The 121,763-nt window shown below is 38.9% G+C and overlaps 6 protein-coding genes and 1 long non-coding RNA gene across 8 annotated transcripts; 3 read left to right on the top strand and 4 right to left on the bottom strand.

The window, feature by feature from the left end:
- Nucleotides 1–12,124: 12,124 nt before the first annotated feature.
- LOC105437617 (adhesion G-protein coupled receptor G2-like) lies at nt 12,125–15,001 on the bottom strand. The gene is made up of 3 exons (XM_011664412.2): nt 14,842–15,001; nt 13,213–13,294; nt 12,125–12,257 (listed from the first exon to the last, which is right to left on the bottom strand). Exons 1-3 carry the CDS (start codon nt 14,996–14,998, stop codon nt 12,125–12,127), a joined length of 372 nt encoding a protein of 123 aa, XP_011662714.2. The 5' UTR covers nt 14,999–15,001.
- Nucleotides 15,002–15,076: 75 nt separating this feature from the next.
- On the bottom strand, nt 15,077–21,059 carry LOC115926193. The gene is made up of 7 exons (XM_030990796.1): nt 20,957–21,059; nt 20,415–20,560; nt 19,336–19,423; nt 18,886–19,010; nt 18,367–18,405; nt 16,317–16,365; nt 15,077–15,105 (listed from the first exon to the last, which is right to left on the bottom strand). Exons 1-7 carry the CDS (start codon nt 20,988–20,990, stop codon nt 15,077–15,079), a joined length of 510 nt encoding a protein of 169 aa, XP_030846656.1. The 5' UTR covers nt 20,991–21,059.
- A 4,901-nt stretch (nt 21,060–25,960) lies between these two features.
- Nucleotides 25,961–28,040, bottom strand: LOC115926192. Its single transcript, XM_030990795.1, has 3 exons — nt 27,894–28,040; nt 26,811–27,104; nt 25,961–26,203 (listed from the first exon to the last, which is right to left on the bottom strand). Exons 1-3 carry the CDS (start codon nt 28,038–28,040, stop codon nt 25,961–25,963), a joined length of 684 nt encoding a protein of 227 aa, XP_030846655.1.
- Nucleotides 28,041–30,990: 2,950 nt separating this feature from the next.
- Nucleotides 30,991–34,046, top strand: LOC115925983 (toll-like receptor 4). The gene has a single exon (XM_030990122.1). The coding sequence runs from the start codon at nt 31,002–31,004 to the stop codon at nt 33,639–33,641; it is 2,640 nt and encodes an 879-aa protein (XP_030845982.1). The 5' UTR covers nt 30,991–31,001; the 3' UTR covers nt 33,642–34,046.
- Nucleotides 34,047–41,555: 7,509 nt separating this feature from the next.
- On the top strand, nt 41,556–44,890 carry LOC115925982 (toll-like receptor 4). Its single transcript, XM_030990121.1, has one exon. It carries the CDS (start codon nt 41,556–41,558, stop codon nt 44,205–44,207), a length of 2,652 nt encoding a protein of 883 aa, XP_030845981.1. The 3' UTR covers nt 44,208–44,890.
- Nucleotides 44,891–48,174: 3,284 nt separating this feature from the next.
- Nucleotides 48,175–56,107, top strand: LOC100893075. 2 transcript variants are annotated; one of them, XM_030990119.1, is made up of 3 exons: nt 48,175–48,336; nt 49,453–55,243; nt 56,052–56,107. In XM_030990119.1, exon 2 carries the CDS (start codon nt 49,611–49,613, stop codon nt 54,852–54,854), a length of 5,244 nt encoding a protein of 1,747 aa, XP_030845979.1. In that variant the 5' UTR covers nt 48,175–48,336; nt 49,453–49,610; the 3' UTR covers nt 54,855–55,243; nt 56,052–56,107. The 2 variants fall into 2 exon arrangements, with proteins under 2 accessions (XP_030845979.1, XP_030845980.1); XM_030990120.1 differs by lacking the exon at nt 48,175–48,336 and having other exon boundaries at nt 49,444–55,243.
- An 8,931-nt stretch (nt 56,108–65,038) lies between these two features.
- LOC115925981 lies at nt 65,039–70,598 on the bottom strand. The gene is made up of 3 exons (XR_004064908.1): nt 70,387–70,598; nt 66,597–66,676; nt 65,039–65,554 (listed from the first exon to the last, which is right to left on the bottom strand). It is a non-coding gene; the product is annotated as an uncharacterized LOC115925981 (long non-coding RNA).
- Between the last annotated feature and the right edge of the window lie 51,165 nt (nt 70,599–121,763).

The following is a 121,763-nucleotide window of genomic DNA, read 5'->3' as shown; positions in this document are numbered from 1 at the left end:
GATCTGACTCGTACTTTCAAATCAGACAATGGAGCTGTTTTTTTTTTGTTTTTTTTTTCTTCTGTATATATATATAATATATATATATATATATATATATATATATATATATATTGATAGCATAACTTTGTTTATAAAGGTCGAGTAGAAGCTGTGACAATAAGTCGTTTTATGCCACTAATTCGGATACTGACAGGTTAAAGAAAAGAGGAATGGGTATGTTGGACATTGGCGGGTTTTTGCCTTGATTATTTTATTTCAAGGAAGGGGGAGGGGGTGAATTGTGGGCAGTCTTTGCTTGGGAAGGTCTTGCAAAGCTACTACTCAGGAAAAAAATACTTTCTTGAGTGGTTTTTCTTTTAATTGTAAGGTTTTAATTTTTTTTTTTTTTTTTTTTTTTTTTTTTAAGGGGATTTTTTGTTTATTGATTGTAATGTTGAATGTGTATGTATATTATGTTTGGGTATGCTGTTGTGTGTGTGTTGGTGGGGTTACTCTCATTTTTTGCGGGAATCGCAGTCTCTTAGGTAAATGTGTAAATTGTTCTCGTATCCAGGGGCGTCGCTAGACCTTTTTCAGTGGGGGGGTGTAGAGGCCAAAGATTACCGACAAAACTAGCCACCAATTACCGACAAAATTAAATGTCCAAAATCTACACATTTAACCCTATAAACCCGGGGCCGAAGGCTAAATTGTTTTTCCTATGGACTATCTGTAGTACTTGCGTATGCGCAAATGGTCATTTTCCACGACGACAAAAATATACGAATTATTTCGTCAACTTAGTCAGCATTCATAGCTATATATTTTAACGCAGGCGCGGAGCTAGGATCTTATTTTAGGGAGGGGCGGTAGTGAGCAAGCGAAGCGCGCTCATTAGGGGGGTGTGGGTGGTATGCCTTCCGTGCGAAGCGCGGAAGCTTAGACGTTTCCTTAAATTATTAGGAAAAGAAGACGATTTATTGTACCGTTCTCGATTGTTAATCCTTGTCTGAATGAAGTTCCACCCCCCCCCTCCTGCGCGAAGCGCGAAAGCTTTGACGATTCATTACAAGACTGTTAATCCTTGTTTGAATTTAGTTCCTCCCCCTCCCGCAAGTTTTGGCGTTTAATTAAAATATTAGAGAAAGTAGACGATTCGTTGAACCGTGCGCGACTCTTAATCCTTGTCTGAATGCAGTTTCTCCCCCTCCCCCCCCCCCCCGCGCAAAGCGCGGAAGCTTTGACGTTTCATTCAATTATGAGAAAAAGCAGACGATTCGGTGTACTGTTCTCGACTCTTAATTCTTATCTGAATTCAGTCCTCCCCCTCCGCGCGAAGCGCGGAAGTTTTGACGTTTAATTTAATTATTAGAGAAAGTAGACGATTTGTTGAACCGTGCTCGACTCTTAATCCTTGTCTGGATGAAGCTTCCCCCTCCCATGCGAAGCGCGGAAGTTTTGTTTGAATTATTAGAGAAAGAAGACGATTCGTTGTACCGTTTTCGACTCTTAATAAGCCCTTAATGTCTGAATTCAGTTTCCCCCTTTAGCGCGAAGCGCGCAAGCTTTGACGTTTTCTTAAATTATTAGACAAAGAAAACGATTCGTTGAACCATTCTCGACTCGTTTGAATGAAGTTTACCCCTTCCGCGCGAAGCGCGTAATTTTTTGGCGTTTCATCACAATATAGAGACAGGAAGACGATTCGTCGTACCGTTTTCGACTCTTATTAAGCCCTATTTATCTGAATTCAGTTTCCCCCTCTCGCGAGAAGCGCGGAAGCCCTGACGTTTCCTTAAATTATTAGAGAAAGAAGAGGATTCGTTGTACCGTTTTCGACTCTTATTAGGCCCTATTCATCTGAATTCAGTTTCCCCCTCTGCTTTGACGTTTCATTAAATTATTAGAGAAAGAAGAGGATTCGTTGTACCGTTTTTCGACTCTTAATAAGCCCTATTTGTCAGAATTCAGTTCCCCCCTTTAGTGCGGAAGTTTTGACGTTTCCTTAAATTATTAGACAAAGAAAATTACGATTCGTTGTACCGTTCTCGACTCGTCTAAGTTTTCCCCTTTGCGCGAAGCGCGGAATTTTTGGCGTTTCATCACAATATAGAGAAAGGAAGACGATTTGTCGTACCGTTTTCGACTCTTATTACGCCCTATTCATCTGAATCCAGTTTCCCTCTCTCGCGCGAAGCACGGAAGCTCTGACGTTTCCTTAAATTATTAGAGAAAGAAGAGGATTCGTTGTACCGTTTTTCGACTATTAATAAGCCCTATTTGTCTGAATTCAGTTTTCCCCCCTGTCGCGCGAAGCGCGGGAGCTTTGACGTTTCCTCAAATTATTAGAGAAAGAAAAGTACGATTCGTTGTACCGTTCTCGACTCGTCTAAGTTTTCCCTTTCGCGCGAAGCGTGGAATTTTTGGCGTTTCATCACAATATAGAGAAAGGAAGACGATTCGTCGTACCGTTTTCGACTCTTATTAAGCCCTATTCATCTGAATCCAGTTTCCCTCTCTCGCGTGAAGCGCGGAAGCTCTGACGTTTCCTTAACTTATTAGAGAAAGAAGAAAATTCGTTGTACCGTTTTCGACTCTTAATAAGCCCTATTTGTCAGAATTCAGTTCCCCCCTTTAGTGCGGAAGCTTTGATGTTTCCTTAAATTATTAGACAAAGAAAATTACGATTCGTTGTACCGTTCTCGACTCGTCTAAGTTTTCCCCTTCGCGCGAAGCGTGGAATTTTTGGCGTTTCATCACAATATAGAGAAAGGAAGACGATTCGTCGTACCGTTTTTGACTCTTATTAAGCCCTATTCATCTGAACTCAGTTTCCCTCTCTCGCGCGAAGCGCGGAAGCTCTGACGTTCCCTTAACTTATTAGAGAAAGAAGAGGATTCGTTGTACCGTTGTCGACTCTTAATAAGCCCTATTTGTCTGAATTTCGTTTCCCCCTCTCGCGCGAGGCGCGGAAGCTTTGACGTTTCCTTAAATTATTAGAGAAAGAAGACGATTCGTTGTACCGTTCTCGACTCGTCTAAATGAAGTTTTCCCCTTCTGCCCGAAGCGTGGAATTTTTGGCGTTTCATCACAATATAGAGAAGGGAAGACGATTCGTCGTACCGTTGTTGACTCTTAAACCTTGTTTGAATTTAGTTTCCCCAAAGATTTTAAAATTCTGATTTCTTTAGCTGATATTATAGGAAAGTGAAACTTCGAGAAAATACAAGTATTGTAGTTGTAGTCACTCTCGAAGTCGTCACAGCGGATTAAAAGTCACAGTTCGTAGCGGAAAAAAACTTGTCGGCCGACCGACAATATACATCTCACCGACGTCAAACTTCTGCATTGATATAGTACACGAGGATCGAGCAAGAATACCGACACAGCTGACCCGACACAGCAACATATTTACCCGTGTCTTTCTTGCTCCCTCGACGAGACGACTCCACCCAACAACCCCCTTCTCTCTTTTACTCGCACTCCTCTCTCAGGCTCTTACTTCCCTCATCTCTCCTCTCTTTCACCCCCGTTTCTTTTCTTTCCCTTTTACTCCTTTTCTTCTTTTTTTTCTCCTTCTTTTCTTTCTTTTCCTTTCTTTCCTCTCCTCCCTCTTTTTCTTTTTCTTTCTTCTCTTTTCTTTTCCTTTTCTTTTTTTCTTTTCTTTCCCTTTCCCTCTTTTTTCCCCTCTCCCTTTTCTCTTTTTTTCCCGACGGCAGCGCAATTTTACCGACAATATCCTGACAAGTGGGGGGGTGTCGCACCCCCCACACCCCCCTTTGGCGACGCCCCTGCTCGTATCATGAGGTATCACTTGAAACAGATATATTACTTTGCTTCGTCGTCCTCCGCTAAATATTCAATGTTCAAATTTGATTACGAAAAGGGCAGAAATATTTTTAAAAATCAATGGATAATATAAGTACATCTTTTGTATGTAACTTTCTTTCTCTAAACGTTAAGGGAATTCGAGAAAAATTAAAGAGACAGAAAATATTGATGTGGTGTAAAGATAAACGGTCGGATATAGTGTTTTTACAGGAAACGTATAGCACCAAGGAAGTAGAAGACGAATGGAAGGTACTATGGAATGGTAGTTCGTATTTTAGTCATGGGACAAGTCATAGTAAAGGGGTTCTTATTTTATTTGATTCTAAACTAGATATTCAAGTCATTAATGCAATTGCAGATGATAACGGTAGGTTTATTATAATGGAGTGCATTATACAAGGGTTAAGGCTTACAATAGCCAATGTATATTTCCCAGTTCGTTCGAAGGAAATAGAACAAATTAATATTTTACTCGAGTTTGAAAAAGCCCTTACAACGGTTAATGGAAAAAATAATCAGCTAATAATAGGAGGTGATTTCAACACGATCAGCAATTTTAACCTGGATTACATGGGAACTGGTAAACGAAAGGTTCTCTCAAAATTTGGTAGACTCTTTGAAAATTTTGTGGATAGATTAAATTTGATTGATATTTGGAGAGTACGAAATGGAATGAAAAAGCAATTTACGTATAGACAAATCAATCCTTTTATGCAAAGTCGACTTGATTATTGGTTTGTATCCGCAAAACTAGATGAAATAATATCAAAATGCAATATAATATCATCTATAGCTCCTGATCATTCAGCTGTACAACTAAACTTTTTTAATTTACCTTCGAATGATATCAAATTCAAGGGATCTTATTGGAAATTTAATAATAGTTTATGTAAAGATGAAAAGTTCATCGTGTTAATGAAAACCGCAATCATTGAACTGAAAGAGGACTATAAAACAGAAATAGAAAGTAAAAGAGTTCTATGGGATTTTTTGAAAATGAAAATAAACAGTTTTATCAGAAAATATTCGAAAGAAAAAGCAAAGCTCAGAAAAGAAAAAATTGGGAATCTAGAAATAGAAATACTCTTCCTTGAAGACGATCTTTTGAAAGCAGTAGATAATGAGAAGATTGCATCTTTAGAACTGAAACGAAGAGAATTAAAAGCATGCTATGATTATATTAATGAAGGACTTAAAATTCGTTCTAGAGCATCGTACTTTGAAAGAGGAGAAACAAATACTAATTACTTTACCCAATTAATGGAATCAAATAAGAGAAAAACAGTAATCAGAAAACTTATGATAAATGAAGAAAAAATAAGTTTTGATCAGAGAGATATAATTAAAGAAATACACAAGTTTTATAGCAAACTATATGCGCATTCCACGGTAGATTTCAATTCTAGTGATGCTTTTTTCACAGATCTACCCAAACTAAATCCAGACTCTAAGGATATTTGTGAAGGGAAAGTTACAGAGAGGGAATGTATGGCAGTTTTGAAAGAAATGAAATTTAACAAAACACCAGGTAACGATGGTTTAAGTGTTGAATTTTAATCATTATTTTGGCCGGTAATAGGAGACGTAGTGGTCGATGCTTTGAATGAATCCTTTTGTGAGGGAGAACTCTCCCACTCACAAAAACAGGCAGTAATTACTTTAATTCATAAAGAAGGCAAAGATCCGTTACAAATTAAAAACTACAGACCCATTTCCTTACTTAATGTGGACTACAAGATTTTAACCAAAGCTCTTTCAACAAGAATTAAAAAAGTATTACCAGAAGTTATTTGGATTGATCAGGTGGGATATCTTAAGGGAAGAAATATAGGTGAAGCTATTCGGTTAATTGACGACATGATCTTTCATACAACTCAAAATAAAATACCTGCTTATTTGTTAGCGATAGATTTTGAAAAAGCGTTTGACTCGGTTTCACACATGTTTTTACAAAAGGTCTTAGTAGCCTTTGGTTTTGGACCGATATTTTGTAAATGGGTGAAAATAATTTATAATAAGGCTCAAAGTTGTGTTTTCAATGGACACGTATCATCTGGATATTTTTCTATTCAGAAAGGTGTAAGACAAGGTGATCCTTTGTCTGCATATTTATTTTTACTTTGCATTGAGATTCTTGCTCGCGCAATCCGCAGCGACTCGGCTATTCATGGGATTCCCTTTGATAATATTCACGTTAAACAAATTCTTTATGCAGATGACATGTCGTTGTTTGTTCAAGATATTGAATCTTTTAATAGACTAAACTCATTGTTTACTAGTTTTGCAGATATGTCTGGATTGAAGATGAATAGAGACAAAACCTTTGTATTATTGTTGGGTCCTAACGCGGATAAAGATGTAATAGTTCCATTTGGTAAGATAGTAAACATTGTAAAGATATTAGGGATACAGTTTACGTTAGACGTGGAAAGCCAGGAAAAAATCAATTACAAAGAAATCTTAAGTAAAATTAAAAAGCTGCTTATGTGGTGGAAACAAAGAGATTTGACTTTGATGGGGAAAATTCAACTAATTAAGACTTTTGTTCTATCAAAATTAGTATATGTATCATCACTCACACCTGTACCGCCGTGGGCATTCCGTGAAATTGAAGTGTCAATATTTGATTTTTTATGGAATGGAAAAGATAAAATCAAACGGAGTACTATGTTTTTAGATTACGATAAGGGAGGTCTTAAATTGACAGATTTTCAATTATTTATTCGAACACAAAGAGTCATGTGGATGAAAAGACTTATAACAGGAGATTCAAATATGATTTGGAAACGTTATTTTAAATACCTGACTAGAAAATATGGCGGCCTATTGATTTTTTTCAGTAATGTATCGCCAGATTTACTTGCACTGTCATTACCAGATTTTTACCGTAGCATGCTGGAGGCTTGGCTGGGGACAAAAGCCTTTTTGCTTAAGAACGAAATTTCAAAAAGAAATCAAATTATTTACAATAATAGATGTATCCGCATTCAGGTGCAAATATATTTCCATGAAGACTTATTTCTGAAAAATGTTTTTAAAATACATCATATTGTTGATAAGAAAGGTGAATTGAAATCTATCACAGAATTTAAGAAAATGGGTTTAAACAACATAGAAATAAATATAATAAAACAGTTATATGAAGGCATTCCATTCTCATGGAAAACTCTTTTGAATATATATGAACATCCATGTGAGGATACTGAATTAAGTTTAGAATTCATTATTAACGGAAACCCTCACTCTTTGCAAGGCATAACATCAAAATATATCTATAGTATATTGTTAAAAATGAGAACGGAAAAATCTTATGCTACATGCAACTTAGAACGTACATACAATATGGTCGAAAATGACACGAGAACAATTTTCTTAAGACCCCGAAAATCCACTCTAGACAGAAAGCTGAGGGAATTTCAATATAAAATGTTATATAATTTAATTTATACAAATAAGCATCTATACACTTTCAAACATGCAGTGAGCAATCTTTGCTCCTTTTGCAATAAACACGAAGAAACCTATGAGCATCTGTTTTTTACCTGTGAAAAGGTAGCAAATATTTGGAAGGACTGCGGTGACCTTTTTGATTTATCAGCGTTAAAAAATCTACATTGGCAAGAAATTCATATCGGGATAAAAAGATCTAATGCGGGAGAAGAACAACTGTTAAATCACATTATTCTTTTAACAAAACATATGATTTTTAAATATAGTTCAACTAAAAATAGACCCCCAATTCCTCAAGAAATTAAAAAAAGAATTATAGAAAATAGGCAAGAAGAAAAGAAATTAGCGGGGGAGAGAGGCACTTTAACACTTCACTTCAAAAAATGGGACAACTTCCATAGTTAAGGACGGCGAGGCAAATACTTCTTTCTCAGACTCAGACATTTTTTTTTTTTTTTTTTTTTTTTTTTTTTTTAAATATATAATTTGGTCTTAAGGAAAAGGAAGAGACAGGATTTCCAACAAATATGTAGATGTGAATGCTCGGGAAGGGAGGGGGGATTTGTTGAGATTTGGAATGAAGGGGGGAGGGGGATATGTCAGTTTGTATGTGTGTCTGAGTATGTGAGCGTGTGTGGTGTGTCTGTCTGTCTGTAGGTATACTCTTTGAATTATAATATTCGTTCAGTATAATTCAATGTAAATATTATGTACTGTGTATTAAACTATCTTAAGTATTTTTGAGAGATGTACAATTTTCTTTATATTTTGATATATGTTAATCAATGAAGCTGTATGTTTGTTTGTTATATATTTTGTACTGAATGAATACAATAAAACAATATTACAAAACAAAAAAACATAAAGGCTTCATGAGAGATTTGCTGGGCGGTTCAATAACCTTGATGCCATTTTAATTGCTTTTGTTTTTCCGCATTTCTGTCACTGAAGGGACAAATTTTGAATTGAAACCAAAAGGAAAAGTGGAAAATTGGACAAGGAAGTACAACACCATGATGATTGATTTAGACACACAAGAGGGCGCTGTTGATAAATCAATTGCAGAGTTCATGTATAAAAGTGATCCTTCTCATTTCGTTAAGGAGAATAATTGACCTATTGCCACTTATTTTCAACGTTTGACGGGTAACCCTTACAAAATAACATAATTTCATTGACAGTATCTTTCGTCAGCATCTACTTCATGGCGATTGTTAATTCACAATCAAAACACAACGTTAACATAATTGATGGAGGTATAGGCCCATACGATCCGAATATCCAGGGAATTTCGTTTCTTACATGCATGTATAGGCCCTGATGGTTTACGGTTATGGGCGCCGTTTTAATTTACGGGTAAACAAACCATTGACCTCTAGAGGTCAGTAGTTTATGCGTAAATTAAGATAGCACCCATGCAAATATCATGTGAGCGCACAGCGCAGGTAGTGTCATCAATGTTTTCAGATGCGCATGTATTGTTGCGTCACTGCCTGCGCTGTGCGCTCACATAATATTTGCATGGGCGCCGTCTTAATTTACGCGTAAACCCGTAAGTTAAAATGGCGCCCATGTCTGCGCATGCGCACTGTTGTTACCGTAAACTGGTGTATTGTAAAACCTACTAAGGAAAACAACAACAACAACAGCATATGTGTTCTGCATGGCATTATATACCAAGAGTATACTATTTATATACTATACAAAGTTACAATGCACTGCATGTAGTATAAAACGTACAATTTTACTCAACTACAATTTTAAGTCACTGGCTAAATCGATCGATTATCAAATAACTTTCACCACTTTTCCGCGGATCCGCCGTCGACGTTAACTAAATCACGGTTGTTGATGTTACACACTACAATCTGCGGATGTTCGTTTCTTAGTCGAAATTCATAGATATCAACTAATTTTCAAGGCAGACACTTCGCAGGCCCAATAAACATGGAAGGGGTCAACGATTGCTTTCTATTGAAAGTTTTGAGCTTCATGTGGAATCGTAGTTTCAGAAGAAAACTGTTTTGAGTTTGCTCTAATTGCCCTCACGGCTATCAGTTACTGGGTATGTAAATACTCTACCGCCCACCGTACCTTTTATACCACGTCGCATCTGGACTATAGACGGCGTGCAACAACCCTTTAAAAATAGCACACATAATTTGTCGAAAATGTCAATAGTACTGACTAAATTCCATTGCCGGTCTTATACTAGTTGCAAACACTCAAGGACAATGTCATATTTGAAGGTTTATAACCGCTCACATTTCGTGCTTAATCGAGTCACCGGGTTCACGTCGTTTCCCGAACCGGAAGGCACGGTTGGAATGCAACACTCTTCATTGTTGTTACATCGGTAAATGATCGGAGTCACGTAGCATTATGTCGGCTCCACTTCCCTAATTTTATTGAGGTTGGCAGGTAGTTACCTTGTCGCTAATTGAGCCCTAACCACTGACAGTTCCAGCGATAGTCCCGTGTCCTTGATAATGACGTTATTCAGACCGGTCACATGCACGGTTACAATACATTTTGATTTCCTTTCTCGCGTGAAAGCGGGTATAGAATCGGAGTCTTAGTAGCAGGTCCTTTCGTTTAGCTTCACTGACAAATAGATAACCGCGTCGCTTTAGCCCTAACCGCTAACCACACATCTTGGATACCGTCATTCCCCGAACCGGTAGACACGGCTGAAAACATTGTTTCTTTTTTGTTGTGACACCGGTTAAGATAGCACTCAGTCAGATCCTGTTCCATAGTTTTACCGATGATGGCCGAAGCTTACCGCATCACATTCTCCCTTACCGCTAACTGTTCCTGCTATAACCGCGTAACTTGAATGCCGTCAACCCCCGAACCGGTCGACACGGTTGGAATGCAACTGGATTTCCTCTTCTGTCGTCTGCATCTCTTCGGAGTCAGAGTCGTTTACCATTGTTGCCTAATATCCGGGTATCTTGCACAATGGAAGATAAAAATGAAGAAGCCCTGGAAAGCAACGCTGATTGCAAAGAGAGCCTGAGAGAGAGAGAGGAAAACAAAATATAGATTAAACAAATTTGGGGGAATAGTTGTGGTTTCTAACATATCATTTTCCTAAAGACTACGATGACCTGACATTTTTAGTATCGAGATAGCCAATAGCCTTCTGTAAAATAAATAATCTTAGGACGTACAAGTCCCAAAAGGCATTTTCTAGAGTCCTCAATAACGCCTAAGAATAATAGCTATGATTTTAATTGAACCAGTCGGGTGACCAATATTTCGGAGACAAACAATGACAAAATACAGCAACCATGGCAACGTCGACTTTTAGGAGTGACGAAAAAAAATCACTGGAAAAATATAGCCTACATCTAAAATTAAGAAGGAGACAATACTTCACAATGACGGGTAAACAAAGAGAATATTAAGATAAGAGAGCAAGAGAGAACGCGATCGAGATTCTTTTGAAAGGGGAAAAAAAGAGGGGGGGAAATAAAGAAGAAAGAAAGAGAAAAAAGGATGAAAGAAAAAACTGAAACAGAGAATTAGGGGAAGTGGATTGAAGCAGAAAACAAAGATTTTGTTTTAAAGAGAGAAGGATGGAGAGAGGGGGTCGAGAGAAGAGGAGAGAGAGAGAAAGAGAGAGAAAGAGAAAGAGAGGGAGCGAGAGAGATAGATAGAGAGAGAGAGAGAGAGAGATAGAGAGAGAGAGCGAGAGAGAGAGAGGAAAGAGAGAGAGAGAGAGATAGAGAGAGAGAGGAGAGAGAGTAAGTGGGAGAGAAGGGCGGTTATAAAATGACGATCTACAACGTGAACCGACCTGAAAAGTGTTTGCCGTAGCTTGGGGTTCGTATCCTGACGGAACGATTGTGAAGTTGACGGCGGCCGCCGCGCCAAAGATCCATGAGATACCAAGAAGGACTAGGAGAGCAACGGCACCTTTCAACTGATTCAATGGCGTCTTTTACCATCTAAGAGTGTGAAGGAGAGCGACAATCGCAACTGAATAAAAACAAAGCAAAATCAGTTTTGCTATAAACACAAATCTAAAGAAATCTGATACACGGTGTTGACATCAAAATCACACTACTTTAAAGGAGCTACATAAAGAAAATTTACTAACAACTGATAATTAGAACAAATTACATATGGATGGAAAGATTTTCTCTTGAAAAACACGAATAATTTGCTGAGAAATCATATAGATATCATGGAAAGGCGTAAAATGCAATTTTTCAAGACACTTCTTAGACCCCCAAGCGCCCCCGAACGTAAGCCAAACACTCGAGCGTAGCGAGCTCTGAATAGTGACGTCACACCCTGGACAAACAGCTCGGCACCGGCCGCATACCGGAGTCGCGCGTGTATTAGTCTGCAGCTAGACAGCCGTGTCCAGGGTGTGACGTCACAGTAGTGACGTCATACGAAGGACTGCTGAAGGCAGTAAATCTGGATCTCAAAATTAACATTTTTGAAAGTTGATTTCTGCGGGCCCCAAACATATTTTGAAGAGGAAATTTGTTGTATTTGATCAGTAAGGCTTCCCCTTCGCAATGATATGAATTTTGCATCAATTCAATACACTTTTGCTTCTTGGTGTGACTCCTTTAAGCAGCGATTCCTGAAAATATGATAATTTTTCTTCTTCTTCTTCTTCTTTCTTTCTTTTATTCTTTGTCATCTTCTTGTTCTTCTCCTTCTTGTTTTCTTCCTTTCCTCCTCCTTCTTCTTCTCCGCTTCTCCTTCTGTTTATTTCTATTTGTCATGGAATTTGGGACTAATATCTGATGACTTTTACCCCCACACTCCCTTACTTCCAACCCTCCCTTCTTTCCGGCCATAGCCTGGATTCACCAACAGTAAAACAGACCTAGATTCATAGATTACCTGTTTTATATATTTTTCTGATAACCCGGAGAACGAGCCCAAATACGATGCTGTTGAAGAGGACGATGATGAGCATCGGGGTTAGGAAAAGACCGTAGAACGCGACGGTACTCAAACGACAGCTGGAGAATTAAAGAGATAGAACGAGCATGGCATCACTAGCTTTTTCTTTTGCATTTCTCACGAATAGAACATGTTTTTATGTTTGAAACGGGGCACATATCTGTGTTAGGTATCAGAATAATTTGGGGGTCCACTGTCCCCTGTGCCCCATGGGGAAACCACTTTAAATGTATATAGACAATTTTTTATAAATATTAGTTGGCAACATCCACCGAGCGTAAAAAAACGTAGATAGCTTGTCAAATGCCAGTAACGACGTTTGAAGTCTCTCGCCAATATACGTTAATTGTATGTGTGGCGCGGAATATTATTCCTCAACTTGAAATTAGATATACAATAGAATAGAATCATAATCGGTATGCTATATAACTTCAAATAGGATAACATAAGGGCCAAGTAGAATTGATTTTTAGATTCTCGGTCAGATATTTTGAAAATGAGGAAGGGGTTCAGTTTTACTTGATATTTGATAATTTTTTTGTGTACGTGCAAATGCCATTCGGTCAAGTTTGACACAGATCTTGTTAATTCAATTCCATGCATTAGAGATGCTGAAAAACAGCTGTGCAGTTTTGCTACAAACAAGGTGAAATGCCATTATTAACAATTTTTGTGAACACCATTCTCTAGATGCCCTCAGATTTTCATCATTTTATTTTAAAATAAAAGTACCACGTAACAAGAAAAATGAGGCCTGCCGAAGAAAGGGAAAGAGGAGACGAGAAACCAGGAATTACTTTTATCTGGCCTTTATGAGATGACAAGAATCACTGAAATTCGTCATGAAAATTAAACGAAATTTACCGGCGCCTAACACATATTAAAACAAAACTTTCTAAACTCTCATTAATCCTATTATTACATTTAGTAATCGATTACTCCAATCCGGGGGTTAAATGATTGCACCATCATTTTTACAACCATACTTGAGGCTTCGATCGTAATCATGGTTACCTGAATGTACAATTGATGAGGACCCCGTCGTAGATTTCAATGTTGACTGCAGCTGCTATGAGCACGACGAATAGTGGTATACCTGAAATTGAAAAGAATAGATTAGACATTAATCAATTATAAAGGTTGGTCGACGGACCAATGACGAGAGGTATAGCTGTCACGTGACGTAAGATGGAAAAGAAGAACCCGGGGTGTATGATGTAATAACACTCGAGGAGGCAAGTAAGCTCAGTAGGTAAAGCGTCTTTCTGTTGAACCAAATATCGTGGGTTTTAAACTTACCCAGAAGAAAAACAAAACCTTTTTCATAGATTAAAGGTAGCTTACAGTGAAGAACAAAACATCCCGTAACTCGGACAGGACTTTAAATGAAGGCCCCGTGTATAGAAGAGTCACCACCTTTGCACGTTAATACCCTTAAGTGTTTCAGTTTGCTGTTCCCCTCTTACGGCATCATAAGATTTCCGAAAAATATATTTCTGCAACAATCACGTTACGTCATTAGGGCAGTGAGGTGCCGAAATCTTCTCATCTTCTCATATTCGGGAAGTGGGACACACGAATATGTAATATTAGGGTGATCACACTGCCTGTGCACACAGTCTGCCCGGCGAACACACACACACAACAGCAGTCAGTAATTTGGTGGAAATAGCAATTTTTGTAAATTTATTTTAAAAAAACTAAACAATATTTTTAAATTTTTATTTCACATATATTTCAAGCATACCTTTAATTACAATTCTGTGTAGTTTCATTGTTATAGGCATGTGGGAAATATGTTAAATGATTTAATTAGAATATTGTCTTTTCAGCCATTGTGTGACATGGCCCGCTGATCGCCCATTGACTCGCGCTGCTATTCTGCGTGGTGAAAATGCACCTCAATGTATAAAACTCCCCTACAAAGATGCAATATCCTCATGTGTTTCACTCATTGAATCAATTTGTTGTTTACACTCAAGATAGCCACAACTGTACTGGGGTCATCAAACTTTTTTCACTCTGAAATTCAGTCCCTGTGGAATGTTATGGCCTGTTGAATGGCTTCTCGGAAAATCGTCATAAATCCTCAAATCTGACATTTTTCTTTTTCAATTTTCTTGTTTGTATTTTTTACCACAAAGATGATATTTTAGTTTCGATGATTTAATTTATTATTTGTGTCCGAGAAAGTGATGAATTAAGTTGTCAAATTTGTCGAATTTTACCATTTTTGCCAATTTGACCATTTCTGGCAGGTTTTTCGGTAATTCTGCGATTTCAAAAAAATGGTATAAAATCACAACGCATTGACCGATTTCAATTCTGTTTTTTGTTTTTTGAAGCTTTCATTAAGCTTGATCATTTGCAATCATCAAATAACATGTGTTTCTTGTACTTATTTTTTGTGCGCTATACCTAGTAATATTCCTATCGTCATCTAGTGAATTGTGAGGACGACCAGGCATTTTTGCCACAAAAATAGTGTCATTATTTTGCTCGCTCTTTTCGCCCCCGCGAAAATGTAGAAACGGGAAAGTCGATTTTCGGGTAAGAGGCCCCACGCCCCAGCCCAAAGCCCCCCCCCCCCCCACGAGAGATGTGCCTGCATGTGAACCACTGCTGATGCTCTGAAACCCTTACCCCAAGCCACCAGGCCGGCCTTGAGAACGAAGTACGAAGCGTGGGCGGTAAAGACCTTGACGAGGGTCATGTACATGTGGACGGCCTCGACCCCGTTCCACATCAGCGAGACTAGGATGATGTAGATACGGAAGATGTTGGCGACACGGCACCCCATGACGTTGTTTTCAGAAGGCCACGGAAGAGATGAGGAGGACGAGGAGGAGGAGGATGGCCACGCACAGGTTCACGTGGATTAGGGTCGGACGACCCCGCCGCAGCTTTCTATATAATGGGAGAAGAAAAATCGGATAATTGATAAATTAATATTAAATACATGAGTATATACGTAAATAAATAAATAGTTGGATAAAAAGGGAATTTAATGAATGAATATAGTCATAAATAAATAATAAATAGTTAGATAAATATATATATCATTTGATGAATATATGAATAAAAATAATAAATTTATAAATGAATTAAATAACACAATAGGATTATTAGAAAATGATGGAATTTCGTTTTTACATCTGACTCTTCACAGTTAAGATACACTCCTAACAAGGGCGGATCCAGGATTTTATTTTAAGGGGGTTATTGAGAGGCAAATTCCGAAATCTAAACAAATATTGATAAGATTATCACGTTTTCAGGAGTAATCTATTTTCAGGGTCCATTGAGTCAAGAAGTTGAAAGGGGGTCACAAAACACAATAAGGGGCACTTTGGAGGTTTAAAAGGGCCAGTTACCCCCCCCCCCCCCACACCTTCCTAAATACGCTATCTGATGAAGATGTGACATAGAGTTCTAAAACGGTATCAAACAGTTAAAGGAGAGGTAGGCCTAACTTTCAATTGAATGAAAAGAGCTACATTGATATTGTGTTTGCAATATACGTTTCGGGGAGTAGTCCTATAGCCAGCTGTCTCGGTAGTTTCGGGAAAGTAATACTTTTGAGAAAGCTGACCATTTCAACAATTAAATGAAAAACTGTCGTACACTTACGGAAAGATAGGGTAGGTTATGATAGTTAGGAGTAGACTGATGATCGATACACTGCAGGCGCGGATCTACGGGGGGTTTAGGGGGTTTAAACCCCCCCCCCTTCGGCGGCCCCCCCCCCCCAAAAAAAAAAGAAGAAGAAAAAAAAAAAGAAAAAAAAGAACGCACGCTGGAGAGAAACCCTTTCAAGTGCAAATATTGTGAGAAGATATTCAACTCATCTGGTAACTTAACCAAAGACATGATAACTCTGGATATAACTGTGTATTAAACTGTTACTTGATTTAAAAAGACGTTATCATGCACTGCTTTTTATGGTCTCCATTGTGTTAATAGATGCCAGGAAAACATCACTTACGGGGTTCAAATAAACACCCCCCAAAAAAATCGGATCGCCGCTTCGCGGCTCGTGGACGATGCTCCGCATCGTCATTATTTTGGTCAAACCCCCCCCCCCCCCCCTTAGCAAAAAGCTAGATCCGCCCCTGCACTGTAGCCGATGTAGCTTTTTATAGTCAGGCCAAGTGAATTCGGAATTCCCTGGTGAAAAAGGAGAGATAAAAAAACTGGTGACCATCACACGTTTTCAATCGGTCCCACTGCACTTACGGATGCAAATCTTGCCATCCGTTGGAAAACGCTATGCATCCGTTGTGTACTCATTGCATACGTGTTTCATACGCTCTATCCATCGAGCATCCGTCCACTGTGATTTCATCCGCGCAAAAAGTTTTGAGCTGCACAAAACTTTTAGAACGGATGAACTTCCGCCGTGTACGATGTAAATCCGCGACAAATACGAGCAACAAACGTTCTATGTCCGTTATCATCCGTTAAACGTCCGCTGTATCCTCTCTGCATCGTCTGGGCATCCTCGCAACTCACACGCTGCGGCTGAAAACGGAACGAGGGAGGAAAGATAAGGTACATGGAACGTCTATACATCGTTAGTACCACGGAAATAGAAAGGATGTAAGCGTATGCATCTCGTATATAAAGTATTGAAAGCTGTCATCCACTTCCATCTGCTTTCATCCGCTAGGCTTCCGATGAACATCCGTTTAACATCCCCGCTACATACTACCCACGTACGTTATTTTCCGTTCTGCTTTCGCAAATTTTCGTCAATTTTGTCCATTTCTGGAGCGGATGAAATTTTGCTCGTCCGCTGTGTCCTTTATGCATACGTTTTGTGTCCATCGGCCAGTGGGACCAGGCCATTAAGCATCGTAAACAAACTAAAAGGACGATATTGAATTTAATAAAAGCGGGGGTTAATGTCTAGCCTACGATGCGAATTGTCAACTTCATATCACTCTAGGGCAGTTTTAAGATATAAGTTCTTGTTTCCATTTTGAAAAATTGCACATCAAATGTGGTTATATAATAATCAATATTATATACCTCACTTAACTAATCCAGCCATCTGATTTGTCGAAATTGCATTCATAAACTTCAACTGTTCCTGTAAATTCCCGGTAACCATGGTTAAAACAGTTCAAAATCCCAATAACCATGGTTATTGGGAAAATAGGTCAGTCTCCATGGTTACCCCATAGGTTTACATGTTAAAAAATGGTCTGAGCGATGGAGGATACCGTACGTGTGCGAAGAATTGGTCGGTAATTTCAATACAATTGAATCTCGATCGATCTTACCGACAATTTTATCTTGCATTGTTGACATGAAGACGAAAATAAACTTCCAAAAACAAAAAACCAACATCTGCCGATAGATCTTGATCTAAGTTCGTGCCAATATGCATTGCAAAAGTAAAAGAAGGGCCCGTTTAATGGAGCAGAAGCGAAGCATCCACCACCGAAGCCGTTGTCAATCCATTTTAATGTATATATTAGAGAAAACTGCCAAATGAGGAAACAGAGCGCGATAGCCGAGAGGTTTAATGCGCTGATTTTTGTTACATCACCTTTTGTACGCAAGAGTTCGAATCGCATCTTCGACAAAAGTTTTTTTATTTTTTATTTTTTAGTCTATTTTTTTTCGGCATATAAAAGTATTAATGACTGCTTTAATATTCGAGAAAAAGTTGTTTTTACACGCTCTCGGGAAGGTTACAATTGGGCTATTGCCCTCGGCACGCCTCGGGTAATAGCACAATTCTAACCTTCCCTTGAGCGTATAAAAACAACTATTTCTCTCAAAGCAGTCATTAATACTATACAATTTCAGCATAATACATGTATTATGGCTCTAATCCGATACAGTTGAGTTCAATAAGAATAACAATAATATAGATAATATTTGATATTTTTATGGCGCTCATAGCCAGCACTCAAGGTGCTTTAGCTATAGCAAGGCAATGCCGATTTCGGCGCTCACAGCATTAGGGGATTTCCTACCTTCACCTGGGTCTAAAGAGGCAAATGTAAATGAATGCCTTATCACCTCACAATTCTTAACATGAAGCAAAATGCGGTCGTAATGTTTGTTTTCTTGGAGGATATGGTTTCTTTTTATTTATTGGAGGAAAACTCGTAACACAGATGGGTCAAGAAAAAGGATGTACTGTTATAAACTTACAATGAATTCAAGTGGTCCGGGTGCTGTTTCTGGTGTGGTCTATACAAAACAGACAAAGAAAATAAGAGTTACATGAAGATAAACTCTATCCAATTACATCTACTTATCCACTACTTGTTCTGTTCTGGGATTTACTACGAACAATTCCAGAGTTTCTGAAGTCCTTTGGAGAGCATCAAACATATACTTTTTTCAATTGGCAATGGTAGAGGGTGGTAACCATCAAAGTGCTTGGATTAACATAGTATTGGTTTATGATGATTAGAATGGCGACGACGACATGGTGGTGACGATTATTTTGCTAGTGATGGGTAGGCCTACGATCGGAGTGGGGGCAAAAATGATCATGGTGAAGAAGATGATGTTGATGTTTATAGTATTAAGGGGGTAGAGTGATAAACAGTTATCTTGCCATCGAGGGTTTTGATAGGAAGATGATGACGTAATGACATTAATAACCGACCTAACGACCCTTAAAGATTGCTAAATCATTACTTGATATTCGGAGGTAAAACCTACCGGTTCCTGTGTTGGTATTGCATCCTTTATCAGACCAATGATTTCTAAGACGGTACACATACAGACTGTGTAGTTATCATTTGTAAAATTCATCGTGCAGTACGAAGAGTCCCATTCAAGTTCAACTGCCGAAAATGAAAAAAGAAGAAGATATAATACGGGAAAGGAATGGTATACCTTTGTTAATATCATTAATATCAATTATTATTATCATTATCCAAAAAAAATATATAACAGTTTACAAACACTATGTGATTAACACAACAAAACAGGAAAATAGCATAATTCAATATAAAAAAGAATATAGAGCACCTAAAATTTAGAATAGAGAATGTAGTGGAGCCAGCAGAGGCCATTGACCTATCAAGGGCTGGTCTGCAGGAATAAATTAAAGATATATAGTTAGGTAGAAAACATAGTTGATTACACAACAAAAGATGATGATCTTACCATGCTGCACAAGATCAGGTACAGGTTCTCTAGAGCTATGGAGTCGAGCTGATCCACAGGCAAATCCAGCCCAGTCTGGTAGATCACCCTAGGAGACGGTTCAGGGGGGGGGAGATATAACAATAATACGCATTACGTTATTAATAAGAGTCTTCATGGTTTGCCCTCATTACAAAAAATGAACATTTACAATACTTATTTTACCTCGGACCTATAACATACAAGCACTACTTTTTAATAGGTTCCTCACATTCTACTTAATTTATTATATGAATTGACAATCATTGAGACGTGCTCATATATACTACATGTATTGTACAATTTTTATTTTATATGTATGTCTATATTTTTGGTAAAATGTTGGACATTAACTTGAACTTGAACTTGAACGTAATAAATCGAAGCAAAACCAACAAAAGAAAAACTTGTGAAATCTCCAAATGAATTTTTGATCGAGCAACATTCCCAATTAACAGAAAAAACCGATTTGATGGCGAAGGAAACTAATGCGGAATATACATTTTATTTAATCGATTGTTCAACAGACGAGCCTTAATATCTAAACTTTGAAATGTCCTTTAAATAAAAACAAGCAAACAAGAATTGGAAGGGATCTCTGTATTGGAGGAGTAGCAGATGAATCTTTCAGGACTTTAAAATTACCTCCTATTCTGCCGAAATAATTAAGTATTTTCTTTCCTTTAATTCCCCCCCCCCCTACTTAATATGAGAAAAAAAGCAAATCAAGAAGAAGAAAAAAAACCTGTTATTACTACATTAAGCACACTTTATTGTAAAATACCTAACATAAGCCTACAGAATTTAAAAGAGCGTTTTCGAAACGGACTTGACAATAATTGTCAATGTATATTTTACCCTTAATTTCCAAAGAAACAAAATCATATTTTTTATTTTACATTAATCAGCTGTGATGCCTAAAAGACCCTCATTATTTATTGAAGGTCCCAGCAAGCAGAGAGAAGCGCAATTTTTTATTTTGTTTTCCTTTAAAAAAAAAAGGTTTATCCGGGGAATGTGTATGGTGAGATTGAAAACGCAAAGTTTGATATTCTAGTTACCTGGCCATCAGTCGTATGATAGAAGGTAATGGAGAGCGGTTCGGGGATCTCTTCCAACGGCACACCGTCATTGTATGCCTTGATGTATACCAGCACAGTTTCATCAACGGGGGCGATCTGAGATAACTCGCTCACGAAGAATTTTCCTGTATGACGACGGTGAGCATATTAGAGGAAAAAGATAGTATAATAGAGGAATCTTTAGTTCATAAAAAACAAGGAAATGCATTAAGCTACTAAAACTGGAAAAAATAGTTTCATTACAGGTATTGATAATAATGTATATAATGTAATCTTAGTTCAAATGAATAACAGATATTTATTCTTCTCAAAGATCATTCTGAATAAAAGCATCGAAGAGGCCGGAGGGGGTTATTATGAAGTAGTAATTTAAACAGTTGGATTAAAGATCCTTGAGAATTACTATTACCGGTGTCAAATTAGTTTATCAGATATTTAATTACTATATATATTATGTATGTATCTAAATACAACGAGATATCTAAATCATCCTCCCCATAACAATGGCACATTCATCATACCTGTGTAGTAAACAATAGCGGTGGCCCTCAGCATAGACGTAGGTACGGCATACGCCTCAGGGTCTCTCCTATTCAACCGATCATCAAAGATAGTCCTGTTCCGCCTGGTTCGCGATCTCTCTCCCGAATTCTATGAGATCTTCCATCTGTTTCATTTCGTCGTTTTACAGCAGGAATACAAAAGACAAAATAGGCCAAATGTTGATGGAAACTCCTTTCTTGTTTGATATATACTTTTATATACTTCACTTAAGAAATCCAGCCATCTGATTGGTCGAAATTGCAGTCGTGATTTGAGCCATTACCGTAAAGAAACGAAAAATGTCTAAACCATTTAAATGTTCAAGAGTAAAATCCCCCAAAATTCCAGTTACCGGGAAAATAATAAAATCTTGCTGCGATACCCATTGGTTTACGTGTTAAAATGTTCTTTGAGCGAGCGTGGACACCAAAGAGTGCTTTTTGTCTGCGATTCCGAACTGATCGAAAAGTTCAGTAACTTTTCCGACGGTGATAAACATACATTTTCTCCGATTTTCCATGATGTTTTAACCAATCTTTACTCGATATAAGGATAAGGTAAGAATTTGTGGTAGATTTTTGTTTGTATTCGGCATATAAAAGGGATATCGACTGCTTTAATACTCGAGGACAGGCTGTTTCTATACTTGCTCTCGGAAATTTGCCTCCGCTGCTATCACCACGAGGCGCGCCACTCACCCAGGCGCGCCTCGTGGTGATAGCAGCGGAGGCAAATTTCCCTTGAGCATATAAAAACAACCAGTCCTCTCGTAGCAGTCGATATCTCTATAGTATTCTCCTTTTCATGAATTTGTCTGAACCTATTTTGACCAAGAGAACGGGGACTTTCGAAAATCTACTTACGGTCAAATTGCGTATAGAAATCATCTTCGGATTATGTAATATATAATTGTACTGTTCGCACAGTATTTATTTAAATAATAATAATTATTTTAAAAAAATGTTTCTGAAAGCTTAAAATTTATACACCATACATTTCCTGCATAATGTGTTGTTGTTGTTTTTTGTTTGTTTTGTTTTTGTTTTGCTGTGGTGCATAATTGAAAAGATAATACAGATACATTGATTGATGTATACGATTATACAATGTATATATAAGATTTCCGCCATTCCCCATTCTCACCTGCAATTTTTCCCCATGGGAAGTCAATGGAGACAACTGGTTCCGGTTCAGAAGTCCCCTCAGTATCTGGCGCCACCACCCATCTGTTGGGTGAATGTTCGACATAATTATTCAGGTGTCGTCTGCTCGACTTCGATGTAAAGATTGCGACCGTAATGCGTCAGTTTGTCGCCGAGCATACCTATCTTGACGCGTTCCGTGTAGATTTCGAGATTATCAGCAATACTAGATATGAAGAAGGAAAATAAAGTTGGAAAATTATTATTATTTTTATTTTTAGCGAAAGGATAATGTTCAGTATATAGGTCACGAGATTACATTGTACCAAAAAAGAAGAAAACTGTCTGGAAACGCAATTGTCTGTAATGATGACCCATGTTTACCCCCTCCAGAAGGAAATGCGTGTTTTAAAGTATGTCTATACTGGCTAATCATGTATGGCCACTTTTTGTTAGTTCTTTTCTCGAACCATGTTGGATTTATTATATGTACTCCGCATGTATTCTACTTTTTATGAATAAAGAAATAGTATCAATAACCCTTGAGTAGCCGTAATAGGCAGGTTAGACTATACATCACTCAACAAAATAAAGTATAAAAAATGTCTCAATAATGGATAAGAGTCACGTGATATGATATTGACACAAGGACTTTGCATCTCAAATATAATCAAAATGATCTCTTAATCTGATCAGTAAACCGGCCGCGAAGTGCATGAATTTCTTCCAACCTTCACCCGAATACAGATAACAACATTGGTATTGCCTATAGAAGCAGAAAACACCAACAACCCCCTTTATCGCAAGACGTCCATTAATCTTTCAGAGTTTTTGAACGCGTAAAGCAGATAAATAATCTGATGTAATTGAATTACTCGGAAAAGATAGTTTTTGTGTGACTTTTCACAAATTTTATGAGTACATGAATGCCGCCCCCCCCCCCCCCCCCCCCGCCCAAAGATCGTGCGGATTTAATCAATGGCGATGCAATTGAGGGAACAATTATCGGTACATCAATGGCGCATATTCTTATGTTAAGTAATGCTAATGGGGCTTTCACATTATAGTCCGGGGCCCGTACGGCGAGTAAAAACAGACATTTTGGGAATTTTCGGCCGGTGTCCGGCCGGTTGCCGTAAAGTTCCTACGGGAGCCGGGACAGTATTTTAAGCCGTACGGGCGCCGTGGTGTTGAGTTGGCTGCTCCCAATTCTCCCGGCGTTTTTATCTGACCGTTAGGCCGTAGAAAGCCCGTAAAAGGACCGTAGGGCACCTTACGGATCCAATGCGGGCTCCGGACGGGCCCCTCACGATTTTGGGGTCTATTCTCATGAAAAATCTTTACGGGCGCCTTGCGGTGCTCAAGGGTTCCGTACGTGTACCCTACGGCGCCATCACGGCCCCTCAAGAGCCCCGGATGAAATGCACAACAACAGGCGTCTGCCGTCCGGGGGCCATTTAAAATGAATATTGCCCGTGCGGGTCCCTCACGGCGGCATCTCGAAATGTACAACGCAGTTTTAAATACAGTAGGTGCGGATACCAGAGGACACATACAGAGTGAGTCAGAAAACAAGTTGTATTGTTTGAAGTATGAATATTTAATCATGAGTTTCATGATATGTCTTGATAGAGTTATCCTCCCAGTACATTTAGGTAACATTTTCGTTTGAATCTCTGCATGCATGACTGAACATAAGACAATCTTTACAAGACTGCCAGATCTCACTTGCGCCAAGTTGCTAGGTGATGAATAAAATAATGTTTTGAACAAAGACAGCCATTTTTTTTCAATTATCCAATTAGCCAGACAGACAACAACAAAAAACACACGCACACGCACACACACAAACACACGCACATTCACACACCCACGCACACATATGAGCATTCCATTCTCGACAAGGCCCACCCAAACTGTTACTTTTTGTCGGGAATTCTTCTTATCGTACGAAAATTTGAGTGGCCGCTGTCCTCTTGGTGCGTATTGGCGGATGTTGTGCTCATGATGATGTTGATGATGATGATAATGATGATGATGAAGATTAAGATGATGCCAATGATAATGATGATGAAATGATGGTGGTAGTGAATGTGTACAAAAGGGAAAGATTTTTAGGGTTATGCCACTTAAAATTTCAGCGATCTTGATAAAAATCAATGCTCAATCAGAAAAGGGGTAATTATGAAACAATAGTCACCGTGTGTTTGTGTGTGCGTGTGCGTGTATATGTGTGCGTGTGTGTGCGTGTGTGTGTGTGTGTGTGTGCGCGCGTGTCTGACTGTCTTTGTTCAATGCACTGTTTTATTCCTCACCCAGTAACTTGGCGCAATTGAGATCTGGCAGTTTTGTAAAGATTGTCTGATATTCAGTGATGCATGCAGAGATTCAAATGAAAATGGTACCTAAATGTACTGGGAGGATAACTCTATCAAGATATATCATGAAACCCATGATTAAATATTCATACTTCAAACAATACAAATTTTAAAGTGGGACATTTTTTCTGACTCACTCTGTAGTTCAGTGCACCGCACGGCACCCGGCCGGGCGCCTTGAGGACCCCGGGTGGGCGCCGGCAGGGCACCTTCCGGGAGCCATCGGTACACCTGCTCATCGGACGGAGCCCGTTAGGTTACCGGCCGGCACTCGGCCGGCACCCTGTCGGCACCCTGTCGGCACCCTGTCGGCACCCTGCCGGCACCCTTACGGGCGCCTTGCATTCCACTCGACCAATTTTCTCCGGGCACCTCCCGGGCGCCGCATAATATGTGACCACACATGCCGTAGAAATGAAAAAACGGACGGTTCCCGTAATATCTCTGTGACCTAGGCATAAGGAAGGTTACAACAAGAAAAAAGGTTGCTAAAACTAGTGTTTCGTAAATAATTAAAATCACAAATATTACTAGGTTTAATAAAATGACAGAAACACGAAGAAGAGGGCGGAAAGATTCTTGAAGGACGGGAAGGCCAGGTTGGCTGGTCGATAAGAGAGAGAATGTGTGCCGATAGAGACAGTGGTGAAGAGATTGAGTGGATAAAGGGGTAATGGATCGAGATATATAAAAAACAGAAAGAATGACTGATGAGATCACCATTTTTACACGAATCGTTCAGAGCCATCTATACTTGGTCACAATCAACATGGCGCTCATTCGTGGGATTGCCCAACAACACGGTAGGGCTATTCGCCATATTGTGCCCTACTCGAACCGGGTTGGCCAAACTCTCCTAATCAATGGTTCGATCTCGAATCGTTCGACAATCATGACAAGTGTTATGACAGAAAATCTTCCAGCAACTTCTTCTTGTAGGATTATTTGGACACATCAAATTAAATGGGCCTTTTAAATGTCTGGTTATCAGCAATGGGTAAGTCGATCGAACTAGTTTGCAGGCACAATTAAACCCCTGTCATTCCTTGTGCAGGCCTAACAGTGTCTGCACGTGAGACTAGGCTGCACGGCATGTTGCATTAGCTCATTACTGTATCTGCTCCGGACATAGCCTTTTGACAAGGCCTCGTGACTCTGGCTAAGCGGCTGAGATGAGTCTAGATACCCGGAGTGAACGCGCGACCGAGAGACGAATGTCACGAGGGCTTCTCGCTCTCTCGTTCAATCGGGTTTTCGCGATTAGTCTCGTTTTAGTCGCTCGGCGTCTATCAGACAAGTTACCTTGTTTAAAGGCTACTCCGGACACTGCCAGAGACTGACGAATCTAGGCTCTGCTCAATTAAAGCTTTATAAATTCTGGTAAAATGTCGAATAAGAGCCTGGGCCTGCAGAACTTTAAACCTACGTACCTGAGGCAAGAGCTGTGGGCCTTCAGCAGCGTTCAAATATCCAGGATGCGGTCGGCAAGGTTGACAACCTCTTGCCCAAGCTCCGAGGTGACGGTGTAGAGTCCCTCGACGCCGGCGCTGACGGAGGTGTCGATCACCGAGGCGACCATGAGTACGTCGACTTCGGTGAGGTAGTCGGTGGGGACAGAGTTGATCAAGAGACTGGCTTCACGGAGGTGGTAGATGATTCGGGTGACGTTGTTACTGTTGAAGTTGTTGCTGGGAGTGTTGCGGATCTAAGGAGATTGACGCAATTATATTGATCGACAAATCTAAGGGGATTGCATGACGTAGAACTGCACCAGTGGCTGTTGCGGTCATGTGAAAGTAAAATCATTCAGATAACCCCGTGTGCGACAGGTATTAATAATAATAATATCCCGCTTTTATATAGCGCCTAATACGATGTCTCTAAGCACTTTACAGATATACTATTACCCCGGTCATTGGATTCAATGCTTGCCCGCACACACTGTGTGCAAAATCTCCACTCCCTGGGGAGCATTCCAGCCAGGCGTTACTTAATGCTCAAAAACTGTTTGACCAACATTAACGGTCGCAACCTACCGGGTACCCATTTGACACCTGGGTGGAGAGTAGCAAGTGCAGGTTAATATCTTGCCAAAGGATATTAGTGCCGTGTCGGGTTTCGAACCCTCGACCTATGCATCCCCAGTCAAGCGCCTTAAACCACTCGGTCACGGCATTCCATTCATTTAAGAGAATCATTGTTATGAATGAAATAAAAATGAAATTATCATTATCATTATTATTAATCATAACATTAAAAGGAAATATTATCATTTTTATCATTATTATTATTGCCATACCCTGCTGACATACCATATCCAAGATTTCCTCCCTGATCGCCTTGCGGATGTCGTCCAGCATCCATGTCGTCTCCGAGCTCCATCGACAGATGTCGGTCACCGGCTCGCCCCAGAAAGCCCCCTCGTAGAACAGCTGCCTCAGCCCCTTTCTTACCGTGGGTGGGTAGCAGGGGCGGTAGGCTACCATCATGGGAGGGGCGGTGGGGAAGTACTCCTCCAGCCAGCCCCTATTAGGGCAGGGTAAGAAGGCGTACTCCCCTGCGGGGGTGTAGTCCCATTCGAAGGTGCCCTTTAGGTCGGTTACGTTCTGCCGCGGGCACAGATCTGGGGAAATAATAATAATAATAATGATAATAATAATAATTATAATGAAACTACGTAACTACATAATAATAATAACCATAACAACATAAACAAGTATAGATAGATTAATAGTTATATGAAATCGCCAAAAGAAGAAAGGCTCAATTAACTATAAGCCAAGTCAAACTTTTTAAGGATTTTTTAAAAAACATTTTGACTGATGCGATAATTCTAATCTCTCGAGGGAGAGCATTCCAGAACAAAGGCCCTGCATGAGCAAAGGTTCACTGCCCCCCCCCCCCCACACACACACACACACTTTTGTTGAAAGAAGACACAAAAATACGGTGTAAATGTCGGTTTGCACAATGGCGTAGGGTGGGTCCAGATTCAGAGCGGGCGTCGAAACTTTGGGGGCGGGGGAGGGGTCACAGCAGGTGCCCCCTGTTCCCAATGTAGCTACGCCACTGCACGTACTTTTTACTATATACTTTTGTACAGTAGTATGTATTTAATATTTATATAGAGTTATCTTTGAATTATTCATATTTTGTATTACTAATGTTATCATTGCGTCCCCTATGCCTGGGAAGGGCAACTGTTGTGACCCTATGTCTCCCCTCCTGGCATAGCTGATTGGGGGTGTGGAGGTGGATAACTACAACGGGTTTTTCCCTACTCTTATAGGAAAGTGCAGTGGGTTCTTAACTTGCAAAGGTGGTGATTCTCCTCTACACGGGGCTACCATTTAACGTCTTATCCGAGGGACTGAATGTTTTCCACTGTAACCTACCTTGCGTATATGAAACAGCAGAGGGACACTTAACACACAACCGCAGGCTTCAGTGAGTTCAGTCATCCGCCTGGGTGGGACTGTCAACCCACGATCTGTACTTCGACAGGCAGACGCTTTACCATCTGAGCCAACTCGTTTCCTCATTCTGATTTCTGGTTCGTATGGTAAGGACTTGAATGAATCAGTCTATCAAAGAAATTGGGTTTTCCGGACACTTAACAAAAGTACACCTGCCACGTTTTTTCGGGTCAGGCCATATGCATGTGCTTCTTTGGTCTTAAATCCATTTAAAAGTTAAATTATGCTCCGTGCTTCAGTGTATCATTAGGGACTTTTAGATTGAGTGGACGAGAACACGGCGAACGCCGACTGATCATGCGTGTCAACGTACTCAACTGCCCATGTTGACTACAATTAGAAATCTTAGATCGCACTCGACGATAAACATGCAGAACATCCCTTCACTGCTATTGTGTAAAAATGTGTAGAACAGGTGAATATGCATGTGACACCTGTTCTACACATTTTTACATAATAGCAGGGAAGGGATCGATGTTCCTTTGTCTACCTGAGGAACTGTATATTTTATGCGCACGCGGCATACTAGTACCGTACTAGATTTAGAAAAATCAAGGTTGACGCATTCTCGATCGTCGACTGAGACGTCGTAACGCATGCGCAGTGCCTTAAAATGACGTCACACGTTGCAGTCAAAGCTTTCGACGTGCAAATCTAAAAGTCCCTATTATTTAAAATGACGCAATGAATCTTTCACAGAGCCTTGTTATTTGGAACAGCCTACTAACTTCTTGTCTTATTGTATCTAAGTTCTCTCTGCTCACAATGTCCGCTGCGCCATCTCACACGCGTAATGAGCATATTGACCCGAATTCACAAAGGAGGTTTAGATTTAACCCATTGTTTTATAAACCGTGGGTTAAATTTAACCCACTTTTTAAACCACCCCTCTGAACAGGCTAAAAATATGACGTCATATGACGCTGTTAAACCTTGGGACAAATTTAAACCTCCTTTGTGAATTGTAAAATGATAACCCATGGTCTAAACCATGATCTAAAGGAGGCTTAATCCATTGGTTAGATTTAAACCTCCTTTGTGAATTCGAGCCAATGTGTTTATCTCGAAAAGCAAATGAAAACTCAAAGGTTATTAAAACCCAAATGCAAAGAACACATATGATGATAAGTATCAAAGAAATTGGCAGTAGACTTTTATACAAAGGATAACATCCCAAATAAACTTTAATCATTTTGTAGCACTAAATGAGAAGGGTTACGTTAGACAAGGGAGGCTAATAAAGTCAAGATTGTAATCATCATATTAAAAAGAGTATCATAAATGTTGGTAGAAATAAGCATTTCCTTGAGTTCGAGTTGATATTACACCTTTTATTTTCAACTTCCTAATAGTCCATGTAAATAAGTGAGCAATATCATTGTTTTTGGAATGAGATAATACACACATAATGGCTTTTGACTGAAATTCATTGGTTCAGCCCAAACTTACAAGAGGATTTTGACAATACTTTTTGAAAAGCCTGCTGCTCAGTCATCCGTGGCAGCACATGTATTAGTGTATTAGTTACGCTTTACCATGACTAATGATTCAACGTCACATAGGTTATAACTTTTTACTTAGAAGCTACCAAAGTTAGGTATCTTTTTATACGCACTGTATAGAAATCAAGATATTCAATAATGGAGAAATGATTCTATACATTGCCTCGGTTTGTTCCCGGGAATTTACTTTTTCTCCAGACTATACGAGGCAAATAATATGACTAAGCATTTAGTAAAGTACAGTATACAGTTTCACTTTCCAGCAGAAATATGATATTTTTTTTGCAGTAAATTTGCTGCCTGGATTAAAATATTCTTGTTTTGCTCTAAAGTCGAAACCGGAGCATTCATCAAGGATGGTTTAACAGCTAGGCTTCCTGCATTAGTGTTGATTGATTCTTCTCCAAACCAAGTCATCCGTTATTGCCAGGTTCTCTGAGTCCGCAGAAGACCTTCTTTGGAATACTCTATTGATCTTTCTTATAGTTAAGGTAAATATAAAAGTGAGTGAACTCTGACATTAACAAAAATTGAAATGAACGATTGATTCTTATTTCCATACGATTTTTTTCTTGCTTTGCTGTATGTGAATGAAAAAAGGACGTTGAATTACACCAGGGTGATGGACTTTTAAACGAAGCGCAACATACCTCTACTTAAAATTATTGTATTACCACACTGCTCGTGTAGATTTACACAGAAAACCAAAACCTTGATACTAAGTTACTTTTATTGTAAAGTTTAAGATATTTGAATGAAATCACTGAAAATTGGAACAAAATCGGGCAAGGAATAAGGAAGTTAAAGCTTTTTGAAATGACTAGTCACTAGAGGGCGATAATCAATTTGATGACATCATCTGTGGACAACTCTCCATGCCTTTTGTACATCAAATTTCATGTTTTTCCTTCTTTCTTGTTATTGAGATAATCTATTCCCCTGAAAGCAAGGTATAGAATGCAAAATTATATTCTATTTCACATGTTATGAAGTCGGATCAAGAACACAAATAAATACGAAGAAAACGAAATAATTGTGAAATTTGATGTACAAAAGGCATGGAGAGTTGTCCCCAAATGATGTCATCAAATTGAATATCGCCCTCTAGTGACTTGTCATTTCAAAAAGCTCTAACTTCCTTATTCCTTGCCCGATTTTGTTCACATTTTCACTGATTTTCACTGATTTTATTCAAATATCTTAAACTTTACAATAAAAGTAACTTAGTATGAAGGTTTTGGTTCCCTTTAAGTATAATTCTGGACGGTGTAGACGCCAACAGGCATTGCCATGGCTCTAAACTTTAATACTATTCAATTACATATAATTCAAGCTTTAGAGAGAAATAATTATCATGACCTAAATGAAGAATACGTTACTAAGCATCAGTAGAATGTATTCGGGTTAGGGTAAGAGTTAAGGTCAGTGATAGGCCAGTGATCAGGGTTATCATTGTTAAGGTGAAGGTTGGTTTTCTGCAGTTTATTATCTTTTGTTTTTTATTTTCAGACAGGAATCAGTTATTATGGCATTCATCCGACAAGCACCTCTTCTACGCTGTCTGCCATTGGTTGTATTATGTGTTCTAACACCGACGCTCATCCAAACCATTCACCAAGATGCGATGTTTACTGCTTCTATGATATGTCATTATGAGGCCGAGCAGAAGAAAGCTGATTGCTCTGATCGTGGGTTGGACTCCATCCCTCAAAATCTTCCAGACGATATTAAAGTACTGGATGTCACGCGCAACAATATCACTTTCATCTTGAGTACTTCTTTTCAGAGATACCCTTTGATCCAGGTCTTGGATCTTTCCTTAAACGACATCAGAATGATAGAATCTGAATCTTTTTACCCTCTAAAGGAATTGAATCACTTAATCCTATCATTCAACCCTAATCTTGTTCTCCCAGCTACAGACCTGTTCAGGGGGTCTAAGAACCTGTCCACCCTGGATCTGATACAGTGTAATCTGAAACTGCTTCCAAACGACACTCTTAAATGGAGCCCGTCTGTAGAGAATATAAATCTAATGATCAACAGACTTACCTTCGTTAACATGAGCCTTTGTGGCAGACTAAGTTTTGTTGACTTGTCTTCAAATGAAATCGAGCATCTCACGGCAGAATCTTTCATCTTCGGATGTCAAAGTGATTATATTGATCTTTCCCGGAATCCTATTAAATCAGTAGACCCAAACGTTATTGCATCGTTGAGTGCCCGGTCACTGTCTTTTGGCTCCTACCCTTTGTCACTTGAGGTACTGAAGGATATTTATAGCGGAATCTGTCGCTCTGAAAAAGTGGGGCTCGCTATAATTTATTCAAATTTCACAGTCTTGCCACTAGATTTCTTCCGTAATTGCTCTCTTACTTTTCTAACATTATCGGGCAATGGGATCCAATCCCTCTCTCCGTACGTGTTCTCAAACTTGACAAGACTCGTGGAACTTCATCTATCGCAAAACAATATCGTCACTGTTGAACCGATATTCTTTCAAGGCATGCGGGAGCTAAAAGTTTTGAACTTGGACAACAATAAAATAAAATATATAAACCCAAATAGTGACGTATGGGCACTGGACTTGAATGTGTTGTACTTATGCACCAATTCTTTGACAGAAATCTCAGAATTCGCATTTTTGGGTTTGCGAAATCTAACGCTGTTAGATCTGCGCTTCAACAAAGACCTTATTGTCCTGAATATTACGTCGTTTTCGGAACTGACAGAAATTCAAACCATCGACTTGAACCAATGCAGTATGTCCACATTTCATCCGGTAGCCCCGAACTTAACAACCCTTTCCATGAATAACATGAACATCCCTTCGACCTATACGACCCCTAGAATATTCCTCAAAGATTCACAAGGCATTAAAGATTTGGAAATCCGTAAATCGAGTCTGTCGACAGCTGATATATGGGATAAAACCGTGAATGTCTCTCTTTTTGACGGATTGTCAAAACTTATTACTTTGGATCTGAGCGACAATTCTTTTGACATTCGCTTTCCAGATATCTTTCCAGCTAGGATCTTTGAACAACTCGCTGCTCTCCAGAAACTTGGTTTAGAAACCTGTCATATTTCAGGCCTTCATCCATTAGCTTTTTCGGGATTGGAATCGCTTCGGGTGCTAAATTTACGTGGAAACATGATTCAACAACTTAATTTTGAAATATTCAAAATGTTAGATCAAGTGACAATTATCAATCTTGATGGCAACCTTTTGACATACCTCGATGAACAACTATTCTCGAACAATCCCAGACTGACTACTCTTTTGCTATCAAACAATAGATTCACCCGTCTCAACCAAACGACATTTGAACCGATAAAATCTTCGCTTCTATCTTTAGACTTTTCATTGAACCCTTTCAGCTGTAACTGTGATATACGATGGTTCCGCGATTGGATGAGTGGACATATTTTCGTCATTGACGAGGACAAAACCCTTTGTTCATTGGCCTCTTTAGAGCCTCTTCGCGGAAAACCTTTGCTTAATTTTGATACCAGTAAACTTTGTGGACTCAACGTTGTTCTTGTATGCTTGACTCCTCTCGCCGGCATTATCGTGGTTGTCATCGTCGTAGTCCTTTATCACAACCGATGGCAGTTGAAGCAAAAACTCTTTCTCTTCAAACTTATGGCAATTGGATATAAAGAGATGCGAGACGCCCGGGACTACAAGGACTACGAGTTTGACTTGAATATCATCTTCTACGATGACGACGAAGAATGGGTTCGTCAACAACTCCGACCAGCTCTGGAAGAACGGCTTCCGCAGTTCCAGAGGAATGTCTTTGGTGATCAAGACCTCATCCCTGGTATGCACTATCTGGACGCCGTCGACTACGTGGTAAGCCATAGTTACAAAACACTCATTCTACTCAGCAGAGCCGCCGTGCACGATCGCTGGTTTATGCTCAAAATCCGCACTGCAATGGACCATGTGAGCGACACCGAGACCGAATTCGTAGTCGTGGTCTTTCTCGAAGACATCCCTGACGAAGAGATACCATTCTTGGCAAGGTTATATTTAAGTGACGGCAGACCCTACCTACATTGGACCGAGGATGTGAGAGGACACGATTTTTTCTGGAATAAACTGGTGAAAAATCTCACCATTAATCTGAGGACCAACGACTTGATCCCCAACGAGTAGTAATGGTCTGACTTATTTTCGGGATAGTGTGATCCATTCTACATTACTGTCCACATATCAGAGTTTAGTATATCTGATTCATGTATTAAGCTAAGAGCACTATTGGAGCTTGGATCAGACTAAATATAAAGTCGCAAACACATCTGATGCCAATTTATATTTAGAAAACCATTATATATGTGGTAATGCATAATTATGATACACCAAATGACCAAATCACATCTTCTCCATGAACCAAAATGCAGGACCACAAGATATTACAATTCTAGTATTCCATCAATAATTGTTCGATTACTAAATAGGAATCCCGACCTCCTCATATAGATCTAGCTATTTAATCCCAAACCTCTGTTTGAATTTGTATGTAGTTTTATGAATATAGTTTTGATAAATATGATTTTAATAAATAGAACTTTGATAAAATGTCGTTTTTAAGAATCTTATTTTGAGAAAAGAAATGTTTTTAGAGATATAATTTAATTAAATGCAATTTTAATAAGTGTAATTTCTATATTGCAAGTTTTTTTTATATCGGGTATTGTATGTTTAAAACAATGATTAATAATTCGATTTTCGAATCATCTCTTTATCATCTAATGTAGACCGCATTACTTGAACAGTTAGCCTTTTATTTTACTCAATGATCGGCCTTTAAACTCATTATTAAGAAACCATGTGAGAATGGATGTTTGCGATCTTACCCTTCAATCTCCTATCATTTCATTTATACAAAAATGATCCGATAAATTATTATAAAATATATTCTTATTGCCAATCTATGCAACTCAGAACAACAATGTATGTTATCTGACTTTTTAAATTTAACTTTGATAAATGCAAGTTGATCAATGCAATAATTATTAATGTTATTTCAATAAATGTAATTTAATAAATGTAATTTTATGTTTCAAGTCGGGTTTTACATCACGTATTCATAAATATCATACATAACAATATTTAATAATTGTATTTTATCGATTTATTTTTTATATCTACTTCATGTAAATGCTACAGTTTAATCATTTAGTTTCAATTTTTTAATGAACAATATTATCAAGATGTCCTGAACCTACTCTCAATCTGTATATCTGATCTTTAATATAGCTTTTGATTTTCTATTTATTTTATATCCAACCACGCCCCCCCCCCCCCTTCCCCTGGCCTTGGGTGAGAGCTCATATTTTGATTTAGTTTAGGAAATACAATTATTTGAAGTAAATTAAAATGTGTACCAAAATAACCCGGTCTTTTTAGGGTTAAACTGTAACAATTCCCCTCAGATCAGATATAGGATAAAGACCTAAACACAAGCCTCATTTTCTTCAGTAAGCAAGTGCCATTACTGTAAATGTAAGAAGTAAATTGTCTGAATATTTGCATTAATGCTTTCGTCTTGCAATCATTCCATTTGAGCCAATGTTTAGGCGGATTTTTGCCGGAAAACAGTGCTGTTTTTCCCATTGATATACCCTATATGTTTACCAGAACTTTCTCTTCCAACTGTTTTAACTCTAATCATTAAGGTACGTGTACGTATAATATCACAAACCTATATTTATGAAAATAATTGATTTAGTAAATTAAATTTGTCCATTATTTTGGACCTTTCAGTTTTCATTGAAATCTCATCTGGGGGTGTTTCATAAAGAGTTCGTAAGTTACGCATGACTTTACGAACGACTTGTATATGAAGTGCCAGATAGGATGCCCCAAATTTTTTCTGATATTTCCAATAACCTCAATTAAATTATGGCAAACAATATACTTTGCATTAAAAATGTTTGTTATAATAAGAATGTTAATCTACATCTGCACAGTTCAACTTAATAAATAATAATCAAGAATTATTGAGCATCCCATTTGGCTTTTCATATACAAGTCGTTCGTAAAGTCATGCGTAACTTTACGAACAGCTTTATGAAACATCCCCAGGACCGTCAAGTAAAAAGTTTGAGAACCCGTGCTCTACCACTGAGCCATCGCGCCTCGTAAAAGTGGGCCTATATATACTCGTATGTAAAACACAATTCTCTACAAAAACACACACGCACAGCGGTTTTTTGCAACGTGACTATTCATCCAGGTTAGACAGTACCACGATTTAATATGTTGTATTATGTTCTTCTTTCCTTTTCATCTTTGTTCTGTACTAATCTTAATTTTACGTCTTTCATAAATAATACGTTATCACAATCAGGGATTTAAAAATAACGCAGGATACTATTTCTAGCTATAAAGTTAAGTAGTAATGTTTGATTAGTACGACTGATTCGAAAGCCAAAGTCCCAAATACTAAAAACTTGACAGTCATGCTTTTTTTGTTTATAACAATCTGTTTTGGTTTTGATCCAGCTCTCCAACATTCTCACTAAATAACTCATAGCAGTTCACAGAAACTTTTCTGCAGGTATACGGTGTGCAAAACGTTCGTTCCGCCCCCCCCCCCCCCCCCCTACAGAAAAGCATTTTATTGTGTTTAAAACTCAATTTGCACCATGCATTTCAGGTTATTTTGTTAATTTTCTCATTTCTAAGTATTATTGAGATGTCACTTCCCAATTTATTTAAAATTTATCTCTCCTTGCTGGTCGATCATCTGTGAAACACGCTTGGTCCAGTTATCGTCCACTAATGACGCAAGGAGGTCCTTATTCATGTCTAGGCTTTTATATGCTCGTCGGATCCCCTCTTTAAGTTTAGTTATTGTTATGCAGTATTGAGTTTCAAATACTTTTTCTTTCATAATAGACCATAGTTTCTCTATGGGGTTCATTTCTGTCAAATTTTCTGGCCAGTTCTCTTTCCTTCTCCAAGCTACTGTTGTACTTGTTGGGCGCCATCTTTAAATGTCTGAGGTTTACAGACCTTTAAATTCCTCCTTTTCAATGTTTGACCTCGTATCTCAGCCCAGCAATGGTGTGGTCAATGTCCGCAGCCTGGATGCATTAGTATACATCCAGTACATGTACATTTGGTTGATAACAGACTGCGCTATTACTAAAGTAGTCATATGAGCAGTTGAGTTGGCAGATAGGGGCGGAACGAACTTTTTGAACACGGTTATATAAATGAATCTACTTTTCCTCCTCAAATATGAAACAATCGTTCGTATTTCCCACTCTTTCATTATTAAAAACTAAAAGCTGTGTGAATCAAAATTGCAACAACGAAAATCAACTACAAATTGCCAATTTCAACAAGAACAAAGTGATTATGAATTTCACTCTCCATTACCATTTCAGAGATTTCAAAATAAAAATTAAAGGTCACTTCAAGATGACACTATAAAATCGGTAAATCTTTATTAGCTTTGAAAACAACTAGTCATTGAATACTCATAATATATTTGTACAAACCAGATTTTTTCTTCTTTTTCTGTCTCAATCTATAAGATCAATTAAGTTTGTGTTTTGTAAATATTCTAGTGTAGTATCTAAACTGTCTTGATATTGGTTGTATATGAGATGTTATTATTAAGATATCATCGCATATATCTTGATAACGTGTAAAAGCAACGATCATCGGCATCTGCAAAGATGTATTTGATAAAAAGATCTATCAAGTTTTGGTTGTGTAAATATCTTAGTGTAGTATGTAAATTGTCTTGATATTGATTGTATTTGACATATTCATATTGAACGACGTGTTCAAGGACAGTGATGTTCAGTGTTGGAAATACGTCGACGACCTCTCCCTACTCGAATGTAGGAAGGCAACGGATCAACCCAAAATCCAAGAAGTGGTAAATGAACTTGAGAAATGGACCAAAGACAATAGCATGAAACTGAACCCTAGCAAATGTGTCGTCATGAACATCATGATTCAGTTCATGAGAAACCAGGCAATCGTCCCAAAGGTAAAAATTGGTGACCTGGAAATAAGTGAAGTACAACTAGTTAAACTTTTGGGTGTGTTTGTACAGGAGGACTTAAAATGGTCATATCATGTCACAGAAATGGTCAAGGCGGCAAGCATGAGGCTACACATGATGCGTATCTTGAAAGGTTTTCGGCTACCTGTTGAGGATCTGAAAGTTGTGTACTGTTCGTACGTGCGCCCGAAAGTCGAATACTGCGCACCTGTGTGGCATTCAGGTCTGACTCGGGCAGACAAGAAACTGATAGAGAGAATTCAGAAACGAGCGTGTCGCCTCATGCTTGGCCAAAGATACACGAGTTATGATGATGCCCTCAATGTTCTTGACCTTCCCACGCTGGAGGAGAGGAGGGAAAGGTTAACAAAGAAATTTGCGAGTAACCTCACAAAGGAAACGTCCCCCTTCTATCACTGGCTCCCCCCTACGCGAGCTTCCCGCACCTCCCGCAACCTGCGCAACGCTAAAGACTATTCAGAAATAAAATGCAAAAATGAGCGCTACAGAAAGAGCGCACTCCCCTTCATTGTGAGGTTACTCAATTCAAAACTGGAATAATGTAAAGACAGATCTCTTGTTCTTAATGCTAAGCATTTACGTAAATCAAATTGTTATCTTATAGATGTGCTTGAATGATAAATTATATTGTTTACTGAAGGTACATGTTTTGTTTATACGGATAATATTGCATTACCAACCATATTCTCTATAAGCCAATAATAGGAAGTGAAACTATAATTTCTCCATTCGTCTATTTTTGTTCTCCATATACATATACCTTGCTCACATGACATTATAGGCCTACTTTGAAGCATGCAAAACAGATAATTTTTCTTTGCACTGATCATAATTTATTCAACTATTATATTCATCCTATGAATTTTCTCAAGTCATATCATAAAACACTTATTTTTCCACATCCATTACCCACTTCCGTTATCCCACCAATCAATATTCTTTGATCTAAGGTGTACCTATAATTGTTTGTTATGAATGTACTATTTTTAATGACTGTAAAGTGTGCACATTTCAAAGGGCGGTGGACAAGAGTCGAAATGTTGTGTACAAGACATTTAAATTAACTAAGGTTAACTAAGGTTTGTGAGACAGTGTCGCCCCTGTTCTACTATATGATTGAAACCCGACGCCAAGCTTAAAGGGACTTGGTTAAATATTGTTCAGATGAGAGAAATTCTATTCCATGATGAATAGTAACTAGTTTCCTGTCCAAGGATATCATATTTATAATATATCTGCCACGGGTGACTGAGCACCAGGGTCTCTAAAAAGGATTGTCAAAATCGCCTTGTACCAAGTTTGGGCGGATGGAACGAATTCGGGTCAGGCCATATACATGTGCTTCTTTGGTCTTAAATTCATTTAAAGTTAAATTATGCCCCGTGCTTCAGTGCTTAATTGTTTAAAATTATGCAATTCAATCCATAGGATGACCTTTATTTATTTTGAACAGCCTACTAACTTCTTGACTCATGATATCTAAGTTCTCTCTGCTCATATGTCCGCTACGCCATTTCACACGCGTAATGAGCATAAGGTGTTTATCTCGAATAGCAAATGAAAACTCAAAGGTTACTAAACCCAAATGCAAGAATAAACATATGATTCTAAGTATCGAAGAAATTGACAGTATACTTTTATACAAAGGATAACATCCCAAATAAACTTCATCCATTATGTACCACCTCAATGAGAAGGGTTACCTTAAACAAGGGATGCTAATAAAGGCAAGATTGTAATCATCATATATTAAAGAAAATATCATAAATTTTGCTGGGAATAGGCATTTCCTTCAGCTCGAGTTGATATTAAAACCTTTTCTTTATAACTACCCAATAGCCCATGCAAATAAGTGAGCGATATTGGTGTTTTTGGAATGAGATAATACACACATAATGGATTTTGACTCAAATTCATTGCTTCAGCCCAAACTTGGTGCAAGAGGATATTGACAATACTTTTTGAAAAGCCTGCAGCTCAGTCATCCGTGGCAGCACAATTTGAATATACTATCATTAGACAGCGTATTAGTTACCCTTTACCATGACAAATGATTCAACGTCACATAGGTTATAACTTTTTAATTAGAAGCTACCAAAGTTGTATACTCTTTTTTTAATACGAACTGTATAGAAATCAAGATATTCAATAATGGAGAAATGATTCTACATTGCCTCGGTTTGTTCCCGGGAGTTTACTTTTTCTTCAGAATATACGAGGCAAATAATATGACTAAGCATTTAGTAAAGTACAGTATACAGTTTCACTTTCCAGCAGAATTAGGTTGTTTTGATCGCAGGAAGTGTGCTCCCTGGATTAAAATATTCTTGTTTTGCTCTCAAATCGAAACCGGAGCATTCATTAAGTGATGATTTAACAGGGCATAAAAGTTAACGTGATTTCGTGAAACTCTTTCCGCATTGGTGTAGATTGATTCTTCTCCAAACCAAGTCAGCCGTTATTGCCAGATGCTCTGAGTCCGCAGTAGACTATTTTGGGAATATTTTATTGATCTTTCTTAAAGTTGAGGTAAATATAAAAGTGAAGTGAAGTCTGACAAAACAATAATATTAACGATAGTTTCTTGCTTTGCTGTATGTAAATGAAAACGACGTGGAATTACACAAGGGCTATGGGTTTTTAAGTGTATCGCAAAATGTCTCTACTTTGAATTATTGTATTACCTCACACTGCTCGTATAGATTTACACAGTAATTATACATGAGCTCAATATATTTTTTTATTACGAATTTCGTTCTAGCCAATGAGCTAATTTTCTTCTTCATCAATTTCGAGTGTAGTACTTGGACTGCTTTCACTGATAACATGGAATTGTTCTACTAATGCCTAGGTCACATTTGCTCTACGGCTAGGATACGGCGGCCGTACGCCCCAAGATCGAGAGATACTTGCGGCGGCCGCAGAAAATCTGCGGTGGCCTTAGGCTCACCCTAGACTCCTAGAGCGTATCCCTATTTTTACAGGCCGTACGGGTCGATATACTTTTTTCATTTCGAAGTTCGCCGTAGCGATTAGACACGCCGCAGCCATGCCGTAGAGCGGTTCCACAGCGACCATACGTCGGGCGTACGGCGGCCTTGCGTTTGTAATGCGGCTGCCCTAGGGTCTTATGAATTACAATTGACTTTTGCATAACCCAACAAAAATTGCTGTGGCAGTAGGAATTCCACAGGCGCCCTGCGGGTGCCTCGGTCAAAAACCGACGGCCGCCGCAGGGACACCGTAAGGTAACCGTGCGTCATCATTTCAAAGGCCGTACGCGGCCGCAGGTTTTCTGATTCCACGAATTCATAATACACCAGTTAACAGTTGTGTGCGCCATTTTAAACAAAGCCAATGACCTAGAGGTCATGTATTTATGCGTAAATTAGGATTGCGCCCATGCAAATTTTGATAATATCACTGCCCTACGCGCTGCGTTGAGCGCGCACATCATCATTTGCATGGGCGCAATCTTAATTTACGCATAAATACCACTGGTCAAAGGTTATTGGCCCCGGAACGGGGCCAATAAGCCCAGTTCCGGGGCCAATGACCCGAGGTCAACTGTCTGCGCATGCGCACTGATACAACTGTAAACTGGTGTATACGCCGTGCGGCTACTCTAACATTCGTGACCGCTACCGTATGTGACCGTGAGATTGCTGCGGCGGCCCTCTAATTACTATTGGCCGTAGATATATTAGACCTTACGGCCCCGCGGCAAATGTGACCTAGGCATTAATTACGTATACATCTGGATGGAGTAGACACCAACAACAAAATAAAACAGAGTTCTTTCAAATGGGCTGTTATTTCTCATAAAAACAAAACAAACTTTTCATTACTTTATTGCATCCACCCCCTGTGAAGAATACGTTACCAAGCATCAGTATAATGTATTCGGGTTAGGGTTAAGGTCAGTGATAGGCCTGTGGTCAGGGTTATTATTGTTAATGTGGAGGTTAGTCTTCTGCAGTTTATTATCTTCTATTTTTATTTTCAGACAGGAATCAGTTATTATGGCATTCATACAACGAGCACCTCTTCTACACTGTCTGCCATTGGTTGTATTATGTATTCTAACCCCGACGCTCATCCAAACCATACACCAAGATGCCATGTTTACTCCTCCTATGATATGTGATTATGATGTCGAGCAGAAGAAAGCCGATTGTTCTGATCGTGGGTTGGAATCCATCCCTCAGAATCTTCGAAACGATATTAAATTACTGGATGTCGCGCGCAACAATATAACTTTCATCTTGAATTCTACTTTCAAGAGATATCCTTTGATCCAGGTCTTGAATCTTTCCTCAAACGACATCAGAACGATAGAATCTGCATCCTTTTACCCTCTAAAGGAATTGAATCACTTAATCCTATCATCCAACGCTAATCTTGTTCTCCCAGCTACAGGCCTGTTCAGGCGGTCTAAGAACCTGTCCATCCTGGATCTGTCATTTTGTAATCTGAAACTGCTTCCAAACGACATTCTCAAATGGAGCCCGTCTGTAGAGACTATAAATCTAATGAACAACAGACTTACCTTCGTTAACATGAGCCTTTGTGGAAGAGCAAGGAATGTTTTCTTGAATTTTAATGAAATCGAGTATCTCACGGCAGAATCTTTCATCTTCGGATGTCAAAGTGATTATGTGGGTCTGTTCGCGAATCCTATTAAATTAGTAGACCCGAACTTGATTGCATCGTTGGGTGTCCGATCACTGGTCTTTGGAGGCTACCCTCTGACACTTGAGACACTGACGGGTATTTTTAGCAGGATCTGTCACTCTGGAATAGTGCGTCTCGAAGTTATTGATTCAAATTTTACAGTTTTGCCACGAGATTTCGTTAATCACTTTCGTAATTGCTCTCTTACTTTGCTAAGATTATCGGGCAATGAGATCCAATCCCTCGTTCCGTACGTGTTCTCAAACTTGACAAGACTCGTGGAACTTGATCTATCGCAAAACAAAATCGTCACTGTTGAACCGATATTCTTTCAAGGCATGCGGGAGCTAAAAGTATTGAACTTGACCCAGAATGAATTAACATGTATAAACCCGAATATTGATGAATGGGTACTGGACTTGAAAGAGTTGCACTTACGAAACAATTATTTGACAAAACTCTTAGAATTCGCATTTTTCGGTTTGCGAAATCTAAAGCTGCTAGATCTGAGTTTGAACAGAGCCCTTAATGTCCTAGAAATCACGTCGCGTTCGGAACTGACAGGAATTCAAACCATCGACTTGAACCAATGCAATTTGTACTATTTTCAACCGGTAGCCCCGAACTTAACAACCCTTTTCATGAATAATATGAACATCCCGAATCCCTCTAGGACCCCTAGCATAAACCTCGGAGATTCACAAGGCATTAAAGATTTGGAAATCCGAAGTTCGAGTCTGTCGACAGCTGATCTATGGGATAAAACCCTGAATGTCTCTCTTTTTGACGGATTGTCAAAACTTATTACTTTGAATCTGAGAGACAATCATTTAGACCTTCGCTTTCCAGATATCTTTCCAGCTATGATCTTTGATCAACTCTCTGCTCTCCAAAACCTTAGTTTAGAAGCCTGTCATATTTCATGCCTTCATCCATTAGCTTTTACGGGATTGGAATCGCTTCTGGTGCTAAATTTACGTGGAAACGTAATTCAACAACTTAATTTTGATATATTCAAAATGTTAGATCAAGTGACAATTATCAATCTGGATAACAACCTTTTGACATACCTCGATGAACAACTATTCTCGAACAATCCCAGACTGACTACTCTTTTGCTATCAAACAATAGATTCACCCGTCTCAACCAAACGACATTTGAACCGATAAAATCTTCGCTTCTATCTTTAGACTTTTCATTGAACCCTTTCAGCTGTAACTGTGATATACGATGGTTCCGCGATTGGATGAGTGGACATAATATTGTCGTCATTGACGAGGGCAGAACCGTTTGTTCATTGGCCTCTTTAGAGCCTCTTCGCGGAAAACCTTTGCTTAATTTTGATACTAGTAAACTCTGTGGACTCAACATTGTTCTTGTATGCTTGACTCCTCTCGCCGGCATTATCTTGGTTGTCATCGTCGTAGTCCTTTATCACAACCGATGGCAGTTGAAGAAAAAACTCTTTCTCTTGAAACTAATGGTAATTGGATATAAAGAGATGCGAGACGCCCGGGACTACAACGACTACGAGTTTGACTTGAATATCATCTTCTACGATGACGACGAAGAATGGGTTCGTCAACAATTCCAACCAGCTCTGGAAGAACGGCTTCCGCAGTTCCAGAGGAATGTCTTTGGTGATCAAGACCTCATCCCTGGTATGCACTATCTGGACGCCGTCGACTACGTGGTGAGCCATAGTTACAAAACACTCATTCTACTCAGCAGAGCCGCCGTGTACGATCGCTGGTTTATGCTCAAACTCCGCACCGCCATGGACCATGTGAGCGACACCGAGACCGAATTCGTAGTCGTGGTCTTTCTCGAAGACATCCCTGACGAGGACATACCATTCTTGGCAAGGCTATATTTAAGTGACGGCAGACCCTACCTACATTGGACCGAGGATGTGAGAGGACACGATTTTTTCTGGAATAAACTGGTGAAAAATCTCACCATTAATCTCAGGACTAATGACTTAATCCCCAACGAGTAATAACGGTCTGACTTATTTTTGAGATAGTGTGATCCATTCTACATTACTGTCCACATCTCAGAGTTTAGTATATCTGAATCATGTATTAAGCTAAGAACACTACTGGAGCTTGGATCAGACTAAATATAAAGTCGCAAACTCACTTGATGTCTATTTATATTTAGAAAAACATAATAATTTGTGGTCATGCATAATTATGATACACCTAATGACCAAATACCTTGGTTTTGCTCTTGTGCAGTATACCGGTTGATAGAAGAATAACAACAATTACTCTGCATTTTACTCTAGACCAGGGATTCCCAATGTCCGGACCGCGGGACATGTTGATCCGGACCTCCGGGGCACTTTTTTTGTTTAACCTTAATAGGGCCTTTTGGTTTCACATCTATATACGTTCGACCAAAGGATACCATTGGTCACTGCGTAGTGTAGAAAATCACCGCGCTGCCAAAATGAACATTTCCCTATAAATAATGTTCTGTACAAAAATGAAGAATTGTTTCTTCTCGGATATGTGAATAGTTAATTAGTTATCATTCAAACGCCATTTCAGACATAAATATGAAATTCCATGGACTTATTCTTTATGAGATACCCTATCAATATGCCAAGTTTTTTTGTCATTCCATGACTGAGATTCCAAGGGGGCAACCACCCCTGCCCCCCCCCCCCCCTCTGACCTTGACTGAGAGCTCATATTTGATTTAGTTTAGGAAATACAATTATTTAAATTGAATTGAATTGTGAACCAAAATAACCCGGACTTTTTAGGGTTAAACTGTAGCAATTCCCCTCAGATCAGATATAGGATAAAGACCTAAACACAAGTGCCATTACTGTAAATGTTAGGAGTAGATTGTCTGAACGTTTGCATTAATGCTTTCGTCTTATAATCATTCCATTTGTGTCAATGTTTAGGCGGATTTTTGCTGGAAAACAGTGCTATTTTTCCCACTGCTATACCCTGCATGTATACCAGAACTTCCACGTTCCACTGTCTTAACTCTTAAAATTAAGATACGCGTTAAGACACGAATGTATAATATCACGAACCTATATCTATACAAAATAATTGATTTGGTAAATTAAATTTGCCCATTTTTCGGACCATTTTAGTTTTCATGGAAATCAAATCTGGACCGTCAAGGAAAAAGTTTGAGAACCCCCGCTCTACCACTGAGCCATCGCGCCTCCTAAAAGTGGGCCTATACATATATACTCGTATGCAAAACACATTTCCGTACAAAACACACACCCACACGCACAGCGGTTTTTGCAACGTGACTATTCATCCAGGGTAGACTCTACAGCGTTTCAATATGTTGTATTATTTTCTTCTTTCCTTTTCATCTTTGTTGTGTACTAATCTTAATTTTACGTCTTTCATAAATAATACGTTATCACGATCCGGGAGTTGAAAATAACGCAGGATACTATTTCTAGCTATAAAGTTAAGTAGTAATGTTTGATTAGTACGACTGATTCGAAAGCCAAAGTCCCAAATGCTAAAAACTTGACAGTCATGCTTTTTTGTTTATAACAATCTGTTTTGGTTTTGATCCAGCTCTCCAACATTCTCACTTGATTGATTGATTTTTATTCAACAAGCTTCCAACATACAACAATATACAATAATAACAGATCAAAAATAAGTCTTAATAATACTTAACTCATAGAAGTTCATAGAAACTTTTCTGCAAGTCTAAATGAATCTACTTTTCCTCCTCAAATATGAAACAATTTTTCGTAAGTCCCACTCTTTCATTATTAAAAACTAAAAGCTGTGTGAATCAAAATTGCAAGATCGAAAATCAACTACAAATTGCCAATATGAACACGAAAAAAGTGATTATGAATTCCACTCTCCGTTGCCATTTCAGAGATTTCAAAATGAAAAATTAAAGGTCACTTAAAGATGACACTATAAAAATTGGTTAATATCTATTAATTTGAAAACAATACTCAAATACTCGTAATATATTTGTACAAACAACATTTTTTTCTTTTTCTGTCTCAATGTATAAGATGTATTTGATAAAAAGATCAATTAAGTTTGTGTTGTGTAAATATCTTAGTGTATTATCTGAATTGTCTTGATATTGGTTATATTTGGAATTGTATTATTTAGAAATCATCGAATAAATATTGATAACGTGTATAAACAACGATCATCGGCATCTGCAAAGATATATTTGAAAAAAGATCATTTAAGTTTGTGTTGTGTAAATATCTAAGTGTAGTATCTATATTGTCTTGATATTAGTTATATTTTATATTTTATTGTTAAGATCTCATCGAGTATAAGAACCAATCATCGGCATCTGCAAAGGTGTATTTGATTTTAAAAAAAAAGATCATTTAAGTTTGTGTTGTGTAAATATCTTAGTGTAGTATCTATATTGTCTTGATATTGGTTATATTTGATATTTTATTATTAAGATATCATCGAGTATAAGAACCAATCATCGGCATCTGCAAAGGTGTATTTGATAAAAAAGATCATTTAAGTTTGTGTTGTGTAAATATCTTAGTGTAGTATCTAAATTATCTTGATATTGGCTATATTTGAAATTGTATTAGTAAGATATCATCGAATATATCTTGATAACGTGTATATCCAACGATCATTGGCATCTGCAAAAATGTATTTGATAAAAAGATCAATTAATTTTGTGTTGTGTAAATATCTTAATGTAGTATCTAAATTGTCTTGATATTGATTTTATTTGACCTATTCATTATTCAGATATCATCAAATATATTAGTAAAGTGTAGACGCAAAGATCAACGGCACCTGAATACTATTTTGGAATAGATTTTGAATGTTTATTACGGTTGTTTTTGTTTTGTAATATACGTAATCAAGTTATGTCAATATATTTTGTGGTTCTCTTTTGGTCCAGAGTAAGTGTGACTCTCTAAACAGTATGAAAGTGAATATGATTGCATCTAGATATAGTCACACTGTGACCGCCGCCCGGTGACCACATCATCTTTAATTTCTTGTAATACTATGTTAAATCATATATATATTATCATTCTGTTATTATTTGTATGCATTTAATTTACAATAAAATAACTTTCGAAAAAAAAAACATTGTATCACAACGTGACAATTAAACGATATGTTATTACTGTGTGTGAAGGTGCGATCGCCAAGACTTTCGAGAATTCGATATAAAATCATGTTCAGATTACGGCACACGTCTGTAAAGTGTGCACAAATTTAAAAGGGCGGTGGACAAGAGTCGAAATGTTGTGTACGAGACAATTAAATTGACTAAGGTTGATTTTTCTTTCTCGACAGTCTTTGCGATTATGTTTGTGAGACAGTGTCGCCCGTGTTGTAATATGATTGAAACCCGACGCCAAGCTTAAAGGGACTTGGTTAAATATTGTTCAGATGAGAGAAAATGTATTCCATGATGAATATTAACTAGTTTTCTGTCCAATGATATCATATTTATAATATTTCTGCCGCGGGTGACTGAGCACCAGGGTCTTTAAAAGGGTTGTCAAATCGCCTTGTACCAAGTTTGGGCGGATGGAGCGAATTCGGGTCAGGCCAAATGCATGTGCTTCTTTGGTCTTAAATCCATTTAAAAAGTTAAATTATGCCCCGTGCTTCAGTGCTTAATTGTTTAAAATGATGCAATTCAATCCATAGGACGCCCTTTATTTATTTTGAACAGCCTACTAACTTCTTGACTCATGATATCTAAGTTCTCTCTGCTCATATGTCCGCTACGCCATTTCACACGCGTAATGAGCATAAGGTGTTTGTCTCGAATAGCAAATGAAAAGCCAAAGGTTACTAAACCCTAATGCAAGAAGAAACACATACTTATGATGATAAGTATCAAAGAAATAGATAGTAGACTTTCATCAAAATGATAACATCCCAAATAAACTTCAGCCATTTTGTATCACTCAATGACAAGGGTTACCTTATGTCAAGGCATGACATTATTTTTCCCGTATTTGTTACGCGGCAGAATAATTACCCTTTTTACCTGAACTGAGACTATCAGCACTTTCGCTACAGCGCAAAACAAGACCGTACGAAGGTTCATCAACCATGTTGGTTGATCCTAGTTTTTCCTTCATTTATAATCAAAAACTGAAGGTATGTTTAATTCCGTGCTATTATTCTTATGAGTGTATGTTATGCTAGGATTGTATGTGTATCTTTAATGTTTTTGAGGTTTGTAGGACAAATTTGGGCCTCTTTTGAAGTTTGGATAGTGGTAAAAGGGCGCTAGTGTAGCAAGGTATCCAAAATATAGCCTACTAAAACAGACCCCAAATTTCAGACCCCAAATTTTGTGGTCATCATTACCCTAACCCTAACCCTAACCCTAACCCTAGAACCCTAACCCTAACCCTAACCCTAACCCTAACCCTAACCCTAACCCTAGAACCCTAACCCTAACCCTAACCCTAACCCTAACCCTAACCCTAACCCTAGAGATAATGATAAACACAAAATTTGGGGTCTGAAATTTGGGGTCTGTTTTAGTAGGCTATATTTTGGATACCTTGCTACACTAGCGCCGGTAAAAGTCCGTATTGGGTTTGACTGTGCTTACGGTACTTGTGAAAGTGATTGATAATTTGTAAAATAATTCTTGGTTATATACTTCAAGGAAGTGTAAGAGATGCTGAAATATCTCATGATAGTTTATAAGTTATCTGGAGACGTTCATTATTGTTTTGGTGTCATATTTCATAAATTCGGGATGACACGTGAGACCTATTTTTCTTACGCTATTTTAGGACTTCAGTGAATTGTAGTACTTATACGTACAGATTATATAGCGGAGGGATATTTTTAGACGCCAGGTTAAGTGATTCGCCTTACAGTTAGTCTTGTTTATGTCGCCCTAGGTAATATCGCGTTATTCGTTTTAATATTTGAAAGGGGGATTTTTGTAATGTGATTTATAGTATGCTGAATGGAGTTTTATGTAATTCAGAAACGAGACAAAACAACACATTTTTATTTTGCTTAAAGAAGACACTTTTATTAGAGTAAAGAAGTGAAATGAATAGTTATTTGTTAAGAGTTCGAATGTGGATATTTACTTCTAGTTGCTTTACACTATAGTTTTAAACTTAAATACACCCTTGAAGGTCATGTATTTACTCAAGTTTGCTTACAAAGAATGTAATCTAAGGAAAAAGGAACAATTTGGGTATTTTGAATCAATAGTCATTCTTTGTTTATTTTGTTTCTTTACAGGATTCACACGATTGTTGAATGTGCTTTACAGCGCCACAACTATTAAAGGGAAGCTAATTCAAGTCACGCCTCCTGTGTGGTTATTATAACAACGTGGAAGTTTAGACACGGTCTTATAACATTCTTCAACAATCTGGCTGTATAACTATCAACTGAAGATGACTGACATGAAGACTCTAAAGCTGGCGAGGAGAAATCTGAAGGGACAATTGACGAGGACATTAACATCCATTGTCAATCTCTCCGATGAATCTGCAGACCTTAGTCTTCTGAAGCAGTACATCAGCAAGGCTGAAGAACAGTTTGTAAAGGTGGAAGAGAAGCATGCAGAGCTTGTACAGTTCGTAGAGAAAGACGAGGAATTTGAGGCTGAGGAAGTGTGGATGACCAACTGCGAGACAGACTTTGTCCAGAAGTTAACTGCTGGTAGGAGAGTTCTCAGCAAGCAGTTGTCGCCACCACCAGTACAGCAGACATCCGAGCAACAGCAGAACGTGACACTCCCAAGCTCTCCTCTCCGCACCTCCTTTCAGAATCAATCTGCAGGTGCCTGTGCCCCTAGGATGGCGAGACTGAAACTACCATCATTTAATGGTGACATCAAAGATTACCGGAGATACAAGGAAATGTTCCAACACTGCACAAGGGAATTGTCAGAAATTGAGTGTTTTTTCCAGTTAGCGGAGTCAATGGTGTCTCAAAGGGAGAGAAACTTAGTCAAAAGCTGTTCAAGCGTAGCAAGGGCATGGGAGATGCTGGATGAACGTTTTGATGACAAGGACCGAGTGGTGGACAGTTTGCTACAAGATTTGGATGGTCTCAAGCCATACGAGTATAAAGGAAAGGTGAATCTTCCAGCAATGGCGCGATTCATCCAGGTACTTCAGAACTTTGAATGCCAGGCGGAAACCATCGGCCTGGCTGGGGAGCTCAATAGCAGAATCATGCTTACCCAAATAAAACAGAAACTCCCAGAAGATCACAGAATGGACTACTACAAAAGTGTTCGGGATGAGAATGCTGACGACTCCATTTCGGGATTAAGCAAGTGGCTGTTCCGACAGCAAATTCTTATGGAGAAGTCCAAAGCCACCATCGCAGATAGTATGGAACCAAAAAGAGTTTCTAAGTCCTTGACTGCAGCCGTGTCTTGGGACTCCAGAGAGGCTCCTTCATATGCTCGTGATATCCCAAAATGTGCTCTACATCCTAAGAACCCCTCTCATTACCTCAAGATCTGCAACAAGTTCAAAGCCCTAACACTCAAGGAGAAGTATGAAGTCATGAAAGCAAATGGTGTATGTTTCCGTTGTGGTCATAACAACTGTATTGCAGGGAAACCCCCTCATGACCGCAGCAAGTGCCAGTTCAGGGCACCATGCCGAGTCCAGACATGTGGTAGTGACGAGCACTTTCCTGCCATCTGTCCCAAAGCCCATGGTGATGCCAGAGATAAGGATCAGAGAAGTGGCTATGCTAACCAGGCAGACTCTGTGAGGCCCACTCAGTCTAACAGCTCCATACAGACTTCTACAATCAACCATGTAGGGAAACTGCATGCTACCTTACCTACCGTGATGGGATATCTACGATGTGGCAGCAAACGACACCTAGTACGCATTCTGTTGGATGGAGGCAGTCAGGCCACACTCGTGAGAACAGGAATCTTTCCCAGAATGGAGGGTGATCTTTTCCAGGATCATGACCTTAGCCTTGTTGGCGGCAGTAATATCAAGCGGAAGCTGAGAGTCCTTGATTGTGAGATTGAGGATTTACAAAGGAGTTGGTCTTATCCGTTGACAGCTACTGAGATAGATAAGCCATGCGGGAATACACCTGTCATTTTCCCTGAGCATCTACAGTCCTATGACCACTTGACAGGTGTAGAGATAGATGTGGCCCCATCACCAGTCATTGACCTGCTGCTTGGAGTGGACAATACTCACCTTATGGTATGGGAACAGTACATCAGGGGAAGCAGACCAGATGAGCCAGTTGCAGTTAAATGTCCTCTAGGTTGGTTTGTTCAAGGAGGCCCAGCAGCTAATGCAGCACCACTCCTCAACTACGTCAGTGTAGCTGCTTCAGGTTCCCTGGAGGAGTTCATTGGACTCGAGACAGCTGGTTTGGAGCCCAGGAAATGTAAATGCTTCTCTGATGACGAGAAAGGAACTGAATCCATGCAGAAGAGTGTTACTCAGCTACCAGATGGCTCTTATGAGGTTCGCTTACCTTGGAAGCGATCTCCGGAAGAACTACCAGACAACTATGACTATGCAGTTAAAAGGCAGAAGAGCCTGGAGAACCAGTTCCGAGACCGGCCTAATGAGTGGGAAGTCTATTGCCGGCAAATGAGAGACCAATTGGAAAGGGGTGTCTCCCGGCAGGTTTCACAGGACGAGTTGCAACAAGACAGGAATGTAGGCAGAAGGATGTGGTTTCTTCCACACTTTGGGGTTGTTAAAGACTCAAAAACAACTCCAGTCCGGGTAGTTTATGATGGTAAGGCGAAGTTCCAAGGGCGTTCCCTGAATGACTGTCTCATCAAAGGAGAGAATGTTAACTCAAATCTTCTCGAGGTGGCCCTCCGGTTCCGTGAAAATGAAGTGGGCATGATCGCAGACATATCCAAGATGTTCCAGGCTATTAAGATTTCACCAGAGGATGCTCGGTTCCACAGGTTCGTTTTCAGAGAGAATCCAAACCATCCCATACAAGTCTTTGAGCTTACAACAGTCACTTTCGGGGATAAACCCTCTCCAACCGCAGCAATCATCACCCTCAGACATGTGGCTCGTGAGCATGCACCAGATGATGACAAGATACAGAAAGTGATCGTCGAGCAATTCTATATGGACGACCTGAACGAGTCAGTTAGTAATGCTGAGGAAGCTCTAGAGTTGAAGTCCAAGCTGACAGAGACATTGAAGAAAGGAAACTTCAACTTAAGGAAGTGGCAGTCTAATGTCAAGAAGGTCTGTGATGAGACAGAAAACACAGACACTGCTACTGTCCTAGGTACCAGCTGGGATCTATCTAAGGACACACTGAGAGTGAAGAAGGTCAAACCCCTCGAGGATACTACCCTCACCAAGCGGAAGATTCTTGCTCAAACGGCATCCTATTACGATGTTTTTGGAATGCTTTCCGGACTGTTGGTACGCCCCAAGATTCTTCTTCAAAGGTTGTGGCAGCTGGACCTTGACTGGGACTCCCCTCTTGACCAAGGCAGTGAGCTCTACTCCATGATGAGTAAGATCAACAGAGACCTTAATGAGATGGACGGCATTGAGATCCCAAGATGTCTGATACCAGAGCCTTATAGGGGAGCGAGACCCCTACCCATAGTGTCCATGCATGGTGTCAGTGATGCTTCAGAGGACGCCATGGGATTTGCAGTGTGGCTGAGATGGTCACATGCTGACAGCCAAGAAGCTCATCTATCCTTCGTCTGTGCCAGATCTAGAGTGACACCTCTGAAACAGACAAGCATGCCTCGGAAGGAGCTACAAGCTCTTCTCCTTCTATCCAGACTGATGATCACCATCAGAGATGCTCTACGCTTCAGCATAGTCGGATGGAAGATGTGGACAGACAGCATGACAGCGATTAGTTGGCTTAGAGGGCAGTCTAAGACCTTCCGATCTTACGTCGCACATAGAGTCGGTGAGATCACATCTGAATTTGACCCCTACAGTGATATCGCCTACGTTCCCACGGATCAAAATGCTGTTGATCTCATTTCCAGAGGAGGCGTTGTTACAGACATGCAGGAGGTCATCAAGGGCCCAAAGTACTTGAGACTACCTCCTCATTCTTGGCCGAGGACACCAGAAAATGTTCCTGTCAAACCGGGAGATCCTGAACAGAAGAAGTTTCACTCCCGAAACACCAAGATCCTCTCAGTAACTGTGAATGCTGTGTCCAAGAATTCCCCGATTGTTGATGCTACCAAGTTCTCCAGCTGGTCAAAGCTACAGATGGTCACGGCGAGGGTGTTATCCCTCAAGGAGCTTCCCCGGAATCAATGGCTGAAGCAATTCCTCCGGCAGATCTCCGAATGGCCATCCCAAAGAATGATCAAAGAGGCAGAACTGTATTGGGTCAGACAAGCTCAGAAGGAGATAAACTTCCAAGATTCCAATATACAGAAGCTGGACCCATTCTTCGATGAGGACAGTGAAGTGTACCGTGTTGGTGGACGTCTAGGTAGAGCACCACTGTCGTATGACATTCGCCACCCATATCTTCTTCCGAAGAAGAGTCATATCAGCTTCCTCCTGGTATGCGATAGACATCTACATGCCCTTCATGGTGGTCATTTGCGGACAGCAAATGAGGTTCGGAAGAAGTACTGGATAGTGGGGGACATGAACATTGCACGATGTGTTGTACGCTGTTGCATCACTTGCAGACGGCATAGAGGCAAACCGACGCACCAGAGGATGGCTGATTTACCAGAGTTTCGGGTCAGTCCATGTTCGCCACCCTTCAAGACTACCTTGGTGGACTACCTAGGCCCAGTAATGGTGAAGCTGAATCGTAATACCACGACCAAGGGATATGGTGCCTTATTCACATGTGCGGTTACCAGGGCTGTCCACCTGACAGTAGTCCAAGACCTATCAACTCAGGCATTCCTTCAAGCCTTAGAAAGGTTTGTCAGTATTAGAGGAGCACCAGCCATGATGGTTAGTGACAATGCTACTTGTTTCCGAGGGGCTGACAACACGATCAATGAGCTGAACCTTAAGCTGAACCAAACGCAGGTCCGGGAGCACTGTCAACGTTATAAGGTTGAGTGGAAGTTCGGACCACCGGGAGGACCCCATCACCAAGGGGCAGTAGAGCGCATGGTCCAAGAAGTAAAGAAAGCTATGAGGCACCTTGTGAAGGCTGACCGTCTGACCTTCGTAGAATGGGAGACTGTTTTCTGCAAGATTTCAGGGCTCATCAACAGCCGTCCCCTGACTGCGATGTCATCGTCGCCTCTCGATCATCCACCGCTCACTCCCAATCACTTTCTCATTGGGAGAGGAGATCTGAACTGCCCTGATATTCCTTGTGAGGACTACAAGGGAGATCTACGGAAACGCCGTGAACTGTGTAATACAATGGTGGAGGGTTTTTGGCGTAGATGGATGGAGTACACCCACAAGTTGGCACCACGTCAAAAGTGGCAACGATCTTCAGACAACGTGGAAGAGAACGATATCGTCCTCGTCATCGGTGATGACAGAAAACGCGGGTCGTGGAAGATGGCCGAGGTAGTCAGGACTCAGCCTGGACAGGATGGCCTTGTTAGAGTCGTCGAAGTGAAATACGCAGATGGGACGCGTGCCACCAGGCCGATCACAAAACTTGTATCCCTGATGAAGCGAGATGAACGTTCAGACATTTAAACAGCTTGAAGAAAAATTCAGACATTTAAAGGTTCAAGAACTGTTGATTACTGGACATTTGAACAGCTCGAAGAAAAATTGCTATTAATGGGCAATTTATAGAGGATAGTGATTTCGTTGTATTTCTCTTTGATCTTATAAGTGTTCCATTAAGTCTTTAAATCATGTTTTATTGTGTTTTTGTGACATTCCGTCACGCTTAGGGGGTCGGGATGTCAAGGCATGACATTATTTTTTCCCGTATTTGTTACGCGGCAGAATAATTACCCTTTTTACCTGAACTGAGACTATCAGCACTTTCGCTACAGCGCAAAACAAGACCGTACGAAGGTTCATCAACCATGTTGGTTGATCCTAGTTTTTCCTTCATTTATAATCAAAAACTGAAGGTATGTTTAATTCCGTGCTATTATTCTTATGAGTGTATGTTATGCTAGGATTGTATGTGTATCTTTAATGTTTTTGAGGTTTGTAGGACAAATTTGGGCCTCTTTTGAAGTTTGGATAGTGGTAAAAGTCCGTATTGGGTTTGACTGTGCTTACGGTACTTGTGAAAGTGATTGATAATTTGTAAAATAATTCTTGGTTATATACTTCAAGGAAGTGTAAGAGATGCTGAAATATCTCATGATAGTTTATAAGTTATCTGGAGACGTTCATTATTGTTTTGGTGTCATATTTCATAAATTCGGGATGACACGTGAGACCTATTTTTCTTACGCTATTTTAGGACTTCAGTGAATTGTAGTACTTATACGTACAGATTATATAGCGGAGGGATATTTTTAGACGCCAGGTTAAGTGATTCGCCTTACAGTTAGTCTTGTTTATGTCGCCCTAGGTAATATCGCGTTATTCGTTTTAATATTTGAAAGGGGGATTTTTGTAATGTGATTTATAGTATGCTGAATGGAGTTTTATGTAATTCAGAAACGAGACAAAACAACACATTTTTATTTTGCTTAAAGAAGACACTTTTATTAGAGTAAAGAAGTGAAATGAATAGTTATTTGTTAAGAGTTCGAATGTGGATATTTACTTCTAGTTGCTTTACACTATAGTTTTAAACTTAAATACACCCTTGAAGGTCATGTATTTACTCAAGTTTGCTTACAAAGAATGTAATCTAAGGAAAAAGGAACAATTTGGGTATTTTGAATCAATAGTCATTCTTTGTTTATTTTTGTTTCTTTACAGGATTCACACGATTGTTGAATGTGCTTTACAGCGCCACAACTATTAAAGGGAAGCTAATTCAAGTCACGCCTCCTGTGTGGTTATTATAACAACGTGGAAGTTTAGACACGGTCTTATAACACCTTAAATAAGGGATGTGAATAAAGTCCAGATTGTAATCATCATAACAAAGAAAGTATCATAACTTTTGCAAGAAATAAGCATTTCCTTGAGTTCGAGTTAATATTAACACCTTTTCTTTTCAACTACCTAATATTCAATGTAACTAAGTGAGAAATATTTTTGTTTTGGAATGAGATAATACACACTTTTCCTATAGTACTTAGGAAAAGTACTTAACGATCATCTACAAAATCTTCAAAATAGAGCTCTTCGTTGTGTATTAAATGTGGATTGGATGTATCCGTCTGAACTATTATTTACAAAATTAGATGTCAAAAGACTTGAGGAGAGGCGAAATATATACGCACTTTACGTATAATGCACAACATTGCCCATGATATGCTACCAGAGAGTACATGTAATCAATTTGTTTTGAGTAACAGTAATTAATGTTTTTTATTCATATTTTAAAATCAAGTACCACCGGTTAAAGCTAACTTTAAAAAGAAAGGTCTGCAATACAGAGGAGCAAAACGATGGAATGAATCATGAGGTAAAAGGTTTGAGCCTTTACAGTTTCAAATTGGACAGTATACTGTATAGAGTGAAATAGTATTGTAGTGGCTTCATTTGTCCATCTCTCTTTTTTTCCCCCTTCTCTCTCCCCCTCTCTCTCTCTCTCTCTCTCTCTCTTCTTTTCTCTCTCCCTCACATCTATCTCTCTCTCTCTCTCTTTCCCTCTCCCTCTCTCTCCATCTATCTCTCTCTTTGTGTGCTATGCCTCTTGTTCGCAATCTGTGTAATATGCTGTGCGATCACTCTAGCTGCTTATTCAATATAGTTATAAAAAAATGTTTGTCAGTTTGCTAATTCGCTTATTTTTCTCGAGCTATTGCATCACGAGGTTTACTCTTTAAAATATATATCAATTTTAATTTTTTTTTTAATTTTCAATTCCTAAATTTAACTTTTACTTAAATTTACTTCATTTTATATTTGTATTTAGTTATTGTTATATTATGTTATTTATCACGCTCGTCGCATTATTTTTCAATGTATTTTATTCAATTATTGATCTTAAATCCGCTTTCCTTTTACTGTTGTAATTGTATAATTTGTATTGCGTGTTATTTTGAATTGTATATATTTTGTATATGATTCCTTTTTATGTATGCACGAACTTGCAGAAGAACAGCCGTTGGCCTAAGCTAGTGATCCGCGTTGAAATAAGATAAAATAATTGGTAGTCATCGTCGAAGTCCTTTATCACAACCGATGGCAGTTGAAGTACAAACTCTTTCTCTTGAAACTAATGGCAATTGGATATAAAGAGATGCGAGACGCTCGGGTCCACAACGACTACGAGTTTGACTTGACTATCATCTTCTACGATGACGACGAAGAATGGGTTCGTCAACAACTCCAACCAGCTCTAGAAGAACGGCTTCCGCAGTTCAAGAGGAATGTCTTCGGTGATAAAGACCTCGTCATTGGTATGCACTACCTGGACGCCGTCGACTACGTGGTGACCCATAGTTACAAAACACTCATTTTACTCAGCAGAGCCGCTGTACACGATCGCTGGTTCATGCTCAAACTCCGCACCGCAATGGACCATGTGAGCGACACCAACACCGAATTCGTTGTCGTGGTCTTTCTTGAAGACATTCCTGACGAGGATATACCATTCTTGGCAAGGTTATATTTAAGTGACGGCAGACCCTACCTACATTGGACCGAGGATTTGAGAGGACTCGCTTTTTTTTCTGGAATAAACTGGTGAAAATTCTTACCATTAATCTCAGGACCAATGACTTGATCCCCAACGAGTAATAACGGTCTGACTCATTTTTGAGATAGTGTGATCCATTCTACATTACTGTCCACATCTTAGATTTTAGTATATCTGGATCATGTATTAAGTTAATAGCCCTACTATAGCTTGAATTAGACTAAATATGAAGTGGCAAACACATCTGATGTCAATTTATATTCGGAAATCCATAATATATGTGGTCATGCATAAATTATGATCCACCAAATGACCAAATACCTTGGTTTTGCTTTATGTGCAGTATACCGGTTTATGAAAGTAATACTGACAATAACTCTTCATCTTACTCTAGACCAGGGATTCCCAAAGTCCGGACCGCGGGACATGTTAATCCGGACCGCCGGGGAGGCTATTTCATTTTTGTTTTAATCTTAAAAGGGCAGGGGGCAGAATCAACTATGTCCCTATCTTTGTGATACCAAATTAATATAAGTTCAACCAAATGGGTAATACGTAGTGTCAAAAATCACCGCGCTGCCAAAATGAAAATTTTCCCATGAATTATGTACTGTACACATGGCAGAATCGTCACTTCGCAGATTTTGTGCATATTAATTTAGTAATCATTCAAAAGCCATTCGAGACATAGCTTTGAAATGGCATGGACTTATTCTTTATGAGATACCCTATCAAGATGCCAAGTTTAATAATTTTTCGTCATTAATGACTAAGATTCCAAGGGGACAACCACGCCCCCCTCCCCCCCCCCCCCCCACCCCCACCCTGGCCTTGGCTGAGAGCTCGTGTTTTGATTGGGTTTTGGAAACAACATCAGAAGTGAACTGAATTGTGTACCAAAATAACCCAGTCTTTGTAGGGTAAAGCTGTATAACAATAATGCAGGCGCGTACACAGGGGGGGGGGGGGGGGGGGGGGGGGGGGGGGGGGGGGGGGGGTTAAATTCCCCCTTTGGTAATTTTTTTTGTGGGGGGGGTAAACCCCCTAAATTTCTCTAAAACCCCCCCCCCCCCCTTTTGTTTTGTTTTTTGTTTTGTTTTTTTTTTTAAAAAAAAATTTAAAAAAAAAAAAAAAATTCCCATGGTTGACCTAAAAAAGCTGACCTGACCCCCCCCCCCCCCCACGGAGCAAATGTCAAATTTTCAAATTTCGAAAATGTGTCCTCTTACCCCCCCCCCCCCCCCCCCCCCCCCCGCTTATTCAGCGGCTGGCTGAGTCGTTGCGAAATTTTCGGCCCGATTTATAAATGTTAAACCCCCCCCCCCCTTGAAAAAATCCTGCGTACGCGCCTGCAATAATGTATACCCTTTCTTTGCCGCTCGCCCCCCCCCCCCCTCTCTCTCTCTCTCTCTCTCTCTCTCTCAATTTCTATCTCCACCCTTACTCATCTTACATCACTCTGCCTAGCGTTCTTGATCTATTTCTCTCTCCATTCTAGTCTAGTTCTGGATGGACCCTTTTTTATTATTTTTATTATTTGCCAACTATAAGCGTTGTGCCGAATGATAGCGCGATCCTTAGTGACGGCGCGATCCCAAGAACCGGTCCGGAATCGCGCCATCACTCGGCGTAACGCTTATAGTTGGCGAATCATTTAGCATCAATTCTCGTTTGCAGATTTGTTCGATATCAAACAATAATTTGTAAAACCGGACGCACTTATGGTAATTTTGCCTGAATCCTTATTTACCTCTTGATATCTTTTAATATTTGTTAATAGATTTTGTTAAAGGTCCCTTTTAACTCAAACACGTATTTTCTACGAATATTTACTTTAAACTACTTTTCCCCCGACTATTTTGTTGAATAGAGGAGGCACTTCTTCTGAGGTTCATATTTCCGAAAATGAAATAGGGTTCATAATTCCACAAGTGAAATTAAAGGATTCGTTATTCAGAAAGTTCGTAATTCCAAAAAACGTTATCTCTGTCACTTTTGGAAAAATGAACGTTATTTATTTTCGAAGTTACGAACCCAAATTCATTGTCGTGATTATGAACCCTGTATCATTTCGGAATTAAGAAATGTGTATCATCGGGATTACGTATCTTAAGAATAATGAACTTTTTGAATTAAGAACCTTAGGAATAACGACATGTAACCGTTAAAGGGTACCTTTAAAATTCCGTCGTCAAGCACTTGTCAATCAAAGTATGCCCGCTCAATATCGTGACATTATGTTCAAAGAAATCCATCTCCATTAATAGTGCGGAACTTTGTTTACTCTACGGATATAGAGGATGTTTATTCAACAAAGATTGCCCTCCGAAAAGAAAAATGATGGCAATTCATCATTACGACTTCGCATTTCGCTCTAATCGCTTCGAAATTGAGCAAACATGGGCGAAAAGGAAACCGGAACCTATAATTCGTTTTTTTGTGTGTGTGGTTCGATTCATATATTTGTCAAGAGAAATGACGTATGAGTTAGCCCTCTTGCACCCCCACCACATCCACCCCCATCCACTAGGAACCATACATCAAATATATTCGTGGCCTGATATTTAACAGGAGGCGAATTGCGTACTAGTTTATAAATCTGATACCCATGTCTTGTTTTAAGAGTTTAAAAATATATTGCTATAATACACATGTCCTATATAACAATTTATGTATATAAATATTTGATTACTAACTGCTCTCTGTTTTAGCGGACATCCTTTTTTCGTATCGACAACCCATACCGACGCCCCCCCCCCCCCCCCCCCCCCCCCTCTCTCTCCTTCATCATACCTCCGCCTTGCCAAGTTAACCAAGGGCGTTGCTCCAAATGATCGGGGACATTTGCTTCGTCTTGATTATTACTAATATATTTTTTTTCAATTCAATTTAAAGTATAAATTATTTTAACAATTTCTCATTTCATGTTTGTAAGATACTCATTTTAATAGTTTTATACATAATTACATGAATAGTTTGTGAGAGTATATTTACAGTTTTACACAAGCAAGAAGGCTTTATCCTCCCAAACCATATAGGTTTGTGTCTGGTTAGCCTTATTTATCTAAACTAATTGTGACGAAGTTACTTTTGAGCAACAAAAACTAAGGATAACTGTAATTATGATGATGATGATGATGATGATGATGATGATGATGATGATGATGATGATGATGATGATAATGATGATGACGGGTTATATAGCACCGGTGTTGATGGGCGCTCATGGCGCTTGCTCTACAATTAATGTCTCACAAATTCAACATTCATCATCATGGTCAGTTATTTTCCATTAGTCTTTGTTGGCATTAGTATACTCTCTAGGACTAGATGACATCGTAGCGGGGAACATGAAAGCATTGAGGCCTGACATGAATTGTGGAAAGTTATTCCACAGCTCTTTTCAGGAAAGAAAAGTTCCCTGAAAAGTAACCTAATGCAACCTCTGAATAGAACAAGTCCGGGGGGGGGGGGGTTCAAAGTTTCCTGCAAGTGCCAATCTTCGTTCAACCTAATTTATCAATTCTTGCCTCAGCTCCTTACCAATATCATTCATAACGTCAAATTATGATACCACCCTGATGTCCCAATTCACCCCCATCAGTTGTAAAAGCTACCACTTTGTGTGGTCCCTCTCGTTACCCTATCAGGCTCTGGTAGTGGTATAGGGGTGCAGAAGCGCACCCCTGCCCAGATCTGTCCTGTCTCAAAGTGACAGACAGATATGGACGCGAGATATGACATAAACGAGCAGTCGTCACATAGATAAAAACTAATCTCAAGAACATTTATGATTCCGTCTAAATAAAGATGGATGAAACGTTTTATGGATCGGTTTGACGCACAATGTATTCCCCTTTGCAGTTATCGTTACTATCATATTTTGGCGTCTCTGAAATAAATATCATCTGGTTTCGCTTCTTGATATCAGTATAATAGAGTGAGATTAAATGTCGATTTGTATTAACACACGCAATGTACGTCTTTGTTATGTGAAAACATCGATAAGACCGAAGTTGGATTCTATTTTATCTTTTGAACTGTGTTAACTTTGACTTTAAAAAAAGAGAAAAGAATATGAATGCTAGAGTTTATCTAAATATTCAAATTATAGATGGATGCACAAAGCTTGCCTTCAAGATATATCAGCTACATGGTTGTGAAGCTCTGACATGTATGTCTTCATGAAAGCACCCCATCTACGATACTCCTAGGCTTAAAGATTCGTTCGTTTAGTTCTTCTTTACGTCTTTTATCTTATTCTATGCATATTTCATATTATTGAGGCCTTTTACCTCCAGCACTTATCTTTCATACTGGTACACGCAGGTCCTGTTTTACATCAAACATGCCCCCTTGTGGTCCTAAATCTATAAATGTTTGGTTTCCCGGGTCGAAATAATATTACATGTTTGGATAATTGTTGTTGCCCTCTAGGAATGGACCCTGTTTAGTCGCCCTTCCCACTCACACAGTCAAGAAAATCAGAGTTATCTGTATGAAGAATCTGATATTGGAATACTGAAGAAACAAAATCTCATCGTATGCATTCTACAATAGATTACAAATAAAATGGGCGAAAATCACGATAAATATGATTATTTTAAGTGAAGAAACGTAAAGAAGTGGGTGTCTTTTATATATATATATATAGTGCACAACGTCACGTGATTGAGGAGTGTATTGCAGGGCGATTCTGTGATTTTATATACACCCCCTTTCTAATTCAAAGTCCAATCATTCTGATTGTTAAAAAAAAAGTTCGGGTCAAATCAGTTTCATAAATAATGATAATATATTCTTTACATCTGCAGGTTTATCTGAACTTTTTATGCAGCATCCCCTCAACTCTGGAACAATTTACCTCAATGTATAAAACAAGCAGATTCAACAGACAAATTCAAATCCATGTTAAAAACCTACTTTTTTGTTAAATAGCCTTTTTCATTTCGTCGGCGTTTACATGAACCGTCGAATCCGTCCACTGAATTCTAAATCTTACTTTCGAGAAAAAACGCGTTTGAAAGTTTGACATCTTCCAACAGCGCTATGGCGCAATGTACGATAATTGCTATTGATAATTTTTAGATAGTGTGAATGCCTGAAACCAGCTTATAATCACCATATAAAAAACTAATCATAATTTTGAACGATCGTCGAGTAATGATAAAATAAGAATGATGATGTAATTCCGCACTACGCCTTTTCCACCGAAAGTGGCAAACGGAGCGCATTCGACGGTTCATAAAAACAGAAAGTGAATACGCGCAGCACAAAAGCGCTGAATGCGCATGGATTCGTCGGTTCATGCAACCGTTCTTGCTCGTTTAATACACGCGCCCAATGCGGGTCATCGAACTTTTAATGTTGAACTGTTCGAGCTTACCTATCGAGTAATTTGGTTTTGGCCTACTACTTTCATTTTTCTTAATGAGACTTTAATTGATAAATGAATAATTCAGGAAATATCAGGACTTCATAAACATTTCCTTAATAGTGATCTCCCTTCAAATTTTGTTCCTTATAATACTAGTATTGTTTCTGTTTCAATTTGTCTAATTAGCCGCCCTACCCCCCCCCCCCCATCACATCTTGTTTCCCCAATCGTTTTCTATATAATTCATCTTTATATGGAGTTGAATTCAACCACTTATTGAATCATTGCATACTGCTTGGCCTCTTGATCATACCACTTCATTATTTTCTTTATCCTCTTTCTGATTTCTCTTTCACTTTTCTGAATCAATTTTCGCTCACACACCCTCGTAATTTGGATATTTTCATGATATAATTCCATTTCCAACACTCCTACCTGATTGTATACCATCTCTCTTCAAAGACCTTGATTTATATGAACTAAATTTAACCATAAACTAAACAGATTATTGATATCGGGCTTGACATGTAGCATCTACTTCTAGTATAGGAAATAATCCTGAACTGAAGTTTGTAACCCCTTTTCCTGAAGTATGACAGGTAGATTACTACAATTATGTTGGAACATTGTATATATGTTATCAAATAATAACTAAACACAACTAAATTATATTTTCACATCTAAACTTTATTTGACATCAATCTTAAACACACTAGATAAAGCTTAATTAATAATCAATTATAACAAATTACAACTCTTTGAGTAATAACAACTGTGGCATTGATACTACTGACGATTGTAGTGCGAGATAATCTAAAACACATCATGATCCTATATATTTAGGTAAAGCAACAGGACAATTTTTGAGTGTTACACATATTTGATGAATAAAATAAATTCAATTCAAATCATGCGCCATTCAGTGTACTTATTTTCTTGGGCTACATCATGAATTCAGCACAAGTTACATAATATTATCATGAGATTCAAAACGATTTGAGTAAAGGTCAAATAAAGCTCTGCATTAAAGTGAACTGGTAACAATGTTCATGATTTCACAAGCAGTGAGCTGAAATAACAAGTCAGAAAGTTTAACTTTTCCAGTTCAAATCAGCTGCTGACCTGGTATACTATACCTCATATTGTCCAATAGGTAATGCACAAGAACAATGGTTTTCATGAAACCATTTAACACTATTCACACATATATTTTAAGTGAAGATATGTTTTTTGAAATTATTTGTATTTACAGTGCGTTATTCCTTCATCAAAAGTTTTAGAAACAGTATCACGATTTCAAAAAACTCTCTAATACAATGCCGCCAGTTCACTAATTGTTATTAAATGCCCCTTGTCAATGCCCCTTTTGGTAACTTTGCCTTGAACTTGTACTGATCTTCAACACCTAATATAAATAACCACTTAAAGAGGTAATGTTCAACACAGTAAGGGCTCAACACGATGTATGATCATGAACCCAACACTATACATAAGCCCATTAAGCCGGCACCCATTGGCACCAAAACAAATTGAACATCCTTGCCCAACTGTCAGCTATTGTAGCTTTAACCAGATGTGACAGCTTGAAATATTCTATTTTACAATAGTGGGCAAATAGCAAAAGATAATCAAAATAACTTGGATATGAATCATAATTACAACATGCAAGCATGCTCCATCGTTGTAACCATAGAATCATGAAAGGTTTTACATTCATTTGCATCAATTTATTGACAATTAAATTAGGCTGAATCTTTTATATTTTTCATTCATCACTTTGCTTTTTATAATTATGAAATTCTTAACCTTGAAATCTTGATGTTCTTACAGGTGTAATAATAATAATATTCTGCTTTTATATAGCGCATGATACATCAATAAAACGATGTGTCTAAGCGCTTTACAGATATATATATCATTACCTAGTCATTGGATTTAGGCTTGCCCGCACACAATGTATGCACGTTCTCCACTCCCTGGTGAGCATTCCGCCCAGTCCCCATTTTACAAACGCACACTTGCTCATCCAACTACATTAACTTTTGCATCCTACCGGGTACCCATTTAACACCTGGGTGGAGAGTGACAAATGTAGATTAACATCTCGCCAACCGACATTAGTGCTGCAGCAGAACTTGAACCCTGTACCTTGTGATGTGCAGTCGGATGACTTATCCACTAGACCACAACACCTCTATGATGAAAGTAAAGTTGAGTTATCACATTCCTGGAATCTGGTGGTACATGTACAAGAGACTGCGGCACAAAGCAAGTTCAGGACATCGACTCCACCTGAAAATAAAATAAAAAGATAGAGATATAGGCATAAATAAAATAGACAAAAAATCAAACTGCATGTGATGTCTTGCCTGCACCTCGCAATTTGCCTATTAAGTATGAACACTTCCAATTGATATCTAATAAGAAATTTGGTAGCATTCGGCCAAGTTGACTAAAAACAGGTGAAATGACCAACCACTGGATGGCAACACTATTCATTCACTAAAACATAATTGATTTTTGATCTTGGTGATGAAAGTCTTCCTCATAATTTTTGGGTGCAGGTTTAATGAAATTCGGACATATACTTTTGAAATGAGAATTTAACAAAGGTTATTTTTTAAGCAAAATATAACACAAGTGACCATAATTTACCTTTGACCACGACCTTGGATATGAAAATTCTTCCACATATTCTACATGTATGATCCTTAATTATGACAAGTTTCATCAAATTTCTTCCACATAATAAAGTGATGCTTGATAATAGGCCATTTTTGTAATGTAACCAAATTTATTGCATAAGTCTTTGTGAAGTGCCTCAATACATGTTATTTCATTCACCTAAAAAGAATAATAGTATTTCAATAGACAGAATCCGAACTGAACACATTAGTTGTTGCCAGGCTGGACAAACATTATGGCTTGACCTACCTAGCAACACTAAATAAATGCAGTTTGTCTTCTGACTATTGAAATACTATCATTCTTATAAGTTGAATGAAATAACTTGTACTGAGGCACTTCACAAAGACTTATGCATTAAATTTGGTTATATTACGAAAATGGCCTATTGCTATGTGCAATTTTCATCAAATTTGGACATAACCTTTTGAAATGAGAGTAATTTTTAATTTTTGATGCCGCGGTAGGAAAAAGCGGTACCTATGTCTCACTCTAGCTATGCAGACAAGACAAAAAAATCTTCAGAGAATCATGACAATTAAATAATGACTCTGTAAATCACTCTGCTATCACAATTATTCTTTTGTTGAACAAACAAGACATAAAGAAGACATAAAGAAGAAAAAAAAGGTCAAACTGAATTACTTACCAGATCACACAGCACTCTTCACCAGAATGCAGCTAAAGGTCATGCCAGGATTTCTGCGAGAAACTTCCAACTATCTATTGCTGGAAAACAAATGAAAATTTTCAAAAAAAAATAATTATTTGCGAAGTTGACCCGGCCGGGTCTTGTCATAGATTACAGTTGAATTCATAAACATACCGTTTCACTGGTTCTGAGATAAAAATTGGATAACTCGTATAAATTAATTCCATAAATTTCGCCTTTGGAATTACGCAATTTAAATTTTAAAAACTTTACATAGAAAAGAAATATGTATTTTTTTTCTTCTGTCTGATTTTTTATTTCAATTAGATCTAAATCAAGAAAAATGGGGGAGAAATTTTTTGTACCAGAACTTCCAGAAGTAGTACAAAATTGGTAGCAATCGATCAATCTACCCCCATTGTGCGAGCTGTAAAAAGTACTGTCTACATGGGAAATGTTGGAAAAAGTCTGTTTTATTACAGAATGACCCATACCAGACGGTTATTTCTGTCTACGGTAACCCAAACCATGCTAACCCAATCCTGACCTAAACTGAAGTAGTCTTACATTCTTAATAATCACCAACCTAGACCGAAAAATCAGGTCAACGTCGCTATTGATAAGGACCGCTATTCATAAGGGCCGCTATTCATAAGGCTGCTTTTCATAATTTGAGAAAAGGGTTTCTATTCATAATACTAGAAAAGGGTCGCTATTCATAACACGACAAGAGGGTCGCTATTCATAACACAAAATGAGGGTCGCTATTCATAATACGGAATGAGGGCCGATCGCTATTCATCAGGATCATTATTCATAATCGAAGAAGAGGGTCACTATTTATAACACGAGAAGAGGGTCGCTATTCATAATACAAGAAGAGAGTCGCTATTCAGAAAACGAGGAGAGGATCGCTATTCATAAATTTTAATGAGGGTCGCTATTCATAATAGGAGAAGAGGGTCCCTATTCATACAAAAATGAAAGTCAGATAAGCAATAAACAAAATGATAATAAAGAAGCAAAATGGATAGGGGACACCCCATGACTGTGGCATGGGTGCAGGGGGGGGGGGGGACGCCACATGGCCCCGAATATTTGTAGAAAATATTCAGTGAAAACATACATTTTTTTTAAAAGAAAAAAAAGGCATGCCCCAATAAGATATGTGACCCATCATCCCGGGCCCTAGCCCCCTCCCCCCCCCCCCCCCCCCAATCAGTCTGACCAAGCTGCACGATTCGCCCCACCCACCCTGAAGTATTTCCTTGGTACAAGTGCATATTGTCGACAATTCTCGTCCAAGTAGTTCATAGATGGCGTAGCCTGTGTGTGTTTCATTGGGGGAGGGGGTGGTGGGGGTGTAGCACCGTTGGCATCAAGGGGCTGATCTAACATGTCCCTAATCCTCAGCAAAGGAAGGAAGCGACAGAGAGGGGGTTATAGGGACTTAAGTTGTATACTATATTCAAGCTTTTCGTAAATAAACAATATTACAAGTAAGGAGGATTTTCAAGATTTTAAGCCATATAAGATATGATTTTATGACCTTAAGGCATTATGGGAACGGTGGCCTCCCCTGTATCATGTCTTTTTAAAAGCATATTTTTCTTTTCAGCTTTGATAATTATATAGACATCCCCATAATCTAGCAAATATATTTCCCCAGCTCCAGTGGGGACAAGAGAAAGGAAAACAAAACACACCCATAATCCTATCGTAATTTGTCCCCTTTGTGGGAAATCTTGCTCCCCCTACCCCCCCCCCCCCCCCAAATGAGAGTCAAACTTATGAACATTTATTTTGGTGACAATTAAGACAATACATTTTACAATGAAACAACCTCAGCCTCCCCCCCCCCCCCAAAAAAAAAAAAAAAAAAAAAAAAAAAAAAAACTAAATAAATAAATAAATAAATAAATAAATAAATAAATAAATAAATAAAAAAATAAATAACTATAAATGTCCAATATCTGACTGTCCGAGTTGTCATCATATAGGCGTAGGCGGCATGGGGGTGGAGGGTGGGGCTGGATATTTCATAATTAAAATTAAAATTTTATTGATTTAAAAAGAATTTGTGAATGTATGGAGAGAAAAGGTGAGTAGATCTACACAAATCACAGACCAATTAAGACTGTTGCAGTTTGTCACAGTATCATCAGGACAGAGCCATTACCAATACCAGCCAGGCCCCTATTTCTATTAGTTATTAGCGTTCCCGCACAGAAATTGTACCCATGACATTGTACACATAATTTTTGGAATAGAATACTCATCTTTCTATTACAATAATATCAAAACAAAACAAAAGGCAAGGGATTCAAAAAATGAATGGTGCCACAATTATTTGCATACTAAGTTAACTAGCACTAACAGTAGTTAGATCTAAATCTAGACAAAATCTAGTCACTAATTTCAAAGTTAAACTCATAGGCTTAAAGCACCCTGACACTTCCACGATATTGGTTTGCGCATGGTTTGCCCATTGTTTCATGTCACGTTTTTGCCATAACAGGAAGCGTTTGCGGAACATGCTGGAGGATGATCGAGGCTAATGCGGGACAAAGCTTGAAATTTGTGGCAGAATTTTCAAAATGTTTAAAATTTTGGCACAACAAATTTGGTGGACGTCTTTCGTGAACACTTCAGGAATTATGAGTATCCTATACGTATTCTACCTGTGTCCATACTGACTGGTGCGTGCCAATGCCCGAGTGACACGCATGTTTACGACTAGTTCACGATGGATTTACGAATAAATTGCTCATAATTTGGGCATCGGCTGTGGATACTTCCCGCAGTTTTCACATTACTTGCGCACTGTCTACGCACAGAAAACTAAGGAAAACAGGAAAAGAAAAAGTGACCGCTGAAAGCATCTTCTCCTTCTTCATCAAGATAATCTGCCTCCTTCAATACTGAAGATTCTTGCAGATGCCGTATACTCGGCCTGATTGGGGTGTGCAGATGGACCATTACACCGGTGTTTCCCCCTACTCTTATACGAAAAGTGCAATGGGTTCTTAACGTGCAAGGGTGGTGACTCTTTTGTACACGGGACCTCCATTTAACGTCCTATCCGAGGGACGGAGTGTTTTCCACTTGACATAACCTGCGTCTATGAACAAGGGAAGGGGCACATTAACACACAATGCAGACATCAGTCATCCGCCTCGGTGGGAGTCGAACCCGGGATCTTTGGTTCGACAGGCAGACGCTTTACCGACAGAGCCAACTCGCCTCCTCACTGCTTGAATAATAATGGCGTGAACAATATTTAAGTATGGCGTATATGCAGGAATAAAAATTTGTGGAAGTTTCAGGGTGGCTAAACTCTTATTTGACTTAGTCTAAACTCTAGTTTAAAATAAAATGAATAGTAGGTCTAGAGTCTAGTCTAGTGAGTGACAACCATGACCAACACCATGCATGCAGCATAGATCTAGTACAATTAATTTCAACAGTTAATAGTCTACCCATATTTTTAAAAAAATAGGGAAATGATAACACATTAGACTTAGATTTAAGATTCATAGTACGAACAATCGTCCGTCTCGACTTGGACCTATATTGTCCATTGTCCATTGAAATTGATTTTATCTAAATCTCTAGATTTACTAACATCTAAATCAACAGGTGGGACAATCAGAGTTTTGAGTTCGAAATATCTGCTTAAATGTGTTATAAATTGATATAATTTAAGCAGCGACTTCAGATTTTCATTAAATTCATGCATCTAATCTCATAAAAGTCCAACTAGGTACACGAAACACAGTTTACTTACCAATTTTTACATCCCGTTCAGACGATGCTACAGATTCGACGGTTCATCGTCTGCTAGAATTGAAGGAGGGCGGGTTTCATGAACCGTCGAATGCGGATTCGTCGGTTCATGCAAACGCTCCGCGCAACGTTTCGTTTTTAGTAAAAATATAAATATGTTTTTGTCAAAAAATATCTCAAATCAGCATCTGAAAATTTGTCAGTAGAAAGATATCATAACAATCAAATTATTATGGAAAAAAAAATATTTTGAAAAATTTGCCAAAAATCGACGGATTCGACGGTTCATGTAAACGCCGACGATTTGCATATACAGCCCCCTCGATTGTCCACTATCTATTATGTATAACTTAATATTTGGCTGTAATTCCTTCTATTTCTATTTTTCTTAAGCGCTTAGAGACATATTTTGTGATAAGCGCTATACAAATGTTGTTAATTGTTACGCAGTGGCGTAGCCTGAGCCCAGCTATTTAGGGGGGGGGGGATTTTTATCAAGGGAGGGGGAGCTGGGGTTAGTGATTGAAATGCGAAATATCAAGAGAGTCGAGATAGATGAGAGTGTGGAAGAAGATGTACTCCCTCTCCAATCTTTTTACCTAGCCTTTTATCTTTCTTCATCTTGTTTTGTCTTTCTCCTTTTTCTCCTTTTTCGCCATTCGATTGGGGGGGGGGGGAAGTGCCTCCTGTATCTACGTCACGGCCTGGTAGAAGAAAAAAAAAGGGGGCGGTACGATTTTTGAAAGAATATGAGAAAAAAGTGGTAGTGGAAAGAAGAGAAAAGACGCCATCGTGATCGTCGCCTATTTCGCGAACCGACACACGAAGTTAACAGATACAGAAGAGGATTGGGAAAATGGAAAACTGGTTAATTGACACTGGGAAGTGTGTGTATCCGTCTGATAGATTTAAAAAGTAGTATTTGAAGTAAACGAAATTATTAGAATTCTTTCTTTTTTTTATATTTGAAGATGAAAGCGTAATGGTGATAATCATAGGGCTGCAATTAAAGTGCGGGTCATGACCTCGAACAGAATTAAACAAAAACAAAAGCGAAATTGATAGAAGGAAAACAAAACGAGAATTCAAGTTCTGACGGCCATGGCAAAAAAAAAAAAAAAGAACAATCATGGTTTAACCAAAGAAATATATGCGCATTTCAGTGGTGATGGTGGTGGTGGTGGTGATGGTGGTGGTGATGTTGGTGGTGATGGTGGCGGTAGTGGTGGTGGTGCTGATTCTGAAAGCAGTGGAACTACTTGACTATAGGGATATGTATATGTGCGGATTATTATGCTAAGCAAAATGAAAGAAAACTAGAAGGAGATAGACAGAGGATGAAACGTGAACAATTAAAGTGTGGTTGAATACAGCCAATGAGAGGGGAGGGGTGTAGAGGTATATAGGGGTTGATATCCATTGACATGATTGATGCCGCAGACAACAGGACCACGACGTCGATTGAAGAGTGCATCTGTCATGGTGGTGGTAGTGGTGGTGGTGGTGGTGGTGGTGGTGGTGGTGATGTGGTGGTGGTTGTAGTGGGGGTAGTAGTTGAGATGGAGATGGTGGTGCACATAATTATGAGGAGATGTAATAATACCGATGGTGAGCAAAATAAAAGAAGAAAAATAGAACGGGTAGAGGTGTATAGGCCATATTTAAGTTAGTCCAAGATCCACTGATGATGCAGGCAAAAAGACCACAAAGTCAATGGTGGTCGTTTTCTTGTAAATTAGTATGTAATGTTTTGTTTTGTACTTGTTTAACCTTCTTTGATTATGTATACTTGTATATCACTATTGGATGCTCCGTTTTATCAAGCCATTGTTTTTTCCATCCACACTTATTCTTATTTGTTATGATTGCATGCTTTGTACATTTGATTTTAAGTGGTTGAAGAAAAAGAACTAATCTGAACTTGGATTACGGAAGCAGGTGGACCAAAGAGTTGCTGGAATAGTGCATCGTTCATCTTCCAAGAGTAATGGTGGTAGTTTGAGAAGTTGAATATAAAGAGATGTATGAATGATTAAAATTAAGGCCCCCCCCCCCAACAAAAAATAAATAAAATGATAATAATAATAATAATTTAAAAAAAAATTAGTCAACATGAAATGAAAAGTAAAGTAAAGGGGCAGAGAGTTAGAAAGAGGGGTGTAGTGCTTGGGATGCATTGATTACGAGGGCAATAGAACCAAAAGGCTTGGTAGAAGAGTGCATATTTAGTTGTGATGGTGGTCGTTTTAGACCAACATCGCCTGCTGATACCAGTCTCCTACCGGCGGAGGAGAGTATCAAGAAAAACCAGTCTCTCACGGCAGTCCTAATTCTAATCAAAACTCTGACAAACGAGGTCTGATTGACTCACACCGGTTCCACTGTTTATCGTTGAGGGTGTCATGCAGAGACTCAGTCTTGACAGCCAGTCACGTAAATTTGAAGAATTACAGAAACATGACAGAAGAAGAGAGTAGAAAGTAGAAAGCCCGGGGGAGGGGGGGGGGGGAGAGAGACAGAGAGAGAGAGATAGAGAGAGACAGAGAGAGAGAGAGAGAGAGAGAGAGCGAGAGAGAGAGAGAGAGAGAGAGAGAGAGCGGGAGGCAGACAGACAGACAACCCGGGTGTGGGGGTGGGGGTGGTATGGGTGGAAGGGACACGCTAATAAAAGCCAACCCAAATTACAAACAAACAAACAAACAACAACGAATAATGAAATAGACGATTGTTTTATTTAGCTAATTACCAATAGTAAATCAGTCAGTTCGATACTTACATTAAATGTTTCGAACTTGCACAGACTAATGAATGATATATGATATGATGGTCGTAAAACAAACTTTTTTTTTTGTGCAGAGGTTGAATTTCACAGAAAAATTCAAGAAATTCAGGCGCAGACGACTTTTCAGTATGTTAACCAAACCAACATCAGGCGAGCCTACATAAAATGTGTTGCTATATTCTAGTAAGCTTACATGTATGCGAAAATCATGTGTAATTTATCCCCATATCTGATTTAATATTGATTTCAAATCCATCTTAAAAGCAAGTTTCTTTGACACACCATGTTAGAGCGATATCGTACAAGAAATAGTGCCCTAAAAATGTGCAACTATACTGTTAACGCATTGATTAATATTCAAAGGTTTGAATAACGCATTGATCATGACGCATCCCATTCGTGCGACGCGGACATACGTCAAGCGATTGAAGCCCGTTGCACACGAAGTGTCAGTAGGGACTTTTATATTTGCACGTCGACAAAGTGGACTGCTTCGGGGGACTGCTACGTGTGACGTCCTTTTAAGGCACAGTGCCTTAAAAGGACGTCACACGTAGCAGTTCACTATGTCGACGTACAATCTATAAGCCCCTATTTACCTGACGTACGGTGGCGTCAGTGACTGGTGCGGCTTTTCACACGTCGTCTGAAATCGATCTTGTATGAAAAAAGTGATGGTCAAATAAAAGGTGCAATCAATGCTTTTGATTATTGGTGTAGGGGCCATGTGCCTTCACAGGCTTGGTGAACACAGGTAAAAGAAAAAACGCCTCGCGTACTACTGGCAAAATGCAACAAGTTTGTAGATATTGCGTTGAATTACTGACTCCTGCGTTAATTTACTATTAGCATAGGAAATAAAGAAATGGAAATGATGCCTCCTGTGCCACGGCATTAGTCAGCCGATTTAGTTCTTGCTCCTTTAAACAAAAAATTATATCTCCAAGTTGTCAAGCTTTTTGTGTGACAACGTAAGTCTGGGTTTGATAGCTGGCAATCAGGGGCACACAGAGGGGGTGCGTGTTAGCCCTGCTATGGTGGCATCTGTAGACTGACTTGTCTCGTTGGTTGGAGTCCTGGTCGCCATCAAACTACATGTAGTTCCAGAAATATAGATTTTGAAATAATATAATACTCTCCTTCCATCTCTCTCTCCGTGTCTACCGACCCCTCCTTTCCCTGTTTGCTTTGTCTGTTTTTCTGTCTCTCTGTATGTCTCCCCTTCATGCTTTCTCTCTCTTTCTCTCTCTGCCTTTCCCATGTTTTTTTCCAGTCTGTCTTTGTTTCTTCTTTACTCTCTCTTTGTTTATCTGTCTGTCTCTCTTTCTCCCTCTTTGGTCTGCCTATATTGTCCTGTATCTTCTCTATCTCTCTTTCTCTCTCATCTCATTCTCTCTCTCTCTTTCTCTATCTCCCTCTCTGTCTCTCTCACTCCCACCCTACTTCCCTTATCGCTTCTCCGTCCCTGAAATAAAACTTTAAAATAAAATTTATCGTACATGTTTTATATTTGTGTACGTATTTTGTTAGGAAATAGTTTGTTTTCTCTCGTGTATCTTGCATTTAAACAGAATAAATGATGTGTCATGGACAATAAAACATTTAATTGAGATGACTTGAATCATAGAAATTGTAATCACTAACATAGATTGTTTACCATTCGTTGCCCAAGAAAAACAGTTAGCCTAAGTCGTGAAATATTTTCTGTCCCATATTCATAACTTTTTCGAAGTGTTGTGATTTTAGCATTTTTGTTTATGGAAGCCCGTTTAAGTTCCCCCAATATTTCGATGGCCTTGGCCCCGCGGTGACCTTTGACATTGTGTAATCGGACCAGTCGTAAGTTTACGACCCAATACGCAATCTGGTCGTAAATCATAGCCACCCGACGGCTTGCTGCAAGCCAGCCCCTTTATGTCACATCATATTTTCCCCTTATCTAAATCAAAAGTTCGATCGTGTATTTAACACAATAAAACAGAACTTCAGAAGAAAAAAAAAACAGCAAAAACCCAGGTATGGTGACGTTTATAATGGCGGTTAATAACTGAATGATGAACTTTAACCTCGCATCTACTACAATGTAATTTATGATCATATTTCGCGGTCTCTGACTAGAGCCCCCCCCCCTTTCGCGCCATTGGAAGCAATTTTGGCGGGAAAACTTCTATTCGACACTAAAAGTGGTATAGTTTTGTATATAGGCTAAACGTAAGTTTCATGTGCAGGCTATGTCCAACAATTTCATTGTCTTGGGCGAGAGGAGGGAGGGGGTGGGGGAGGGGCATTAAATGAAAATTTGGCTGAAATTTATAACCTTAAAAAAAATGACTTGGGAGAACACTGTTTTACGAGAGAGAACGTGAACTGTGGAGACAGAGATAGAGAAAAAGGGAGAGAGAGAGAGAGAGAATGAAAGAAGGAAATAAAGAGAGAGAATGAGAGAGAGATAGAATATGGAAGGGAGAGAGAGATAATGAAAGAGAAAGAGATAGAGAGAGAGAGAGAGAGAGAGAGAGAGAAAGAGAGACAAAGAAAATGAGAGAAAGAATGAGAGAACGTTTTTTTAAAATACAAATAAACGACAGGAATTTAGGCCATAAACGATTTCTATCACAACAAATTGAAAATCAAAATGCAACTACAAACTGCTTCTAATTCTTATTAAAACTGGGCCAAGTATTTACGTTCGCATTGTTCATAATAATATTCTCGATTTTATCACTTCCTTTGAAATCCGCATTCTTCGATATGATTTATCCTTCGTTAATCATAAAAAAAATTATTACTGTAATAAAGTAAAAGCAAAGTAAACAACCATTTCAATTCGTTTTTCATTTGGTACGAACTGTAGGCCTAAGTCACACATCGTCTATTAATATCAGATTTATGATATTTTTCGCTTATTGAACACTTCGCATATTTGCATATAAATTGTCATTGACGTTGAGTAACAAGTCGGTCATTAACCCAGAAATGGCCTGTCTCTTACCAAAAAAAACCCAGATAAACAAAAACAATGCAACAAACAATCAAAGATGAGTGATGATGATAATTATTGAGATTGCGATTGTGATGTTGATGGTAGTGGTGGTGATGGTTGTGGTGGTGGGGTTGTCCATGGTGGTGGTGGTGCATTGCCGCGTGATGATGATGATGATGATGATCGTTGTTTTTTTGGTGGTGGTGGTGGCGCTGGGGGAAACCTATAGCTAATCAAGGACCGCTATTCACAACACGGAACTTCCTACACTTGAAAGACCGATAAAACCAAAAGGGAGTCACTATTCATAAAGGCATGACAAGAAAAGAGTCGCGACCTCGATTTCTTATTATGAATAGCGGTCCTTCAGAGTTTAGAGTAATGAGCCTCGATGTGAATTAGGAATAGCGACCCTCTTCTCGTATTATGAATAGGGACCCCAGCCCCCCCCCCCCAAGTCCGGGAACAGAGGGGCCGCATGCGTGTTCCCAAAATCTCCGGCTCGTAACAAAAGAAAAGGTCTACCCGTATTGACTTTACACACCGGACTTATTATGGTGAAGGGGGGGGGGGGGTGCTGAAAAGGCTCGTATAACAAAAGAAAAAGGTCTACCCGTATATTGACTTTACACATCGGACTTATGCTAAAGGGGGGGGGGGGGGTGCTGGGAACACGCATATGCGTACCCTAAATAACAGTGAGTGGGGGGGGGGGGGGGGGGGAGGGACCTCGTGAATAACGACCCGATTTTGTATTATGATAGCGACCCCCTTCGATTATGAACAGTGGTCCTCATGAATAGCGGTTCTTAATTATCAATAGCCCTGCGGACCCCGCTGGGGGTATTCAGGATCACCCCTAAATGAATCTTATAATTGGGGGGGGGGGGGGGGGAGGAGGGTTTGCGGCAGTGGCGGATCCTTTAATTTACCTTTCATTGTATTTACAAAAATAAGACGGGCCCCTCCCCTGGTGCTCAAGGGGGGGGGGGATGGGATGCAATTTTCAAATCTTCGGGGGCAAAAAAAAAAAAAAAAAAATACAATGTGGGATTATCATAGCTGCCCGATCTACCATTGTTATCTCATTTGGACAATGCTCAGTGTTGCTTTATCAGGCATGCCTCAGGCAGTTTTTTTCTTCGGTTTAAACATCAACCGTTACAAAACAAAGTAGACCTATTTTAGTTCAGTAGACATTTTGTATAGAAATGAATGGAATGAAATTCTTGTTGGTTACACTTTATTGTTTGTGACAGGTGGTGGTGCCGGTTGTGATCTAATTCAGCTGATTGTAAGAATCTTTATCTTTTGTATTTTATCGGCGTCACGTGCATGCATGATAATGATCAATGATCATTCTTGATCATGTCGTAATCATCCGATTGATCAGTCAGTACCAATGCCCGAATTTCGAAGCCTACGTCTATGACAGCGCAGTGACACGGTTGAATTATGGGTGTACCATTCATCTGTCATGTGAACTCCTCCAGCGAAAAGTCCAGGTGAGTTCGGCGGGAAAAAACAAAGAGAACCCTGTTGCATCAGATCTTCAAGATCTTGGAAGTCACCTTTTCTTTACGCGTGTTTACGTTATCGTCATGTTCAGTCCCACGTGTTTAGAAGAGTGCAGGGCAGAGAGACCATAAACCTGTCAAGGGCTGCGTGGCCTGCGTGATTGAGAATGCGATTTGGAAAGGAAATTTTAAAGGACGAAAGTGATTTTCGCAGAGCTGTAAAGACTGTAGATTTGGCGATGGCAAGGTTGCCTTCAAAATGTTCATGAATATCAACTAATGACTGTCCTGAAACTTGAAAGTCTTAAAATCTGTGCAGGCGCATTTCAATACAATTAGCCTACAACTTCATCAACAAGATTCAACAACATTCATCTGTTCATCAACTCAAGTCGAGACTAAAATTGCAGACGGATCACAGACAGTTTGGTTACTCCAGTCAGTCCAGTGCTGGTAAGTGGTAGACCTAACAACAAGTAACTTAGTGGTCCCTAGGCTAGAGCTAGATGTGAAAATGTAAGTGCTTTCATGAACTATAGTTCCAAGTTAAATTAAAGAGGCATGTTCCCCGTATTCCAGAGGGCGTTCAAAATACGTACCCGCTGGCGGACGGTGCTAGCTGCCTATTGACACCAACATAATACGGCTCTTACGCAGATGGCATGTTCCGAATGCCCGGACAATACCGATTATCGCATACATGTGCCGAAGTAATGCCAATCGCAGTTCGGCTCTAAGATTCGGCTGCTGTTTCCGCCCACTTTCGTGACGTCGCGATCGTCAGCGATCAGCTGGCTTGGCGAAGGCAGGCCAAGCCGCGCGTACTTTGATTGACAGCTGTATGCAAATTAGAAGTCGATCTTCGGAACCAAGATGGCGATGACCAGAGCAGCGCAACTACACTGCGGGGACGATGCTCCTTTAAGAAGTAGTTTTACTAATTTGATTTTGAAATATAGAGTCTAGAATCTAGGCTTGTAAATTCTAGATCTAGGTGTAGTGATTTTTTTTAGGACAGACTAGCAGTCTGTCATAGCCCCATCTGTTTAGAACTTTAGAAACATGCTTTAGCATGTACCACCTGCCATACTTAAGCAACATGCAGAATACCGCCCTGCTGACTTCAATTTCAGAAGATTTACATAGATCTAGACCTACAGTTGGGTAAACTACAAAATAACGGCTTACAATAGATTATTAAAATATGAGTGCGATAATCTTCAGGAGTGATCGTGTTGAAGGAGGCAGAGTTTTAAAACAAAGAAGAAAAACAAAAAAGGAGAAGATGATGATGATGATGATGATGAAGATGATGATGATGGAAAACAATGAATTTGCTCTATATACTATTCCAGACATTCAGGGTCGGGAGAATTTAGTGTTAGAGGGTGATGCACAGTGACACCTTCAAAAGAAAAACATAAATATCTTTGTTGTTTGAGAATTTTTTTCAGGATTTTTTGCATGTTAGATCGAATAGAGGGTAAGCGCAGTAGAAGGAATATAATAAGTAACATTTACCTAGTCACTTTTTGTTTTTGTCTAGATATGAGTAGATCTCTATATCTGGTGTACTCGATTGAGGGTCAGGGCATGTAAAGGCCCGGTCACACAGAGGGGACGCATGGGGAACGCACGGCCAGCGCATTGGAAATGTGCAATTTTGGCCAGTGCGTTGTCGTGCGCCCAACTTTTGTCGTAGCTTACACCAAATTCATAGCGTGTTGCTAGCGCGCTGAGCGCATACAGGGCGCATACAGTGCGCATACAGACCGTACCCAGAGCGCACATGATAACAACTTCCACGAATGCACAGCGTGTTGCTAGCGCGCTGGACGAATGGTCCACGCATGCACCGCGTTCTACGACGCACGGCCAGCGCAAAAGAAATCGGAAAAGGCCGTGTGCCTAACTTTTGTCATGATTTTGGAAAAGCTAGCGAGCTGACACAAAATGCACAGCGTGTAGCTAGCGCGCTGTGCGTATACAGGGCGTGTGCCCCGCGTATGTCTGGCGCTGGTCTAGCGCGCTCAACGCACGTCTGGCGTGCCTTTGGCGTGTACATTCATGCGTCGAGCTCCGCGCACACTTTTGAGCATGCTCAAAAAATCCCGACGCACACAGCGAATGACGACGAATGCATAGCGCTGGTCCAGCGTTGGTCCAGCGCGCTCGACGAACGAGTAACGAGTGATGACGCACGCCTAGCGAACGACAACGCACTGGCCAAAATTGGAAATTTTCATGCGCCGGCCGTGCGTCCCGCATGCGTCCCCTCTGTGTGACCGGGCCTTAAGTTAGAACTAGGAGATTTTGACACTGATTTGGACTTGAGGATATCAACATTAGTTCATGATGATTTAGATCTATTTGGCTGCAGAGAGTGCTGAGTAGATCTAGACTAGATCCACCATACGGTTCATCTTGCATCTAAAATGTTTGTTCACCACCTCTGTCATGCTGCCTCCAGGGGAGTGTTTCACAAAGATCTAAAGTTGGACTTATCTCTACAAAAGTTGGACTTAACAATTATGGAAAGTCGTTAGCATCTTTGAAAATATTTTGTAAAAGTTATTTTTGAAAGCCATGAAATGATGATTCAAATCATTCATATTTTCTATTATCAAGGAGATTTCATGTTCTTGATGTGGAATTTATGAAAAGTCTAAAATACTTGAATTTTTGCTTTTGAATATATTTTATTTTAAGGCTACAAATGGCTCTCCATAATGTTTAAGTCCAGCTGAGAGTTAAATTAGAATTAGGATCTTTGTGAAACATCCCCCTGCTCTGCATCATGTAGAAGTAAAGGAAACCAAACTGCAAACATATTGCATTGGGTGTACAAGTTAATTCCCCACTGCACTACTTAGAACTACATGCACCCTTTTTATAACAAACAATGCCTAATTGGTGACCGTTGGTCCCCCATGGGTCCACTTTTTCTTATGTTAATTGAGAGCTGATTTGACAAGATAATCACCTGTCAGTGACCATGCAGGGAGGTCCAATCTCTCCTGGCCAAGCTAGTGCAGATAGGCTTTAAATGAAATCACAATTTCATATTATTTTAATACAAGGTTTAGAGTAATTCAATTAAAAATACATTGCTTGATTAATGTTTAAGAAATATTGGTATTAAATGAGAAGAATTAAATTAGACCAAAAAATAGTAAGTTATCATCTACCTTAGATCTGCATACGTCTGCAATGTTAATAAATACATGTAGTAGTACATGTAGGTCCTCTCTTTGAAGAAATGGGCAATATCCAAAAATAGGGCATCATTAAAGGTAAAGACCATTGTTGGAAACGCCCCAATTTCAAAAAATGAAATGGAAGCTCTCATTCCAATCATGTGAAAGAATATATTTGACTAATACATGATGATAAAAAATTTGCCGGGAAACCGCCTACTAATTCATATATTTGGTAAATTTGTTTCTCTCATGGTCTGTGAGAGATATAGGGTAGTCCCATATACATCTTTCTGTGTATAGTGCTTGTAACTTTACGAAGAATAGGCCAAATTTCTTATCATTTTGATGATTCCAGAACCTTGCAGATGCTAGATGCTAGATGATCAACCTTTTCTGATCGATTCCACAACGTTTCTTTCACAATGCAATCGCATAACCATAACTGGTCTTTACCTTTAACACATTTTTCCTACCCCTTGGGGAAAGGCCATAGAGGAAATGAAAAACATAATATCCCATTGCTTACTGGAACTGTGTGGTGACTGTACAAAGCCTATGGTATTGTATGAATTAAGAAGTCAACAGGTAAATGATGACGATGAGAGCAAAGATTTGTATTTCCTCTTCCAAAATAGACAGAGGTACTATTTAAATGTAATATAAAGTGCAAGTAGAGTTGCAAAAGTTTTTGTTCTCAAATAGGTCAAAATAAATCAAGAGAAATCTGCCCCCACCAAAATCAAAATAAGTCAAGATAACTAGAAATAATGAGAAATAAATGACGGAATGAGAGCAAAGGAAAGAGGAATGAAGGTAGTTATATAGAAAGAGAATTTGTGTGCCCTTGAGTATCTATATTTGGGAGAGAGATCTTGGGATGACCCAGAAAACCATTTAAGATGTCGGCCCCTCAAACATCCCGCCTCTCAGTGAAAATTGTTAAAATGAGGGCGCATCATTTATTGAAATGAGGTAGAATAATCGATGAACCCATTACATTCAAGGGAGTCGAGCTTCAGGATTTTCAAAAGATAGTTTCAGGTGTTTTCAAGGAGGAAAGTAAGTTCTGGTAAGGGTGAAATATGTATTATTCTCATTTAATTGCACATCAGTTTGGATGGATATCAAGCCTGAAAGAATTACTCTTTAAATCCCTTCTTATTGGACATATGACACACAATAGCTGAACAAATTTTAGACCAAACTTTCATTCCATGTGTATTTGTGTAGTCCCATTTCTGTGTGCAGTGCGTGTGATTTTGAGCAAAATTGTGTCAGTTTCTTATCATTTTGATGATTCTTAAACTTCCTACAGTACAATAACTTCATAATACATGTAGCTTGTACATTGGAGATCTATATAGCTTCTTTTACAATGTAAATACATGACCAGAGCTCAACTTTATCTTTAAAAAAAAACAAAACTGGAATCATCGATTCCAATCTGCATTATGACCAAGTCACACGATTCTAACAATTGTGCTTTTATTTTTTTTAACCACTATTGAAGACAGATAGCAGGAGGCTGTCAAAGAGTCTTAACTTCTCACATCAATCGCTCTTTACACAGCCAGGCTGGGTATAGTTTGCATTTGTATGTTTGATAATCTGGCAATGTTTATTGATTTGATTTTACTATAAACACTCCGAATCAAGCTCAGTTTCTTCAGGATTTGTCAACGGTGACCCCTCTTGTATCGGGGGTCGCGTATGTTTTCACAAAGTCCAAATAAGAAAGCTTAGGCCCGATCTAACAAATATATACACAGCACCATCCAAACGCTGGATTGCGATGAAGAAAGGGGGAAGAATAAGAAGGAGAGAAAGCATTCTTGGTTTTACTGCCAGCATAAAAGTCCACAGAAAGAAGCAACAAATGTCAAATTATACAGCTTTGGAACTCCATTAATGTGCAATTTTATATCATTGCATTTCAACAGTCCACATCAGCAGTTAAACACATGTGCTGGTTTCTTTTTATGAGAGAGAGAGAGGAGAGAGAGAGAAGAGATTGTAGTCCACAAATATTTCAGTGGAATGTGTTTATAAAAACTGTCTTTAGTAACTCATGTACACTCTCTATTCTGTACTGAAACGCTGTCAAGATCATTTTAACCCATTAATTAGAATTCTCTTATTCCCATAGGCATAATGCAGGGTTCCCCCATACAATGGGTCAAAGTTTATTTGTTTAATTTCATTTTAATTCTTTTTATGACTGTTTGCTTAATATTTTTTTTAGGAGGATATCTCCTTGCCTGGCTCTTCATGTCCCTAGAAAATCTCTAAAACAGCTCAAAAGAAAGTTTTTAATTTCTGATTTCTCTGGTGATTGCAATCGATTTCTCTGGTGAGTGCAATCAATTTATCTTGTGATTGCGATCAATTTCTCTCGTGATTGCAATCGATTTCTCTTGTGATTGCAATTTTGTACCATATTCATTTGCAGGTTCTATAATTACCTGTACTTGTCTTACCATTCTTTGGACAATTGTATACCCACCTTTTGTGACTTTCTGCTCAATTTGTACTGAAAAAATGATCACTATCGGGCAAAACATCACCCAACTTAAATGGGCATTAAATTGGCTGAAATTGGTTAGAGTCATAATACACGTACACTGCATCTAGAGGCAATTTTTCTACCCAGTTGGCCTATACACGTATGCATTTAGGATTTAGGATTTTATGCAGTAAATACTCGTTCTGACTATGGAAAATTGCCTGACTTGAGTTTGATTGGTCACTTGTTCCCATATGGTCAGAAACAAAGTGCAGTAAAGAACAAATGAGAATGAGTATGTAATGTAGATCAATGAATTAGAAATATACAATGTATGTACCCATATGTATTCTAAAAAAATACAAAGAAATACATAGTATGTAAGTTTGACCATGGGCAAGAGATTTGGAAGATGTAGTAAGAATAAAGAGAGGACCATGAAAGTCATAAAAAGATAGATTTAGGATTTGTTTCACTCTAGATTAATACATGTACATGTTTATTGTTTTGGCATATCATTTTTGGATAAAGTGCGTCTGATTCTTTTGTATTTCTCAAGGAGACTTTGAATGTCAAAGTTTTGACATTCAAGAAAATTTACCAAACCAAATATTTTTCCAACATACCAGAACTACCCTGAAACATGCAAGAAATGGCCGTAAATCATGTTCAATTCCTGGTAGGAAATAAATGTCAAAATTGTGAAAATAGGGAAGGGACAATGATTGATGAGTTTGTGAAGAGCATTTCATAATAAACAGGATATATTGAGTGAACATAATCAAACCGTCAATACACTAAAGATATGAATGATAAGGTTGGAAGATATGATGGTATGCCAGCATGGGCTGTGAGAAAGTGAGAGAAGAAGAGAATGAAGAAATAAGATTTTTTTTCTTACAAATTCATAGATGTTATACTGTGGGAACAAGCTTGGAGAACAGAGGTGTATGCAAGCATGATCATCCATCTGTGAGGGCCTGGCGAAAACTTGATCACTTCGTAAAAAAGCAGGTCAAAAGCTTCTTGACAATTAAACTACTTAAATTTGATTCATTAAATGTAGAAGCTTCAAGAAAGATGTGCATTAATTATTGTTGCAACCTGCCAAATAGGTGTATTTTTGTTCTGATTCGTATGATGTAAATTTTGATGAGTGCAATGAGGAGATCAATTTCAACGGAGACTTCAAAAATGGATTGCTAATTGTATATTCTGCTGCAATAATTTTCTTTTTTTGTACGATGTGAATTTTTAACGATCAATTTAAAAAAAATACTTTGATTAAAAAATGGATTACTAATTCTATTCTAAGCGCTGCAATACAAACTGCATGTGATCAAATCTTCATAGTTGAATTAAGTCTACTTGCCAAAAGGATTTTTTTTATTCCACTGGCCTAATTTTCGTCAGCAGCTCTAATTAATTTATATCATTACTTGTACGATATAAATTTTGATTTTAGACACTGAAAATCTGTTTCATTCAAAATTGCAGATTAAGAGATTCTGCTCGCACAATGCCAATTTGCAGTTGTGCCACCCAAAATCTGTTTCATGTACAAATTTTATTTAAAGCAAATTGATGATCTGGAGCGATGTCAATTTTGCAGATGAGCCACCTAAAACCTAAACAAATTCTGAAAAGAAGAAGATGTAAATAGAGCATAGTCAATTCCATTTTACAGTCGATCTGCCCAAAATCTGTTTCATGTACAATGTAGAATTTTAAAGAAAAAGTAGAAAATGCGTGCCTTTGAGATAAACATTCCCGCTAATTTATTACAGTGTCGGCTTTATCTACTGAGATGAAAAGGGTTCAATACAGTTCAGTTTGAGCCTTAAACAAATCTGCAACCATGTCATCCCAGATACAATTTATGATAAAGCATCAGTGAGAAATAGAGATAAATTTTGGTCAAAGAAGGTGACTGAACTACTGAGGATATGGTCTTGAACTTCATTCACCTCGGCTTTTTTTCCCTTTTTTTTGTTTCTTAATGAACTTTAGGAAATTTGATTGCCTTAAGATTGATAAATAACCAGGTTTTCACTAATATGTGAAGATGAAAATGGAAATACAGTACATGTAGATACCGTACATATAAAATGTATATAATTATCTAAAATGCTATGTGTGCTTGACTACTGGAAATTATATATTATCCTTGTTAAATGAAAATACCCAATATTTACTCTTTCCTTTCTAGTACCGGTAAAAGAGAGAGAATGATTCTAAAATGACACAAATAATTGTTTTGCCATACAAATGTAGGTGAACAGCTAGCCAAGATTTTTTTTCAGGGAGGCCCTCCATCTGGTGCCTCATTACCCCCCCCCCCCCTACTTACATTTTTTTGTTTACTTCAAGGGTTTATGTGTTGCAGACAGTTGGTAAATTTGTGTAGTGGAGCGTCATGTTACTCTTTAATCTTTAATATGCAATGGAGTGTATAATGACCAAGTTTGAAGAAAAAGAAGAAAAAAAAAAATGTTTTTTAATATTCAAATTTGATATTCTAAAGCATCATAGACGTAATACAGTTTAATTTGAAATGATTTGATTTATTTATTTCTGTTTGATTTTCTTTTTCTTTTGCAGTTTTACAAATATATAACAAACAAAACATTGCAAATGTTACACATGACAAAAGAATTATATGTTGAATAAAGTTACTGAGCATTAAATTATAATTTTTTTTACAATTCTACTTTTTGTTTGGTCCTCTCTCTTTTTCTTGCTCCTTTCCCTTTTTATTTTGGAGCCAAGAGCTGGGAAAAAAACATAAGAAAATGTTCTCCAGCCGTCACCCCTTCATTGGCCATATACACTGCTTATCAGGAAGGGGAAACAGGAGCAGTATAATACAGGGTTGGAGGAAAATATGAATGAAAGCGATTTGAAAAAAATTCTCACCTCTTCCCCCCCCCCAAAAAAAAAAGAATCAGAAGAAAAATGAAATGCAGGTAGGCAGAAAGAGGTAGCCTGTAAGTTATGGAAGAAACTTGCTAAGGATTTAGGAATAGAAAGGAAGTTGTGCTATCAGTATGATACTGCAAAGTTCCTACTTTAAATTGAACTCTTTGATGATGGATGGTAATTATGCATGACTTCTACCCCGAGTGCCCATAATTTCTCTTCTCTTCTGACAGGCCAGATACAATAAATTTTCTATTCTCATACCTTCCTTTTCTCTAGCATCATGTTCAGATAGTTTCTTTAGAGCTGTATAGGTTCCTTGTTATCTGTATTCAGAGGATGTTATGGAGAGATAGAAGTGGATGTTTTAAAGAGAAGGTTGAGTTCTTGTAAAGGTGGAGAACAGTTTCTTCTTCTTCTTCTTCTCCTCCTCTTGCTGTTCTTGCTCTTCCTCCTCTTGCTCTTCTGTGTTCTCCTTTTTTTCCTTCTCCTTCTTTTCCTTCTCCTTCTTCTCCTTCTCCTTCTCCTTCTTTGTCTTCTCCTTCTTTTCCTCCTTTTCCTCCTTCTTCCTCCTTTTCCTTTCCCTCTCCTTTCCCTCTCCTCCTGTTCTTTCTGCTCCTTCTGCTCCTGCTCCTCTTGATTATTTCTTTACTTTTTCTTCGTCTTCTTCTTCTTTTTTCTTCTCCTCCTCCTCCTCCTCCTCCTCCTCCTCCTCCTCCTCCTCCTCCTCGCACATTAACCAACATGAGCATTTTATCCTAAGATCAAACACTTTGTACTTTAATCCTAACCCTTAACCTAACCCTAAATCTAAAACTCAATTGCAAGCCTAATCCCAATCCCAATCATAGAACAGAACTCACACTTACTGTTTTGGAAGGGGGTCCAGATTGAACAATTTAGAGCCTCTGTTTATGAGCCCAGAGTAAACTGTTTGAAATTTTGGTGGATCTGGACTTAATCTGGAGCGCCCATTTGTCCCAGGCGCATATAACTTTCGAGCCCTGCCTTTTAACTTTGACAAAGTAAAGCCTGCAGCAAATAGTGCCAGAGTGAATGTGAGGTTATGTTTTAAAAGTAAATTGGACATAATTTAGGAAAGACTTTGAAGATGTCACTTTTTGAAATGTGTGAACATTAATACATTGACATATAACATACTTCATCAAGGCCTATTACTACAAGGAATACATTAGGCCCGCATTCAAAATGTCCTTCGATAGACCGTTTTCATAATATAATCAAATTTAATGCATAAATCTTTATTAAGTGCCATGTTAAAAAATGATTCCATTCATCTATTATGACTAATTGTATATCAATTCAATTTCAATTTCAATTCAATTCATTTTATTTCCATGTTACCTTCTATTTTTGATAATATGTTCAAAATAGCAAAGGATATTTCAATAATTAGAATGCAAATAACATTCATTCTGTGTTGTTACATGTAGGTAGGACAAGCAACAATTAATGTATGCAATTTTCATTTTGACTATTGAAATACATTTATTTGTAACAGATTCTGCATTAAAATTTATATCATTAGAAAAAAGGTATTTTGATAAAGTCTTTGCCATCAAGTTATTGCACCTTTGAGAAGGCCCTTGTATATTTGCAGAGCTACTTTGGGTGTAATGCTATGCTCTGGTTGGGGAGGAGTAGTTAACCATGAATCATTAGATCTATGGAGATAAAAGAGATAATCGTTAAATAGATGTTTAGGATGCAGCAAGATTTATTAGAATGGGGGAGTAGGGAAGATTTACTAAGGCGTTTGTGGGAGATGATCGGATGCATGTACTTGTATGACTTTAAATCTTGCTATTTTTACAAACTGCTTGTTTGCTGAATGTACATGTATGTATTTACCTTGCTTCTTGTGAATTTTGATTGATGGTTAGGAGAAAGTCATTTTTGAATGTTGCTTTTCCTTTTCTATGAAGAAGCAGGAGAGATGGGGGAGGTTTGAATTAAGGCTCAGTGGTACATGTAAGGCATGCATGGCTCTTGTTCTGAAGTTTCTAGGTTCAAAACCTAGTTGAAGCGCTACAGATAATGCCTTATGTTGAGGCAAATGAAGAGGTGAAAAGAAATGTAAGGAAGTGAGAGGGGGAGAGAAGAAGAGAGAGGAAGAGCAAGTGATAATGAAATCAAGAGGTTGGAGGTAGAGAGAGAGAGAGAGAGAGAGAGAGAGAAAGAGAGGGAAGAGGAAGGGATGGAGATCGAGATGAGATGTTAAAGAAGGATATATAGAAAAGAGAGAGAGAGAGAGAGAGAGAGAGAAGGAGGGGGGGGGGGGAATGAATGGGAAGGAGATTAGAGAGCTGGGGATATGACAGAAGAGAAGGAGGTCCAGAGAGAGTGAGGGGCAGAAGGAAAGGTGAAAGAATTAAGCTAAAACCAGTAACAAGGAGGGCAAGAGAGGGGAGAGGAAGATATTGTGACAGAGATGGAGAGGGGGGTTGGAAGAGGAAGGGAGAGAGAGAAAGAGAGAGGGAGAGAGAGAGAGAGAGAGAGAGAGAGAGGGGGGGGGGGATGAGAGAGCCCCTGTAAGATATAAAGAGTTTCAGTTACACGTTTAGCTAAACATAGAACATGGAATAAAAAAGGACATTGGAGGATAAAACAAGGAGGGGGAAAAAGTAGAGAAGGAAAAAAATGGGAGTGATAGTTAAGCATGAACATGTTCACCTACACGTAGCCAGCTAGAAAATGCTATAATTAGTGATTTAAGAGTGATCAAAGGAACCTTGCAAAAACATAGGATGACGGATGCATCACAAATACAGATAGACGTGGAAAATCACAGGTATGGTTGCGTGCCTTGCATCAATTATACCAAAATATCTCCAAGTGACATTTATCTTTATCATAGCTCTCTGTTTACCCCTGCGTACCTTGTCGAGGAAGTATTGAATCGTCGTTAGGAGGGTCAACTTTCTTTTCTTTTAGTGCAAGGAGAGTTCATAGGAGTAGAGATGGGTTTTCCCAGTGATTTACGCTGACATTTGTGAGCATGGAACCGAAATAGATGCATTAGAGGGTACCTGTGTACGTAGATGTTTGAAATTATGGGAGGCAGTTACAAGATCGTTTAGAACTGAAAATGATAGTCTGTGTGTCAGCTTGGAAGTGTTGTGCCTAGTCTTGCTTTCAGGGTGAATGAATTTGTTTTGCCGCAATGAAAATGAGTTTAATTAACTTTTACAGTAAGCAAGGGTAGACAGTAAAACTTATATCAAGGTCACGCTGGTTTCTCTCCCTTCTTTATGAATATATTTTTTAATCCAAAGTTTGAAGTGATGTGCACGTAGGCAATATGGGAAGGGACAGTTTTTAAACTCAATACTTGGGTGAACTTTTACTAGAGGGGGAAAGGGGAAAAGAGTAGTAAATATGTTTGGCCGTGAGGTAAAACATTGACATTCAGTACAGTGTCAGATTAAGAAGTTAAACAAATATGTTGATATCTGTGCATTCTCAGTTTTAAATGTTCGATAAATTCCTTTTATATGAAGTAATTAACTTTTACTTCATGCTAACTTTCATGCACAATCTTACTTTTCAAATACAGTTTCTTTTAATGTCATTATTATATGATTGGATCACATTTTTTCCATAAAGTCATATGCATAATGTTACAAATATGCCTCTTTATTAAATATTGTTTCTGCAAGCTCATATGGTCAATGATTTTTCATTGAATGAACAAATCATTTTAAAACATAGTTTGACGGATCCCTTAAAATTATGCTTTGCATCACACCATACATGTAAAAATACTGCTTTGTATATATTGGCCTGATCGTCATTTCCATCTTGTTTCTCTTTTCTAAACCTCTAATAAGTGTACATGAAAACATAAAGAAGAAATGACTGCAGGAGCTCATTTTTAGGATTCGTTATAGTTGCAGCAAATCCAGAAAATTTCTATGCAGTAATTTTGATGTATTTCATTTTGTTAATAGATTTCTACAGCTTTTACTTGAATTTTCAAGAGTTAAATCAATTGTCACCTCTGTTTTGACTCGATCTTAATTCCTGGCTGTCCTCACCTCATCTCTATCTCCCTTGCAGTACATGCGTATGTTATTAATCTGTTGACTACTGAATTTATTCATTGCCATAGGCTCAATACACTGATCACCCGGTTCCTCCAGTAAACAATGGGTTAAGAGTTGGCACCACCATCTCTGGAGAGTTCTGGCCTGAAACTGGAGTCACTACCTGAGATTGCTTGCTTCCGATTCTGCATCTCCCTTGCCGTTTTCATCAATAATCAACCAACTCTTGAACACCACCACTGACTGCCCATTGCACCAGCCACTGCTGCCAACTTCGCCTTCATCATCACCAGCTTCCTCATCATCATCATCATCATCATCATCATTGTATCCATCCGCTGGAGCTACTTAACTTCTCTCATCGAGGGCACCCTACTTGGAATAATTATCCAGGTAAGACGAATCCCAATTTATTCAATCTTAACTGGTTCAAGGGCCTTCCCCGACATTCGCTGCCCCGGCCGGCGCAGCCCAGATCTAGCTTGCCCCCTTTTCCACCCCAAGAGAGCTGAGCCGAGTCTCTAGCTATCCTTCGTTATCACTTCATCGGAGGGAGGTGGAAGTGGAGAGGAGCTAATGAATCGTTAACTCGTCCAGCACCGGAAGAATTGGAAAGGGCCATTGAAGTAGAAAAGGGGCCATCTTCCATACCTCATGTTTGAGACGTTTTGATAACCTTAGAGAAAAGGGTAGGGAAAAGAAACAGTGGAAGTTGAGACTGAGAAAATCCTCATCAGTGCTTTGGATGTATATTTCTGTGTCAATTGAGCTATGGTCTATAAAAACTGATGAAACTACGTGGAGGTAGCAGCAAAATATTCTGGATTTCATGTACTTGTGTCGCTGAATTTCTTAGGCATAGGTACGAGGGTAACTGTTGGTGATCGAGAATGGAGAGAGAGACAGAGAGAGATAAAGAGTTAGATAGACAGATAGATTGAAGGGGAGAGAAACAGAGAGAGAGAGAGAGAGATAAAGAGATAGATAGATAGATATAATGAAGGAGAGAGAAAGAGAGAGAGTGATAGGATGTGTGTGGGGGGGGGGGGGGAGAAGAAATAGCAGAATGAGGAAAGAATGATAAACAAAAAGGAAGAGATGACAGAGATGGTGAATTTAAATTTCAAACAAAGCGGTGTTCCGTCACTTGGAGACTTAGCTTTAGGATTATCTAGAAAATCAGTGTCTTGGTAAGTTTATTAGGATGAGAGAGAAAATTACTTGTTCATAGAGTATTGGGCCCTTTTCATATACAGAGAAAGTATGCAATTGTTTGGCTGAGAAATTTTTGAGCAAAAGTTGTACAAAGTCAGAAACTCTGCTCAGCTACATTTCAGTACTTTTTGATACCACGGAGTCACCCACCGAGCTGCATGTTGCCTGCTAGTAATTTAGACCGATTACACTGTAATCCAATCCAATCAGTTCGGGCGTTCCGGGTTCCTAATTTAGCGCCCCGTGACGACAGTAGGCCCTGCGATGACGCTGGTGAGTGGGAGACGCACGTGAGTCTCTCAGCGATTGCCCTAATTAATTGAATTTACCTCTATGAATGTAATACATCTGAATGTAATCGATGAGTATTTTCCCCTTAAATTCTACTTTAGACTGCCATGCAGAGTTGCTTTACTAAATCTCTCAAATGCCTGTGATTTAGAGGAGTGTCGTTATCGGTTATTTTGGTTTCCCCCGACCTGTCCCTCGATGAAAAGTTGCACGTACATCATTTTAAATACATTTATAGGGAATGAGAGAAAGAGTTGGTTTACTTTTGTATATTATTAGAACTGTTTGTGTTGGAAGTTTGAGGCAATATTGTTGGATTAGTGGCGTATTCGGAAATGTTTTCCGCCTTCGGCATGCAAATAAATAGATGCAGACTGTTTTTTTTCCCAGCCAGATTTAATGCACATTTTATTCACTAGCCCTACTTTATCTTCTTTGAATTCCTGTAGTATACATGGGGGAAGGGGGGGGGGGGGGGAGTGCTCATTGGATTTGCCCCTCCTGACAAGAAATGCTCCTTCGACATTTTTGTTCCTTGCTCACCTAAAGGCAATTTTCTGCTTTTCTGTTTGTAGCTCCTGTCTATTGCATCAAAATGCAAAGACGTTTTCCCTAATTCGCATTTTAAAGATTCCATATTCACAGGGTATCCTTTATGCCAAATAACAAAAATGAAGTGTTTCTTGTCCCCGCCCATCTCCTTTTTCACCGTCGCCTCCTTTTTAAAAAACTTTTTACTATTCAGAAGAAAACAAAAGCAAAAAATAAAAATACCCCCCCCCAAAAAAAAAGCCTGTGATATACATTTTGATTAAAAAAAAAGTGTTTTGTCACACATTGCATCAGTATACTCACATAGCACAATATCTGTGAACAAATAGGCTTGGCCAGCTATAATTAGCATGGTAGCCATCTTGGAGAAAAAATTGCAAAACGATAAATAGTAATGCTCTGCCTCCTCCTTTAAAAAAAAATCAGGACGAGGAACACATTATTTTTGTTATTTGGCCTTACCTTTATAAACTTTTAACATCCCGAAATGTCACTTGAATTATCTGCCCCCGCCTACTCATATCTGTTTGCACTTTATATCTTTCTTTTTCTACACCAGTGAGTTAATGAACCCTACGGCTATCCGCAGATTATTTTGAGTGTATTTCCCCTGAAATTCCATTATCAATCGCCCACATTCATGAGAGTTCCTTGATCGAATGAGAGAGATAAAATCTTTCTCATCAAATGGTTGATTTTATGCCCCATTAAGTTTCAACATTCTTTTTTTGAACAGATGCCCTCATTTTTGGAATGGAATAATTACCCTTTGATGAAATCTATACTCTTGTCACCTTTCAAAATACGTTTTTTTTCTATATCAATAGCAATATAAATATCTGATTATTATTTAGACAGTGTGGCCTGAATTCACAAAGGAGGTTTGTCGACAAACCTCCTTTTGTTCTTTACAAACCAGGTTTGTAAAAAAACGCGTAAAAACGCGTCATATGACGTACAAAAACCAAGGTTTGTCGACAAACCTCCTTTGTGATTTCGGGTCTGTATGTTTTTACTTATGTGCTTCCCTGAACTTTTTTGTGATTTTGGAGTATGTTGATGTCTACATGTACAAATGTATGTTACCTTTTATTTCATTGTTGAAACTTTCAAGATGAAATGATTTTCTGTCAAGATATCATATTTGTGTAATGAATGATTGATACATGTACTGTACATGTAGGCACATAAGGTATGTTCTAGTGTCTGCAATACGCTGTACTTTTCTGTTCATGAAATCGAAGGACCGCTTTGTGGATCTGGTATTGTGAAAGTGTTATTTTCTCTATGTGAGTACAGCGAAACCTGTCTTTAAAGACCACCCAAGGGAGACAAGAAAAGTGGTCTTTATAGGCAGGTGGTCTTTATGTACAGGTTCCTTTAGTACATGTTTCAACGAGAAACCATTTTCAAGGGAAACAAAGAATGTGGTCTTTGTAGACAGGTGGTCTTTCTATACAGGTGGTCATTAAAGCAGGTTTGACTGTATTATGTATTAATTTTCCATAGGCCAGTTTTCCATAGGCTTGTTATCATCAGCTTGAGATTGCCAAATAGCCCGCTACTTCTGATTTGGGAAATAATCCCGAAGTTACAAATCGCATCTTCATCAGCTCGAGATTCGAAACTTGAAACTCGACCTTGAGAAATTAGCTCGAGATATTTTGCTCAGTGTTCATGCATAGTGCGAGTCTTGGGCTGGTGAAGACGTACCGGACAAATAAAGGGAAATTTTGCCAAATAGCGCAATATTTTTGCAAACTATCCCAAGATATCTTGGGACGATTAATCTCAAAATATCCCGCTAATTGCAACTGCGAGCTAATGAAGACGCAATTTAACTGGATAATTTGCAATCAGGAAAGTTGAAATAGCGGGATATTTGGCAATCTCAAGCTGATGGAAACAGGCCTCGTGTCTTTTTTTCTTTCACCACCAGTGCTCTATTGAGGTTTTCCAGAGCTATACGTATCTCACTGCTTCAGGGAATTTATTTGCTAGTGTGTTCCGATGGCCCGATATTCTTGGATATTTCATAACTCCCAGTGCTTTATGGAATGCATTTCAGTTCAGTCTAGAATTATATGTATCTGCCAGTATGATTCCACCTGTAGAGGAAAAAGCAGAAACGGAAGAACATTGGTTTAAATTGCTAGTATGAACAGAATGCAATCATGTTGCTTTATAAAAAGTACATGTATGTGCCAATTGATGTGATGATCCATCTGTAGAGAAACAAAGAGAAAATGGGAGAAAAACTTTTGAAAGTACAAACTTGACATATATGTGAACAGAATACATTCACATTGCAGTATAACATTTTGTGCTAATTTGACTTAATCTGCAGTGAAAATTAAAACAATTGATTAAAATTATACTTGTGTGAACGGGGGTAGACATAAATCAAGTATCTCACTGACCGTACCTGTCTTGACTCCACCCCTGTCTGGTCCTCATTATCCAAGGGGTCAAGAGGTCATCGCCAAATGTGGCAAGTCAGTTGTCCACCTGAGAGATGGGGGTCGAAGGTCACCAGGTGAGGAGAAACAGATATCAGCTAGGGCAATATGTTTAAACTTGTTATCTGGAGTTTCTGAGCTGTTGCATTCTAGTACACTGTACATGTCAGTATAAAAAACATAATTTTCTGTTTTATGCCAGGTCTTTTAGGATTTGGTGTTGCCTGATATTGTATGATCTACACTGTATGATATTTGAGGTTTTTTATTATGTATACAATGGCAGAGGTTATCCCATATATTCAACCTGAATTGTAGATTTTGTAATTTATAATAATGTAAAAGAGTGAAATGGAGAGATATGTAGAGAGAGGGAGGGAGGGAGGGAGGGAGGGGGGCAGAGACAGTGGAAGGAAACAGGGAGATAGAGAGTATAGGGGGGCAGGGGTCAAAACAAGAGTGAGAGAGAGAGAGAGAGAGGGGGGGGGGGGGGGTTAGAAGGAGATGAAAAGTGAGAAGGGGGGAGAAAACAAGAAAAGAGACTAGGTGTACTTGTAAGCGTGCATGTAATATTAGAATAAATTGTTGATGAAGAAGCTTGAAAAAAAGAAAGAAAGAAAGAAAGAAGATGCATAATATACTATATACTAAGTTTTATCAAGAATATACATGTAGGCTTTTCTATTGTAATAGAAAGAATGGGTTGGGGACTGCATTAGCGGCATAGAAGCAGAAAATTGTACAAGACTATTTCTAGAGTTTGAAGACCTTTTTGGAGATTCGTCATTCACTTCAGCTTTATTTGACAACCCTTTGAAACTAACATCTTTACAAATGTGGCCATAAAATGCCAAATTCCTTCATGACATAGAAGTTCATGCTCTCTTTGGATGTTTAAAAAAAAAATGTGAAAGAAATGCGCCCTTCACGTCACACCCTTCCTGGAAAGAAAACATCAAAGATTAAACACATTTTTACAGGTCTGACCTATATGCTTTTCAACCTTTTTTAGCTACATTCCGAGCGGTGCCAGGAATGCAGGGGTCGCGCCATCACTACTTCCTTCTGTTTATTTTGCTTTGATGAATATATGCAAATATTTATGGTTTGCAGGTGCGAAGACATGAGTGTTTTGAGGTTGGCATCTGACAGACGCCCAAGTTTCATGCGCATCCTGAAAGATAATATCATGTTCATGTTCCTGCATCTCTCGTCGACGTTGGCGTTGTAATATGAGGAACCGGTATAGTCTTCCTCCTCTGTGACACATGGGTTAGAAGTAAACTAAAGCATATTTCGAAAGATATATAAATAAATATATCATTTTTGAATGATATATTATAAAATCTCATTTAGCTTTTGGAAGTGAATGACCTGAGGTCAAATCCAAAGCATGCCGTTGGTAGCAACAAGATGCAGTTATGGCAAGACTACTGAAAAAAAGAAAGATCATGAGATATAATTTTCTTAAAAAATGAGGGAAATAATAAAGAATAAGACGTGCTGTTCACGAGGGAATTCAATATTAGGTATCACTTTTTTTTTGTTATTGATCAAAAACTTCAAACTTCATAGCTTTCTAACCCTATTTCTCATGTTTTCCTGCAACATTCTTTCCCCGAAGATGTTGAAAAAGAGCAATGTACAACAGTAAACAGTGAAACGTATTCTTGTAAACAGTTTGATATTCAGCCAATGTTCAGAACTTCTTGACAGGTCAACTTTAGTTCCTTACTACAGCCAGCAAGGGTATTTCCTGTCCACAAACCCCTTCCAACTGCTATGACTCAAGCCATGTGTCCGTAGCAAGACACCCAGCCCCACACCTTGAATTCCGCGTAGGAAGGGGATGAAATTACATCTGGGCAGGGAACTTGAAAGTGACATAACCATGCGCTTGTTTTGACAGATTTAGATCATTTGGTGATGATGTACGACTCAAGCGATAAATCCTTTCTGATTTACCTATTTCGCCATGTTTGTTTTCGGAAGGTGTCAAGAGTATTTTTACCAACTATACACCTGGGTAAGCTTCTCTTACCCTTCCCTTCTCATGTTTCCAAGCAGCAATATCTTAGACATATCGTCCCTATTTTCACGAAGTGACGGTAGTGAAGGAAAATCGCATACAATTTGTGTGCAGATTTTCCTCACTACCGTCACTTCTTGAAAATAGGAACGATATGATGTCCTATAACATTGTTTGCAACATATTGATTTTTATTTTATTATTCTAGTAATAATGTATGATCCGACAAAGTTATGTACACGTAGGCCTACAAATTCATAAAAAGTGCAGAAAGCTTAATTTAGATCGGTCTATACTCCTACTCTGATATCCATTTAAGCTTCCTACCATTTTACTACTACATAGACAGAAGTTGCCATCTATTTCTAACTTCAAGTACTGATATTGTTTGTTAATCTTGAGAGTCAGGAAATGACAAATGTCAAGAGTAGTAGATGCTCTACCTAACTGTTGTCCTTTCTTTCTTCTTCTTCTTCTTCTTCTAGTTGAGTATCCAGTGATTGAGTGTGCAGAGTGTGGCTGTGAAAATGTCATTCAAATATTCAATAACTAAAAAGTGAGGTGGTGCAATCTTGAGTATCCCCTGCAAGGTTTAATAGCAAATGTCCAGAATAATAGTGTCCCTTCCTTATGCTCACTAGAATAAAATTGTCCTTTAGTATTATCGTCGCTGTTTTCACGAAGTGACGGTAGTGAAAAAAAATTGCATTCACTTTGCGTGACGATTTTGCTCACTACCGTGAATTCGTGAAAACAAGGACGTTATGTGTAAGGTTCATGGCTGGGACAGGCTTGCAGGGGTTAATGTTAAGACGGCCTTCTTGGCCAGCCAGGAAAAACTAGAAAGTGGCAATTTTTGTCCAGAACAACAATCAAGGCTGTCCATTTTGCTCACTTGTGTGCATGAAGCTGTCCTTCTTTAATATCCTCTGCATAAAGGTTCATGGCTGGGACAGGCTTGTAAGGGTTAAGATAGTCAGCCGGCAGTCCGGCTGCCAGGTAATGGGGTCTCAGGTATGGTGTCTGTTCCTACTGTTCTTTCAAAAAGATAATGTGGCAAAGAAAGATTTTAACAATGAATGGCAAGAGAACTACACATTAAAACCAGAAATGGCCAATATCCATGGCAATAGTGGACCTCCCTTTAACTTTTGCTCTCTAGTTTTCCTTCTTTACTATCCCTTCTTTACTATCCCCTGTGCCATAGAAGGTCCATAGTTAAGGTTAGAGGCAGCTATCTTTGTCTGGTCAGAAAAGCTGGACAATGCTAAAAGTTCCAGAGTGACATTGAAAAGATCCTGCCCCCTTTCCCTTCCTGGCCTAAAGTCATCTTTTTTTTAGTGTCCTCTTCAAATTTTATGACTAGGGCAGGGTCGGATTAGTTAAGATGGCCAGGTTTTCTGGTTAAGATGTCTTTAATTAATCAGGTAATAAAGTATCAGTTTAAACTGTTCTTTTAAAAAGAAAGTGTGGCAATGGCTGAATAGAAAGAAACCTATGCAGTAGAACCAGAAAATGGCCAATGACATGACCTTTTACTCACCATTCCCTGGAACTTAGGTTCATGGCTGGGGCAGGGTTGTAGGGGTTAAGACGACCATCATAGCGGTCAGGCTTCCAGGTAAAGGGGTCTTAAATTCCTCAGGTAACACGCACATTGGAATACCTGAGGGCAGATGGGTTCCATCAACGAACCTGTTCACATTTAGAAGGCTTCTTCCTGCTGCTCAGGTGAACCTTTTTACCCCGTTCGTATTCCAAAATTGCAACCAGGTTACTATAGATGGGGCATGTCTGAATCTTCTTTTGGACCTGTTCTCACGCTATAACTGCACCCATGCACTTCTCATGTTTCATGTTTTGCATGATACTAAAGTTGCATCCAGTATCTTAATATTTTTGCCCCATGCCAGATTATGTGTTTTAAATTTTGTTTAAAGTTTGATATCCAGTTTTTAGGATGGTTATAGGTCTGTTCAGAAAACTGGTTCCTTTTATGAGTTTTTCTCATTTGTGTGTGGTATTGATAATATACATGTAGAAGTGTGTTCTGATAAGTTGGGTGTCTTTTGGTCCATGACAATTGATCCAGAGTAGTTTCCTACGCATGTAGCTTCAACCCTGAACCCAACACCAAACCTAAATGTAACCCAATACCTAAAACACAATACCTAACACCAAATTGCAACCCTAAACCTGACCATATACCAGTGTAAATAACACAAAATTGGTCACAGGAGCACTTTTGAGATTTGGTTTTGTTTGAGTGCAACTTTCTCACACCGATATTGAAGTATTTTCTTGTCTTTTACCAATACCAGAGCTCTTTTGGAGCATTGAAGAGCTAAATTGCTCAGCGCTCCCATCTCTTTTTGTCTGCTACTCTACGTGTATACTTTTTACGGTATAAAGCCCAGAGCAATCGTTGCCAGAGCAAATATTGGAGCACTGTTTGGAGAAGAGACACTCGAAAAAAGGCAGAAAAGGATAGTGTTTTACCATCTACTTTAGATTACACCAGAGTGCCAATTTAAAGATGCAACAAGTGCTGTTGATCCTCATAGATTAACCACAGTCCTCTTATCAGTTTTGACATAGAAAGGAGTATATTATTGCTTTGGGCCTTTAAAGTCTTAAGCTTTTAAAGCCCCACTGCACTACTTGCGCCCTCTATACAGCCAACAATGCCTAAGCGGTATCCGTTGATACCCCATGATGCCCTTTTTCTTATGTAAATTGAGAGCTGATTGGATGAGATAACCACCTGCCAGTGACCTTGCAGGGAGGTCTAATCCCTCCTTGCCAAACTAGTGCAGAGGGGCTTCAAAAGTCTTTAGTTTTCGCATTATTGAACTTTGTATTAATACTTTGTGAACTTTCATCAGTTGGGCCTGAATGGTTTTTACTCATCTACTTCACTATTGAGTTGATGCCTTTCTTGCTTCAAACAGATGAAACTTCTTTCTCATGTGCAACTGTAGAAATTGCATGCTTTTGAAACTCTAATCACTCATGGTGTGATCTACATGTAGTCAGCAATTTAAGAAAGAAAGAAAACAAAAATGAATGCAGGATTTAGACATACATGAAGGTTTGTGGTACATACACAATAACACAATTTTTAAAGCGTATTTGTAGGCGGGTTCCCCCTTCGTTTAATATACAGCTTGGTTTTCAAGCAGGATTTAGCTGAAAGATAATTTACATGTAAAACGAATTCAGGCTCACTCTCCTAGAAATTCCCACTTTCCTGCACTGACAGGAGGCCGATGTGTCGGTGATTTGATGAAGTGGCTCTGTGTAGGTACATGTATGTCTTCATCAGCTCGAGATTGCCAAATAGCCCGCTATTACTGATTTGGGAAATAAGCCCGAAGTTACAAATCTCTTCTTCATCAGCTCAAGACTCAACCTCAAAACTCGAGCTTGAGATATTTTGCTCAGCGTTCACGTACAGTGCGAGTCTTCTGGGTGGTAAAGATGCACCGGACAAATAGCAGGAAATTTTGCCAAATAGAGGCATATTTTCCAAACTAACGCAAGATATCTTGGGATGATTAACTTGACCAAATATCCCGCTAATTACAACTGCGGGCTGATGAAGACGCAAATTAACTGGATAATTTGCGATCGGGATAGTTCAAATAGCGAGACATTTGGCAATCTCGAGCTAATGAAGACAGGCCTTCTGTGTGTGTGTGTGTGTGGTTAAGGTAATAGTCAAGAGGGTATCAAATGATTGGGATCCCCTCATGATATTCATAAGAAATGGGGAAATGGATGCCTGGAATTCATTAGTGTAGAGAGCTCATATGACTGATTTGCTCGGCCCACGCCCTCGGCTAGACAAAAAGCTCAAGAATACTTATGTTCACGTTTCTCTGTAGGATGTTGTTATAAATCTGAGAATCTGAATCTTGACGCTTGAATTTGGAAGACAAGGTTTTCTTGTCGCCGCTTTTGGTTTTTGGTTCCTCTGCCGGGATTTTTAAAAGTCACGTTTTCTTGTACATTAAATCCATACGTGTATATGTCATCCTATAAAAGATCAGTTTTACCTACTTGTACATGTATGTCTATTTCATTTTTATGCCTCCGTTACGAAGTAGCCGGAGGCATTATGTTTTCGGGTTGTCCGCCGTCCGTCCGTACGTCCCGTTCTCGTGATCGCGTTATCTGAAGAACCGATTGATGGATTCCTGCCAAACTTTGGTCATGTATGTATCTTGCAGAGCCGATGAACTGATTAGATTTGGGGGATCACGAGGTCAAAGGTCACAGGGCTCATTGTGTATGCAAAAACAGCTCGTGATCACGTTATCTGAAGAACCGATTAATGGATTCCTGCCAAACTTTGGTTATGTATGTATCTTGCAGAGCCAATGAACTGATTAGATTTTGGGGGTCACGAGGTCAAAGGTCAAAGGTCACAGGGCTCATTATGTATGCAAAAACAGCTCGTGATCGTGTTATCTGAAGAACCGATTGATGGATTCCTGCCAAACTTAGATCATGTTTGTATCTTGCAGAGCCAATGAACTGAGTAGATTTTAGGGGTCACGAGGTCAAAGGTCACAGGGCTCATTGTGTATGCAAAAACAGCTCGTGATCGTGTTATCTGAAGAACCGATTGATGGATTCCTGCCAAACTTTGGTCATGTATGTATCTTGCAGAGCCGATGAACTGATTAGATTTTGGGGGTCACGAGGTCAAAGGTCACAGGGCTCATTATGTATGCAAAAACAGCTTGTGATCACGTTATCTGAAGAACCGATTGATGGATTCCTGCCAAACTTAGATCATGTTTGTATCTTGCAGAGCCAAAGAACTGAGTATATTTTAGGGTCATGAGGTCAAAGATCAAATGGTTGTATGAGAAATTGCTTGTAATCACGATATTCTGAGAACCTGTTAATGGATTACAATTTAACTTGAATTTGAAAAATATCTTCTGTTTTGGTTTGCAAAATTGCTCTATGACGGAGGCATCATTTTCGACTGCGCGCAGTCAAAGTTCCATCTAGTTTAAAACAAGAATACAACTCTTTTCTTCATGAACTTATACTAAATTATTCATTGTAAAAAAAATCAAATTCCCAAAATTTTGTTGAAACCAAAGGAACATGAGTACATTTTTTTTGCACGTGGTTTACCGCCTTATATCTTAACAAGCCGTAAGAAGTCGAGATGAAACAAGCAAGGCTAAAGTCAGGATGAGTAATTCAGAAAAAGGTGTAAAAATAGGTTTTCCAGTATGCAAGCAAGGAATCCTATTAGGGAGGTTATGCCATGGCCGCTCTAATACTAATCTCACAGTTTACAAATTAATTTGATGAAGACTATAACCTTGCCTGTCTCGATCCTTGATAATTGATTAGGAGCGTCTAAAATCTACATTTCTGAAATTAGGTTTACACCTAACAGCTGTTAATGGAAGGATAAAGATCTTCCGATATGTAGTTTTGTATTTAATTGCAACATTTGACAAAAGTCTTAATGTACTGTGCCTTAAGGCAATTTGAAACCTTAGTAATGATAATAACGGTAATAAAAGAGCTCGTGTCTGTCAGACGCTCTTGGCGCTGCACAATTATTACCCCGACTTGAGCATGGCTCCCATTATGGTGCTCTAGCATTTCAAGGAACTAATTAATTACATGTAGTTGGAGAGAAAGAATAGATATTTGAGAAGGTTTCAGTCCAACAGTCAAAGAAACTATACTTGTAAGCTTCAAAATACACAAGTGAGGAATGACAAAATGTCTTTGTGTTTTAAAGGCATTGTTTAAAAATGTCAAATATGAGATGCATGGCCCTACGTGTTACCACCGTCTGTGGTATAAAAAAGTATATATTTTTGAGTGACCGGTTTTACCATACTCATTTTCCCCAATGGACTGTAGTGTTATAAAAACTGTTTGGGAAAACTTTTTTTTGAAATTTCAAATTCCAATCATAAATGTCTTGATAATCAGACGGGCGATGGGCTTGTAAACGTCATGGGATTCCTGACTGACCTAAAGGTTAATAATTATTTTGTTTAGAATCTTGAGATAAAGATACCCAATCCCTTTAATGTTAATTTGCACCACCAACCCTGGAGGTAGAGTCACATAGAAATGTCAGAATCAGTCAAATTTGGTTGCCTCAAAGGGTGACCAAAGTTGTCATTTAGCGTCAAGCAGGACCCTGCTGAAAATTCACCACAAAGTGTGGGTCCAGTGATCTCTATCTCTCCATTGCTTTCTGGATGCAGGACGCTTGTTCTTGTGGCCCTTACGGACCTGTGGTCAACTTCAATGCTCCAGCATGGTTGATTATTGTTTTACCTGACTGCTATTACAAAAGCATGTGTGTGCCTGTATTAGTAAGCAACCAGGAGACCAATGACTTTACATCCTCTCCAAGGGACTTGGTATTAATATATATCAATGCATCGACTTGGTTTCAAACCCGGGACCTCTCCTTTACAAGACCACTGCTTTCCTGCTGAGCCATCGAGTCACCACTGAGCTACTAACTGCAGTGTATTTAAATTCAGAATTTATTCAAAGTTAAATTGTTCGATATATTCCCTTTAAATCCCAGGCACCTAACATTAAGCATGTGTTTCTCATAGACTAATGTAGTTGGAGAGTGATAGCACAGCACTCACATCCCATAGGGGCCTCTACCATTAAGCCTCATGATTTGTTCAAATTTCATAGCAACCTGTTTCCTATTAAGGCACATTACATCCATTTGGCGTGCCTCATTTTATTTCCCCCTTCCTATGACCTGTTCACACCGGAGGAAATTTATACAAATGTCATTTAAACCAGGGCTTGATCAATACTGAGAGGTGTCCAGGGGGGTGTTTCACAAAGATCCTAAGTTGAATTTATCTCTAAGTTGGACTTAACAATTATGGAAAGCTGTTGGCATCTATCAAAATATTTTGTAAAAGTTATTTTAAAAGGCAATTGTTGATTCAAAATATTCATATTTTCTATTATCAAGGAGATTTCATGTTCTTGATGTGGAATTTATAAAAAGTCTAAAATGCTTGAATTTTTGCCTTTGAATTAGTTCTTTCGTAAAGCTACAAATGGCTCTCCATAATATTAAGTCCAACTTAGAGTTAAGTTCGACTTGGGATCTTTGTGAAACACCCCCCTAGACTTATGAGTGCCCAAAATCTTAGCCTGGATCCCTGAGATTTTAAGATTTGAATACCTATTTAATAGCTCTCATCTATATAGTAATATTACAAATAACCTAGACTTCTATAGCGCATTTCATCTTCAGAGAAGATAACAATGTGCTTTACAATAATAAAACAACAAAATTACAGTTAACCACTAATTCATGAACTAAAGAAATATCAAAATAAGGACAAGATTAATCATAATCAATCATTACCAACAGAGAAATGAATGCAAATTATGACAAAGTACAGCTTTAAATGTAGTTAAATTTTGATGAAATACAATAATGCAGTTTTAATGACATCAGTGTTTTTGAACATTGATCAAGAACTCTAAAAAGTTTGACTTCTTCCAGAATACACGTAGTTAATGTGGAGCCCTGTGTAAAGAGTTATATTAGGAAAAGGCATACACACTTGAATACATCGTTTAAAGAAACGTCATATTAGCAAATAGTTTTGAAGAGTTCAGCTGACAGGAGTCGCCCATGATAGTTGGCCAATTGTCTTTGTTAACTCATGATAAACTCCAACCAGTTGTACAGTTAGTTTATTTCTTTTACCTGACTGCTAAGAATGCATGTGTATTCTTTTATTAATAAGCAAGCAACCATGGGACTTACGGCTTTAAGTCCAGCCTCTCTTAGGAACTTGAAAATAAGGATTAATGCCCCACTACAGGGCACTTGCGCACCACTGAGCCATCGTGCCAGTTTTAACGCATGATAAGACATTCAGCTATATGAACGGATCCTGACAATTTTTGATTGAGACGATGTTCAATCATTTGTTTCACTTTACAACCTTTGATTATAAATATGATGTTTGGATCCCTAGAGATCACATTTGTACTATTGTACTCATCATAAAGCTATATGGTTTTTCGTGTTCAGCTATACTATTAATTTTGGTAGTGTGAAAGGGAGGACTAGAAATTTCTTTAGCACCATTTTTTTTTCTTGCCTGTTAATCTTCAAAATGTCAGCTGCCAGAGTTGGTCATACCAATTTGATAACACATTTATGATTTCTGCGGATCATATATGTGTCAGCGTCAAGAGCTGGGAGAGTGAGATATGAGAGAGTGAGACAAGGTGATGGGAGGGGGGGGGGTGGTGTTGGTGGTGGACAGATGGGTAAAATAAGAGGAGTGAGAAAAGTGTGAGACTGCAGGAGATGGGGATGAAGGGAGCTGGAAGAAAGAGAGAGAGAGAGAGAGAGAGGAGGAGAGGGATCGAGAGACACTGGATAGAGTAGGGGTGAGAAATAAGGACAGAAGAACAGGAAAAGAACAGAGAGAGAGAGAGAGAGGGAGAGGGGGAGGGGGGAGGGGGGGGGGTGGTGGACAGATGGGTAAAATAAGAGGAGTGAGAAAAGTGTGAGACTGCAGGAGATGGGGATGAAGGGAGCTGGAAGAAAGAGAGAGAGAGAGAGAGAGAGGAGGAGAGGGATCGAGAGACACTGGATAGAGAAGGGGTGAGAAATAAGGACAGAAGAGAGATAGAAAGACAGAAGAACAGGAAAAGAAAGGAGAGAGAGAGAGAGAGAGAGGGAGAGGGGAGGGGGGGGGGGTGTCGACCAAGGAAAAGAGTTGGGAGAGAGGTAGAATATACAGGTGAGTAGAGAAAGAAAATTAAAGCTTGTAGAGAACGAGGAAGAAAGGGGGAGCCATAAGGTCTAAAAAAAAGGGGGGAAAAAGGTTGGATTGACTTTGGGTATCAGCGCCTGGGTAAGTTGGTCAATTTTTTCTCCCTCTTTGCCGGACTGATATTTTTCAGTTTTGAATGCTTCAATACCTAATTTTGTTATTCATTAAACATTTTTTCTCCTAAAAAAAACAGGACAAAAAACCTTAAAAAATTAAGCCGAACTTAAATTTTAAGATTTTGGGGTCGGTTGCAAAAGGCAATACAACAATAAAAAAAAGCCTAATACAGAAGGGTGGAAATGAATTGGAGAATATAAGAAAAAGAGAGAAAGCCGGAGGGATGCATGTATAGAAAGAGATAACAAGAGAGAGAGAGAGAGAGAGAGAAAGAGAGAGAGAGAGAGAGAGAGAGAGAGAGAGAAAGATAGGGAAAGAAAGAAAGAAAGAAGAGAGAGAGAGAGAGACAGATGGAAATTAATCCAGAGAAATCGTTTCTTGACGCAAAGGGAATCCACAAGATTTACAAGTGCAGGTGACTGAAATATTCATGCATTACCCCTGCTGGCCTTGCAGCAGCAGCTAGCAGCAGTAGCTACCTAATGACCTCGTCAGACCAGAGGGAAATTATATGAAAGTCGCGTAAAGATACATATAATCGCTGTATAGCAAAAGGGGAACGGACACATGAAAAGGGATATCGTATATTAAAGAAACATTGCATAATTAAGAGGTCATTTGACAGAACAGTTAGTAATCAACTATAAAATGGCAACTCTCCTCCCCTACATGTATATACAACATTTGGAGGAGAAGAGGAGCCTGCTTCTGTACATGCACTTTACTATTATACATCATTACATGTACATGTAAGATGTTCCGGTGCACGACATTTAGACAAGAATTTTTGCTACCACTTATTCTGTAGCTACACAGTTTTTCTATAGCTTTATGATGAATTTTGAAATCTGAACAGGATGAAGCGAATTGCAAGCTGCCCTGTTCACATTCAACTCTGCCAGGGTCGAGTAGAGTTCCCACTTGTCTCCCTTCGACTCTGGCTCGGCCACAAATTGGCCCAAATTAAAGAGTTATTTGCCAAGTCGATTTGATTTGTATTTGATGATGTCATTGAGGGTACACACGAGTACAAGAATTCAAACTGGAATTACCGGTCTTGAGTAGCCATCTAGATTGGTACTTTCCGCCCGCTCGTCCTGCGTCAGAGGTTCAAGTTGTTCAACTCTTCTAACGTCAGTCAGTCAGTTATATTCTCAAGAAATCATCTTGATCTATTACTGGCTTTAATATGTGAATAAAAAGTGTCCTTATATATCTTTTTACTTTGTTGTTCATTATTTAGGATGTATTTAAAGGAATGATCTGATTTGTTAACAAAAGACTGGCATGGGTGTTCAGAAATGTTTGTCATGAAAACTTTTAGTGAAACCATTTAAAATGTTCCTCTTCTGGGAATATAAAAAGTATGCAGAATTGGATAAAATATTGATGAGAGGGGGAGAGAGAGAGAGAGAGAGATTTTTTGTGTGTGGGGGGGGGGGGCATACATGTATGAGTACATTGTATTAAACTGGAGAGAGAATGAGAAAGAAGGTGAAATCGAGAGAGGGGAATAGGGGGTAGGGGCACAAAATGGTAAGATGAAGATTAAGATTAAGAATGAGAAGTATAACTAAGAATGCAGAAAATTAAAAAAGAATGAAGAATTTACAGACTGTCCAGAGACAAATATTTTATATTGCTCTTGAAAAGTAGTACAATACTGGGGGTATAATGAGATGGAATTTAGTACTGCTGTAATTGTTCTGTAAGAATATTTAAGATTTAAAAGAGAATGGGTACATTCACATCTTCATGAGATAGCCTGCCACAGGGTGGGGGTGGGGAGGGGGGGGGGAGGTATTGTAGAACTAATCAATCTTCAAAAGGTGCCTGATAGGAATTTAAAGTACTTTAAAGGACCTATTTTGTTCAGGGTTGCTTGCTACATGGGCCCCAAAATCACTAATAGTTGTTATTTTTTACCACTTAAAGACATTTCCAAGCCTTTTCGTTTTGAGGGAAGTTCTAAATTAGTATTATCTTTCAAATGACTTTGAATTTGACCTTTTTATATTTTTGGCCTGAAAATCTTTAAGATATAAAATGTTTCTCCTGAAATGCATCATAACAAACCTCAAAAAGAGAGACAATTGATTCTTGATATTCTGATATCCTGTCTATCATTAATTAGGCCTCACATTTCCTGATATTTCCCATTAATTGCAAGTATTACAATACCTGTTAATATCCTGGCATTCAGCCATGCATACTACTTTTTGGTTAATTTCAAAATATGACACAGCTGTAATCTCCATTCAATATTCTTGTCAAATACATCATCTCAGAGTGACATCTTAAAGGCATAATAGGCCTTGCCTTTAATTTGGTTAAGAAAAAAAAAATGAAATTGAAAAATTCAATGAAACGTACAAAGAACTTGTAGATCATACTGGAAAGAAATACTACCTAATTTTTTTTGGATAGAAATGCATGATATCTAATTAAATACATTTGTAAACAGCAACAAAAAAGAGTAGACAAAAATCAGTGGTTAATTAGTCTCTATAAATTGCCTGTGTTCCATACATGTATAATTATGTTGGTGCCTTTTATTGTATTTTTAGCCAGTTTTTTGTTTCCCCTCTCCCTTTTGTGGAATAAAAGATTCCATGACTTCCAAGAATCCGTAATTTCTACACGATAATCAAGGACTTTGAAACAGTCTTCCTTGAAAAAGAGTTGTGATCATTCCTCTTTATCACCTTTAAAACCCTTCAAAAAAACTTTGCACGTCTTTAAATCATTCCCCCCCCCCCCCGATCATTTGCCCAGTCCCACCTGATCATTTTGGTGTCAGGTTGCACAGGTTGGGTGTTACTCTGGAACATTGGCTCCCTGTTAAATGCATTCATCATCTTTCGTCCGTGTCCTTCCGTGACAGGTAGGGAGTCCCAGAACATCTGTCAGGGTTTTGCAACATTAACTTCTGATTATGATGAAAGGAGAAATGAAAGACAAAAGGAGATTAAGTCCCTACTTTGGCGAATATGAGATTTAAAAGTCAGTTTATAATACGGTGATTCATTTTATTTGAATTTCGCATGCTCTAACACATGCTCAAATGCAGACAGTTTTCCTACAAATTTTTCTTTATTTCAACCTTGGAGGAGGAGAGTTGCCATTTTAAACAAGAAATATGTTGCACTTTTCTCTAAAGAATCAAAGGCACTTTAAAGGTGAAGACCAGTTTTGAAAAAGCCCCCCTCTCAAAAAATGAAATGGAAGCTCTTATTACCAATCATGTGAAAGAATATATTTTGACTAATACGTAATGATACAAATTTTGCAGAGAAACCGCCTACTAATTGATATATTTGGTAAAATATTATATCTATTTGGACCTGATAGATATTGTGTACATTGTAGTCCATATACATCTTTCTGTGTACAGTGCTTGTTACTTTACCAAGACTGGGCCAAATTTCTTATCATTTTGATGATTCCAGAACCTTGCAGTACACACCAATACTTATATGCTAGATGATCAACCTTTTCTGGTTGATTCCACAACGTTTCTTTCACAGTGCAATCGCATGACCATAACTGTTCTTTATCTTTAACTTCACTTCTCTTTAGCAGCTGAAATAAATCCTATTTTGTGGAAGAAAAACCTTCTAGGCACAGACAAACTGTTCATCTTGTTCTAATAAAGGACAAAACACAAACAAAGAAGCCTTTGCTTTTACAAACGTATGTGACATTTTGGATTATTTGTGATACCCTTCACGATTAGTCTCTTTCAGTTTCAAGAAAGTTTGTCTTCAAATTTTAAACGATGCTGGCTTCCAGATGATTGGCCCCTAATATCTTGTAACCTTTGGGATCGAGGATACTAACAATACGACCGTGCGTGGGAATTTTGCTGACGTTTATATGATGTCAGTGGATGGGGAAAATGTCAGGAGATTGCGGAGGGTAAGCAAAGTTCAGCTTCGAGGATAAGAATCTGAGGGGGTTGCTTGTTGGATGAAAGCAAAGAGAATTATGAGACGGTGAGAGTAAGGAGAGAAATTGAGAGAAAGGGAAATAGGGAGAGAGGGTGAAAGAGAGAGAGAGAGAGAGAGAGCCACAGAGAAGAGAGAGAGAGGGGGGGGGGGGGGAGGAAGAAGAGAAGGCAGAAATGGAATAAGAAACATGGCATGGCAGAAAAGTACGAAAAAGAAGATCTAAGTAACAACAATAATTAGGAGGCGCTATAGCTCAGTTGGTAGAGCAGTGGTCTCGTAATTTAGCGACCTGGGTTCGAAACCAAGTGCGCTAGTGCCCTTTGTTAAGGCTTTAATCCTCATTACCAGGTCTCTCAGAGAGGACCTAAAGCCGTCGGTCCTCTGGATGCTAACTAACAAGCATTTATGCCTTCTTAGCAGTCAGGTAAAATAGCCACCACTAACTATACTATTACTTATAAAATCAGCTGAAAAATCATGAAGTCATTTACCTACAGCTGACAAGTGATCTTCAAAAAACTTGTTAAATCATCATCATCCAATGTTTCTTGATATTCCTATCCATTGATTATATTCCTATTGCCATATTTTATGTAGGATTCTTTATAGATCCTCTATGCAAAATTTGCCTAACTTTCCTCTAAATGTGAGTGCCCCTTGGGTATTTCTTCTCTCATGGATTAATGTTTTACATCAAGAGAAGTGCTTGAAGAGTATTATGGGCATGATGGAAAAAGAAGAAGAAAAGGAACAAAAACAACGTCTTGTTACCATGGTGATATGACCAAACGTGTCCCGATCTGAAAGATATAAATGCATGCCTGAGGTAGGAAGTTCCATCTAGATTCCTACTCTGAAATTTGCAAGGATAATATGCATAGTGAGGGGATATTGTGAAAAGAAGAATTAATGAAGAAGCTTTGAAACCCTAAAGCATTTCTTTTGCAATTGATAAAACGCACTTATTAAGGAGGATTGGTAAGGAGGATGGGGTACAATGTTAAAGACCATATCCGAACTGAAAAATGAATTGGATGAATTATATATATATATATCTGAGGAGGCGAGATAGCTCAGTCGGTCGAGCAGTGGTCTCGTAATCCAGTGACCTGGGTTCGAAACAAAGGCGATGCGCCAGTGCCCATTGGTAAGGCATTAATCCTCATTACCAGGTCCCTCGAAGAGGACCTAAAGCCGTCGGCCGTCTGGTTGCTTACTTACAAGCATTTATGCTTTCTTAGCAGTCAGCCATTTATCACAATAATATCAATTATATGCCATTACACTGTCTGTCAGAGCAGGGAGATGAGAGTTTAAACTCTCATCTCCTGGTCAGAGGAGTATCTAAATCTAAAGCTTTGAAAATCGGAAGTTGTTGACCTAAAAACTTGCTATCTACTTGATGACATCATCTTGTGTGGAGTACATGACGTGAGGGGGCTATACAAGATGAAAAATTACCTTTTTTCTTATACTGAATCGCCCATAAAAAGGTTATACCGCAAGATAGATAAGGTCATCTACATCTCGTTATATGGGCAAGTTTTTGAGTGGGTGTCGCTGAAAATGAGAAGTGATGATGAAGATGCTCTCAAGAAACAAGCGACCGGAATGAGAAGAGCAATGGCCGGCTCGCTCCGTAGGCGTCCAAGGATGAACAAGTTAAAGCTGAAGATATAGAAAGATTTGTACACTGCGACCCAGAAAAAACGAAATCGAGAATTATCGATGTTTTATCATAACTTAATCACAATTATAATTAGTAAATGACACATTTGTAAAGCTTAGATCCTCCTCTTTCATTTGATGCAACTCATATGATACATATTTCATGCATGAGTGATTAAAAGCAATTTGAAGAGAGGAAACAAAAAGTCATTTGGCGGGCGGTATCTGAATTTCGAAGAAAAATTCACATTTCTAGAAACTTCATTTTCTGCTATTCATATGACACCTCAATCAGGAAAAATGAGCAAGGAATAACAAATTTCTGTTTGTTTAAAGTGAAACTTGCATTTCCATAATTTGATTAAACAAATTCGTTTTCACTGGCTGCCTGTCATAGCAACAAGCGGAATTGACAAAAGACTTAACTCTGTTTCGTTGACGATCAGCCATAGACGTCTCATCAGTATAATCATCAAGATCAATCTCCCTTCCAAACTCCTTGTCACCCCCTTCATCATCCCCTTCATCCTCATCATCATCCTCATCATCATAATCATCTCTGTCTGACCCCACTTTCCATTGTCCCCGTGTCATGTCTCCAACATCCCCTCCTCCTCATCCCCTTCATCCTCATCATCATCCTCATCATCATAATCATCTCCGTCTGACCCCACTTTCCATTGTCTCTGTGTCATGTCTTCAACATCCGCTCCCTCCTCATCCCCTTCATTGTCATCATCATCCTAATCATCATAATCATCTCCCTCTGACCCCACTTTCCATTGTCCCCGTGTCATGTCTCCAACATCCCCTCCTCGTCATCCCCTTCATCCTCATCCTCATCCTCCTCCTCATCATCATAATCATCTTCGTCTAGCTGACCCCACTTTCCATTGTCCCCGTGTCATGTCTCCAACATCCCCTCCTCCTCATCCCCGTCATCATCATCCTCATCCTCCTCCTCATCATCCTCCTGCTCATCATCATAATCATCTCCGGCTGACCCCACTTTCCATTGTCCCCGTGTCATGTCTCCAACATCCGCTCCTGGGACCCCTGGAGACACCCACCCTCTCCATGTCACAATCACAGACATCCATATTCTTGTCGAGAGTGATCCATCTCGGTGGGTTTTTAGCATCACTTTTCACCCCAGGGACAAAGTAATTGTGTTAGTTGGAATTTAATCCCGTCTCCAGAGTTTCCAATAGGTTACACTCCGGTGCCAATTTTTTTTCTTCCAACTTCTGTCAAGTTCATCTGCTCTCTCTTTATGATTACTTTCAATTAGACCCATCCCTGTGATTCGAAAAGTCTCCCGGGTCCTCAACGGGTACAAGTTCACTGACAATCCCTTCTCACAGTCTTGCTCTTCTATCATCTTTTTGTAACCCATTCCATCCCTTCCTCTCTGATCATTTTCTGTTACCGGTGTCTTATGAAGATGATCACTTTCACTTCTTGGTTGTAAAGTGGTCTCCTCCGTATCGGTTGCTCAAAGGCATCCCGATTCATCGGAGAGGATGCTCACTCAAGTTGACAGATGTTGCGGTGGAGATCGGAAGGTTTGAATTAAGGGGAGAGTGAAGTAAAACGAACTTGCCATGACCGTGACTGACAGAGAGACATGAAGGCAGAAAGAGAGAGAAAGAAAAAGAGAGAGAGAGAGAGAGAAAGAAAGAAAGAGAGAAAGCAAGGGAGAGAAAGAGAGAGAGAGAGGGAGAGAGAAAACAAGGGAGAGAGAGACAGAGAGGAAGAAAGAAAGAGAGAGAGAGAAAGAAAGAAAGAGAGAGATAGAGAGCAAGAGAGATAGAGAGAGAGAGAAAGATGGACTGACAGAGAGACCTTTACACAGACAGTTAGCTAGAGTGAGTGAGACAGAGACAGAGAGGGGCACAAATGAATTGGAAATCTTGCAATGTATATTTTGTCTGCTAGGGTGTTACTTAATTACAAAATGCTCTAAGCTAAAGTCTTTATGACACTTAACATGTAATTTCTTGATTTATATATGTTATTCACTCACTTTTACATGTTCTAAAGTTGACATTCTATGTACTGTACATAACATGTGAAAGTTGAAGGTATGTGACATTCAAGATGAAGGTACTGGTAATGAAACTGCATTTTGAAAGAATCAGTTTAGAAGTCATTATATTTTGCAACAGAACCAAATTGACCAAAATGGCCCTGAAAGAGTTAAAAACATATGCAATACGATACACTGAGGGTGATCAACAATTTCTCTTACTTTTTTCATTGTCAAAAAATTTAAAGATAAAGTTGAGTTCTGGGCCCCCGTTGCATAAAGCATACCATTGATGGTAACTTTGCCATCAATGGCAACTACCATGGTAACAGGGCTCAACAGCCAATCAAAATCAAGGTTTCCATGGTAGTTACCATTGATGGCAAAGTTAACATCAATGGTAAATTTTGTGCATTAGGGCCCTGGTCATGCGATTGCATTGTGAAAAATACGTTGTGGAATCGATCAGAAACGGTTGATCATCTAGCATCTAGTATTGGTGTGTACTGCAAGATTCTGGAATCATTAAAATGATAAGAAATTGGTCTTGGTAAAACTACAAGCACTATACACAGAAAGATGTATATGGGACCACACAAACATGTGGCATAAAAATATGTCCCAATTTTTGAAGTTTGAAAATTATTTATTCCCCATTTAACATTAAGAAAACAGTTTAAATTCTTTTTCTTTTTTTATACAAACATATAGATTTCACAAAAAAAAAAAAAAAAAAAAGATTTCAATTTAATTATAATGTACGGAAAATAAGTAAGAAGTTTAGAAATATGTAGAAATGACAGGCAAGTTAAAAAAACAATGTAAAATGTTACATGCCATAGTTAGAATATTAAGGCATTTGGAGAGCCATGCTTTTCAGGGAACATTTTTTATCAGATGTTTTTCCACACTTGCATAATACAATTATAACGCTCACAAATTATTTTTCACCTCTTCCCAGAACCGAACCTTCTCTTTAAGGTTTGCTTGCACCCCCTCTATATATTTTTGCTAGCTTGGAAGTTGGAAGGAGCTCTTTTATAAATGTCTCCTCACTCTCCTGGATCCATCTTGAATAGTCTATATTTCTGCAGAAAAAGTGAGTGTATTTGAGGTCACACCGAATACCAAACATTATTACTGGTATTAGAATAAATACTGAATAATTGCACCAGTGACTGAGCCACACCAAATCTGAAAAACAACCTTGTGGGGTAAACATGGTGTTGGATCAAGAACAACATGGATAAAGTTGTTTGTGGTGACATTTTTGGTGTAATGTGGAGGTGAGAAACATTGACTTTCCAAATATGGCTTGTTTATGGACAGATGTTGCCCAATTAGGATGTGTTTTAAGCCAGGACCCCCTGGTGTGTTCCAACCTCTGAAAACCCATTTTTGGAGGTTTGTTTCAAATGAAATGAGTAGTGTGGACATTAGGCGCATTTATACTGTCAAATACCTCATTTTGAAAAGTCGCGATGTTTCGTGCACCCGGTTACACTTGTGCTGAAACATCACCGACGGAGCTGTTCAGCGATGTTTTGGCGTGTTTCGGTTGGTAATGCGCATGTGCAGTCTTCCCGACCTTTGACCCCGGCCTGCTATAAGATTTTTAGCGCGCGCAATTTCCAGCTAGCGCTATAGCTAGCTAAATAGCGATACATCCCATGCGCATGCATGCGATATGTTTTGTTTATCTCGCGTGTAGTATTTGAGGCAAGAGTGGATAAGTTACGAAGTACGGACTACGGCTGCTGATTCAGTTTTCCCATATTCAATCGAAATCTAGTAGTAAAAACGATATGGGAAGGTTAAGAAAATCATCGTTGTTAATTGTTAATTTCATGCTTTCACTCATTTCTCTGAAGCCCTTTTCCCCACGTTTGCAGGGACGCTTGGAAGTCTGGTGGAGGAGCTCTCCCTGCCTCCACATCGAAATCAAGAACTTCATCTCATCATCAGTCCAATGGGAATTGTTCACTTCCATATTAATTAATCTAACAAAACACTCAAATACTACTACTAGACAGATATGGCCAGACGGGAATAACGAAGATTGAATAAAGGATGAGTTAACGAACAAACGGAGCTGAATGAACGGATAACACGCGCGACGATGGAAATGCTATAAATATCACACGGGAAGAACGTGGTTTAAAAGAGCGCGGGTAACAATCCGGAAGTGCCGGAAGTCACGTGCCTAACATCGCGATGTTACAACTGCGAGCGGTTATACTTGCCAAACACGCCAAAACACGCCAAAACACGCCAAAAGATCACACTTCGTTTTGGAATGTTTGGGGCTTGGCATGTCTGCCGGTAAAGCGTAGTTGCCCTTGGTAACATCGCGGCCAGGCTCCGGTTTGGCATTTTTTGGCGTGTTTGGATGACAGTGTAACTGCCCCTATAGAGAATTTGTGTGTATTTGATATTACTTCAAAAATATTGCGTTGATATTATTGCAAGAATTCAGCAACAAATAACTTGGGTTTAGGTCAATTATTAGGATTCTTCTTACAGCAAGTGGAGTGGTATTGTAATTAAAAGCCTTCTAGTAAACTAAACTATAGAAGATCTAGAGGGAAGGGGATAGCTTGCTGTTTTGAATCTTCTGAAAATTGCCCAAATATACTTGAATTATTAATAGTTTTAAGGGCCCATCCCATATGACTGACATTGATTATAGTAACTATCCATTGGACTTGCCATAATACTTCTGTTGAAGTTCAGTTATTTGGAAAAAGCATTGGATAGGCTCATCAGTATGTAAGGGGGGGGGGGACCTGTAGCCCCTGTTATTTCAGGCCAGGGGCGTCATTACGTAATACCTTTTCCACCTCAGGAGACTGATTTGGGCACAAATTATTTTTATTGTTGATATTTTCGATCAAATGGCACCAGCCCTTTAATGCAGTTACAGTGATTGATGCTCAGGCCTGGCCTCCATTAAACTCCCGGATTCTACATGCCTGCAGGTTAAGACTAGTCGCAGAGGACATAATAATATTCACCACCATAATCACATGATGCTCGCTCTATTCCCATCTCGTTTGCCAAAGATTGATGGCTTTTTATCTACCCCTACAGACAAGGCTCCTCCGAACATTTAAGTTTGAATTATAAACGAGGCTGGATGGTGATGATTTGCAAAAAGTCAGTGTTTGTTATACACTTGAATAAGCACGAATTTGTTTTTCCATAGTAGATAGTTGTTAAGTATAAATGAAATAAAATAACAAAATGAAGAAAAGGGAGAAAATAAAACAAAATGTACACTGGATTTCAGATTAAAAAGTATGTATACAAGTAAATGTATGTCAGCTTGTCTGTAGCACAGACTCTATCTGCATGTTATCCACTTTTTTCATAGTAAATTGCGTCTTGAGCCCAACTTCCGACTGTGTGTTGTCAGGAGCAGCTTCAGTAGAGGGCCTTTGGACTCTGGGCGCGTTTATCAAGGCTTGACACTAGATAGGTACATATCGTACCCCACTATCAAACCCCACTATCGAACCCCACTATACGATCGTGATTTGCAGGATGTCGCGTTTATCGTCCCTTCACGATTCAAAATAAAGGCCTTGTGTCTGCCCAGCTGTTTTGACCCGGGAAGCAGACAGTTTCTCGGAGGTCATCTTCACACACATGCTTGTACACAACACCTGGGGGGTCCTATTTGTATGTGAGGTTCAAAACAGCTTTGCGTTTATCGATCTCTCAGAAACGTGATTCTGGCTGTATGTCACATTCAAAACGCACCTTTTTGCGTCTTTAGATATGCCCATATCTAAAGACGTTTGAAAAGGCTTTGCGTTTATCAACTTCTAAATTTGCCTGAAAGACGTTTGAGAAACCTGATTCTAGCCAAAAATTTGCTAGATAAACGCAACCTTAGTCTGACCGACCCTGTTTTCTGCATAATCATTGACAGGACTTTATTCCTATAAACTATAGCTGTAATTACACTGCAAGCAAAAATTGTTTTATTTTTCTCACATTCAGGGTGGTGTTTCACAAAGCCTTTTTTCAATGACAAATTTCAAAAATCAGTGACCATTCTGCTGATAACCAATCAGAAGCAAGGATTTCAGTAGCTTATAACAAAAACTGTCATTTGTCACTGATGACAAGTTTTGTGAAACACCCCTCAGGTGTTTCGTTAGGAGCTGCTAAGCAACTACTGGAATATGATGGAGAACTGAAATCGAAAAATTGACATGCGCGCAGTGTGTCTTTTTTTTCTTCTAACGGCCGCACAAATATCGCTGAATTTTGCAGTGTAAATGCTCGCTCTCGAATATCAGTGAATGATTCCGGCTTTTGGTCACATGACTCTCCTCATCTCTGTACGATTGTATGAAGAGCAGCGACAAGTAGCGCGTGCGCACTGCTCACCAAACATTGGAATAGGCAAACACCAACATTTTTGTTAAATAGGGATCCAGTAACTTTGTCTCAGATTCTGAAACAAAATTCTGGATTTAGCTCATGCTGCAATGATAATTATAAACCTTTAGGTCAGTCAGGAACCCCATGACTTTTACAAGCTGATCGCCAGTCTGATTATCAAGACACTTATGATTGGAATTACAAATTTTGAAAACCGTTTACCAAACGGTTTTCATAACACTATGGTCTATTGCGGAAAACAAGTATGGTAAAACCGGTCACTAAAAGATTTATATTTTTTTGAGGCACTTCTTGATCATTTTGAAGCGCAGTTATTGTAGGGCTTCAATATTACACCATATCACAGACACTGATAACAGGTAGGGCCGTGTATCTCAGATTTAACATTGTTAAACAATCCCTTTAATGGGTTTTTTCAGTAATGTAAGTGACAGTAAGAAAAAGTTTATAATATTCAAAATTGTGTTTGGGCTGTGTGAATGGGCCTTATGAAGTATCTGTGTGAATGGGCCGTATGAAGTAGCAGTGTGAATGACTCTGCTAGTCTTGAAGTGAATCGTTTACTGGACATCATGCAGTCTGCAATGGTTCAAACTTGGAGTAAATAGTAGTGACCTTGGCAGACAAATATCATTGACTGTCCGAAGGTGGGTTCTCACTAGCCCTAGAGCAAGCTAAACTGAAGAGAGAGTGAGAGAGAGAGAGAGAGAGAGGGGGGGGGGGGGGGAGAGAAAAGAGAGAGAGAGAAGAGAGAGAAAGAGAGAACAAAAAATGGCACATCAGTGCTTCATGGTTGTGGTCTATATAGTGGCCTTGCTGATAGGACACCAGGCTGTAGACTACATCGTACAGGATTTGAATCACAGCTACAGAACTAATGTCTTTTGGCAAGATATTAATCTTAATTTGCCATTCTACACAGCTGCATTAAATGATTATTCGATGGGACAAAATTTATTTAAGCGTTCGAGCACCTTGCTCTATAAAAGCCTGTTGAATAATAGTCAGCACTTCGTCTTCTCAGGAAAAAGTGCTCTATGAATCTTGAAGTACCCAAGTCTAGTGTGTCCCAGACTTAAAGAATGGGTCGAAGTAGGTCTTCATATGAAACAGCTAGCTAATTGGTCAATAAGCAAGACTATTTCTCCCGAGTCCGGACTAGAGTCCTTGTCTGCCCCTAATATGAAAGGTCTAGATGAGAAAGATAAATAAAGGAATTGAAGAGGGATAGGAAGCGTGTGAGGACCTCTCTAAATAAAAAAATCTTTCTAAATTTGGCGCTGGGATGAAGCTGGAGCTGTCGCCATCGGCACGCACCCCGTCACTGCCGAGACGTTGAAGTGTACGTGACCCTATTTGTCAGTGAGGATCAAGTCGGATCAGTGCAGAGCTGCCAGAGAATTTGGCCCTTCTTGTCATCTCGACGACGTCGTCCACGCTCCATCGATAGAAGAATTCCTTGTCTTCCTCTCCTTGACATCTTCTCATAATTCTGTTTTCATCAGCTCGAGATTGCCAAAAATCCCGCTATTTGAACAATCCCGATCGCAGATTATCCAGTTAATTTGTGTCTTCATCAGCCCGAAGTAGCAATTAGCGAGATATTTGATCAGAATAATATCCCAAGAAATATCTTGGGCTAGTTTGCAAAATATCCCGCTATTTGTCCGGTGCGTTTTCACCAGCCCGAAGACTCGCACTAAGCGTGAACGCTGAGCAAAATATCTTGAGCTAATTTATCAAGCTTGAGGTCAAGTCTCGAGGTCAAGACGCGATTTGTAACTTCAGGATTATTTCCAAAATCAAAAATATGGGGCTATTTGCCAATCTCGACCTGATGAGGACAGGCCTAAAGAGACCTTTTTTAACCCCGCGTTCAGACTCTCATAACTCATACGGTATACCTGAATATAAAATAAGTGCATATGCGAAAACATTCGTTTTGTAGTCTGAACATCAGATATAGAAACGCCATGGAACGAAACATCGTTTAGTGAAACACATGTTTTGAGCATCATTTCGAACAAAAACTTGATAAAACATCACGGTACCTCTCTAGTCTGATCATCCTATAACTAGGCGGGGCTTATCATGAATGCGCACTGATGATTGGCAAGCTCTCATGTCATCAAACCGTTTCAAAATTAGTTTCTTTATAAAATTTCTATAAATCTGTTCGCTCTTTTCAGTATACAATAATTCTCTATACATCATTTTTATAGTCTAAACAAGTTATACCTCTCCACTGTGGTGTAATTTTCATGTCCCCCTCGCCTTTTGAATTGTTATGTGCCATTCTGAGCTTGCTACTTTTAAAGAAGAAATTCTAAGTTTACGCTTCTTTCTTTTAGGCCTTTTACTCTTAAACATGATTTCCCCTAAAATTGTTTCAACTTTCATTAGTTGTTGGTTAAAGGTAAAGACCAGTATTGGAATTTCAAAAAATGAAATGGAAGCTCTCATTACCAATCATGTGAAAGAATATGTTTTGACTAATACATGATGATAAAAAAAAAATTGCCAGGAAACCGCCTACTAATTCATATATTTGGTAGATTTGTTTCTCTCATGGACTGTGAGAGATATAGGGTAGTCCCATATACATCTTTCTGTGTATAGTGCTTGTAACTTTACGAAGAATGGGCCAAATTTCTTATCATTTTGATGATTCCAGAATCTTGCAGATGCTAGATGCTAGATGATCAACCTTTTCTGATCGATTCCACAATGTGTCTTTTACAATGCAATCGCATGACCATAACTGGTCTTCACCTTTAAGAAGTTTGAACGTTCTTCAAAACTTACGGTCTACTCTAGATCAAAACTTCTTTCTAGATGTAGTTGCTTTAATTTCATTTCCCTCATCTTCAAATTGTTTATGCCATCAGTAGATAATTAGAGGCTTCTCATTTATAGTTTTAGTAATAATTTGTATTCTATTTTCTACATGTTTATCAAGAATATCCCGAGATAGAAAATTGCATTCAGCTTCCAAAATGGCTACCCTGGATAAATAAACGGAAAACAACATTTTGGAATACAAAGGAGAAAAAAAATTAATAATTTTCCAGTTAAAGTTCCTTGCAAGTTTCAACCGCAAGCAATTCACTAAAATCAAATCACCTTCTCCCAGCCCATGAGAAATCAGTATTTAAAGAAAGCGGGTAGTACGAACTCTGACGGTACGAGGCTCAATCTCGCTGTCATGACAAGCATTGTCAATGCCCCGAGGTGCCTGTCGTCAATTACACAGATTTGCGGTAGACCTCTGCAGGAACGCAATGCAAGGATTAAGAGATATATCTGGACTTGGTAAGGCCGAGCACTTCTGTATATATCTCTTCCTACCCACACGATTTCGCCTTTCTGTCAGTCCGCATGTTCATCATATACATGTAGGCATGAGCTGTGTTCATATACACTACTGCCTAAAGGTTTTGGTACTCAGGTTCTGGAGCGGGAACGTGTCCATTGCCAGATCGGGAGCGGCATGCAGTTCTTTTCTTTGTTTCAGTGTCCAATGCAAAATTTTGGGCAGCCATCGGGCAGCTATTGGGCAGTGTTGTAAGAGATTGTAATGACAATTATATGACAAGATTCTCCCTATATACCCACAACAGTCAGTCATGTCCAAATTTTGCATCCTGTCCCGGGATGTCAATTATTTGTCTCCTTTTATTGTTCATATTATAAACTTCACAGCTATTAATCAACTGAAATCAAAGATACTTTACATGACCTTGGTTCGTAAAGTGTGAACGGTTCTGTAGATGTAGGGTGCGTTCAAGCGATTTTTTAAAGCTAGAATCACAAACATGAATCACAAATCGAAACGCTGTTAAAAAACAAG

Source organism: Strongylocentrotus purpuratus, unplaced genomic scaffold (assembly GCF_000002235.5).
Source record: "Strongylocentrotus purpuratus isolate Spur 01 unplaced genomic scaffold, Spur_5.0 spur5_scaffold_19, whole genome shotgun sequence".
NCBI lineage: Eukaryota > Metazoa > Echinodermata > Echinoidea > Camarodonta > Strongylocentrotidae > Strongylocentrotus > Strongylocentrotus purpuratus.
Note: the sequence above shows the minus strand (reverse complement) of the source record. Positions and strands in the feature narration are given on the sequence as shown.

Bases quoted from the DNA above. Each gene is read 5' to 3' on its own strand.
- LOC105437617 (XM_011664412.2), bottom strand. From the start codon at position 14,998: ATGGGGTGCCGTGTCGCCAACATCTTCCGTATCTACATCATCCTAGTC. The intron at 13,295-14,841 runs GTAAGGGTTTCA...TTTCAATTTCAG, and splicing joins GGCCGGCCTGGTGGCTTGGG to GTATACCACTATTCGTCGTG. The intron at 12,258-13,212 runs GTAACCATGATT...TTAATTCTCCAG, and splicing joins CTCATCAATTGTACATTCAG to CTGTCGTTTGAGTACCGTCG.
- LOC115926193 (XM_030990796.1), bottom strand. From the start codon at position 20,990: ATGCTGAGGGCCACCGCTATTGTTTACTACACAG. The intron at 20,561-20,956 runs GTATGATGAATG...GTCGTCATACAG, and splicing joins CGCTATTGTTTACTACACAG to GAAAATTCTTCGTGAGCGAG. The intron at 16,366-18,366 runs GTAAGTTTATAA...CTTTTTCACCAG, and splicing joins CCGGACCACTTGAATTCATT to GGAATTCCGAATTCACTTGG.
- LOC115926192 (XM_030990795.1), bottom strand. From the start codon at position 28,040: ATGAGGAAACGAGTTGGCTCAGATGGTAAAGCGTCTGCCTGTCGAAGT. The intron at 27,105-27,893 runs GTAGGTTACAGT...TGCCCGCGGCAG, and splicing joins TGCTGTTTCATATACGCAAG to AACGTAACCGACCTAAAGGG. The intron at 26,204-26,810 runs GTATGTCAGCAG...CAATCTCCTTAG, and splicing joins GGGAGGAAATCTTGGATATG to ATCCGCAACACTCCCAGCAA.
- LOC115925983 (XM_030990122.1), top strand. From the start codon at position 31,002: ATGGCATTCATCCGACAAGCACCTCTTCTACGCTGTCTGCCATTGGTT.
- LOC115925982 (XM_030990121.1), top strand. From the start codon at position 41,556: ATGGCATTCATACAACGAGCACCTCTTCTACACTGTCTGCCATTGGTT.
- LOC100893075 (XM_030990119.1), top strand. From the start codon at position 49,611: ATGACTGACATGAAGACTCTAAAGCTGGCGAGGAGAAATCTGAAGGGA.